The sequence below is a fragment of the Lagenorhynchus albirostris genome, chromosome 5 (genome assembly GCF_949774975.1).
Source record: "Lagenorhynchus albirostris chromosome 5, mLagAlb1.1, whole genome shotgun sequence".
Classification (NCBI taxonomy): Eukaryota; Metazoa; Chordata; class Mammalia; order Artiodactyla; family Delphinidae; genus Lagenorhynchus; species Lagenorhynchus albirostris.
Window position 1 is genome coordinate 139,642,106 of NC_083099.1, and position 144,179 is coordinate 139,786,284.

Below are 144,179 nucleotides of genomic sequence, written 5' to 3' on the forward strand. Positions count from 1 at the left end.
AGCTGGTCCTCTCCTACCACTGTTGTACAGTTCAGGACATTCTCCAGGGTTTTCTGTCAAATTCTCATCTCACCAGGAATTGGTGATCCTCCTCCTGCGGGGATGTGGCACTGGGATGGGGTGTGGTACGGGTGGGGAGCAGGCGATGCTCTCCTCTTCCGCCTGAAAAGCAGAGACTGGGGGCCGGGAGATGGAGGCCGGAGGATCTGCTGTCACTTTTCACGAGGTGGTTTCTACTTCCAATCCTTCCAAACCTTTAGTGGGTAGAGGAGCTAGCAGCCAGGCTGCCTTGGATGGTCCAGCTGGAGGGGAAGGCTATGGAGCAGAAGCAGGCTCCAAGCCTGTCTTTTGTTTTGGTCAGTTCAGCATCACCTACCGGCCAAGAAATCTCTCCATGGAAATAATTCCCTCTACCGCTATCGAATAGTTTCGCTTCACATGTTTTCTTTAATCAGAAATTTGTAGAACCACAGCTCCTCCATTCATTCTGATTGGGAATTAGTTCTCAGACTCCAACCAGGGCAGAAGGGGCAGCTAATCATCTTTTGCTTTACCTACTACACATAACTGTGAGTTTGGATTCTTTCGCTGTAAAACCTCATCTTCCCATAAATGTAGGCTACTTTATTACAGGCTGAATGTAACCAGGACCTCAGGTATGCAGTTTTGTAAATTACTTAGATTTACTACAATGTTTAGCTTTGAAATGTAAACACGACTTACTAAAAACTACTTACAAAACGTTTTTCTTTTTACGGTTACTTGCTACTATCATTACCGTAGGCTTCTATTTACGGAAAGGTTTATTTAAAACTACATTTATTTAGGAATAAAGGTGAGTCAGTTTAAAGAAAGTATTAATTACATAACCACACAAGTGGTTTGCAGATACAACAAAACCAGAGACATGGTGGAGGCCGAATCTGGAAAACAGGTTCCGCGGGATGGTGGGGCGGGTGCGAGAAGTCTACGGAAGCCGGGAAGGCCAAGGGCAAGGCTGGCGTTAACCAGAGCGCGGAGCAAGAGACGGCCCCGCCTCCCCGCGTGCGGCGCAGTGCGCAGGCGCGGCGGCGCCCCTCTGCGGGCCGCTGGGCTCACTGCGCACGCGCGGCCTCCGGCTTGGTCCCAGGTGGAGCTGATTTAGCCGAGCTGGCGCCGCCGTGAGCCTCCGAGATGAGCGCGGCCGAGGCCGACCGCTGGGCTTGGCTGCTGGTGCTCAGCTTCGTGTTTGGGTGCAATGTACTCAGGATCCTCCTCCCGTCCTTCTCCTCCTTCGTAAGTGGCTATCTGGCCTTCCAGGGGCCGGTGGGGTTGCCGCCCCAGCGTGCCGTAGACACGGGTCTCAAACTGGCCGCCCGACGGCCGGATTCGGCCTGCAGAGGCGTCTTGGTTGGGCCGTTCTGTGTTTTAAGATGTTTTTGAGTGAGTTGCTAATGTCAAGTCGCAACGCTTTACCCCCATATCCGGTTTTCTGGATTCTTGGGGAGAAAAAAAAAATGCCTGATAACGCTTGGCCACGTTTTCGCGTGGCAGCGGTCTGGAGTTCTCAGTGCCCTTCTGCCAGCCGCACTCATTTCCATTATTCTCTGGTTCCTGGGGGCGTCGAGCAGCCTCAGGCTGCTGGGGTGGGGGCGTGGGGAGGGCCAGTGCCTGCAGCACGGCGTCCGGGGCTCCGGGAAGTCTCGCCTTCTCGCGTGCAGTGCAGCTGTGCAGGGTCCCTGGGGACGGGTCTCAGGATGCAGGGGCCCCCATTCTTGGGGCGGGAGGGGTTGGAGACAGTGTAGACTTAGAATCCCAGTGCTCTGTGATGTTTCCTATACCCAGAGGAGCGACGGGCACTTGGGAGCACTCTCTGCGGGGCGTTTTGTCCATCATGAGTAATTTCCTCGTGTCCAGTCGCCACGGTTGCCGTGACTGTCATGCCATCCTCCTGTACCTCCCAGAGGAGGTGTGTTTGACTCAGAGTCTAGTAGTTGTCCTAAGACATCCAGCTAGTGATTGCTGGGGTGGAGGTTTGATCCTTGGTGTGTGATTCTCCGAGGTCTGCCCCTCTGCCTGTTGGAGCGTGAATAGGGGGTTTGGTGGCATATTTGATGGGAGGTGCGTGTGGAGAAGGTGAGGAGCTGTTCTCCGCGGAAGGGCGCCCTCTGTAGGCCGACAGTGGGAGTGAGGGGCTGTCTGACTTAGGCCGAGACTCAAAGATGGGGTGCACACACTATACCAGTGTCCTGGGAACTCAGTTCTGCTTTTCTCTCCTGGTATAAATTGGTGGTGGTGGTGGGGTATATGAGACTAGACAGGGTTTCTACTTCTTTTTGTTCTACTCTACTGGTATCCATCGGGTGCCTGTTTTGTGTAAAACTCTATTCTAGGACCTTATCACCCAAGTTGTCCTGAGGCAATTCTCTCTTAATCCCATCCCCTGTTGGGAATCTTTCCTGATGCTTCCTTGTCTTTAAGATGGTGTCCGAAGTACTCAGCATTGCATAAAAGACCCTTGAAGAGTAGGCCCCAGCCCACTTTTCTTTTTTCTTATTTTTTAAAAATTGTGGTAAAATATACATAACATAAAATTTACCATTTTAACCATTTTTAGGTATATAGTTCAGTGGTATTGAGTACATTCACATTGTTGTGCAACTGTTCATCACCCTTCGTCTCCAGAACTGCAGCTTCCTAAACTGAGACTCTGTCCCGAGTAAACACGGGGCGTTATCCGCATGCCCCTTCCCCCAGTCCCTGGCAACCACCATTTTACTTTCCGTCTCTATGAATCTGACTATTCTAGGCACCTCATATAAGTGAAATCATATAATATTTGTCCTTTTATGTCTGGCTTATTTCACTCAGCATCATGTCCTTAGGGTTCATCCCTGTTGCAGCCTGTGTTAGGATTTCTGTCCTTCATAAGGCTGAATAATATTCCACGGTATGTATATACCACATTTTGTTTGTTCATTCATCTTTTGATGGACATTTGGATTGTTTCTGCCTTTTGACCATTGTGAATAATGCTGCTAGAACGTTCGTGTACGAGTGTTTATTCAAATCTCTGCTTTCAGTTCTTTTGGGTAAATACCCAGAAGTGGAATTGTTGGATCATATGGTAATTCTGTTTTTAATTCTTTGGGAAACTGCTGTACTGTTTTGCACAGTGGCTGCATCATGTAAATTCTCACCAGCAATGCACAAGTGTTCCAGTTTCTCCACATTCTCCAACACTTGTTATTTTTAGTTATTATTTTTCCTTTTTGGATAATAGCCATCCTAATGGATGCAAAGTGGCTTCTCTTTGTGGTTTTGATTTGCATTTTCCTAATGATTAGTGATTTTGAACATTTCATTTGCTTATTGGCCATCTGTATATCTTTGAAAAACAGTCTATTCAGGTCTGTGGCCCCTTTTCTAATGGGGCTGCAGGAGCTCTCCCTAGGGGAAGGGCACTCTCTGGAGGCCCACGTCGAGTGTGAGTGGCTGCGTTTTTGTGGTTAAGTTAGGAGTTCTCTATATAGTCTGGATATTAGCTCCTTATCAGATACATGATTTGCAAACATCTTCTCCCATTCTGTGGGTTGCCTGCCCATCTTACTTGCAGTATCACTTCGATTCTTCCTATGTACCCCATCTCATTGCACCTTATATTGGAACCGCACACACAAAACTAACCTCAATTGCTGAAAGAGGCTGTGTTGGTTTTGTATTCCTCTGTGAATTGTTCCTAGTTTCTCATAAGCTGAGGGGGAAGGAGGAGAGTGTTTGGGATATGGCAGTGGCTGTAAATAAGAACTGTCATCACCTCTGGCTCCTTCACCAAGCTTTCACCAAACCTGTGCCCTGCAGCTAGCACACTCTCATAAGAAGTTACTGCTGCTGTCTACACATGCAGGAGGTTTGTGCCTTATCAGGGTGGCTGTTTGTCGTTCAGGTGAATGAGCACTGGGTTTGTCCTTGGACCTGTGTCACGTCCTTTGCTGCATCCTACCGGCTGTGTAACCTCTCTAACCTCCAACCAGTTAGCCTTCTTAGACCCGTTTTCCCTTGGTTGTAACACTGTCAGAATTGTTAGCCAGGTTCGGAAGGATAACGGTATCCTAGCAGAGTACAGTTGCTGGTGTTCAAACAGGGAAAAGTAATAAAGAGATATGGTTTGTGTTGAGGGTCAGTGAAAAGCTGTAAGGAACGCGCTGGTCCCGTGTAGGGTAAAATGCTGCTGCTTCTCGACCGTTACAGGCTGCCCCATCACAGGCGCTGATCTGAGGATGCACGTGGGAAAGACTCCAGTGAGGATCAGGTTGACTGGGAACCGGCCATGCCCCCTGCACCTCAGACTGTAGCCTTCCTTCCAGGGTTTCCGAAGCTTCTTCCCTTCAGCCAGAGCAGGGAAGGGGCGCGCCTTCCCATTAGTCAGGAGAGGCCCTTGGGGAAGTCTCTCAAGTTCAAGAAGTCCTCTCCCAGCAGCGTGCTGCAAGGTCCTGGGATGGGACCTCAGCCAAATACTGGGGTGGGAGCTGGCTGCCTGGATAAGGACGCCCAATCCTCGGCGTTGACTTGGTTAGAATTTTCCTGCGAGTTCTTTCATGTTTCCTTTCCAGCCACAGGATGCATTTGTGATCCAGCACAACCAAAGGCGGAGGCAGAGGGAACAAAGACCACCCTGCGGAGCGCCCCCCTCCGTGGCCGGAGGCGCGCTGTGCAGGCGCCCCGGGCCCGAGGACTGGTGTGGCCGAGGGCGGGGGGAGCTGCTAGTTAGCCATGTGCCCTGCGCAGGCGTGCCAGGGCCTATGCGCTGGAGGGCGGCCTGCGGGTTGCGGAGAGATGCGTGCACTGCGCAGGCGCCCTAGGACTGGTGTGGCGGAGGGAGGGGTGAGGGTCCGGGCGAGGCGCGTGCCCTGCGCAGGCGCCCCAGGACCTACGCGCTGGAGGGCTGCCTGCGGGTCCCCGGGAGCCGCGTGCGGTGCTCAGGCGCCAGGGGCCCCTTCCTCACAGACCCCCTGCTTTGCAGACCTTGAGCATGGGTGCAGCGCAGGCTGTCCTCTGGGACTTGGTGTGTGGGACTGGCCGCCACTTTTGTGTTTGACAACTTCAAAATCACTTAACTTGCTGCTCTAAAAAGGGGCCGCTTCCCTTTTCTCTTTAGGGGCCTGGGCCACTGAGGTGAGGGGTGGACACTGCAGGGCCTGCCGCTGCGGGCCTTGCTGAGACCCTCCCCGTTTCCAGGGAGCACGGTCGCCTAGAGAGTTCTTGCTGTGGACCAGCATGAGCCCCAAGTGCTGTTTGAGGAGGTGACAGAGGCGGCGAGGGGGGTTGAGTGCGCACGAGCAGGTGCGGCCTGGCGGATGCGGACTCCCCCGTGCCGGGGACCAGGGCTGCGAGGAGTGGGCCCGACTTGGCCGGTCCTGGCTGAGGGGCATGTGGGGTTGTTCTGGGCCTTGGGCCCTTCCCGGGGTGAGGGGTCTCCCTGCGGTGTTAGGGACACGCCTGAGCCGCCATTCGCAGGGATGCCTGCTGTGTTCCGGGAGGGAGGAGCCTTTGGGCTGTAAATGTCGTCGGGCACGATTTTCAGGTGGGACTGGTCCAGAGAGTTGCCAGCCATTGAGTGGGGGAGTGAGGATTTGAACAACCCCAGTGCCACCGCAAGTCCTGGCATTTTGTTGGCAGAGGGAGTGTCCAACTTGGACAGGATCAGAGGGTGACTGAGGAGGACACTGTGATCTCACACAGGCAGAGGGCCAGCGTCTGGAGACAAGAGAAGCAAAGGATTGGTTCTGCCCTTGTTTTCTCTTCAGATTCTCCCACCGTACTTTTTTTTATGATAAGCAAATTTTGTTTATTTGTTTGTTTGTTTATTGATTGATGGCTTGCGGGATCTCAGTTCCCTGACCAGGATTTGATCCTGGGCAGCAGGCAGTGAAAGTGCCAAGCCCTAACCACTGGACTGCTGGGGAATTCCCTCACCGATCTTTAAAAACTTATTTTCTTTTCTGCTTTAAAATTACTTGTGGACCCATCTCCAGGTCTTTGAAAAACCATACCCTACACAGTTTATCAGCTTCTGTCAAGTGGGAGATTTAATACACCTTTGAGGACATAAAAACTTCAGGGGACTTCCCTGGTGGCACAGCGGTTAAGAGACTGCTGAAGCCTGCGCGCCTAGAGCCCGTGCTCCACAACAGAAGAAGCCACCGCAATGAGAAGCCCGTACCCTGCAAGGAAGAGTGGCCCCCGCTCGCCGCAACTAGAGAAAGTGCGCATGCAGCAACGAAGACCCAACGCAGCCCAAAAAAACAAATTAAAAACCTGATAGAAATTTAAAAAAAAAGACTTAAGATAGATATTTTTAAAATTTATTTATTTTATTTATTTATTTTTGGCTGCTTTGGGTCTTCGTTGCCGTGCGCGGGCTTCTCATTGTGGTGGCTCCTCTTGTTGCGGAGCACGGGCTCTAAGTACGTGGGCTCAGTAGTTGTGGTGCACTGGCTCAGTAGTTGTGGCTTGCGGGCTCTTGAGTGCAGGCTCAGTAGTTGTGGTGCACTGGCTTAGTTGCTGCGTGGCATGTGGGATCTTCCTGGACCAGGGCTCAAACCCGTGTCTCCTGCATTGGCAGGTGGATTCTTAACCACTGCGCCACCAGGGAAGCCCCAGATGTTTATGTTTTAAAAATTAATATTGGGACTTACCTGGTGGTCCAGTGGCTAGGGCTCCGTGCTCCCAGTGTAGGGGTCCCAGGTTCGATCCCTGGTTGGGGAACTGGATCCCACATGCCGCAACTAAGACCTGGCACAGCCAAATAAATAAATATTAAAAAAAATTAATATTAAGAACATTTTAAAAATTCAAATCTCCTTAAATCTTACATTTCAATTCATAATTCTAGTATATTTTAACAGTTATTTGTAAGGAGGTCTTGGATTAATGTAGGTACCTATTTGCAAACTTAAACACTTCCAAATTTGCTTTTTTTGTACTTGTAGATGTAATATATTCATTTTTTCTTCAAGCGCTGCATTTCCTAATTTTAACCACAAATCTCTTCAGTTCCCCTCAAGTTTATTCTCCTGTGCTCACTCACTTTCCACTCCTGAGTAACCATTTTTGGTCTTTCCAGTTTTTAATTGTTTTATGTACAGCGTACCTCGGAAATATTGTGGGTTTGGTTCCAGGCTACTGCAATAAAGTGAATATTGAAGTAAAGTGAGTCACATGAAATTTCTGGCTTCCCAGTGCATAAAAAAGTTACGTTTACACTAGAGTCTATTAAGTGTGCAGTAGCATAGCACTGTGTAAAAAAAGTGTACATGCCTTAATTAAAAAATTGTTTATTGCTAAAAAATGCTAACCATCATCTGAGCCTTTAGTGAGTTGTAGTAGTAACATCACAGATCACTAATCAGGGAATACCCTGCTGATCCAGTGGTTAGGACTCTGCCGTTTCACCGCTGAGGGCTGGGATTTGATCCCTGGTCCAGGAACTAAGATCCCGCAAGCCCCGTGGTGTGGCCTAAAAAAAAAAAAAATCACTAATCAAAGAACACCATAACAAATATAACAATAATAAAGAAGTTTGAAATATTATGAGAACTACCAGAATGTAACACAGAGACGTGAAATGAGCAAATACTGTTGGAAAAATGGTGCCAATAAACTTGGTTGATGCAGGGTTGCTACAAGCCTTCGATTAAAAAAATCTGTGAAGCACAGCCTGTATTCTCTATAATGCTATGTACGTAATGTGTTTGCCCCTCTATTTCTTTTTTTTTTTTTAATTTATTTTTGGCTGCGTTGGGTCTTTGTTGCTGTGCGAGGGCTTCTCCTGTGGTGGCTTCTCTTTTTGCAGAGCATGGGCTCTAGGCGCGTGGGCTTTGGTAGTTGTGGTTCACGGGCTCTAGAGCGCAGGCTCAGTAGTTATGGCACATGGGCTTAGTTGCTCTGCGGCATGTGGCATCTTCCTGGACCAGGGCTCGAACCTGTGTTGCCTGCATTGGCAGGCAGATTCTTAACCACTGCACCACCAGAGAAGTCCCCCTCTATTTCTTTTTAAATCCTAGTTTTGTTTTTTTTTTTGCGGTATGCGGGCCTTTCACTGTTGTGGCCTCTTCTGTTGCGGAGCACAGGCTCCGGACGCACAGGCTCAGCGGCCATGGCTCACGGGCCCAGCCGCTCCGTGGCATGTGGGATCTTCCCAGACCGGGGCACGAACCCGTGTCCCCTGCATCGGCAGGCGGACTCTCAACCACTGCGCCACCAGGGAAGCCCTAAATCCTAGTTTTAAAAGTCAGGTTTATTGATGTGTAATTTGCATTCAGTGAAATTCACTTCTTGTACATGGGCAGTTTGATGAGTTTTGGCACACTTAATCAGGGTAACCACTGAAACAGTCAAGGTAAAGAATATCTCCGTCACCTCTGAAACTCCTTTCCCCACCCTGCATCTGTTTTTTTTAAATCAAATTTTAAAAAAATACACCTTTATTTGAATTTTTGGCTGTGCCTCACTGTTTCACATGGCATTCGGGAATCTTAGTTCCCGGACCAGGGATCCAACCCACACCCCCTGCAATGGAAGCACAGAGTCTTCACCACTGGATCGCCAGGGAAGTCCCTGCCCCTGTTTCTTGATTTACAAAGTTTAAGCAGCATCTATGAATTCCTTGCTCTTTAAGATGATTCTGTGATTTTTAAAGATAATTTGGTACATTCCTGTTTTCTGCTCTAGGGTGGATCTGGCTAGAGTGTATGTCCTTGGCCAGCTCGAACTGAAGAGTCACCCTACTGTGCACCAGGCAGAGGGGATCAGGGGCTAGAGGAACAGACTGATTTATTGTGCACCAGCTATGTACCAGTACAGGGAAATATATTAATATAGTTTATTAATGTATCTTTATTAATATATTTTTAAGAATGTGAAACAAACACAAATGTGCAAAAAAAAGTTATACATTCATTAGAAAGAACTGTTTTTTTTTCCTGAACCATTTGAAAGTAAGTTGTCAACCCGAGTGCCCTCTTTCCCCAGTACATTAGTATATAAACAGTGGCCTTGGCCGCAGTACAGCTGTCAGGTACAATCCTCCCGTCTCGTTCAGGGTTTCCTCGTCCCAGTGACGTCCTTTGTAGCAGAAGGACCCCAGTCAGCACCATGTATAGCACATACTTGTCATGTCTCTTCAGTCTAGAAGGAGTCTTGGTCTTGCCTTGAATTGCGAGGATGAAATTTCCGAATGTCACAGGGCAGTGACTTTGCACAATGGCCTCCTGTGGACATCTTTGTCCAGTGTTTGGCGAGAATGTCACATAAAGGATGCTGTGTTCTCTTTGCATCTCCCCAGGTACCGTGGGCGTTGATTTGGGGAGGTACACTCATCACTCCGGGTCAGTCCCTGAGGAATTCTCAGTCCCCTACGAGGTCGCCCGTGGACCTCCCCGTGCTGGTGCGAGTGTGGTCCCCTTGCTCTCCCCTCGCTCTCCTGGGACCTTCACCTGTCCCGGTGGGTTGTTGGGGGCTACCTGGCAGCCACTGCATGTATACCCGGGCCGCTGGCGGTGTCCTGGCCGTTGTGTGTGTCTGTGGGGGGCGTCTGGGGACGGTGTGGGCAGGTGCCATCACACTTGGGTCCCCTCCACTGTCCAGGCGGCCAGGAGGGCTCCTGGGCCGGTTGTGTCCCATGTGGGGCCTGGCGGTCAGAGGCTCCTCTTCACAAACATTTACGTCTGTTATTTCATCTGTCTGTGTATCTATGGAAAACCACGAGGTCACACCTGTGCCTCCAGGTCTCATCCAGTCCCACGGGATTCATTCTGGTTCTCTCCCGATGCATGTTTCTCACTCCCTTTTCTCACAGTGAGAAAACTGGCTCACAGTATCCTCAGTAGGTCTCCGTGACTTGCGCAATCCTTTGTAACTTGCCCTCGGCCTCCACCACCACCTCCTCTTGTCACGTGTGCTCCTCCTGCTGTGGGACCCCGACTCTCACGCCAGGCAGCCCCTCTGCGGGAATGCCCTCTTCACCTGCCACCGCTTCATCCCTGACCGCCGGCACCCCCCTTGCTCGGCCCACCTAATTTAGCACAGAATTCTACAGGAATGAGGGGCGTGCACGGTCCTTGTCACCTGAATGAAGCTCTGGGGATGGAATCGGTTTTCACCCTGTAATCACAATTTTGCAGTAGAAGTGAGGGATACGTACATTTGTGCTGTAGCAGTCCGTGGGCATATCTGCAGAAGGAAAAACGTAATTGAATAAAGACTCACGGGGCGGGGTGTGGTGGGGGGGAGTTTTCGTTTCTGTGGTCGGGGGCAGCAGGACCGGGACCGGGCAGCAGAGCCTGGCCGTGGGGGTAAAGGGCAGCGTGCCCAGCTGCAGGAGGCAGCAAGCGGATGGGGGAGGGGGTGGGGGAGAAGGCTGATCCCGGCTGCCACCTCCACCAGATGTCCAGGGTGCTGCAGAAGGACGTGAAGCAGGAGTCACAGATGCGAGCAGAGATCCAGGGCATGAAGCAGGAGCTCTCCACCGTCAGCATGATGGACGAGTTTGCCAGATACGCCAGGCTGGAGAGGAAGATCAACAAGATGACTGATAAGCTCAAAACTCACGGTACTGTTCTCGTGTGTAGCGTGGGAAGCTTCGTACGAGCTGATTAACAGAGAAATCTTTATAGAAAGAGGCACGGCACATGTGCTTTGATCTTTGAGGTTCCGATGCTGACAGAGACTTTTGAGTTGTCTAGAAGAGACCCAGTAATAATAATTGTTACTTTCTCCTTATTTGCTGGTGAACCTTTGCTTTCTAAACACAGAAGCCTGGGGACTTCCCTTGTGGTCTAGTTGTTAGGACTCGGCACTTTCACTGCTGTGGGCCCGGGTTCGATCCCTGGTCCGGGAACTAAGATCCCGCAAGCCGAGAGTCATGGCCAAAAAAAAAAAAAGAACAAAAAAAAAAACACGCAACCACACAGAAACCTCTAACATCTTTGATTTTCTTCATTCTCTGTAGGTTGACATTTTCAAATTCAACACTTTTCTGAGAGAAGCCTAGAAAAATCTCATGGTGGATTCCCAGGAGCTTTTGTGAATGCTCTAAAAAATGCCCAGCAGTGTCCTTATCCAAGTGTAGACTTCAGGCTGGGGATCAGGTCTTACTCAGCTTTATGTTCGCCACCGTTCCTAACAGTCTCCTCTGATGGATAGGAGGTCAGCTTGTGTGCTGAGAGAGTGCGTGGCTAGTAGAACATGCACAGGGGCCTGCGCAGGCCTGAGACAGACCTGACTCCCACTTACGGATTAGTGTGCTGTGTGGTCTGGGAAATCCAGGAAGAAAAAGGTAGTCCCATTGGTAAGTGCCTCGTAAAAGAATCTCTGATTTAGATGAATAGCTTTAAGAGTTTTTAAAATTAAAGCTTCAAATCTCATAATCTGTGGGTGATTCTATTTTAAATAACAGCACAGAGGGTGACTTCTAAGAAATTCTATTTTATATTTTCTAAGTGTGTGTGTGTGTGTGTGTGTGTGTGTGTGTGTGTGTGTGTGTGTGTGTGTGTGTGTGTGTGTGTGTATGTATTTTGTTTGTTTGCTTTCTGGCTGTGCTGCGCAGCTTGTGGGATCCTAGCTCCCCGACCAGGGATCAAACCCAGGCCCTCGGCAGTGAAAGTGCAGAATCCCAACCACTGGACCATCAGAGAACTCGCTTTTCTAAGTATATTGAGCAGATGTTACATACATAGTTAGAAAATAGTTTATGAGAAGAAATAACATTTCTGTGTGCTTGAATATCTTCTTCATTTTTTTTTAGGACTGATACCATTTCATCCTGTTTTTCCTTTCAGTGAAAGCACGGACAGCTCAGTTGGCCAAGATAAAATGGGTTATAAGTGTTGCTTTCTACATATTGCAAGTAAGTGTCCTATTCTGTCACCTGGGGTCATTGAAGTTGGTAATGGACTGTCCTCCAGAACCATGTGGCCCAGAATCCGGGCCTGGGAATTCTGGCTTTTCCACTTTCAGCTGCTGTGCTGTGTGGTCCTGCTAGCGTGTAACTCTGAACACTCTGTGAATTTCTATGTTAGACTAAAATGAAGCCTTTGTTTCTCTTAGTCTCTTTTAGCCTTTGTCTTTTAGAGTTGTTAAATATTGGGCTTTTCTAGCACATGCGCTTCTCTGGAGTTCATTTTGCCTTTGTTTCAGTGCAGTGTTGGGAGCCTGGGGGTGTATGGAATGAGAGAGCTTATTTAGACATTGTATTTTCTAAGGGGGTCAGTGACTGTGGCCGTTGCTTGTCACCTGGTGTGCAGACGTGTAGGTGACGTGTAGATGCCTGCTCTCAGGGAACACGTCATTCTCACGTCAGTCCAAGACCTTTGATTCCCAACGTTCTTACCTGGGGGATGTTTACTTGTTCCGTTTGCGGCTGCTTCCTTCAGCCGAGGGTGTGGAAGTGCCGCTCGCACACTTAGTGGCTGCTGTAAATGGCCTCCGAGTTTCAGTCCTATGTGTGATCTTTCCTGGGGGAAAAGATTTGCGCCCAGCCCCCCAGAGACCAGGTGGTTTGGGTTTGTTTGAGGACATTGATCCTGAGGCGTTGTCACTTTGGTGCGAGAGCGGTTTCACAGGGAGAGGAGTTGAGCAAGCCGCGCTCTGAGGTCCGATCGCTTGAGTGGCACGTTCAAGGCCACGAAGGGGATGGAAGACAGCTGCCCGAGCGCTGCTGGGAAAGGAGGAGAGGGCAGGCAGCGCTTCTCGTCCCGCCACTTAACCTCGCAGAGGGCTCACCTCTGCACTTGGGTGTGTGGGTGAGAGCGGTAGCTAGCTTTTCAAGGATCTGAGAGGCGTGAGATCACTTTTGTCACGGATGAGGTGTAGTTAGCGTAAGCTGGCTGCTTAGAGGAGGTGCTCAGTGAGGAAAGAACACTTACGCTGGGGGAGACCTTGGTTACTCTGTCAGCTGATTTGGTAGTGTGTATATGCTGGCTGTGAGGACTGCATGGGTAGGGTTTGAGGTCACCGATCTGGAGAGTTTCCTTGGTTTGTTTCCATGTTTCCTCGTCTTCCGTGGTGATCGGTTGTGTGCCTGGCGGGATGTTTCCACTCACCAGCCGTGTCTTTGCAGGCTGCCCTGATGGTCACACTCATCTGGACGTACTACTCTGTCCCTGTGGCCGTGGTGCCGAGTAGGTGGATAACTCCACTAGACCGCCTGGTAGCGTTTCCCACTGGAGTGGCAGGTATGCGGGCGCTGGCAGACGCGGTGGGAGAGCGTGGCCAGGTTGACCTAGGGGCGTGTGGCGGGAGGTTCGGTCAGCTGAGCTCAGCCTGACGCCCACAGTGAGAGCTCTGCGTCTCCGCCTCACACAGGGCTTGCAGCAAAGGAGCTGACGTCTAGAGAACTTACGTGTCCAGTGTCACCGAAATGTGAAGTAGCAGGGCTACAGTTCAACCCAAGCCTGCCTCCGTGATCCAAGCCCAATACCTGGGGTCTGATACCCCTTTTATTGAAACATCACCTCTGGTTCCCAAATTCTGTGACTCCTTTTCAATTCACGCTATGCTTAGCCCCTCTGCAGCATTTCCTGCTATCGGCCATTCTTTGACTTCTGAAAGAATTTCTTTTGGGTGTTAAAATTAGTACATGTCATCGTAGAATGATTAGAAATATAAAAAAACTTTTAAAAAGACTCAGTAGCTGTGGAGAACCGCTCTTAACATTGCGGTATATTTTTTCCAGTCTTCTTTTCTATTTAGTTTTGTATGGTTAAGGTTATCTGGCACGTACAATTTTTTACCCCTCTTACTATGTAAGCCTTTTTCCACATCAATACATTTCTTCAGAGTAGAGACGGACATGCTGCTGGCTGTGCTGAGAGGGCAGCTTAATAAATTTCTTTATTAAGGAATTTTGAATAGCTATTCTTCATTTGGATGTGTCATAATTTACTAATTTCCCTGTTAAAGGATATTTATTTAAGTCCCCAGTCTTTGCTGTAGAGATGACGCTGCAGTACACATCCTGGTCAGCCAGTCTTTGGTTGTGATTTGTGATCACGCTGGAGGTGAATTGCTAAGTCAAAGGGATGACCGTGTCAAAGATTTCCAATTTAGCCAGGCCCCTTCCTTCCCCTCCCCCTCCCTCTTCCCGGACCCAGCCAGGATTGTTGTAGCTGGTGGCTCTCAGTGTTGCTGAGCCGAGGAGCCAGAGGCCACCCTTCCGGGCATCTTGTGGCCTCTCTTCCTGTCTCTCAGCATCAGTGGGGCAAGAAAGGTGTGGGTAAACATTCCATCGTGCTTGTAATGCTTTGGTGGGAAGGGAAAAACAGATCATCTGACAGGGTGGCCTTACAGTCTATTAATATCATAAATAATGATGCACATCCCTCTGGCAGGAAAGATAAATTCAAATCATTGTTTGTTGTCTTGAGTAGTTCCTGCTTAGTAAAGAAGGCAGCTCTGTGAATCAGTAGAAAGTCTGCGGGCTTCCCTGGTGGCGCAGTGGTTAAGAATCTGCCTGCCAATGCAGGGGACAACGGTTCGAGCCCTGGTCTGGGAGGATCCCACATGCCACGGAGCAGCTAAGCCCGTGCGCCACAACTACTGAGCCTGCGCTCTAGAGCCTGAGAGCCACAACTACTGAAGCCCACGTGCCACAACTACTGAAGCCCATGCGCACCTAGAGCCCGTGCTCCGCAACAAGAGAAGCCACCGCAATGAGAAGCCCGCGCGCCGCAACAAAAGAGTAGCCCCCGCTCGCCACAACTAGAGAAAGCCTGCGTGCAGCAACGAAGACCCAGAGCAGCCCCCCCCCAAAAAAGTGATCAATTTGGACCCAGGAAACACAAACTTGGTGTTAGCCCAACACTACTCAAAAAGGACTGAAGTGCTCTATTTCCTAAAGTCAGAGGTAGCAGAGGCAGGAAATGTGGGCGAACTCCTGGCATGCTCTCATGTTGAATTTCTTTATTTTTAGGTGGCGTTGGAATTACCTGTTGGATTTTAGTCTGTAACAAAGTTGTGGCCATTGTGCTTCACCCTTTCAGCTGAAAAAGAAGATGAATTTGGCTACAGCACTTTCAAAAACGAATTTTCACTTAGGAGATTACAAATCTGATTTATACTGTTTTATTGTTTTGTTTATTTTTGTTTGCTTGTTTTTTTAAAAAAGGAAACACAAGCCACAGGTTAGTTGTTGTTGTTGAACGTGTTTGTTCTTGGACTTCACGTTGAGATTCTTAGAAGAATCACAGTTTTGTACATTTGTTGTGAGCCATGGAGGTCAGTCTCGTGTGTACCAGCCAGCACAGCACCAGATTTGTGATAAGAAGTGTGTGACATTATGGGCTACATGTTGTTACTTGTGATTTGCACTCTCGGCATATTTTAAAGGTCACATTGCCAACTGGAAAGTCAAACTTTTCTAATAACTTAAGTACTTTAAAGACTTTGTGCTATTTTTAATCCAGATTAGAAAGTAACTTAATTTTAATACTACTACTAGAATTTGAAAATTTGTTTTTTAATCTCATGCAGTACTACCAGGAGAATAACACTAATTGACATTGCTTGTGCTTTTTCCTTCCTAAAATGTCATTTGTTGGGCAAGGCTTTGGATGGTGTTATCCACTTATTTGAAGCTGTTAACTTTTCATTACTGTGTTTTATAAATGTATTCATGAGCCCATAATGCATTGTTTTGTGTTTGAACTGTGTGTTTTATATTTAATGTATTTCGAATGAAGGGTATTTTTAAAGCATTTAATATTTATGCTCTGTAGAATGGAACAAACTTAAAAAACAAACTGGGAAGCCTGATTAAGTTAATTTCAACGGCTACATGTTTGCCCCGTCAAGTATAATTCTGCTCAGTATTTTTAAAAACACTTTTTTCTAATTACAATCTTGCAAGTGCTTGTGTGACTTCTTTCCTTACGGCCACTCACTTGCTACGACCGATCGGTGGCAGAGGGCCTGAAACGATCACTAAGTGGGCCACAGCCCTGTGAAGTGAACTTCTAGCACGAGTGTTTAAAAGATCACTTTTGTATCCTTGTGTTCCCTGACGGTGTGATAGTAAGTTCGTTATTACTTCTGGTAATCGAGCTGTGTAGAGACGGAGCACTGTGCTGCTTTAGTTGATGGTCACAGAGTGGGTTTTGGGTTCCCCTCATCACTCAGACTCACCCGGCCCCAGGCTGTTGCAGCTCTGGGAGAGGATGCAGAACTGGGAATACAGCTGTATTTACAGCAAACGCCAGTGTCCAGCGTCCAGTCACCTCACAGGTACGTTTTAGCCACAGAGGATGAGCAGATGACCTGCCGAGGACATGATAGCAGCAGAAGGAAGCTTCGGGGTCCTGGGCCCCTTCGAGGCCACAGGCCCTACGTGATTCGTGAGCTGTGGCGTGAATGGCAGGTCACACAGTCAACAGTCGGGTGGCCAGGTACGCGCACTGTGGACCGTCCTGGGATCACTAATTGGTGAAAGTCTCCCTGACAAGACCCGTATTTATCTCCTAAGGATATGTTCTTGCAATTAATACTGCAAGATTTTTGACAGATTTTACTGAGGCTAGAGGAAAAGATTTATAATTCACAGCTGTTAACTCTTTCCACATACATTAATAGTTTGTGAAGATGAAATAAGGGAAATTTAAATGTCCGTCACATTTCACATTCTTGTGGTTTTTGAAAAATGGTGTGTGTTTTTAAAGTTATTATTTATTTATTTATTTTTGGCTGTGCAGTGGCTTGTGGGGGATCTTAGGTCCCTGACCAGGGATCAAACCTGTGCCCTCTGCAGTGGGAAATCCCTGGTGTTTGTTTTTAAATAGGTAGTAAACGTGGCACTGAATTCAAAAGATACAGAAAGGGATGTGATGAAAGTACATCTTCTGACCTTCTACTGTCGTGTCACCCATTTTTCCACTTTTACTAGTTTCTTTATGATTCTTCCCATGATATTCCATACATTTACGAATATCGATGTACGTGCTTTTAAAATAGCTTTTAAAAAGTAATACCTAGGGCTTCCCTGGCGGCGCAGTGGTTGAGAGTCCGCCTGCTGCGGAGCGGCTGGGCCCGTGAGCCATGGCCGCAGAGCCTGTGCGTCTGGAGCCTGTTCTCTGCAACGGGAGAGGCCACAGCAGTAAGAGGCCCGTGTACCAAAAAAAAAAAAAAGTAATACCTAAAAAAAACCCCCACAAAAACTGTTTGCTTTTTTTTTTTTTAAATCCTACCTGGAAAGTACAGAAAAGGAGTGAGGAAGCAAAGTCTCCTGTGATTCCACAGAAGTGGGACGACTGGTGTTAACATTTGTGCTTTTCGCTCTTTTCTAAAATTTTATGGATAGCTGTAGGTTTTGTGTTTCTATTTAAAATTACTGGGTATAGTTTATAGTTTCATGTGAGAATAGACATCTCTTTGATTTAAAATACATCTAAAGTGGGCTTCCCTGGTAGTGCAGTGGTTAAGAATCTGCCTGCCAATGCAGGGGACATGGATCCGAGCCCTGGTCTGGAAGATCCCACATGCCGCGGAGCAACTAAGCCCGTGCGCCACGCCTACTGAGCCTGCACTCTAGAGCCCGCAAGCCACAACTACTGAGCCCACGCGCCTAGAGTCCGTGCTCCGCAACAAGAGAAGCCATTGCAATGAGAAGCCCGCGCACCACAACAAAGAGTAGCCCCCGCTCACCGCAACTAGAGAAAGCCCGCGCGCAGCAACGAAGACCCAATGCAGCCAAAAATAAAATAAAATAAATAAATATATATTAAAAAAATACATCTAAAGCTCTCATCACGCCAATTTTGTTTGCTTTATATTTATGGTGAGTCAAGCAGGGAAATCTTTATGTACAAACCCACAGTCATTTTTGTATGGGGTTAATACAGTTCTTCTGTTGCCAGTGCAAGTGGGTGGAATGCTAGCTCAACTAGTTTCCTCTTCCCTGACCTGGCCAGACTTTGTGGCCTCCCATGGTTTTTCTTACACATACATAGCTCTGTGTGTGGGGGGGCGCTCTGTGTGTGTGTGTGTGTGTGTGTGTGTGCGCGCGCGCATGCGTGTGGTGCGCACACTGGCCCCTCCTGTCCAATCTATTTATATTTTATTGGACCTTTAAGCCTTCTCTGACCGCTTTAGATAATAGTGATTTCTTTTTTCTTCCCTTCCTCGTCAGAACATCTTAAGTGATATCAATATGACTGCTCTGTCAACTAATTTTGTATTGACTTGTAGTGTCTATTGTTGTGTGTTTTTATTTCTAATGTTTTAGATACTTTTGTGATAAAGTGTTTTCTGTCGATGCCGCAAGTGCCTTTAGGGCCAGAGACTGTTCCTTAGACTTTTTTATACCCCTCCCAGTGTGTTAAGTCAGTACCCAGGGATATTTAACTTGAAAAAAAACACACATAATGGTTTTCCACTAGGGCCACGTATACCTTTTACAGGGAGTACATTTTCATAGTTGGGGGGTTACCAGTTAACAGGGAAATTTTCTAGGGTGCTGTTTTCTTACAAGTCCTTCATGACGGAGCCTTTTGGTGGTGTCACAAGATTTAAAGCTCTGTGTGTAGTTGGTTTGCACACCATGTGGATCGCAGGGCAGACGGTTCATTTTCTCTCTGGGTTCACTATTGTTTGTGTGGGTCACCTTTTCTGCCTGCATGTTTGGAATGTAAATTGTATGCATCCCTCTTTCAACACTCAGGATACTGAGTCTTGCCGCTGAGTTCAATCTTTTTTTTTTTTTTAATTTTTAAACGTGTCCCTATTTAAAAATTTTTTTTATACATTTATTTTATTTATTTATTTTTGGCTGCATTGGGTTTTCATTACTGTTTTGGGTCTTTGTTGCTGCGGCGAGCGGGGGCTACTCTTGGTTGCAGTGCGTGGGATTCTTATTGCGGTGGCTTCTCGTTGTGGAGCACGGGCTTCAGTAGTTGCAGCACCGGGCTCAGTAGTTGTGGCTCATGGGCTCTGGAGCACAGCCTCAGTAGCTGTGGCCCATGGGCTTAGTTGCTCTGCGGCACGTGGGATCTTCCGGACCAGGGATCGAACCTGTGTCCCCTGCATTGGCAGGCGGATTCTTAACCACTGTGCCACCAGGGAAGTCCCACATCTCTTGTTTTGAAGCTATTATAAATGGGATTGTTTTAAAATTTCATTTCAGATTGTTACAAGTGTACAGAAATTGATTTTTGTATATTGATCTTGTTTTATGTAACCTTCAGAACTCATTTAGCAATTCAACAGTTTTTTAGTGGATTCCATAGGATTTTCCATGTAAAAATCATGTAATCTGTGAATATAGGTAGTTTTACTTCTTCCTTTCCAATTAATGCCTTTTATTTCTTTTTTGCCTAATTGCTCTGGCTGGCATGTTTGGTATGATGCTGAGTAGAAATGATGAGTGTGGAATTACTGCCTTTTTCCTTATCTGGTTTGGTATCAAGGTTCTGCAAGCCTCATAAGAATGGGTTGGAGAGTGTTCCTCCTATATTCTGGACTAGATTGCTTAAGATCTGAATTATTTATTCTTTTAATATATGATGAACTTGCTCGTAAAAACTTGCTTGGATTTTCTCTTATTTTTATTGGAAGATTTTTAACTACTGATTTCAGTGTCTGAATAGTGATTCTGGGGTTATTCAGTTTTATATTTCTTCTTGAGTCATATTAGGCATGTCAGGGTAGGGATTTATCCATTTCTTTTCAACTTTCAAGTATATTGGGATAGAATTTTTGTAAATACTCTGTAGGTGGTGGAAAATACAAGTTTTAAAGTTTTGGGGTATGGCTTCTGTATATGTCCATTAGGTCAGGCTTACCAGTTGTCTTATTCAAATCTTTATCTTTACTGCTGTTCTTTTATTTCCTGAGCCATCCATTACTGAGAAAGGTATATAAAAGTCTGCCGTTATGATGCAGACTTGTAGTTATGTCAATTTTGCTTTATGTTTTTAAGTTATTGTTAAATGTATACATGTTTAGAACTCATACAGCTTCCTGGTGGATTGAACTCTTTGTTGTGTTATAGTAACCTGTGTTATCTCTAGCAATAATTTTTGCCTTCAGGTCTTTTTTTTTTTTTTTTACACCAACTTTCATTTGGATGGTATTTGCCTGGCAGACCTTTTCTCACCCTTTGACTTTCTGTATCTCAGTGGCTTAGATATGTGTATAAAGAGCATATGGCTGTATTTTAAAAATCCAATCTATATTGTCTTTTAATTAGAACATATAGCCCATTTACACTTATTGAAATTACTGATATATTTGGATTTATGTCATATTATTTTGTACTTTTATTTTTGTTTGTATTCGTTCCACTTTCCTGTTTTCTTTTTCCTCCTTATTTGTTGTTTTAGGAGAACCTACAGTTCTTTCCTCCTCCTGCGTTTCTCCTCTGTCCCCTTTACAACACACACAGAATACTTAACTCCTGACACTTCTGATCACCAAATGTGTGTGGGTTTTACCCCATAACAAGCAGTTCTTTGGGACACCAGCTGGGTGTCCAACAGTTTAACTCAGTTCTGATACTCTTTTACCTGGAGATGGCATCAGATCCCACAGGTTGAGCGCTCAGTCCCACAAGACTGCCCTCCTCCCCCTTCCCCTGCCCCCCCACTTCAGATGCCAGCCCCAAGTCCAGGTTGTCACCTGTGCTTCTGAACGACCAGCTAGAACTCAGAGGTTCCCACGACCCCCTCCTCAGCTTCGATTAATTTGCTAGAGCAGCTCACAGAACTCAGGAAAACCATTTACTTGCTGTTTACCAGTTCATGATAAAGGATGGGATAAAGGACACAGAGGCACATCCAGAGGAAGAGAAGCACAGGGCAAGGTGTGTGGGGAGGGGCGGGAGATTCCGTGCCCTCTGGGCACACCGGTCTCCCCAGATCTTCATGGGGTCACCAACCCGGAAGCTCCCCAACCCTGTACTTTTGGGATTTTATGGAGGCTGCATCACGTAGGCATGTTCGATCATTAACTCCATTTTCAGCCTCTCCCCCTCTCTAGACAGTGGGGTGTGGAGCTACCGTCTAAGCTTCTAACCAAGACCAGCCCCCATCCAGGAGCCATTCAGGAGCCCGCCAAGAGTCGCGTTCTTAGGACAAAAGACACTCCTATCACCCAGGAAATGACAAGGGTTTTAGGAGCTCCGTGTCAGGAACTGGGGTCAAGGATGAAATACTAGAACCAAAGATGCACCTGGTGGTCTCATCACTCAGTTACCAGGTTTCAGGAGCCCTGTGCCGAGAACTGGGGGCAGAGACCAATACATACACTCTGTTATCTCACAATTACCTTTTGTTTTTCACATCCCTCTTGCCCATACGTGTTGAAGTTATTTGACTTTTGCTATAGTGCTTATACTAGAAAATTTATCAGTGCTTAAAGTTAATATTCTTCTCTCCTCATCAGCAGTGTAAGACTCACAACAGTTTAGCTCCAGTCTTTCCCTCCCGACGTATTTGCTACTCTTGTCATAAACCTATGTGATAGATACATGATACTTTAGCTATATCTTACGTTTTTGTAACCCCAGGAGTTGTATAAAACGGTAATGTTCTCTTAGAATTACCAGTCTCTTGCATACGAGACCTTTTATCTCAAATCACTTTCCTCCTGCTTGAAGTTTATCTGTTAGAACAGGGTTAACAAACCACTATTTGCAAAATCAGGGAGCAGCTGGACTTGGCCTATAGGCTCAAGTGTGTTGATTTTATTGGAACTCAGCCATATCCTGAGGTGTCCAGGCTTACTGAAATTATTCCTTTGATATGCATCTTTCCTGTCTAGGGCCTGTGTCCTGTTTTTCTCCATCCTGAATCCCCTCAGCAGTCAGGGGCAGCTGCAGTGGCTGATGGTTTTCTGGCCACAGCATCCTTCGTTTAGTGAAACGGCAGGCGGCATTCTCTGTCCACAGTAATAACGCTGATATGTGAAGTTTTCGTAGATCTGACCCAGATATCTGTTGTTCCTGTTGGTTCTCATAGCACCTTGTTTTCTTGTGTCTTTCTCTGACCTCTCTAGGGGAATTTCTTGAGGCCTGGATTAAAGGTAGTTTCTTCCAGAGAGGGTTTGCATCTCCACTGCCCTGGGGGTACTACCAGCCTAAATCGCTTTAAACTTTAAATTACAGAGACCGGGTAACCCAATTTCAGGCTCTCCAATAGGATGAGGGCTGATTAATGTCAACAGAGTTTAAGTTTGGTAGCTCACTCAGGTTGGATGTCCCAGTTTGTGAGAGGGACCTCTTCCTAGGCCCCTACTTAGGCTGGTTTTGTCCCCTGGGTTTTGTCCTGGAGGCTTTTTGGGTGCTCAGCAAATGCCCTGTGAACTAAAAATGTCTCCTGCCGTATCAGTAAACAAAGAATGTTGCAGCCATCATAATACAGCCTCCCTGAAGGTGAGCCCTGAGGGAACTCAGGATGGAAACAGGATGCCCGCCATCAAGCTGTCAGCCACGGCAGCTACACACCCACCCACCCCCCACCCACCCCCCAAGGGTGCACCCTGAGGGGACTCAGGATGGGAAAACACAGGCTCCTGGCCCCAGACAGAACAGGTGCACATCAAAGGAATGATTTCAGTGAGCCCAGACTTGCATCTTCCCATATACAGAAAAGCACTAAATTCCTTAACTTGAGATGTCTGGTTTTCTTTAATAGTAATCTTTTGATGTTCCTATTACCTGGTCTTTGCTGCAAAAACTCCTGTATATCCTGGCCCCCGCTTTGCCTCTTCAGAGCAGTCCCTCAGAGCCATCTGAGATGCTGTTGTCCTGGGCTTAGGTCTTCAATTTTGTCCGCCGAATAAAACACAACTCTCAATTTTTAGTTTGTTCATTTTTTTTTTTTTCAGTTGACAGCCCATTAGGTGAGCTGACTTCAGAGCTCTGTTTACCTGCCTCCCTGATGCCCACCACTTTCCTGAGTGTTTACCAGCTGAGCAACTGATTAAAAAACATGTTTGTATAGTTAATATGGCATTTTTAGCTTTTTTACAGCAGCAGTGCCGGAGTACCTTCTCTACCAGACTACAGGAGATGGATCTCTTGTTCTTATTTTGAAACCTTTTTTCCTCCTGATTACAAGGTCATGTTCATTATAGAAAATCATAGTAAAAAAAAAATTACCAAGAATAAATTTAAAAATTGGCCACAATCTCATTCCTCAGATATAAAAAGTGAACATTTTAATTTATTACCCCGCAACTTCCTGTGCATATAATTTTTTAAACAAGATGACCAGAAGGTAACAGGCTTAGATTATATTTCAATAGTTATTCTGTACAAAAGCACTTTTAATTTTTTATTTTAAGTTTTAATTTTTTTTGGCCATGCCCCTCATGGCTTGTGGGATCTTAGTTCCCTGACCAGGGATTGAACCCGGGCCTTCTGTCAGTGATAAGTGTGGAGTCATAACCACTATACTGCCAGGGAATTCCCCAGAAGCACTTTTAGACTGCGCTGATTTAATGTTATCATTTGTGCTTTTGTTGTGAGTAGGCATAAGAAAAGATCCCTTGAAAAATCCTCCATCTGCTATAAAGCAGGAGTAGGCATTGCAATATTATAATATTACTCTGTACACCATTTCTAAATCCTTTGAGTACATTTCTCTAGAATTTTGAGCTTGGTAGTTGTGTCATTTCATGTGTATTTGTGTATCTCCCCATGTTACGCCTCTGAGAATTCTAACTCTCCTCCCTCCCTCTCTCCCCTTCTTTCCTTCTCTCTTTTTTTTTTCCACTGTGATTTTCATAAAGATCAAAGCTTATGCCAATTGTAGTATTTATCTCATCTTTGGTTTTAAACACAGTTTTTTTCCCACCGTGACTTTCATTCCCTTTTGAAAGTTTACTATTCTCAATTTTCAAAAGTGTGTTGATATTAATGAAATAAAATTCACATTTTATGGCAAGACTTTAAACATAAAAATTTTCTCTGCCCATTTGGGCCTTCTCTCTCCACTTTAGTATGCGTTGTGCATCTGCATTAACCAGACCTCCTTGGGAGATAACACTCCTTCTTAATCTTAGGAAGGGTCACAACTGTTTAGGAGATAACCTTCCTTCTTAGTCTTATAAGGGGTCATGATGATGCACACTACTCGCTTCATACTGTAGATCTGGGTTGTGTAAACTGTCAATAATACATCACTTGATACATAGCCCTCTGCCTCAAAAACTTATATAACCACACTTTGACTTCTAATGGGTGGAACAGTTCTCAGAACTTCCTGAAGGACTGCCAGGTTATAATCCTTAGGTTGGCTTGAATAAAATTTTCCATTTCTTTCTTAGATCAACTATTGATTAATTTTTTTCATTGCCAGTATTACACACCAACCCATAAACATGTTTGGAAATAGTATGGTCTACATTGCAAATAGGTTGCCCTTATAAATAAATGAAAGTAAGTTAATTGATTAACATTGGGAGTACAGCCTCCTCTGTATAGTCCTAATATAAAATAATCTAAGTATAATGAATATAATCATTAGGACTGAGCAGCTAACTTGCATGGACCCTGATTATACCAATGTGCTCTTTTTAAAGAGCAAGATTAACAGAAAAAGGGTCAGGGTACAGGGTATGCAACAGATAAAAAATACTGAATCTTGGGTGTATATGAGGAAAGTGTCACCCACAAGGGCAGGATATTAGATGCCCAGTTTAGCTGAATAAGAGAATGCTCAAAAGTAATTTTCATAAAACCAAGTTTGGTAATTGCTGTGCTTTTTTTTTTTTTTTTTAAATAGAGGCTTCTTATATTGTTTCCTTTCAGAGCTGCTTCCGTGTTTTTAAGTTACAATGTAATTTGATTCCTGATAAGGTTCTTACATGCGTGACGTGTATGTCTTAGGTTGACTAACTTACACTTAACTAGCTATGGAATCCCATAGTATATTGAAGCCATGTAGTAAATCAGTCTTCCAAAAGATAATGGACATGTGTCAGTTGTAGAAGAAAAAAGATGTAATTTTGTGTTTGTTGTCATTGGCTAATATACAATGAACTTCTAAAAATTAGATTAGCAATAAAACAAAGCCTTAATTATTCAAAGTCAATTTAAGTACTGAAAACACACACACACACACACACACACACACACACACACACACACACATACATTAAAACTACGAGATTAAAGGCACATAAGACCAGAATATCAAACCAGAGTAGATTAGGATATTGGAATATATTTAAATAATTATTTTTCTCTTTCCTTCTGTAGGTGAAGATGACTTAATAGAACTTACCACAGTTACTTTAGAGTCTCCAAAAGCATTGCTGGCAGAGGCCTGACTAGCGGGTAGATGGTGCATCTTCTTACTCTGCAAAGTCTCCTCAGGCCCCTTCATGACAGCAGTGCTTGTTTGGTTCTGTTTTAAGACACAGCCTGATCCAAAGAGTTCTTCCATTAGACTGCTTTTCTTCTCTCTGAAAGCTGTGTCATTTGCTTTTGTTCTGGAAGATGTACCAAAAGAGGGTTCATAGATGACAGTAGGGTGCTCCAGCCTCACTTCTCCCCTGTGGCTGTGGTGCTTGCCTGTGCTATGAGTGCACCTCGTGCTGCCTGCATTGGCCAGCCCGCTGGAGGCAGGAAGCCCATGATGCAAGTTTTCGATTGCTTCTGTGAATGAATAATGCTTTCTTTGTCTGAAGGGTATTTTGATATTTGGAGCAGGATTTTTATCTGGCATTTCACCCATTTCACTTATTTCTGGACTTCTTTTAGACTTTTCATTTACTGTATCGTCTTCCTGACCACTTTCCCCTTCGGGATGGATTACTTGAATTCTTTCTGGTGGTAGTTCCTGTTCTTCTTTTACTAAAGTGGTTTTCTTTTCTTGATCTTCTGTTCTCTCTCTCTGTTGTCCAATATTCTCTAGAGATGGCTGTGCTTCTTCTATATGTTCCTCTTCCTTTGATAAATCTATAGTAGAAAAATAGTTAATTTACTGACGTTTAAAATGAATGGATTTCTATTTCAAGATGGCATGTTGAACACAGTTATTTACACCTACTGACAAGCACGTTACAATGACAAAAAGGAAAGCAAATACAGGGAAAGGTGGTATTAACAAGCTTGAAATGTTATACTTTCCTAGAACATACCAGATAAATGAGAATTATGAAACCAAAAGAAAATGATATTCATAAACTTTGCCAATATGTTATTAATAGGTGTTCAACACCACCAGCTAGAAGTAGTGCCCGTTAAAACAAGAGAATATTTTTTACTCATCCAATTGGCAGATAATTTCCAGAGTTGGCCAGAATATGGGGACATTGGAACTTTGGTTCCCCATTGGTGGCTTTGTAAGCTGGTGTGCAGTTTGGATGGCAGGTTGGTAGTATCTATCAAAACTTTAAGGGAACATGCTCTTAGACCCAACAACTTCACTCGTAGAACCAAACCCTACAAAGATACACAAAGATGCGTCTAAGGATGTTCACTGCAGCGTGTTTGTGTTTTTTTTTCCCCCAATAAATTTATTTATTTAATTTTTGACTGCATTGGGTCTTTGTTGCTGCGCATGGGCTTTCTCTAGTTGTGGCGAGCGTGGGCACTCTTTGTTGGGGTGCGCGGGCTTCTCACTGCGGTGGCTTTTCTTGTTGTGGAGCATGGGTTCTAGGCATGCGGGCTTCAGTAGTTGCAGCACACAGGCTCAGTAGTTGTGGCTCGCAGGCTCTAGAGCGCAGGCTCAGTAGTGGTGGCACACCGGCTTAGTTGCTCCACAGCATGTGGGATCTTCCTGGACCAGGGCTCAAACCCGTGTCCCCCGCATTGGCAGGCAGATTCTTAACCACTGCACCACCAGGGAAGTCCTGTAGCCTGGTTTAGTAAGAGTGAAACATCCTGAACATCTGTTCAAGGATTCCTGGTTAAAAGAATTAGAGCGCGTGGGATTGTGGAAAATGAGTTACTGAATGAGGAGGTGAGCATGCACTGCCAGGAGGAGATGATCGCAGAATATTGTTGTATGGAAAGATGTCCCTTCCTCTGCAGATCCTTCCCCAGGCACCGAGGAAGCCCTGTGTGCAGCTCTCCCCTCCTCAGAGGACCAGACCCTCGCGGGTTCTGAGCAAACAGCATCGCTAACAGCGAACCGCTCAGTGAGGCCATCGTTTGTGAGGGAGGATGGGGACAATATCGGGTGTGCAAAGAGTTGGAACATTTCCTCATGTGACTACATTCTGGAATAAAATTATTCACTTATACTCTAGGAGAATGAAAATAATACTAGCAGGAGAAAGAAGTATGTTTCAAGAATGGTGTACTCCAATATAAAATAAAAAGTTAAAAAAAAGTAGATTTAAAAAAAAAGAATTAATGCTGAGCCTGGAAGCCAGTCAAACGTACAATTAACTCTAAATAGCTGTTAATATTATGCCCTATGATACCTGATGAGAATGTTAACATTTGAGAACATGGGGGAAAGTACTTATTTTCCACGATCTCCCCAGCCCCGCCTGGCCTCCCCGCTGCCGCCCAGGAGCGGGTCTGGTCCCTCCTCCGCACCAGCTCCTTCCCGGCTCCACGGTCCTCATCGTGGCCGAAGCGCCCTGCCCACCGCCCCCTCCGACACACCACCTCCTACTTCCTCGCCCCCTGTGCGACCCCTCCTCTGGGCCCAGCGTCCGTGGGACCATCTCTTCTCGGGGTTCCACGTGGATCACTTCTTTCTAGTCTCCTGAGCTGCCGTCAGCTCACCCTCAGCCCCTTCCCTGTCCCCTTCTCGGTGGGGACCTTCTTTCCAGCACCCACCGCCCTCTCGCAGCCCCACAGGTCTTCTCCAAGGGCACAGGCTCCCGAGGGCGGGGCATCTTGTCCCCAGGGCCCGGAGCAGTGTCTGACACAGTATATGCGCAGAAAATATTTGTCAAGTGAATGAGGAAACTTTCTAGGACAGTAAGAATTACCAAAATGGGGCTTCCCTGGTGGCGCAGTGGTTAAGAATCCACCTGCCAATGCAGGGGACACGGGTTCGAGCCCTGGTCCGGGAAGATCCCACATGCCGCGGAGCAACTAAGCCCGTGCGCCACAACTACTGAGCCTGCGCTCTAGAGCCCATGAGCCACAACTACTGAAGCCGGTGCACCGAGAGCCGGTGCTCTGCCACGGCAATGAGAAGCCCGCGCACCACAACAATGAGTAGCCCCCACCCGCCGCAACTAGAGAAAGCCCGCGTGCAGCAATGAAGACCCAATGCAGCCAAAAATAAATAAGTTTATTTAAAAAAAAATTACGAAAATGGACAAAAAAATAGGTGGAAAACGTAAACTGACCAGTGACCACAGAAGGAACCGCATGGGAGCCAGTGGCTTTCCAGGGGTTCTGCCCACCCTCGGTGTTATTTAAACCTCGTTCTAAAGCCAGTCTGGCCTCACTGCTAAGAGGTGGCCCCTCCCGGCACGGCCCTGGGCCCCTCGGGGGCTGTTCCCGTGGCTGCTCTTTCCAGGGAGGTTGTGCTTGCCCAGCCCGGTGGGGTGTCACCCAGATGTCCCTTTAGCAATAACTTAACATGGAAACAATGGGGCAGTGTCATCAACGTTCTGAGGGAAGATGATCTCCAGCCTAGAATTTTCTTTCCAGTCAATTATTAATCAAGTCTAAGTAGAAACATGACATCTCCAGAGGAAATGCACACAGATTTGCCTTCCACGCAAGTGTTCTCAAGAAGCCAGTAGAGGTTGTACTCGTAGGACATGATGGCGTTTACCAGGAAAGGGAAGGACACAGGGTAGGAAAGAGATCTGGTGGCAAAGGGGTGACAGGAACCAGCAGGAAGGGTGAAGGGAGGCCCCAGGACCGCAGAGGGCACCAAGGCAAGGGCTTAAGCATTAAGGGCTTGCACCACCAAGCCCCTGCCCCGCTAACCCCCCAGCCTCCAGTGTCCTTGGTCTGACCTGACCACGCGGGGCCTGGCCAAGCTGTCGCCCTCACTATGGTGCCTGCAGCCTGGGTGGGCTGAGGACCCTCATTTCACCACACAGAGCCCTCTGCTCTCTCTCGGGGGTCCAGCACACGGGGCCTCTCCCCACACCCCATGTGCAGAGCAGCCCTGCCGCTGCCTGTCTCCGATGGGTCCCCAGCTCCCAGGACCCGGCATGACGTTGGCCCTGGCTGGGCCCCGGTGCCTTCAGGGAAGCTGCGGCCAGCCTGCCTGCTGTGGAATCTTCTTTAGGGGCAGTGCTGCCCTTTACTCAGCTGGGTTTGAGATTGAGACTCAGTTTTTTAAAACTGAACATGTTGTCTAAGAATACACATGGGATCGGGAGTTGTGCGGAAAAGCTGGCATAAAATGGAAGATCGTGGCTGTTTGTGGTGGGCGGCGGGAGGGTTATGGTTATGAAGGGCCTGCAGGGTGTCCCAAGGGACAGTAATATTCCACGTCTTAAGCAGGTAGTGGAGTTCGTTTTATAACAGTTCTTTAAATTGAATATATCTGTTTTATATATACTTTTATACACACACTGAGTAATTCACAAGTTAAAAAAAATAAAGTAAGAGTAAAGGAGAGGGGCTTCCCTGGTGGCGCAGTGGTTAGGAATCTGCCTGCCAACGCAGGGGACACGGGTTCGAGCCCTGGTCCAGGAAGATCCCACATGCCGTGGAGCAACTAAGCCCACAAGCCACAACTACTGAAGCCCCTGCGCCTAGACCCCGTGCTCCGCAACAAGAGACGCCACTGCTATGAGAAGACAGCGCACTGCAACGAAGAGTAACCAGCTTGCCGCAGCTAGAGAAAAGCCCGCATGCAGCAATGAAGACCCAACACAGCCAAAAAAAAAAGTAAAGGAGACTTTTGAAAGTTGTTAAAATTACCTTCATATTTTCTCTTGGAATCCTCTTGGTTTGGTAGTTTACTGATACAGTGAGAACTTGCATGGATTATTTCAATCGATTTTTCTTTATGACCAATGTTTCCTCTTGTCTTTTTACCCTATAATTTAGAAAAGTGGCAAAAACATATTTTTGGCAGTAGAGGTAATTTTAAATTGTGTTTTATTTAATGAATACAAATACTTTTTGTATAGAACAAGTGAGTAAAGCTTATTTTTGTAAAGATATGTTTAATTAGACACTGCAAGAATTCAAATTTGCTGTACCTTAGTTGTCAAAGATGGAACATCTTCCGATATTTGGGTTTCCTGGTGTCGCATACTTGTAAGTGAAACACTTTTCCTTTCTGCTTGTACTGACTTGGTTGAAGAAACTACAGAACAGGTGTATTATATGTAAGAAACATATTTTACATTTGGAAGCAATACTGACTTTAAATGTAAAATAACAACTGAAGTTTGTAATGTAATTATAAAACAAAGTATAGTAGATGTTTTCTAAAGATTTTCAGTAAATGTATAACATTTGCCAGTTTCACTTTTTGCCCTAGCATCTCGCCTGTTTTGTCTTATTTTGGGCCCCAGAGGTTATGGCGATCACAGTGGTAAAGTACCAAAGAAGCAGGCGTTAGGATGGGTCGGCATTGCCATTGGAGGACACGGCTGTCCCTGCTGGCAGAAGGGATTCAGAACCGTAGCTGTGCAGAGAGGGTGCGCCATCGTGTCTCCTGTGTCAGAGCTCTTGGTTGTCGATGGTTGGATTGCCCACGCTAAAGTGCACGAACGCTAAACCTAGTAGTCACTTTCCTTGAAGTGTTATCCCATTTAAATGACCCCACGTTTGATTTTATCATCTTCTCTGCTGGCTGTTGTTCTGGATTATAAACCAAAAGCAAACAAAGGCAGGCAAGGAAATCTGAGGTTGTTGCCTTGAAAAGTAAACACATAGTTACTTGTAGCAAAATGAGAGGCAAGTGTTCCTATTGTGCCTCTTCTGAGCAGAATCTTACGCTGGGAGATCTTGAGGGGGAGGGAATAAGTACATCTTGTCTTGAAGGAAAAGATACTACTCAGCAATAAAAAGGTACAAACTAGTGATAGTAGCACAGCACAGATGCGTCTCAAAAACATGCTGGCCAAGAGAAGCCAGACAGCAAAGAGGACCTGCTGTACAATCCCACTCATGAAATTCTACAACAGGCAAACTGAGCTATTGTGACCGAGGAAATCCGAGGTTGTCTTGGGCTGGGGCTGGGGGACCCCTGACTGCCAGGGGCATGAGGGGGCACCTCCTGAGGAGATGGGTGGGTGTTCTAAATCTTGAGGGAGGTGGTGGTTGCATGGGTATAAGCACTTGTCAAAACCCATGGAATTGCACGCTTAAAACGGGTGCATCGTATTGGGGTAAACTGTACCTAAATAAAGTTAACCTTAAGAATCCACACAGTGGCTAACAGATCTACCTAGAAAGTCCAGTATTTGGCAGACGTTTTGCATCACGTTGAAAGTTACCGTCTCATTCACCCGAGTAGGGACATAAAAGACTGAGTGGAGGATGGGAACACGGGAAAGCCTCTCTATTCTCTTCTAGCTGTTTCAACCGTGTCACAGTTTTGTTATTCTAGAATCACAAAATGTGTCTCAATGCTTAACAAAAACGAGTTTTTAAAACGTCTGTTATCTTGGTGATATAAGTTAGAAAATCTGACTAGATACTTCAAAATAGATTTCGAGCAAAAATAATTAAAACATACTTTACCTTTTGGATAATCTTCTTTGTCACGTAAATTTCTAAGTATCTGGTTAGTATAGATGTTTCTAATTTCCAGCTCTCGACCCTTCTCCTAAAGAGAACCACAATACCAATATTTCTATAATTGTTTGCTTTTATCAACCTTGATTTCTTGTAAAAAAACAATTTAAAGTGAGCTCAGTGTTCTTTGGATAAAATCTATAGGTTCCAGCAGAAACAGAAATGGGCCATATCATTATATATCATTCCCGACATCAAAAAGCACTAGCTTTAAAAAAAAAAAAAAACCTAGCTTTTTAACAGAGTAACAAACCATTGTGAGTGGACAATATATATTTTTTAAATTAATTAATTAATTAATTTTTGGCTGCATTGGGTCTTCGTTGCTGCGCACGGGCTTTCTCTAGTTGCAGCAAGAGGAGGCTACTCTTTGTTGTGGTGCGCGGGCTTCTCACCGCGGTGGCTTCTCTTGTTGCGGAGTGCGGGCTCTAGGCACGTGGGCTTCAGTAGTTGTGGCTCGCGGGCTCTAGAGCGCAGGCTCAGTAGTTGTGGCACACGGGCTTAGCTGCTCTGCGGCATGTGGGATCTTCCCGAACCAGGGCTCGAACCCATGTCCCCTGCATTGGCAGGTGAATTCTTAACCACTGAGCCACCAGGGAAGCCCCATTTTTGAATTGGGTTATTTGTTTTTTGGTTGTTGAGTTTTTCCTCACAGTCTCTTTTATTCTATAAGTTCCCACCCTCATCTCTTTTATTTGTTTCACATTGATATTTATTTGTTGTGGAAACAGGGTAGTTTGTGCTGTAGAGTTTGCCACAGTCTGATGTTGCTGATCGCATCCCTGAGGCGTTGCTTATCATGTTCCCCTGCTACCATATTTCTCTTAAATTGGTTGTTAGAGCTAAATATTTAATCATATCTAGGTATGTTTTTTCTGGCAATAGTACTCCTTAGGTGGAGGTGTGTACGTCTGTCAGGAAGTGCATAGCATCGGATGGTTTCCCTTTGTGGCGATCATTGCTCAGATCCACTATTTCATTAGAAGTTCCAAAATAGTGATATTCTCATCCTTTCATTCCTTCATTATTGATGGAAATGCCTTTACAAGGAAGGTCTTCCCTTCTCACAAGTTATTTGGTTACTCTGAGTATAGGAAAGGTAAAAGTAATTGTTTCTTTTCCTTTATTTACCAGTTTTTGAAATAGTGTGCTGGTTCCCTAGCATCCCCTAAAGGTGACTGAGTAATCACTGAGGTGTTTTGTTTTGTAAATATCCTTATGAACTTTCTGATTTCTGTATATTTGCTAAGTTTCAATCCACACAGTTATCTTTACTGATCCTAAATTGCCCCATCTTTGGCCAGTAAGAACCATCTTTGGCTCCTGAATCTCTTTGACATTACCCTAATGGTTCTTTGTAGTTTCCTTGCTTCTCTATATGTCCCAGGCTCACGTAGTATAGTTCATGCTCCAGACCTAGAATTTTTTTAAGGTGTCTTAGTTCTTTTTAGTGGGTTATGGATTTTGAAGATGATAGTATGTCATTAGGGGTATTCATTGTTAGTGAGTGGGTCACATTAGGAAATATGTATTTATTTTTAAAGATAAAAATGTATCATAAAATCATACCTTCACTTCAGTTCACAATCAGGACTACAGGATTTTTATTTGACCTTATCCTACTTCTGTATTTTCTTTCTTCCATCTCCCAAATCCCAGTTCTCAGTGACACCAACATAGTTCATTATGTGCTTTATCCCATAAGATACATACAACAGTCTCAAAATAACCGTACCAACTCTGTCATCAAGAGTGTATTTCACTAGGCATATGCAGTGAAATTGACGTGTTTTAAGTTTCTTGGAATGGTGTCTCTCTGTGACATTATGCCTACACTGGAATACACAGTGGGCTCTTTTTTTTTTTCATTGTACTCTGGATTTTTAGGGAACGTTTTTTGATTTTTTTTTTACATTTCATTCTGCTTCATAATTACACAAAATATTTACATATTTCCAAAGTCAAATCTACCAAAAAGATATTCAAGGAAATCTAGGTTCTATAGCTGTCCCTTCTACTCTATTTTTTCCCCATTTCCACTATTATCCTACTATGCTTTTTTCAAAATAGAAGCAAATTTGTAGATATATTTGTATTGTCTCCTTTCCTTACATGATGGCATACTACACACTTCCCTCTGCCTTCCTTTTTTCACTTATCAATATATCCTGGCGATTACTCCATATTACAACATAAAGAACCCTCATGCCATTTTACAGATGCACAGAAATCCATTGCGTATATTTACTTTTCTTTTTAAAATAAATTTGGATGTTACTGAATATAGAATTTTGTATCTTTCTTTTCATTAAGCATTTCATTAATTATTAAGCTTTTCTCCTGTCAAAATTGTTTTTTAATGACTGTATAGTATATATGTGCACATGGCTGCATATGAAAGCACAAACTTTATTTTAAAATTCCCTGATTGTGTCTCCATATGTGTGTGTGTTTGCTTTGACCAGTGGATCTTGAAGCCTCTTCTGTTAGACTTCTAAGGTAGTTCCTATAGCCACACCCATTTTCTGGCATATTCTTCTCTCTGAAGTTTCCTGAGGCTACAGAGAAGAATGAAACAGAACTCTTTTCCCTGCTTTACAAAGGGAGAGTTTACATCCAACTTTCTTCCCTGTCTCTGAGTGCTCTCAAGGCTCCTGGGAAACCTGTATTTCCTATTTGACATAAAAGTTAAAGATTCTTGTCTTAAAGAATCATGCTTAAGATTTACTAACTGAGGCTTGAACGACCTATATTTCTTAAGTATTTTATCTAGCTTTTCCAACTTGTTGCACATTTTAGAAATCTTGAAGGCAGAAAGAACAAAAGTCTGAAAAGTAAATTTTTTTAATTTTTATTTTTTTTCTTTTGGCTGCACTGCACAGCTGGTGGGATCTTAGTTCCCCAACCAGGGATGGAACCTGGGCCCCGGCAGTGAAAGTACTGAGTCTTAACCACTGGACCGCCAGGGAACTCCCCAAAGAAAATATTTTTAATTCTCACTTTTAGGGCAGATTTTTAAAAAATTGAAGTATAGTTGCTGTACAATATTATATGTTACAGGTGTACGGTATAGTGATTCACAATTTTTAAGGGTTAAACTCCATTTATAGTTATTATAAAATATTGGCTATATTCCCTGTGTTGTACAATACATCCTTGTAGCTTATTTTATACCTAATAATTTGAACCTCTTACTCCTCTACCCCTATATTGCCTCTCCCCCTTCCCTCTCCCCCCTGGTAACCACTAGTTTGTTCTATCTGTGAGTCTGCTTCTTTTTTGTTATATTCACTAGTTTGTTGTATTTTTTAGATTCCACAAATAAGTGATGTCATAGAGTATTTGTCTTTCTCTGTCTGACTTTTCACTTAGCATAATACTCTCCAAGTGAGGGCACATTTTAAAAGACAGTTTTGTAAGCATATTTGCAAGTGAGGCCTTAAAATGATTTATGTATATATAAAGTAGATAAGCAACAAGGATTTATTGTACAACACAGAGAACAATATTCAATATCTTGTAATAAACGATAACAGAAAATAACCTGAAAAAAATATAACTGCATCACTTTGCTGTACACCCGAAACTGACACAATATTGTAAATCAACTATATTTCAATAAAAAAAATGAAAAAATGAATTTATGGGCTACAAAAATTACTCTAAATATTTTAATGTTATAAGTGAATTTTTTAAATAGAAAAACTTATTTTGGGTTCCACTAAAATGTTGACAAAGTACAATATTACTTCATGTGATGAGATAAAAATGATAATAAGTCTTGTGAATGAATAAACAAGAGCTTTAATTTTTCTAATTACATATTCACCAGGCTGTTAACTGATTCTCATAATTTCAGATCCTCTGTTCATATGGTTGTAGGGAAAAAAGTTAATTTGAGAAAGCTATACTTGAAGTTAAGTAATTCAAAGATATATTAGGCATAAATAGCTCTGATAGTTTGGGAAGCAGCATTTCACAAATTTTGTTACATTTTGCTTTAAAAGAAGTACCTTAAGTTTTTGTTGAAGGTGTTTTATTTCCATTTGCAGAGTCTTTGTAGCTGCTTGAGCTGCTAAGGTCTTCTGGTTCTCAAAGGCCAACTGCCGAGTAAAGGCTTTATTGTTTAGCCTCAGTTGTTTCTCCAAGCTCTGAAAATAGTATATGTTTCAACTCTCTGGAACCAGTGTAGTATTATAAAATAATTCGACTCTAATGGAACTAATTACATTTATGAAAAGTGCAAAATTTTAATACAATTTTAGTGGATGGCTTGTCTAGAGGACACATATTAGAACTAAATATTACCACACACACAAAAAGCCAAAAAATTCCAGATCCCAACTCTAGGGAATAAATATCATGTTTCCAGCCTAATGTTTTTTTACACTCTGGAATTTGGTAAAAAAACTTTTTGGAACAGATCCTGAAAAATCAATAAGTAAAATCAACGTTATACTTTACAACTAAACCTAAGCAGTTCTGTTGAAATGAAGTATACCACTAACTTAGCATGGTGCACTCCGTGAAAACCTTTCAAATCTCTCTTGCCAAAGGGTTGACCAGCGTCAGTGCAGACCATCACTCTCGGACTGTGATTCTCAGATAACTGAGACGGGAAGTTACAATGGGGTCTCACAGAGCCACACCACGTGGATGAATTATAAGCCAATGAAACGACTGACTTAGCACAGTAACCATCTATAAATACGAAGGACTCACTGTTGCGTATTTGCCTTCTCTGTGGAATGAGAACTGTTTTACTGGAGAACTGTTTGAGCGGGTCTTTGACAGGAACTTGGCCAAAAGGCCTTTTCTTTCCTTCTTTTCCATAAAGTGTGGTTTCCCTCGTTACAACATTAATACTTTCTCATTAAAGTGGAAAATATGGTAAGCTAATAGGGCGAAATAATCGCTAAAAATCCCATTTCCTAACATATTAACATTAAAAAAAATACCGACATGTTTTGGCCCACAAACTTTTTCTCCCACCAAATGCCCTACAACCAAATGAAATTTCCCATACAACCAAGTGCCTCCGATAAGAAAATAGCTAATTAGTTCTCAAATTCTTTTTGGTTTTGGTTGTAGTTTAAAAACATGAGCTACTTGAACATGTTTGTGTAAAAAATATGTAGATGAGATACAAATACATTTACTTTCACATGACAGACAGATGCTAAGATGGATCCAATCCTACCCGAAAGGCCAAACTTTAGAAGTTTGGTACACTATTTACATGAATGAAGAATGAGGTGGCTCATCACTTCCTGTAGCTTCCATATCCATTTTATGTGAAAAAGTTCTCTTTGAAAATAGAGGAGGGTTTCACCAAAAAAGAAATAACAGAAAAAACAGTGGCTGAAATGAACTTGATATCTTATTATTATTTCAAGATCATTGAAAATACTTGTCTCTCACCTTTAGGGGATTAAACAGTAAATCACTTCCATTTGTGTTTATGTCCATAGAGACCAAAACTACCTAATGTAAAATAGGCAGAATTCTCAATATGATCAGAGTGTTCTCCCAAATCATCCCTTGTAATGTAATCCCCAGGCTTTTGACCACCATGCACCCTTGAGGAATATCTATCTCTTCATTTCTAAATTTAAATTCCTTTCCCCTATCTGTCCCCAGGAATATTACCTGGGGAAATTTTCTATTTCTAGGACATTAGAAATGTCTCGACAGACTGATGAGGGACAGAACAAGGAGGGGGCTGGCGAGGAGATGCACTCAGGGTTTAGGGAAGTAGCTTTTTAAGAAGGCAGTTTGGAGTAGAGGCTTGCTTTCTAGGAGAGGTTTCCCACAACACAGCACAGCACAACCCCCTTCAGCATGTGAACAAACTCCCTTGACCTCAGCAGCTGGACTGCCTGAGAGAATGGTCATTTCCAGATAAATGAGCCCAGCCGTAGCTAAGCAGAACCGCACAGGGCCTTCCCAGGACAGAACCCCTCACCCCACCCCCTGCAGTGTCCTCCACCTGCCTCTGGTCTGTAGAAAAGCTTTATCCTCTTAGGCCTTTCCTGAGTTCCAAAGAGTAAATTTAATCAGAGAAATGAGAAAATGAAGAAAGAAAGGAAAATAGTCAAGAAAGACAAAGTAATAACAGTTTAGCCATTAAACAAAGTAAAGGAACTTTAGTCCCTCCTCAGGGCCTATAGTTAATATTCTGAGCCATGTCCTGTGAGCTGTTCTGTAGATACTGAAACCCTGTCAGGTAGAAGAAGTTAACTGCATGCTGCCCACCAGCATGGAGACTGCAGTCGGGTTGGAACCAGAAGGCTGATGATACTGACTCCCGATTACCTCACCACCAACCAATCAGAAGAATGTCCACGAGGTGATCACACAGCCCACATCCCCCCTCCCTCACCCTGTCTTTAAAAACCTTTCCCTGAAAGCCATCAGGGAGTTTGGGCCTTTTGAGCACTAGCTGCCTGGACTCCTTGCTTGGTGCTCTGCAGTAAACACCTTCCTTCACTACAGCCCAGTGTCAGTAGATTGGCTTTACTGTGCACGGGCGAGCGGACCCGAGTTAGGTTGGGTAACATAGCCACAGGACCTCTCGCTCAGTGCACAACAGAAGGAGCTGTTTCTCTCTCTCCTGTGCCCCTCCCCTTCCCCTTCCCCTTCCCCCCCCCCCCATCAGACACCACCATCCGTGTGCTCTTGCTCAGCACAGCAGCTGGTAGTGCTTCATCCCACAGGCATATATGATGAATGCGCACCCTCTCTCTATGAACTTTGGAAACTTAACGTTTCTAGACCTCTGAAATACAGACCTGTATTTGTCTGTCATTCCCCTCCATTTTTGTTGTAAGAACAGACAATCTTTGAGTAAGCTCATCCCTCTCTGCAAGATGTTTGTCTTCAGAAAGTTTCTGCAGTGCCTGCAAGGCATCTTTAGTCTTCAACAGCTCGCTGTCTGTTTCTCTAAGTTTCCCAGACACGGCTCTTTCCTTTCCCTGGGATTTCCTGAGTAGCTGCCTTAAAGTTTTTACTTCGTTCTGATGTTTAACCACAATTTGAGGTAGATTATTTTGTGAATTCTCATATTTTCCTATAGCTTTCAAGTGCTTAAGCTGGAGTTGTCTCAGAAATTGGTTTTCTGCGACGGTGGCCTCCAGCTTGCGGTGTAGATCGGCTAATTCATTTTTCAGTTCTTTAATTTTGTGAAGCCTTGCTGAGAGTATGCGGTGAGTTATGGCATCTCGTCTCTGGGCAGCCACATTGATCTGAGAATTTAAAAATGGTGCATTCCAGTTGTGCTTTTTCTCCACCGCGATCTCCTTCTGGCCTGTGTAAGCAGATAATCCAGTTTGTTACTAGTAATGTGTATATAGATATGTAGATATGTAAATATACAGGCGTGTGTAATGCCCCCCGCCCCCTGCCCTCACACATATACATACACACATGCCAACTAGAAGGGGAAGGAACTAACACTGAATGAACACCCATGCTTTAGGCTGGGTACTTTATGTTTAGGTATCTCATTTAAGACAATCCTTTAACGTCAGTAGTAGTCTATTTTAGAGCTGGAGATTATAAGTCATTTTTCAAAGGTTACATAACCACAAAGTGACATAAAATGAACTGAAAACCAGGTCTTCTCTGACTCTAAAACCTGTACTTATTTCTATCATAAAAGGTATACTGAAAATCATAATACTCGATAACATTTACTAAGGGTTTACCATATGTGAAGCATTGAATTAAATGCTTTATGTAGATTATCTGACGTAATTCTTCCAACAAAACGTTACAAGGCAATCACAGTGTAACATTAGAGCCTAATGTTATATATATGATGATCTCATATATTTAAAAAGAACCTTAGAAAGCCATTAAACTGCTTAGAGTATTCATATAAGGATTCCATCTCTCAATAAACCCAACACAACCAGTTTTTCCTCTGTTACTTTTGAGTGAGCACTAAATTAACCAGTTAGATGGTTTGTATTTGGGATTCTATTTTGAACAAAAAGCATCTAAACGATATTACACGAAGCTTATGTAACCGAATTCGAGTATGTCAAATGTATGTGTAACCTCATTGTATTATTATCCCATTTTAAAGATGAAAAAACTGTGCTGAGTGATGTCATTTATCAATGGGCACACAACTGGTAAGTGGTGAGACAGACTCACGTCTATGTACCTTTGTCACTGCCCCATATGTATTGTATGTGCATCTGTATGATATTCATATGTGCATCTGTGTATGTAACTATATGTGTGTGTGCATGTGCACATATTAGTATATCTATACTCTGAGAAAGAAAGAGATTGAAACTGGATTCTAGAATCTGAAAAAAATATTGTCCTCATCGTGGAGAGAGAAAGGCTCTTAGTGGCCAGTGTCATTGGAGTCCTAACCCTAAGCTATTGGCCGAGTGTGGACACATCATCTGAGACATGGCTTATTAGCATGTTTGGTCTAGGTGGTGGGAAAGGCATTTCTGCCTGTGATGGAAACAATGAGTCAACAGAAACAGAAGATGCTTTCTGAGGATAAAGCATGTGAATCTTGAGCATGACAGACCACACAGATTTCACAATGATCACAGGATCAGTATCAAATCAATAACCAATGGACTGTCTTTACAACTATGCCTCCAGAGGTTTTTATTTTCCCACTGGGAACAATGTAGTAGGGGCTATGGTTGAATACTTGAGTATCTTGGAATAGACTTTTGAGCACACTGAAAACTGGGAAGCAGAGGTCAGACTTTTAAGACACCTACTAGAAGGCCAGAGAAGAGGTGTCTGTGGTTGTATCAGGCCGGATACTCTAATACCTTGGGCACTGGCTGGGGGAGTTCTAGACCCAGGCAGTGTGGATCAGGCTGGATGAAAACAGGGGTGGCTGAGGGCTCTCAGGCTCCACACCATGTCCGGCATGATTGAACTTGACCCCCAACTTGTAATGCCTTCCAGCTCTTGGGTGGTGTGACCGTGGAGGAGAAAGAGATTCTCCTGAGCCTGGAGGGATGAGGGGTGGTGGGTTCCGTGGGCACTGGAGGCTTGTGTCCCCACCTCATGCTGGACTAGAGTGATGGGAGGGCAGAGTCAGCATGAGTGGGGACTAAACCCCACGGGCATGGGGCACTGGCCAAGGCCCCAGGTCGAGATGTGCACCGAGGGCCTGGGTGCTTCGAAAACAGGAGGTGTCAGCCTTTTAAGGATCACATGGGCCTGGACAAGAAACAGACGTGATGAAAATGGAAGGGCCAGAGACCCTTCCCCAAACGTCCTCGTCTGTGTAAGGCCCCCCAGACGCCCTTCATTCCCCGAACATGACTGAGATTCAGTGTCTTATCTACCCTAGTGGGTGCGTGTGAGAGAATGAACCAGACTGTTTTGCTTCAGGAAGGTAAATATCCCACTTGCATTGGAGTGATGTAGATAAATTCATACTATATATGTCATGCATACTTGTATAATAATAAAGGTTAGGAAACTTGAAATAGGGTTTAATCCTTAAAGATTTATATCTCATTATCCTAACCTATACATAAGAATGGTAAAGCTTACAATTTCTGTCCCATTTCACACAATAAGGCAGATGTAGCTGAATGATTTAGCTATTCTTAAGATAACTGTTAAACCACTAAGCTAAAACACTTAATTCACCAAAAACATGTACATTTAAGTCCATGTTAGCCAAAAAGGGACTCTTCTCATTGCTTAAGAGTAGGCATGCTTCCCACTACAAAGAGTGAACTGTGCTCTTTTGAATAGACCTAAGGACAGCCGCGCACTCGCCTCTTCACCGGCTCCAGCCCGTCCATTTCCCCAGGTGCATATCCTTATCCTCAGCCCCGCCTTTTTTTTTTTGTTTTGCGGTACGTGGGCCTCTCAGTGCTGCGGCCTCTCTTGTTGCGGAGCACAGGCTCCGGACGCGCAGGCTCAGCGGCCATGGCTCATGGGCCCAGCCGCTCCGCGGCATGTGGGATCTTCCCGGACCGGGGCACGCACCCGTGTCCCCTGCATCGGCAGGCGGACTCTCAACCACTGCGCCACCAGGGAAACCCCTGCCCCTCCTTTTAAAAGCACGATTGTCCTCCTGTCTCACTGCTGTACCCATGCTGTCTCTTCCCCCGTTTTCCCTGGCCCCGTCGTAGCCCCGTCTCCTGGTCACTTTCCTCTTTGGTCTCTCGGTCCCATTCTGTTCGCGAAGTCGTCCACACCCTCAATCTGGTTCTGGTCCTTAGCCTGAGCCACGTCCCTGCTGGCGCTGGCTCTGTCCTCTGCCGGGTTCTCTCTCTCTTCCAGGTCACCTTAAAAGACGTAGCTCACTTCCTTCAAGGACCAGGGTAAGAAGAGGTTCAAAGGCAGGCCTTTCCCTTTCCTGTTCTCCAGAGCCCTGGCATTAGTGTTGGAGAGGGCATCCCCTCAACCCCACCGCAGGGCTTCCACCTTCCCCCGACTAAAGACAACAGGGCAAAAGCTGTCCAGAGCAATTGAATGCAGTAGAATAACTGTTTTTTGTATACCAGTTTTGGAATGACTATCACATAGTTTAGCACTGTGTTGACAAAACATATCAAGGAGGGATATATAATTGAAGGAATTCTGAAAGTACATTTTTCTACAAAAGGAAGAAAAATCAAATTATAGGAATATGTTGTTCGCTATTTACATTGATGTAAGGAAATCTCCAATATCTGACCAGAGCAAATATCCTATCATACTGAAGTCCTCTTTTTATCCCTATAATTTTTCTCTATGAAATGTTTTTCTGCTATAAAATTTGCTTTTCTAAGATGGGAATTGAAAATAATCTCTGATGTTACTATTCTTGAGTGAATTCTGGGTCTGTAGTGGTGGTTCCTGATCCAGTGTTACCAGCCCCTGAGGGTCAGAGGTCTACTTTTATATATAAGAAAGCAGAACAGAAATTGAACCTTCACTGGAGAATGGACTGCACTGGCTAAAACGTAACGCCTTTTTGCTTAGAATTACATTAACCCAGCATTAATTCATCAATTACTTGCTGATTAAATTTTTTTGGCAAACACTTGCAAAACATGAGCTGGGAGAGAACAAAAGAATAAAAGAATAAACCAAGAGACACTTTTATCATTCTGTGACAAAGCTTGATGTTACAATGAGTGTTTTAAGGTCATCATACACCGGTACGAGGATCCTCAGGGACATATAATTTGGGTTAATGATGCAGCCAAGATTTGCTTAAAATAATTTCAGAGTATTTATACACGAAAGCGTACCCAAGGGAGAGCAAGCCCTCACTCGGATCATGGAATTTAGGTTCTAGTCCCCTGTGAAGTGACAGTTCATTTAGGCTGCTCCCAATTTATGAACAGGTATCTTGCATAAAGGACACAATAAATATTTGTGGAATAAATAAATGAGGAATCAGTTTTTAAAAGTCAAATTATAAGGTGCTTAGAACTCAAAATACAGTTCGTTTCTTGTAGAAATGGTTTTATAAATGCTAACTGCATTCTCACGCAGTCCCACAAAAGCCCAGACTCCATGTAAGATGTAGTATATCGTTTGAGGATTTCTTGTCATAAACCCCTGGGGCCAAACTGTTTCTGAATTTTGGGGGGTTTATTCTTCGTGATGCATATATAGTATTTTCCAAAGTACGCCCAGTAGGGCTGGGGACATCACACTTTGTTTTTGTAATGAATATTTTTGTAGTGAAATTTATATGATTATATTTTGCACAAAGTGAAATCAATAAAGATGAATCTCATGTCAGTTCAAATCAGGTTTTTGTTGCCAAATCAGTGCTGGTGCCAAAGATATAAAAAACGTTTGGTTTTCAGAGTTCCGTAAATTTCAAATGTGGCTGAGGGAGTATGACTGTAGAGCCTGGCCATGATGTATGTGCTGTTGTGATTATATCTACAAATGCCCGAACAGACTTCCCATGACAGAGTCTTCTGCCCTGGGCCTTGCCAGGATGTGCGGGACTCCCACCTCTCCAGAGAAAGGGCTGTTAACCTTCTGAGAATCTGGATGAAAACAATGGGTCCTTCTCCCTAGAAAGTTCACAAATGCAAATAAATGCACACAAAAATGCAAAGGATTCCCTGGGGTTTGCAGATGTGGGTCTTAGACGAAGAATCCCTGCTCTACAGCTGGGAAGAAGGGCAATCGAAGATTCTAGATCTTCACTGGGGGTCCCAGGCACAGCTGGTCATGGCAGGCTGGGGATGGGAGGCAGGTACTGGGTAAATGTGACACTACATGTGCTCCAGTTAGAGTAGGCTCTTAATTATTTTCCAGCTACTGACTGGGCAGTTCTGATGGTCACAGTGGAAAAAGAGTTCCAGCTATTTCTACATAGGGAATATTTATAAGCCTAGGATTGCCTGTCTGGGAATAATAACCACCTGGGCAGGGGGCGGGGAGTGAAGAGGTCTAGGATGTTGCAAAGCTAATCCCAATTTGGATAGTTAGGAGCTGATGGAGTACTTTTAAAATCCACAAGAAAATGACATTATTAACAGCCTCTTGAACCATCCTTGTTTCTAAAGAGCATCTTTGCCAATATGCCTCACCGGATGCGAAGACCATCTTCCTGGGGTGCTGAGACAGATATTTACATTTCATTGGTGATTGAAACCTTGATTCTTCAGCTGAGATGAAAGGCAAGAGGCCAGTGAATTCCAAGTACTGTGGTATTCTGTAACAAGTCCACCTGTTAACTAAAAACCGCAAGAGGGCTAGGCTTTATATTTTAAGCCTAACTTTCTGTTATTTTGTAATTATCCTTAATTTCTCTATTTCCCATTCCTTCTATAAAAATTCACTTATAATGTGTATGATTTACAATCTGGAAAAACAATAAAACTGAATATGGACCACTTCAGATAGTAGTGCATTAAATAATAATGTCATTATAACCAGAAATTTGGTCTTGGTTGGGAAGTTTTGCTTCTTACCTTTAGGTTGGGAGATTTTAGAAACATTATACTTTTTCTTCTTCTCCTTTTTTCCTTTCACTACAGGCTTCTCTAAATAATTCTTTTTAGCCGCGGTTTCTGAGCATTCAGAGAGAAAGTCTTCTGAATAATCGTAGTGAGAACTTGAACTTCTGCAGGAACACTGAGATCTGCTGTAATCAACACTCTTGTCGGAATCGTTGCTGTTCCTGGGAAAACCTGGGCGGCTGCTCTGGCATTTTGCAGACCTCCTGCCGTTTTCTAAGGCCACACTGGGGAAATGTCCATCTAGATTCGTTTCTGTTAGATCAGCCAATGACATAGTAAACAACCTAATACAAGAAAAGTATTTTTAGATTTATAGCTATTGACATTGAAATGAACCTGTGCTTTAATATATTTAACTATAAATGAATAATTAGGAATACAAAACAACACATTATTTTGAAGTATTTTCTGGAAAAATTTTCAGTTTGGTTTTTATATTTTTTTCTACCTAAAATGTAAGACTCCTGAGACTGGACTTTGGAGAGATTATATTCACAGGAAATATAAAGTTCACATCAGGTGACAACAATGACAACAATTTAAAAGTTAGTGAATTACAGTCTCATTCTCTAAGGCTGGCTGTTTTTTTTTTTTTAATTGAAGTATAGTTGACTTACAATGTTGTGTTAGTTTCAGTTGTACAGAAAAGTGATTCAGTCATATACATATATATATATATATATATATACACACATACATGCTAGAACAAAAAAAGAATGCCCTAAGTTCCCAAACCAGTTCTATTCCCGAATCTTTCTGTAAGAACCGCTTTGAGCTTCCTTAGACTCAGTCTGAACTGTGTTTGGCTTTGGGAAAGGGTGATCAGGCACTGTCTGGAAGATACCAAGGCCTCTTCACTGGTTATCAAGAGGCAGAAGTAGCACCTCACTGTTGTCTACCGGATGCTGAGGGACACCTAACTGCAGACATTCATTCAGCTGGGAAAACAACTGGGTGATTCCTCCATGTATAGTCAGTCACTTTTCCTTCCGCAGAGAGTGATAAAGAAGGGAGTTACCACGTACCTTTCTGAGGCTGTTTTTGGAACGCACACAGCGTGGGGGGCAGCTTCTAAGGGCCTCCGCTGACTCCCACTTCCTGGTATAATCCCGTCCCCTCCAGTGTGACTCAGGTATCGCTTCCAAGGTAAGGTAACTAAAGGATTCTGACTTCCTTCTTAATCACCCTCGCTTTTTCTCTCATTTGCTCACATTGATGGAAGCCAATTGCCGTATTGTAAGCTGACCCACGGGGAAGCACACATGGCAGGAAACTGAGGCCTCAGGCCCACAGCCAGGGAGGACCTGAGGCCCTCCGTCGATCGGGCTGCAGGAGCGGAATCCTACCACCAGCCATTCGGGTGAGCTTGGAACTTCCCCCCGAGTCTGGAGGTAACTGCAGCCCCAGCCGAAATGCTGAAGCAGCCTTGCGGGACATCCTGAGCCAAAGGACCCAGCTGTGCCCGGATTCCTGACCCACCGGATAAAAAACGTTCGTTGTTGTTTTTCCAGCCAGTAGGTGTTCATTTGAGAACGGGAGACAGACTTATAAAACAGCAAACTTAAGTGTGAATCGATCCCAGGAGGTTATGAAACCAAGTGATCTTGCAGAAAAATGGAAGAACGGGATTTTATGCTAAACAACTTAGTTTATTTAGGTTAATAGATGCTTTCTAGAATGTGTATTTACTTAATTTTGAAAAAAATCTATATAATACCATATTTTCTCTATCTCTAATCCATTAATTTTAATAAAATCATGATCTTATCAAAGTAGTTTTTTGGAGTGGTGGCCGAACACACTGTTGTTTTCAGCTGTTAAGTTTTGGGGTGATTTGTTACACACGTGTAGGTCACTCATACACTCAGATGTATCTTCCCAGGGTGGTTCAGTTTCCAAAAGAGTTACTTGGGCTTAACACAAATTATACCTACCAGAGAGAGAGAACATTTTTATTTATTTTTTAATTTATTTGGCTGTGTCAGATCTTAGTTGCGGCTCACAGGCTTAGTTGCCCCGAGGCATGTGGGATCTTAGTTCCCAGGCCAGGGATCGAACTTGCGTCCCATGCATTGAAAGGTGGATTCTTAACCACTGGACCACCAGGGAAGTCCCCCAAGAGAGAACATTTTTAGAATTCTGAAAATCCCAGGACCCAGAACTGTTCTAAAATTTCTACCTATATAATCGGATTATGGGTTTGTTTGGGTTCACCTGTGAGAATTCCATTCTAATTCATGAAACTGAATCTGAGAGTCATCAGCAAGGTAAAACGAAGTTTGATTTTTTTTGTTTTTTTGCGGTACGCGGGCTTCTCACTGATGTGGCCTCTCCCGTTGCGGAGCACAGGCTCAGCGGCCATGGCTCACGGGCCCAGCCGCTCCGCGGCATGTGGGATCTTCCCAGACCGGGGCATGAACCTGCGTCCCCTGCATCGGCAGGCGTACTCTCAACCACTGTGCCACCAGGGAAGCCCCCCAATTTTGATTTTTGGCTATTCCTAGTCAGCATGTACCTTGAAAGCACATATTAAGCAGCTCTCTGGAATATTCAGTCTGTTAAATGGTAGTTTTCTCATTGATCTGTTAAAAATTGATAGAGGACTAGTATCAGGCCTATAACTACCTTTAAGTTGATTAAATTGTTTTAGAGTATATTTGTATTAATGTAAGTAGGCTACACCACATTGTTATCAATAAAAAAAGGTAAGCAGGCTCCACATATATGGATTTCTGATTATGTGGTGTATTATTTAAAAATCTAGGCTTTAAGCAAACCATCTAATGTTCCTTTTTTTTTTTTGGAACTAAAGAGCTGGGAGAAAGATGACTATTTATTTATTTACTTTTTTTTTTTTACATCTTTATTGGAGTATAATTGCTTTACAATGGTGTGTTAGTTTCTGCTTTATAACAAAGTGAATCAGTTATACATGTACATATGTTCCCATATCTCCTCCCTCTTGCGTCTCCCTCCCTCCCACCCTCCATATCCCACCCCTCTAGGTGGTTACAAAGCACCGAGCTGATCTCCCTGTGCTATGCGGCTGCTTCCCACTAGCTATCTATTTTACGTTTGGTAGTGTATATATGTCCATGCCACTCTCTCACTTATTCCCAGCTTACCCTTCTCCCTCCCTGTGTCCTCAAGTCCATTCTCTAGTGGTCTGTGTCTTTATTCCCATCTTGCCCCTAGGTTCTTCATGACATATTTTTCCCCTTAGATTCCATATATATGTGTTAGCATACGGTATTTGTCTTTCTCTTTCTGACTTACTTCACTCTGTATGACAGACTCTAGGTCCATCCACCTCACTACAAATAACTCAATTTCGTTTCTTTTTATGGCTGAGTAATATTCCATTGTATACATGTGCCACATCTTCTTTATCCATTCATTCGATGATGGACACTTAGGTTGCTTCCATGTCCTGGCTATTGTAAATAGAGCTCCAATGAACATTGTGGTACATGACTCTTTTTGAATTATGGTTTGCTCAGGGTACATGCCCAGTAGTGGGATTGCTCGGTCATATGGTAGGTCTATTTGTAGTTTTTTAAGGAACCTCCATACTGTTCTCCATAGTGGCTGTACCAATTCACATTCCCACCAGCAGTGCAAGAGTGTTCCCTTTTCTCCACACCCTCTCCAGCATTTATTGTTTCTAGATTTTTTGATGATGGCCATTTTGACTGGTGTGAGATGATATCTCATTGTAGTTTTGATTTGCATTTCTCTAATGATTAATGATGTTGAGCATTCTTTCATGTGTTTGTTGGCACTCTGTATATCTTTGGAGAAATGTCTATTTAGGTCTCCTGCCCATGTTTAATTTGGGTTGTTTGTTTTTTTGTTATTGAGCTGCATGAGCTGCTTGTAAATTTTGGAAATTAATCCTTTGTCAGTTGCTTCATTTGCAAATATTTTCTCCCATTCTGAGGGTTGTCTTTTGGTCTTGTTTATGGTTTACTTTGCTGTGTAAAAGCTTTTAAGTTTCATTAGGTCCCATTTGTTTATTTTTGTTTTTATTTCCATTTCTCTAGAAGGTGGGTCAAAAAGGATCTTCCTGTGATTTATGTCATAGAGTGTTTTGCTTATGTTTTCCTCTAAGAGTTTGATAGTTTCTGGCCTTACATTTAGGTCTTTAATCCATTTTGAGCTTATTTTTGTGTATGGTGTTAGGGAGTGTTCTAATCTCATACTTTTACATGTACCTGTCCAGTTTTCCCAGCACCACTTATTGAAGAGGCTGTCCTTTCTCCACTGTACATTCCTGCCTCCTTTATCAAAGATAAGGTGACCATATGTGCGTGGGTTTATCTCTGGGCTTTCTATCCTGTTCCATTGATCTATCTTTCTGTTTTTGTGCCAGTACCATACTGTCTTGATTACTGTAGCTTTGTAGTATAGTCTGAAGTCAGGGAGCCTGATTCCCCCAGCTCCGTTTTTCGTTCTCAAGATTGCTTTGGCTATTCGGGTTCTTTTGTGTTTCCATACACATTGTGAAATTTTTTGTTCTTGTTCTGTGAAAAATGCCAGTGGTAGTTTGATAGGGATTGCATTGAATCTGTAGATTGCTTTGGGTAGTAGAGTCATTTTCTCAATGTTGATTCTTCCAATCCAAGAACATGGTATATCTCTCCATCTATATGTATCATCTTTAATTTCTTTCATCAGTGTCTTATAATTTTCTGCATACAAGTCTTTTTTCTCCTTAGGTAGGTTTATTCCTAGATATTTTATTCTTTTTGTTGCAATGGTAAATGGGAGTATTTTCTTAATTTCACTTTCAGATTTTTCATCACTAGTGTATAGGAAGGCCAGAGATTTCTGTGCATTAATTTTGTATCCTGCTAGTTTACCAAATTCATTGATTAGCTCTAGTAGTTTTCTGGTAGCATCTTTAGGTTTCTCTATGTATAGTATCATGTCATCTGCAAACAGTGACAGCTTTACTTCTTCTTTTCTGATTTGGATTCCTTTTATTTCCTTAATGTTCCTTTTAATTAATTAATTAATTAATTTAAAATGTTCAGTCAAATGTCATTTATTTAGTGTCTGCCAGGCACTGGGGTTAGGAAAAAGGCAAACTCTGCCTTCAAGGATTTGAAAATAAAGTTAGTAATTATGTAATTAATGCTCACTATATAGTTAGCATACCAGTTTTTGATATCAAATTTATGATAGTGTATAGTTCAGATTTTTGGCACCATATTTTAAACAATTAGTGTTTACAGTATAACAGTGCCCATTTTATTGCACTTGAAGCATAATTTCACTATATTGCTATCATTATAGAGTTTATAGTAGTTTCTTTGCTGTTGTGTATGACTCAGGAATACAACCCACAATTAAAAACCTAATGGAAAAATGTGACCCTGTTGATGATATGTTTTTTCTGGAATGCACCGTGGTGAAAAGGGGTGGCTGCTTATAAATACAGTAAGTTTGTATATCACATTCATTTAATTATAGAATGAGAAGTGAGAATGTTCAAGATTGAGATATACATCTGAATAATTCTGAATACTACAGTGTTGTGTAGTTGCCTTCAATTCTACTTTTACAACAAGGCGGACCAAAAACTAAACACATGCAAAAATGTTTTAAAATGAATTAATGCGTATCTGCCGTTCTTTACCAAATGTTCCTAAAATGTATGAGAAATCAACTTTGTGTCCTGAGCGGAGGGTTCTTCACACAGTAATATTTATGAAGTTTCCAGGGTAGTGTTTTCTGACATTCTTTGGTCTATTTCTAAGAAAATAATATATTTCAGGGACGTCCCTGGTGGCTCAGTGGGTTAAGAATCCGCCTGCCAATGCAGGGGACTCGGGTTCAAGCCCTCATCTGGGAAGATCCCACATGCCTTGGAGCAACTAAGCCCAGTGTGCCACAACTACTGAGCCTGCGCTCTAGAGCCTGCGAGCCATAACTACTTAGCCTGCGAGCCACAGCTACCGAAGCCCACGTGCCTAGAACCCGTGCTCCACAAGAGAAGCCACTGCAATGGGAAGCCCGCACACCGCAACGAAGAGTAGCCCCCGCTCGCCGCAACTAGAGAAAGCCCGCGTGCAGCAACGAAAACTCAATGCAGCCAAAATTAAATAAATAAACAGATAAATACATTTATATTAAAAAAGAAACTAATACATTTCAAAAAACCTAGAATGATATTATAAAAGGCAAATGTTAAGAGCTCATCAATAAACATTTATATAATTGGAAATTAAAAGTTTTGAACCAGTATTAATTTATATATATTCATTTGCATATGGATTGCTTTATACTTCACACACTATAAGGCTTTCTCTCTATCAAAGTGAATCAGTTATTGGCAGTTGATTGGGAAATTCTTGGTTGTAGTTATCAAACAGTCCTGCTGAAATAAGATTTGACGGGGCCACAGCAGAGCAGTGCGTCTCAAAATTTGGGGCATAAAACAAAAGATCGTGTGGCCCACCTGCTTGTTCTTTCTTTCTAATAAAAATTTGAACGTGAATAATGAAAGTTTTTGGATTATGTGTTACTTGCCTGAAAGCAGCAGGTACTACTGGTGGGCACTGGATCTTATCTTAGAAGCACTGATATTGATAGACTTTAGTATTATGTACTGAAATGTAATCTTCTGACTCAACAATCTATCTCACAAATTGTCAGATTCTTGGCTTTTATTACAACCAGAAAATCCTAATTCTTAAAGGTAAATATTCTGTAGTGAAGTTATAATTAATTTATAGGGACCATTTAGTTTTCAAAAAGTGGTTATGGCTATGTTTACCAACCCAAATTATTGTGTGGGTAGGTAACTGTATTCTTAACTGTATTCTCAGTCCTGCTTCGTGGGAAACGGTAGTTTGACTTACAAGTTTTCCCTCTTTTCTCACCCATTCTCAACACTTCCTAGTCTCTTTCCCACTATATTTCCTCTTAGAACATATCACTAGTCTAATTTCATACATATTTTACTTATTCATCTGATTTGTTGCCCGACTTCTCAATTAAATTGTATGCTTCATAATCGCAGTATTTTTGACTGTTTTGTCTACTGCTGTATCCCCTGTGCCTAGAGGAGTTCCTGGGAAATAATGTGTTCAATAAAGATTGACTAAATAAATGAATGTTCAGGGTGCCTCTATACTTCTTAAGTCCTTTCTCCATATCCATTGCTCCTGAAAAACTTCTCACTAGTGCTGACCCAACTCAAAATGCCCTAAATGAATGCTTTCCCAATATGATAAAGAAATATTAATACATATCTCAAACTAAAAACTAATCTCATGCTTAACAGTGAACCATTAATTTACATTGCTGTAAGGATTTAGATAAAGATGTCAACGATCACTTCTGCTAATTAATATTGCTCTGGAGGTACTAGCCAATGAAATTAGACATGAGAAAGAAATAACATGTATAAATATTGGAAAAGAAACGGCAAATCATTTATTTTGTGCAGGTAACATGATTTTAAACTTATAAAACCCCATACAACAGTATAAAATAAAGGGAATTCAATAAAACTATTGGCTATTAAATGGATATAAAAATCAATCTTTTCTATATGTTATCTGAAATGACTTGGAAAATAGATGAAAAGATCCCACTTACTATATATCAGCTAAAAATTTAAAACATCTGATACAGGTTTAATACAAATAATATGAAAAAAACTTTTAAACTACTGAAAGAAATAAAAGAAGATTTATGTAATTGGAAAGACATATAGTGTTCTTATATAAGAAGCACCAAGGTGATAAAGATGTAAATTCTCCCTAATTTAATGTACATAATCACAGTATTCCTAGTAAAAATGTCAAGAGTAATTTTTTTGGAAATGTGACAAGATCATACTAAATTCATATAATTATGAATATGCATGAGAAGTGAGATGCATGAGAACAAAAGGATTTTTAAAAAATGATGAGAAGCGACTACCTCTATCAGATATTGTGATATAAAGCTATAGTCATTAAAAGAGCCTGATAATAGTGCTTGAATAGACAGAGCAATATAATGTAATAAAGAGTTCAGAAACAGAAACAAATACATATGGAAACCTAGTATAAGATAAAGGTGGAGAAAAGCAGACTTCCAAGAAATGATGGTGTGGGGCAACAGGCTAGACATCTGTCTGGAAATCAGAACAAAAGTGAATTCTTATTACATTTCTTACTCTTAAATATTAGATGAATTAAAAATGTAAATGTTGAAAGAAAACATGGAGTGTGGTAAGAAATAAAGCTCACAAACCACAAAGGAAACAATTAGTAAAAATGGCTGCATAAAACTTTTTAAAAGTTTTTTTATTCAGGTATACTTGATTTACAATATTATATGTTTCATGTGTACAACATAGTGATTCTCACAATTTTTAAAGTTTATACTCCATTTATAGTTATTATAAATTTTTGGCTATATTCCCTGTGCTGTACAATATAGCCTTGTAGGTTATTTATTTTATACATGATAATTTGTACTTATCACCTACCCTTCTCTTGTCCCTTCTCCACTCCCTCTCCTCACTCATAACCACTAGTTTGTTCTCTATATCTGTGAGTCTATTTCTTTGTTACATTTACTAGTTTATTTTATTTTTTAGATTCCACATATAAGTGATACCATACAATATTTGTCTTTCTCTGTCTATTTTTACTTAGCATAAAAACCTCCAAGTCCATCCATGTTGTTGCAAATGGCAATATTTCATTCTTTTTTATGACTAAGTAGTATTCCATGTATATGTATATGTATGTGTGTGTGTGTGTGTGTGTGTGTGTGTGTATATACACACACATATATACCACATCTTCTTTATCCATTCATTTGGTAATGGACACTTAAGTTGCATCCAAATCTTGGCTATTGTACATAATGCTGCTATGAACATTGTGGTGCATATATGTTTTTGAATCGATGTTTTCATTCTCTTCAGATATATACCCAGGAGTAGAATTCCTGGGTCATGTGGTAGTTCTATTTTTTGTTTTTTGAGGAAATTCCATACTGCTTTCCACAGTGGCTGCACCAACCTGCATTTTTATCAGCCATGCACAAGGGCTCCCTTTCCTCCACATCCTCCCCAACATTTGTTATTTATGGTCTTTTTGATCATAGTCATTCTAACAGGCTTCAGGTGATATCTCATTTTGCTTTCGATTTGCATTTCTCAGATGATTAATGATGTTGAGCATCTTCCATGTGCCTTTTGGCCATTTGTATATCTCCTTTGAAGAAATGTCTATTCAGATCTTTTGCCCATTTTTTAATGGGGTTGTTTGTTTTTCTGACATTGAGTTGTATGAGCTGTTTATATATTTTTGGATATTAACCCTTTATAGGTTATATCATTTGCATACATTTTCTCTCAGTCCGTAGGTTGTCTTCTTGTTTTGTCAGTGGCTTCCCTGGCTGTGCATAAGCTTTTAAGTTTAATTAGGTCCTGCTTGTTTATTCTTGTTTTTGTTTCCTTTGCCTTAGGAGACAGATCAAAAAAAATATTGCTACAATTTATGTCAGAGTGTCCCACCTGGACTTCTTGGTGGTCCAGTAGTTAAGACTCCGCACTTCCTACAGGGGGGCATAGATTCGATCCCTGGTCCGGGAACTAAGATCTCACATGCTGCATGGTGCGGTCAAAAAAAAGAAAAGCATCCCACCTATGTTTTCTTCTAGGAGTTTTATGGTTTCCAGTCTTGCATTTAGGTCTTTAATCCATTTTGAGTTTATTTTTATTATTTATTAAAAGATTTATTTGTTATTTATTTATTTATTTGGCTGTGTTGGGTCTTAGTTTTGGCACACGGGATCTTTGTCGAGGCGTGCAGGATCTTTTGTTGCAGGATACAGGCTTCTCTCTAGGTGTGGCATGTGGGTTTTCTCTTCTATAGTTGTGGTACGCAGGCTCGAGAGCACGTGGGCTCCGTAGTTTGTGGCACGCAGTTTCTCTAGTTGAGTTGTGTGGGCTCAGTAGTTGTGGTGCCTGGGCTTAGTTGCCCCGTGGCATGTGGGATCTTAGTTCCCTAGCCAGGGATCAAACCCATGTCTCCTGCATTGGAAGGCAGGTTCTTTACCACTGGACCACCAGGGAAGTTCCTTGAGTTTATTTATTTATTTTTTAAATTTTATTTATTTTTTTATACAGCAGGTTATTATTACTTATCTGTTTTATACATATTAGTGTATCCTTGAGTTTATTCTTGTATATGGTGTTAGAATATGCTCTAATTTCATTCTTCTACATGGAGCAGTCCAGTTTTCCCAGCACTACTTATTGAAGAGGCTGTCTTTTCTCCATGGTATGTTCTTGCCTCCTCTGTGTTAGATTAGTTGACCATAAGTGCATGGTTTTTTTTTTTTTTTAAGTGCATGGTTTTGTTTCTGGGCTCTCTATTCTGTTCCATTGATCTATGTGGCTGTTTTTGTGCCAGTACCATACTGTTGATTAATGTAGCTTTGTAGTATAGTCTGAAGTCAGGGCGTGTGATACCACCAGCTCTGTTCTTTCTCAAGATTGTTTTGGGTATTTGGGGTCTTTTGTGCCTCCATACAAATTTTAAAATTATTTGTTCTAGTTCTGTGAATAGTGTCCTTGGTATTTTGCTAGGGATTGCATTGAATCTGTAGATTGCCTTTGGTAGGATGGTTATTTTGACAATACTAATTCTTCCAATCCATGAACACAGTATATCTTTCCATCTGTTTGTGTCATCTTCAGTATATTTAATTGGTGTCTTATAGTTTTCCAAGTACAGGTCTTCTACATCCTTAGGTAGGTTTATTCCTAGGTATTTTATTCTTTTTAATGTGATGGTAAATGGGACTGTTTCCTTAATTTCTCTTTCTGATAGCTTGTTGTTAGTGTATAGAAATGCAACAGATTTCTCTATATTAATTTTGTATCCTTCAACTTTATTGATTGATGAGTTCCAGGAGTTTTTTGGTGGCGTCTTAAGGATTTTCTATGTATAGTATCATGTCATCTGCAAACAGTGACAGTTTTACTGCTTCCTTTCCAATTTGGATTCCTTTTATTTCTTTTTCTTGTCCGATTGCTGTGGTTAGGACTTCCAACACTATGTTGAATAAAAGTGGTGAGAGTGGGCATCCTTGTCTGGTTCCTGATCTTAGGGGAAACGCTTTCAGCTTTTCATCATTGAGTATGATCTTAGCTGTGAACTGTGTGTGTATATATATATATATATATATATATATATATGACATTTATTATGTTGTATATAGCATTTATTATGTTGGGTCTCTATACTCACTCTCTGGAGGGTTTTTTTTTTTGTGATCATAAATTGATGTTAGCTTTTGTCAAAAGCTTTTTCTGCATCTACTGAGATGGTCATATGGTATTTATTCTTCAATTTGTTAATGTGGTGTATCACATTGATTGATTGATTTGCAGATATTGAATCATCCTTGCATCACTGGGATAAATCCTGCCTGATAATGGTGTATGACCCTTTCAATGTATTGTTGGATTTGGTTTGCTAATATTTTGTTGAGCATTTTTGCATCTATGTTCATCAGTGATATTGGCCTATAATTTTTTTTTTTTGGTGATATCTTTGGTTTTGGTATCAGGGTGATGCTGGCCTTGTAAAATGAGTTCAGAAACATTCCTTCCTCTGCAATTTTTTTGGAATAGTTTGAGAAGGATAGGTGTTAACTCTTCTCTAATGTTTGGTAGAATTCACCTGTGAAGCCATCTGGTCCTGGACTTTAGTTTGTTGAAACTTTTAAAAAAATTATTATTATTTCTGATTCAATTTCATTACTAATGAAATTGTAATTGGTCTGTTCATATTCTCTATTTCTTCCTGGTTCAGTCTTGGGAAACTGTACATTTCTAGGAATTTGTCCATTTCTTCTAGGTTGTACATTTTATTGGAATATAGTTGGTCATAGTAATCTTTTATGATCCTTTGTTTTTCTGTGGTGTCAGTTGTAACTTCTTTTTCATTTCTGATTTTATTGATTCGGGCCCTCTTTTTTTTTTTTTTGATGAGTCTGGCTAAAGTTTTATCAATTTTGTGTATCTTTTCAGAGAACCAGCTCTTAGTTTCATTGATCTTTTCTATTGTTTTTTAGTCTCTATTTATTTCTGCTCTGATCTTAATGATTTCTTTCCTTCTACTAACTTTGGGTCTTGTTTGTTCTTCTTTCTCTAGTTCCTTTAGATGTAAGGTTAGGTTGTTTATATGAGATTTTCTTGTTTCCTGAGGTAAGCTTGTACTGCTATAAGCTTCCCTCTTAGAAATGCTTTTGCTGCATCCCATGGATTTTGGATCCTTGTGTTCTTGCTTTCATTTGTCTCCAGGTATTTTTTTAATATCTGATTTGATTTCTTCAGTGATCCATTTGTTGTTTAGTAGCATATTATTTAGCCTCCATGTGTTTGTTTTTTTTCCTGTCTTTTTTTTTCTCCTTGCAGTTGATTTCTAGTCTCATAGCATTGCAGTCAGAAAAGATGCTTGATATATTTCAATATTCTTAAATTTACCGAGACTTGTTTTTTAGCCCAGTATGTAATCTGTCCTGAAGAATGTCCCATGTGCACGTAAAAAGAATGTGTATTCTGCTGCTTTTGGATGGAAAAAGCACCCCCCCACAAAAAATCTATCTATCTATCTATATATGTGTTCTAATATGTCATTTAAAGCCAGAATTTTCTTATTGATTTTCTGTCTGGATGATCTGTCCATCAATGTAAGTGGAGTGTTAACGTCCCCTATTATTATTGTGCTGCTGTCAATTTCTCCCTTTTTTTCTGTTATGTATTTAAGTGCTCCTATTTTGGATGCATATATAAAAATTTAAAACTTCTCTATAACAAAAAAAAATCATAATGTTAAAAGGCACTTCAGAAACTGAGAAAACTATTTTCGACACATATGACAAAGAGATAATTCCTTAACTTACAAAGAACTCTTATGATACTCCATAAGTAAAATGGGCAAAGGGTATGAACACATTACAGAACAAGCACATTACAGCAACATAGACAACCAAAAATATATATAAAATGTTTTTCAAACTTGCTCTTAATTAATGAAATGCCAATCAAAAGAATTAGATTCCAGTTTCACCTATCAGAATGGCAAAAATTAAAAAATTGGATGGAATGTTGTTATTGTACCCATGATTAATAGTAATGCTGATACTGCATGGTTGTTAAAAAAATACAAGACTGGGGCTTCCCTGGTGGCGCAGTGGTTGAGAGTCCGCCTGCCGATGCAGGGGACACGGGTTCGTGCCCTGGTCCGGGAAGATCCCACATGCCACGGAGCGGCTGGGCCCGTGAGCCATGGCAGCTGAGCCTGCGCGTCCGGAGCCTGTGCTCCGCAACGGGAGAGGCCACAACAGTGAGAGGCCCGCGTACCGCAAAAAAAAAAAATAAAAAATATAAGACTGAAATATATCTCTGTATGTGTGGATATGCAAAGATCTCCAAGTCATATTTCTAATCATTGTCTACATGTTGCTCATCACCTGCCATAAAGAAAGGAGTTAAAATCCTAGTTTTAAGATTTAGGCCACAGGGCTTCCCTGGTGGCGCAGTGGTTGGGAGTCCGCCAGCCGATGCAGGGGACACGGGTTCGTGCCCCGGTCCGGGAAGATCCCACATGCCGTTGAGTGGCTGGGCCCGTGAGCCATGGCCGCTGAGCCTGCGCATCCGGAGCCTGTGCTCCGCAACGGGAGAGGCCAAAACAGTGAGAGGCCCGCGTAACGCAAAAAAAAAAAAAAAAAAAAAAAGATTTAGGCCACATTTGGTACTGTGTTAGGCTGCATACTGTCCCCTGCCCTGAAGGATGTCCACATCTTAATCCCTAGAAACTGTGAATCCCCAGGACCTGTGAACACAATGTGATAACTGCATAGAGCAAAAGGAACTTTGCAGATGACCACTTGAAGGATATTGATTGAGGTGGGGAGATTATCCTGAATTATCCTGGTTTATCCATGTGGGCCTGATACAATTACAAAAACCTTTATAAGAGGTACACAGGGGGAGTCAGTCAGAAGATAGCAGTGGGATGAGGGAGGAAGAGGCAGAGACAGATGTTTTCCTGCTGGCTTTGAGGGTGTTGGAAGGGGGTCACAGGCCAAATACTGGCTGTTCTAGAAGCTGTTAAGAGGCAAGGGAATGGATTCTCCCCTGGAATCCCTGGAAGGGACCAACCCTGCTGATATCTTAATTTTTAGCCTTATGAGACTCACTTCAGACTTCTGACCTCCAGAACTATAAGAGAATAAATCTGTGTTGTTTTAAGCCAGAGTTTGTGGTATTTGTTAGAGCAGCAACAGGAGACTAATAGAAGTTATCATGAAAAACATCATAAATCAAAATGAGACTAAAAGCAGGATATTAAAATATAAATGAAACATACTATTATCAACTTCAAGAAGTCAATGAAGAGGATGACTTCACGTGCTTTGGGGAAATAACTTAACGCTCTCAAAACCATCTTGCTATACCTTGTCTGGACTACACCTAGGAGAAGGATCACCAACTCTGGGGAGCTGGTGGGATGGTTTCAGAAAAACTAGCTGGAGAAACGAGCGAACTCCCTTATCAAGCACTCAGGACGGGGATTTTAAAGAGCAAGAAGGCTGGCCCTTGCGCAGGGGTGTCGGTGGAGGCATGCCCGGAGGCTGAGAGGGATGGGTGGGGAGGAGAAGTGTGGGGGTGTGTGACAAAAGGTGACAGGTAGTGGCAAGATCAGGAAATTAATTACACAGAGCAAACAAGATAATTGAGGAAATAAAATATATTTAGAATCATAGAAGACAAGTTTATTTCTGCCTGAAAGGGTTTTACTTACATAGAAAGGGGGACGTCTAGAAATAACTCTGAGGTGTGCGATTAGAATAGGGAATATTGGGTTAATATATATATACACACATATTTTATATATATTATATATATATATATATATATATATACACACACACACGAGGATAGCTAGTTACCAATCTATGTGCGTATATGTGCATATGTGCGTGCCTGTGTGTGTGTGTGTGTGTGTGCGCGTGTGTGTGTGTGGGTAATTTTCCTAACTCTGCTGAAGGCCTAGAAGCAATGACACCCCGGTAACAATAAGCACACTCAGCATCATTCTCCACTAAATACCATTCTCTACTAAAGGGAATTAGGGTTCCTCAGAGAAATGGACGATTCCAGGCTTGGGGCAGGCAAAGTACAAGATAAGGCTGGTATGTGAAAAAGGACACAGAAGCCAACTTGAAGTTTTCACTGATCAAATCTAGGACAATTTGAGCATCAAAATAAATAAGGATGACAACCTATTAAATAAGATAGGAATCCATGAGTCCATACTAATACAAATGAATAAATAAACAGAGAAAGGAAGAGAAAGCTCTTCCTTATGGTAGAATGACAGCTAATAAATGTACAAGGAATGGCTGAAAGGGTCAATGACTGTTTGATGGCTATCAGAGAGGTAGTTGAAGCAGGCAGGACTTGTCAGTGGATGCTAAAGGCCAGTGAACATACGTCCGATAAAGAACAGGATCTGGGATAACACTAATCAAATACAAAAGGAAAGAGGGTGGCTTTGTGGAGAAACCTGGCAGACACCTTGACCATCACCAGGTCAGCAAGGCCCGCACCACCAGTGGGACAGGGGGACCTCATGTGCCTCCCGGAAACTGAGAAGAGCACAGGGTCATCCCTGTGGTCTCCCTGCCAGGATCAGGCCCGAGTCAGGTCGGGGGAGACACCGACCAGACCCAGGTTGAGGGTCTTCCTACAGAACAAAAGGCCTGAACTCTTTGACTTAAAGTTCAGCAGAATGTTAAATGACCAGAAAAGCTCTTCCCTTAGCTTATTAAAATAGTTATAAAAACAGGCAAGATGATCACATACCTCAAGGCTTTCAAGAACACGATTTCTAACACTGTGTCCACTTTTAAGATGATGTGTCCCAATTTTTGGCTTCAGAAATGTGGTTGCTCTAATATTGAAGAACGGAAGTTTAAGAATGAACACTGGGGGACTTCCCTGGTGGCCCAGTGGTTAAGAATCTGCCTGCCAATGCAGGGAACATGGGTTCGATCCCTGGTCTGGGAAGATCCCACATGCCATGGAGCAGCTAAGCCCGTGCACCATAACTACTGAGCCTGTGCTCTAGAGCCTGCAAGTCACAAGTACTGAAGCCCATGAGCCACAAGTACTGAAGCCCACATGCCTAAAGCACGTGCTCTGCAACGAGAGAAGCCACCGCGGTGAGAAGCCCGCGCACCGCAACGAAGAGTAGCCCCTGCTCTCCACAACTAGAGAAAGCCCGCGCGCAGCAACGAAGACCCAACGCAGCCGAAAAAAGAAAGGAACGAACACTGGAATTAAGAAGAGAGGAAGTATGCTACAGAAGGAAAAAGGCTTGTGTGGCGAGATGTCTGAGTTCTAGTTCCAGCTCTGCCACTACTAGCTAGCTGCCTGGCCTCAATGGTTTAATGTACGAAATTTGCTGTTTTCAATGACGTTTAAGGTTTAGTCCGGCATGAAAGTCCATCAATTAAATATACCTATATACATCAGAAATCTCAGGCTTTATTGGATAACATGGAATTGTGCCATTCAAGCTTTGGATGGTTATAGACAAGTTATGTAGGTTTTGGTTATTTAACAATTTTATATATTTAATTGATTTTTGACAAAGAGCTCAAATTCATCCCCAGACTCAGCTTCCCAAGGCAGCGCCTTCAGGGTTAGAAGCTGTGCCTCTCTGCTCCCACCAGGTGGCGGCAAATGCAGCTCCTGCATGGGCTACAGGAAGAGCCCACACTCTAGGGCTACATGCACAGACGCGTGAACTTTTAGCGCCCCCTCCCGGCCACTGCCACATTTCTTTTTAATTTACAGTGTTGACCTGATTCCTTTTGACTAGAATTTTCACTCTGTCTATTTTAATAAAATTCTACGAAAATATCCCACATTTGATGTTACACATTCGAATGTCCGTTTCATTCATTCTTTCAACACACATTTGAGTGTGTACCATGTGCCAGGAGCTGTGTGAGGTGTGGAGGGTATAATGAACACAGATATGTGTCTGTTTTCGTGGAGCTAACACGTCGGTAATAAAATAATCACAACAGTGACTGTTCTAAGTGTTTTAAAGGAAAGAGCTACAACTCTGTGAGGATATATGGCAAAGAAGCCTGATCTAGACAGTGACCTGGGAGTTTCCCTAGAGCGGTGCATTCTAAGTTGAGATATGCAGGGTCAGTGGGAATTGACTGGGCAAAGAGGAATGGAGGGTGGGAAGGAAGAACAGCACAGAGAAGGCAGTGCCAGGGCTGGCGCGTAGAGGAGGCCCCTGTGGCTGGGCCCCGTGACAAGGGCCAGCGGTTCCAGATGGGGCTCCAGAGGTCGGGGGGTGAACAGCTGCAGGGTCACTGGAAGGCATGTTTATGGTCTGGATCTTTCATCCAAGAGGAACAGCCAGCTAGCAGTAAGCAAAAGAGAGAGAGGCTGGGGAAGGGATGATCTGCGCTGCCTCCCGAAGAGGTGACTCTGGCTGCAGCGGGGGAGAACAGAAGAGGGAAGAGTCAGAGAGCAGCGGATGCAGGAGGCGGGACGAAGGAAGGCAGGAGCTTGGACCAAGGCGCCCGTGATGATGTGAAAGATGCACAGGGGACAATGTCACCAGGGCTTGGTGACCCACTGGATGCTGGGGTGAGGGAAAAGGTCAAGGGGTCCCAGTGGGTGGGGTGGTGGGAGACTGCCAGGTCTCGCGCGTGTTGAGTTGCAGGGGTCTGAGAGGTATGAAGAGGCACTGCTGCCCAGCAGCTGGACCTATGGGAGCCGGAGGATCAGAAGGCTGGGCGTGGCTGAGGGTGCAGAAGCCCAGGGAAGACAGTGCTTTGCGAGTGGGAGGGGAGCAGCAGTGTCAAACTTACGTGCTGCTGAGAGACTGAACAAGACGTGGCCGGGAACGTCTGATGAGCGGTGTTAGTGCAGGGCAGACTGGAGTGGGTCGAGGAATGAGAGGCAGGGAATGCACACACTGAATATGGCAATTCTTTACCAAAGTTTGCCTGTCAAGGGGGATGAGAAATTGAGCAATAACTGGAAAATGAAAGAGAACTGAGGTCAAGGGAGTTTGTTTCTGTTTCTTTTGTGATGGGAGGTCTTGAGCATGTTTTTTTTTGCGGTACGCGGGCCTCTCACTGTTGTGGCCTCTCCCGTTGCGGGGCACAGGCTCCGGACGCGCAGGCTCAGCGGCCACGGCTCACGGGCCCAGCCGCTCCGCGGCATGTGGGATCCTCCTGGACTGAGGCACGAACCTGCGTCCCCTGCATCGGCAGGCGGACTCCCAACCACTGCGCCACCAGGGAAGCCCTTGAGCATGTTTAAAAGCCGAGGGAAAGCGCCAGTCAAGATGGAAGAGGTGATGACACAGGTGAGAGAATGGACAGCCGAGAGTGACAGCAAGTGGGAGTGGGTGAGATCCAAACCACAGGGGGGTTGCAGTTGTGGCAGCTGAAGATGGAGGAGATTCCCCTCAGGTGGCTTTAAGAGCCTCTATGAAGTGACAGGACAAGGGGAGGCTGGAGGGCGGAACATCCTATAGACCCTCTGCAAGTTGCAGCTGCCCTACCATTATACTTTGGTCCGTCAGGGTTTCACTAGATGGAAAAAGAGACAACGGAGGCTGGGGGTTTGCAACTGGCAAGGGGACAGGTGTCTGGGGCCATTAGCTCCCTGAGGGCAGGGACCTCTCATATCAATCACTGCCTCACTCTGTGCCTGACTGGAGTATCAGCGCCCAGGTACTTACTATCAAAGTGATCAGCGTAGGAATGCTCACTTGTCTTCATTTCAATTTGCCTCTTTTGGTGCTTCTCTAAAAAACCAAAAAAGAAAGAATACAGAACAGACAGAGCGTAAATTCCTACGTGACTTTTTTTCTCACTTGGAAGAATTCTTTCATTCTTCCGTAAAGTCAGTTTTAAAGTTCTTGCCATAGATCTATCCAGAGACACTGTCATATATCTCAGAAAGCTAAAGGGCATCTTTCAATTTTTAGCTTAATCGTAAGGTGCTTACGTAGCTTCGTCTACTTTGTTTAAAAGTCGCAAAAATGCATACTAAAAATGTTGTATTTTTATCTATGGAAACTATAAAATTCATATACTTCAAAAAAAAACGTACATGAAATAACACAGAAAAAGAAAACAGCATAAGGCTGTCTATACTCAAGGCAGGGAGACCAATTAGGAGGCTACTGAAATAATCCAGGCCTGGACCAGGGTGCTGACAGTGGGCGTTGGATACGTTCTGAAGGATGTGTTGACAGACTGAATGTGGGGAGGGAGAGAAACAGGAGTCAAGGAGGACACTAATGCCCAGACAACTTGGGAGAATGGCTTCCAGTAACTGGGGTGGGTAAAAGCAAGGGAGGAGCAGGTTTGCGGGAATGTTCTCGACTTGCTGTGCTGGAGATGCCTTAGACATCTAAGCAGAGATATGGGCAGGCAGACATGCGTCTGAAGTTCAGAGGAGGGTCAGGACTGCAGATACACATGTGGGGTTCACTCGCATTTAGATGGGTTTTGAGCCTATGAGACTGGATGAATTCACCTAGGAAGTGAGGGTAGATTAAAAAAAAAAAGTTCGAGGTCATGGGTGGCAGTGAAAAACTGGCCTAAAAACTTAACCGCTGGTACACGTGTGGCAAGGAAATGTTAAAGCACCACCGGGAAATTGTGGACAGAGGGCTCCAAGGCTGAGTTGAGCGGGTGAGGGACAAAAACACAGAAGACACTGCAAAGGATTCAGATTTCCCAGGGATGGGGATTAGGGAAATGTCAGCGCTAAGGTTAGAAGGAAAAAACAAAGCAAAAGCAAGCAGGCAGATGCAAAATTTAAGGTAACAGATTCAGATATAAAAGAAAAATGTCGGCGAAAGCCTGCCAGTTGGTGAAGGGGTTAAATCGGCCCCAGCGTGGCGGGGCAGGAAGAAGGCGTGGCCGGAAGGCGGGGTAAGGTGACTGGCCGGGCCCCTCCCCCGGGCCATACCCGGGCCAGCTCGGCACCGCCCCCTGCCCGAAAGCCTCCAGCGGCCAGTCCGCGTGCGGGCGGGTCCGCGGGTCCCCGGGCCAGCGTGGGCTTGTGAGTGTGTTGCGTGGGCGCAGTCACAGTGTCTGAACTGGGAAGAAGGACGCCGAGGGCCGCTCTTCACCAGGCTGCGCTTTGCAGGAGGAAGCGGCCTCACGGCCTGCCTACGTTACCAACTGCAGAGCCAAGCAGCGAGGCCCGAGCTGGGCAGGGGCCAGGACTGAGGAACCGGGCGACACCGGAAGACTCGGAAAGTTTATCAGCAGCCTCGGCTGGGGCAGGGCGGAGACTTTCGGCTGTGGGGCGCGGCGGCAGCGGGTCTGTTACCTGCTCCGCGCGGCTGCCGCTGCAGCGCCAACCTCGCGGCCTCCTGGCTCTGACGCGTCGCCCTGGAAACCGGCGCGCGGGGCTTTCTGGGACTGGCCGGGCAGGAGGGGAGGAACGAGAGGCGAGGCCGCGAGGTCTGCGCGCACGCGCACACGGGTCCGCGCCTCTGTCCCGGGCCAGGTGTCCAGGGTCGGGTTGTGAGGCCTGCCTCACCTGACTCTTCCGTGAGGGTGAACTTAGCTGGCTGCATAGACTTTCGCAAACAAGCCTCCAGCCACCCCTCCTCGGCGCCCAGGATCCCGCCTACGCCCTGGCCGCGCTCGGGCCGAGCGAGCTGACCCCGCGGTTCCTTCCCGCGCCCGGTAGCTCTCGCCCGCGCACCGGGTGTTTTGAATCTGAGTCCGATGCACATGTCCGGTTCCCAGCCTGGGAGGGCCGTGGACTAAGCGCAGAGCGCTTCTGTTAACCTTTATAAAGATGGATTTCTTGGTGGAAGAAAATCTGATCACAAAGCAATGCATGTTTGGTGTAGAGACGTTACCATGTACAGGAAAGTACCAAGAAAAAGTAAAAATCACCTATAAAAATTATAGGTGATTTTGTAAAAAAAAAAAATTATTTATGGCCGTGTTGCGTCTTCGTTTCTGTGCGAGGGCTTTCTCTAGTTGCGGCGAGCGGGGGCCACTCTTCATCGCGGTGCGCGGGCCTCTCAATACCGCGGCCTCTCGTTGCGGAGCACAGGCTCCGGACGCGCCATGGCTCACGGGCCCAGTTGCTCCGCGGCACGCGGGATCTTCCCAGATCAGGGCTTGAACCCGTGTCCCCTGCATCGGCAGTCAGACTCCCAACCACTGCGCCACCAGGGAAGCCCTATAGGTTATTCTTAGTGATTGCATAGGAGTTTTCAGTGATGCGTAGGCATAATTAACGAACAATAACATTATTTCTTTTTTTCCTCTTCCCTCCTCCTCACCCTCCCATTGTATCAATGCCCTGTTGAATGTCCTTGTAGATGAATCCTAGGGGTCACCCCGACTGTTTTTTTAGGATAAATTCCTACATGTGAAGTTGAAGGATCAAAGGATAGACCCACTTTGAGGCTTTCTGAAGGTATACGAAAGTTTGCCTTCCAGGCAAATGTCTCCAATCCTTAATCCACATTTGCGGATAATCTTATTTCTTTTAAAAATGGATGTCCAGTAGGGGCTTCCCTGGTGGCGCAGTGGTTGAGAGTCCGCCTGCCGATGCAGGGGACACGGGTTTAAGCCCTGGTCCGGGAAGATCCCACATGCCACGTAGCACCTAAGCCCGTGTGCCACAACTACTGAGCCCATGTGCCACAGCTACACACACCTAGAGCCCATGCTCCACAACAAGAGAAGCCACCGCAATGAGAAGCCCACGCGGTGCAACAGAGTAGCCCCCGCTCGCCACAACTAGAGAAAGCCTGTGTGCAGCAATGAAGACCCAATGCAGCCAAAAATAAATAAATAAAATTTAAAAATTAAAAAAAAGTATGCCCATGTTATTGTCAAAAAGTGACACCTTACTTTGAGTTTTTCACAACTTCGATTACTAGGAAGGATAGGCATTTTTGTCGTACTTTCAGTGACCATTTGTACTTATTTTGTGATTTGCCTTTTGCCCACTTTTTCAGTTGGCGTTCATCTTTGTAAAAATTGATTTGTTAGAACTTTTGACATTCTGTAAAACTCGGACTATGGTATATGCTGCATATATTTCCTTCAGTTTGTCAATTACCTTTGAATTTTGTTTATACTGTATCTTGTATTTGTGTAGCTCAAATTTATCACATTTCCCTTTATGGTTTTTTCATTTTGTTTTTATGTAATAGGGGGCAGTGGGCATCTCCAAGCAGACCCTGTTTTTTCTTTTTTTTTAAAAATTTTATTGAAGTATAGTTGATTTACAATGTTGTGTTAATTTCTTCTGTACAGCAAAATGACTCAGTTATATATATATATATATATATATATACACACACACACACACATATATATATTCCTCTTCATATTCTTTTCCATTATGGCTTATCAAAGTATATTGAACATAGTTCCCTGTGCTATACAGTAAGACCTTGTTGTTTTTCCATTCTGTATATAATAGTTTGCATCTGCTAATCCCAAACTCCCATTCCTTCCTTCCCCTACACCCCTCCCACTTGGCAACCACAAGTCTGTTCTCTATATCTGTGAGTCTGTTTTTGTTTCCTAGGTATGTTGATTTGTATCTTATTTTAGATTCCACATATAAGTGATAGCATATGGTATTGGTCTCCTCTGTCTGACTTACTTCACTTAGTATGGTAATCTCTAGGTCCATCCATGTTGCTGCAAATGACATTATTTCATTCTTTTTCATGGCTGAGTAATACTCCATTGTGTATATGTACCACATCTTCTTTATCCATTCATCTGTCGATAGACATTTAGGTTGCTTCCATGTCTTGTAAACAGTGCTGCTATGAACGTAGGGGTGTATGTATCTTTTCCAATTATAGTTTTGTCTGGGCATATGCCCAGAAGTGGGATTCAAGCCAACCCCATTTAATTCTGGCTTTTTAGGGGTTGGTGCCAGACAAGGCTTTCCTGTCCCATCACCACCTGCTCCTCCCTATCCTGTTAGAGTGCCCACTCTTTTTTTTTTTTTTTTTTTGCGGTATGCAGGCCTCTCACTGTTGTGGCCTCTCTGTTGCAGAGCACAGGCTCTGGACGCGCAGGCTTAGCGGCCATGGCTCACAGGCCCAGCCGCTCCACGGCATGTGGGATCCTCCCTGACCGGGGCACAAACCCGTGTCCCCTGCATCGGCAGGTGGACTCTCAACCACTGCGCCACCAGGGAAGCCCTAGAGTGCCCACTCTTAATTTTGCTGCGTTATGAGTTTCTACAACCTTGGGTGGTGAGTTATTCATATAAGCTGGGTAGTGGTTTTTGTTGTGGGTGAGCTGGGCACCATCTCCAAGTAGACATACATTAGACAAGTGTTGCCCTAGACTTGTCATTCATGGAAAGATGGCTGGTTCATTGCTGCTGGTGCTCCCAAGACAGTAACAAAAGTGGCTGTTTATTATTATGATTATTTTTAAGAAATTTATTATTTATTTTTGGCTGCGTTGGGTCTTCGTTGCATGCAGGCTTTCTCTAGTTGCAGCAAGCAGGGGCTACTCTTCGTTGCAGTGTGCGGGCTTCTCATAGCGGTGGCTTCTCTTGTTGCGGAGCACAGGCTCTAGGCGCGCGTGCTTCAGTAGTTGTAGCGTGAGGGCTCAGTAGTTGTGGCACATGGGCTTAGTTGCTCCGCGGCATGTGGGATCTTCCCGGACCAGGGCTCGAACCTGTGTCCCCTGCATCGGCAGGCGGATTCTTAACCACTGCGCCACCAGGGAAGTCCAAAAGTGGCTGTTTATTATTAAGAGAACATCCCAACCCTGGTTCTCAGGACTGGAGGAACCTGAAAGATGGAGGCTCCTCAGAACGTCCTTTCCCATCTGAATGGTCTCTCCCTCTCTTTTTTTCTAGCTCTTTCCAGTCTATCACCTTTGTTTCTGCCTTGGAAAGAAGTACTTCTTTCCTGTCTGTCTGTTATGAAAGGGGGAGAGGCCCTTACTGTACGAAGCTGAAGAACTGCCTTTTAGTAATTATGGTGGTCACCTCCATCATGCTACATATTAACATAGGCCTTTATAGCTCTGTATGAGTTTTCTAAGGCTGCTGTAACAAATTACCACAGAACTGATAGCTTAAGACAGCAGAAATTTATTCTTTCATGGGTCTGGAGACCGAAGTCCAAAATCAAGGTGTCAGCATGGCTGTGTTCCCTCTGAAGTCTCCTGGGGAGGATCCTTCCTGCCTCTTCCATCTCCTGGTGGCTTCTGGTGTTCCTTGGCTTGTGGCCACATCACTCCAATCTCTGCCTCTGTCTTCACATAGTGTTTTTCTCTGTGTCTCTCTGTGTGTTTTCTCCCCTTCTTATGAGGATATCAGTTATTGGATTTAGGGCCCACCTGAAATCCAGGATGATTTCATTTCAAGATCCTTAATCGATTTCATCTGCAAAGACCCTATTTCCAAATAAGATCACATTCTGAGGTTTGGGGGGAAAATGAATTTTGGCGGGACAATATTCTACCCACTACTGCTACTATGGTGGTCACCACTGTTATAATAATAAAAATATAAATAAATAATATAAATAAGGAAAATAAAAAATATAAATAAATAATAAAAATTAAAAAAAATCAGCCTTTATTTCTCATTTTATTTTACCTGTAAAATTATATAAATAAACCAAACATAGCATCTGGTATCATTTATTATAAGATCCCTCGAGGATCTCTGCGAAGTTTGGAGCCAGTACCTCATACTTTTATCACTAAAATTATGTCAAATCGTCCTTTCACAATGTATACACATATCAAATCATCACAATGTACACTTTAAATATCTTACAATTTATTTGTGAACTGTACCTCAATAAAGTTTAAAAAAAAAGTAAATTCTGTTAAAAATTAGGTCAGATCTAAAAGTACTGTTATTTGACTTTAACATCAAGGATTAGAGATCTGAAATAATTAGCCTCTTGCATCTTCATTCGATTAGACAACTTATTTCTTTTTTTTTTTTTTTTTTTTTTTTTGCGGTACACGGGCCTCTCACTGTTGTGGCCTCTCCTGTTGCAGAGCACAGGCTCCGCACGTGCAGGCTTAGCGGCCATGGCTCACGGGCCCAGCCGCTCCGCGGCATGTGGGATCTTCCCGGACCGGGACACGAACCCGTGTCCTCTGCATTGGCAGGCGGACTCTCAACCACTGCACCACCATGGAAGCCGTAGACAACTTATTTCTGAATTGAATTTTCAAAGTCGGAGATTCATTGAGCTTTCTTTTAAGACTCATTTGGAATGTTTTGTATTCCTTTTAATTATCTTGAAGCTCACTGATGTCGCTGTAACAAAAGATGTGTCAGCTGGAGTTTTCAAATTTCTGATTTGTACATTTTCATGGTCATTATTAAAAGGATAAGCTTCTAAAAGTAATTCATAGTGAAATAAAGGAGCACTGGGAATTTGAGGGTAGGAAATCAGGAGTTTTTCTTGTGTGGTGTGGACATAAATGGGGTTGGGTTCAAATCCTGGATACACCGTTACCTTTCCTATCATCTCTCATTCTTCTTTTTTTTTTTTTTTGCCATACCTCGAGGCTTGTGGGATCTTAGTTCCCTGACCAGGGATCGAACCCGGGCCCTCGGCAGTGAAAGTGCCGAACCTTAACCACTGGACTGCCAGGGAATTCCCTCATCTCCCATTCTAAGTCCTCACCGGTGAGGATGGATAGTAATAGGACCCAGTTTTAGGGCTGTTGTGTGGTTTAAGGGAGTGGTTTATGCAAAGCCCTTAGAGCAGGTCTGGCTTGCTCAAAATTGTTAGCTATTAGTTCAAGTAGGAAATTTGTTTCTCCCTAGGGCAGGCAGCTGGAGGGGGTGTCAAGATTGAGGTAGGTTTTGCCCTGTTGTTACCAATATTGGGTCCTCTGGCCTTGTGTGCGGTAAAGCCAATCTACTGACAATCTACTGGGTTGTGGTATGCAGGTGTGAAGGAATGTGCAGGACTTATTGTAGGCAGCAAACAAGGAGTGTGGGCAACTGATGGTCAAAAACCCAGAACTTCCTGATGGGTTTCAGGAAAGTGTTTTCAAGGGTAAAGTGAGGGAGGGGGGTGCTGTAGGGTGGGTGGTCAGCTTGTGCACAAGTATCTGATTGGTTGATGGTGAGGGAACCAGTCATCAGGATGTGTCATAGGAGTTAACATCATCAATCCTCAGGCTCCAGTTGCTCTGGGGGCTACGTGCTCACCATCATCATGCAGTTAGCTTCTTCCATTTGGGGGAGGCTTTAGTATCTGTAAAACAGCTCAGGAATGTGCATCAAATACTTTTATCTATGTCCTTCAGGGAGGAACTAAAGGTTCTGTGACTGCCACATGGCTGATTTACTGTTTAAATTGTTACCAGTTCTCCTGGCCCAACTGATACTTTTGTCACTACGTGTTCACATCCTTTCAATCATTAATTCTTGAGCCAGGCTTTTGTGACTCAGGGGAGGCCTGAGATAACTATAGGTTTTCTACAGACCAGAGGCAGGCAGAGCATATGGGGGGAGGGGTCTGTCCAGGGAGGCCCCATAGGGTCTTCCTCAGTTATACTATATGATCAGCAGATGTATATTCTCTAGGGCACATGAGCCACAGTTTATGTCACTAACTTACAAAGGCATTAAGAAATACACAGAGCTTATTACTTTCTTAAATAATATTTGCAGCAAAATAGTATGCTCATGTGGTGGATTTAAGACTAAGGTGTTTGAAAAAATATTTCGTATGACAAAAATAGTATATACTCACTGTAGAAATTTTGGAAAATACAGCAAAGAAGAAAAGCAAAAATGATGGTGGGCTTTAAAATAAAATTTTGGTGGGCTTTAAAATAAAATTTACTGGGACGAAGTGAGAGAGTGGCATGGACATATACACACTACCAAATGTAAAATAGATAGCTAGTGGGAAGCAGCTGCATGGCATGGGGAGATCAGCTCCGTGCTTTGTGACCACTCAGAGGGGTTGGATAGGGAGGGTGGGAGGGAGAGGCAAGAGGGAGGGGATAGGGGGATATATGTATATATATAGCTGATTCACTTTGTTATAAAGCAGAAATTAACACACCATTGCAAAGCAATTATACTCCAATAAAGATGTTAAAAAATAAATAAAATTTATAATGCTTGTTACTTAAATTTGGGGAACCATGAGTCATCTTCACCTAATTTGGGGAGTAAACTTTGCATGCCCTAAGTTAAATTGTTGCGGGGTCATCTCAACCATTCATCCTGATCTAAATGAAGCTGAGCTATATTCTAGGGTCAGGGTGACCTTTCGTGGAGGGCACCTACCTGAGGGGAAGGGGAGCAGGCCTCCAGACCTTCTGGGCTCTGGTGAGGGGGCTGGAGGTCAAAACCCAAAAGATCCCTCCCCGGTCCCTGGATCTTACAGCCACGACCTTCATGAGCAGTCAGGGACTTAAACTGAGAGAGAGTCAGCCATCTTAAGAAGACTAAATATACCCTCCTGCCTTTGCCCCTAAAGACCTTGATCTTGACTTTGAAACCCACCAGGAGAGTGGGGTGGCTACCATTTGGGCTTCTTAGTAGATTTTTAATGTCTCTAACGTTTAACACAATTCAAATTATCTATACAAATAAGACACAGAGAGAGAGCCTGTTACAAACAGATCATTCATTTCTTCCCCCCAAAGTCTCTAAAACAGTGGAAGCAATTTGCTTGAAAGCCAGCCCTCCCTGCTGGGTTGGGGATGTCAGCGAAACCTGACAGGGTCCTCAGCTTGTCAGCCTCTGTTCTTCAGGAGAAACAGGTGGTAAAGGGGGAAAACTGGGAACAGGCCACTCCTAAAGGAATCTACTGTATGACAGTTCATTGAATTTTTTTTTTCAATGCAAAACAATGATTCTTTTTACTTTTTAATTCTATCCATAGGAATTGTGTTTGAAGGTTTCACTAAGTTTCCAGGTATTCCTCAGAGTAGACTTGAATGTGGTAAAAGGTGAGTGTTCATAAATGATAGTGACAATTATTAAGTATTGTTTAATTAGCATGCCGCCTTCTCTGATTAAAATACACGCTTTGTACATTAGGTGCCATTGCCGAGCGGTGTAAGAATAAAAATCATGCACCCTTTAAAAACACTCTTTAGTAACAGACCCTTATTGCTGATCCAGATGGCCTATCATTTGTATTAATGACAAACTTAATTTCTTGAGTAAATTTTCACCCACTGTGCTCCCTTGATTTTTCTTGCTCAGTGAAATTTATCTGAAGCAAAATATAATAAAGCATGACATATGCATCACAGAATTAAAGTGGAGATTAATTAAAGCTGACTCCAGTTGAAGGGCATTGAGTTTTTTTGAATCTGCCAGAAAATTTTAAAGTAAGGAAGCCGCTCTTTATTTAGGTAAAGGCTTCTGTGGCTGTTCTGACCCGTGCTGTGTGCCTGCCAAAAACCCTGTAAACAAGTCCCCCTCCGGCACCGAGCTGGTGTTGTTCGGGCTTTTCCAGCTCCGGGGAGCGCCTCCCTCCTCTTCTCTCCTCCTCCGCTACCCGGGGCTCCACCTCCCGCTGCCCGAGGCATCTCCCCGCAGGTCTCTGATTGGTGCGGAGCGCAGCCTTGCCTTTTAGGGACTGTTGTCGGGCTTTCAAAGTGATTAGGGAAAGGGTCCAGCGGCTGCTTATATCAACCAATCAACTGTTTTCCTGACAGATCCCCAAATATTCCCTGGCCAATGGCGGGGAGAGCCCGAGGTGCCTGGGCCGCTCGTGGGAGAGGCAGGGCTTCAGTGGAGCTGAGAGGCGTGAGCTCGGACAGCCTTGGGCCCCTCGCCAGTCCCCACCTGGCACTTGTCTGTGTCACTGTCAGGATTTGTCTGACTCCGCGTTCCCTCGCAGGGGTGTGTTGGGGGGAGTCCTCTTTGCAACCCTCAAAATGGTTATCAAAGTGTTTGTTGCCACATCATCTGGGTCCATAGCGGTAGGTGTCTGATGGAATTTGGGGGCTTTCTTCCTGTCCTATTTTCTGAATAACTCAGACTTGGAAGTAGAAGGAGGGGGTATGGCCCAGTGCTGGCTTTACATGTCTTTTTGGGGCGTGTGTAAGTAAGCCTGTGAGCCCTTTGCTTTCTGCCTTGGTTTGAATGGTGTTGAAGAAGTGTGTGTGATCTGGGACAGCTGTGTGTGGAAGGGGATTCAAGGCAGTGGGTGTGTTCGATACTAGAACTTTTTTTTTTTTTTTTATGGCCACGTTGGGTCTTCGTTTCTGCACGTGGGTCTAGTTGCGGCGAGCGGGGGCTACTCTTCGTTGCGGTGCGTGGGCTTCTCGTTGCGGTGGCTTCTCTTGTTGAGGAGCACGGGCTCTAGGTGCGCGGGCTTCAGTAGTTGCAGCACATGGGCTCAGTAGTTGTGGCTCACAGGCTCCAGAGCGCGGGCTCAGGAGTTGTGGCGCATGGGCTTAGCTGCTCCACGGCATGTGGGATCTTCCCGGACCAGGGCTCGAACTCGTGTCCCCTGCACCGGCAGGCAGACCCCTAACCACTGTGCCACCAGAGAAGTTCCCAATACTAGAACTTTTAACATGTGATTTGTGTCATGTTGTGTCTCATATATGATAGAATGGGAGGCTTTTTTTTTTGGTGGAATGTTTCTGCCATTCCTTCTGCAAGACAGACTAATTTAAAATTGCAAATAAATGACACTTTGTGTAACAATATTTGGAGCGTATGATGGGCCAGATTATTAAAATGACTCCTGGGTGTAATAACTTGTGTATGCAATGTAATCCTAATGAAAGTGTCAAGTTAGCATGTGTAATGCTATTATTTGAGGATAATAATGTCACAGTGACAAGAACAAACATCTCTAAGGCTAAAGGTTTAAATTCTCTAGGAATCCAGACAGACCAAAAACAGGTACTAAAAGCCGACCTCCAAAGCATTACTTTGTCTGATTTCCTTGGGACCAGGCTGGGAACCACACGTCGATCTCTCTAAGTCCAGCTTTCATTCTGTGCCTTAAGAAATAGGAGTAAGGGAGGGACTCATTTATCCTTGGAAATGATTCAGGCTTTGATTTTAGGCTTGAACCTGCAGTGTCTATCTGAGACCGACATTTCGACCAGCATTTTATCATCTAGGAGGCTGTGGAGAGAAACAGAGTTTTATTAATCCTGAGAGTTGAAGACCAGCAAAGGGGCTGTTTCCTTTTATATCTGATTCCTGGAACTTCTTGGGTTGCAGCTTGGGTTTCAGTGGTCTCTCAGCCAGGATGATACCCTAGACAAATGGTTGGCCCAGGGAACTGTCCTAATGGCAGCTCCTGAATGCCACCCGCGTTGCCCCCGCCTCGCCCCTTGCAGCCCTGAAAGTTCACGCGGTTTCCAGAGAGGACGAGAGGAAAACACGAGAAAAGAGCCTGGTCACTCCTTCTTGAGCACAACTGGTGGGCAACTGTTTAGTGATCTCTCGAACATCTTTTAACAGAAAACGATGAGGAACAATTCCAAATGCAAAACTGCAAAATCTTTTGTGGCTGTTGATGACCTCAGAAACTTTTAGTTGATCTACAAAAAGCACATTTTTGGATTGTTTAGATTAAAAAAAATTTTTTTTTTTGTAGAAAATGGCTTTTGTGGGCTTCAAATATGCTGTTGACACACTCATTGCTGGAAAATTTTACCACTAACCTGCCAATCTTCTACATGTTCCATAGATCAGGTCTGAGTGGCCCCATGCATCCTTCCGGAGACGGCGAACAAACTGATGGATTTCTTAGGATTATCTAATGTCCTACATTCTTGAAGTTTGGGAACATGATTTAGTTAGCCTGGGGGGATCTGGAGGGGTACTGTTTATTCCAGGATCTTAGAAAATCCAAGTTCATTCTGCTGCCGGAAGCAAATGTTTTGGTGCCACTTGGGACTGTGTGACCTTGGGAAAGTTATTGCCCCTTGCTAAGCCTCAGTTTCCTTATCTGTAAAATGAGGGTAAGAATAGTACTCATCTCATAGTGTTGTCATGAGGACTTAGGAAATAAGCAAAGGGTGCCCAGCAGGGTGTCAAGTGCTTAATAAATATTATCATTATTAGTTTTTTAAAATTTATTTATTTATTTATGGCTGCATTGGGTCTTCGTTGCTGCGCACGGGCTTTTCTCTAGTTGTGGCGAGCGGGGACGTCTCTTCGTTGCGGTGCACGGGCTTCCCATTGCGGTGGCTTCTCTTTTTGCAGGGCACCGGCTCTAGGTGCACGGGCTTCAGTAGTTGTGGCCCACGGGCTCTAGAGCACAGGCTCAGTAGTTGTGGTGCACGGGCCTAGTTGCTCTGCCGCATGTGGGATCTTCCTGGACCAGGGCTCGAACCTGTGTCCCCTGCATTGAGAGGCAGACTCTTAACCACTGCGCCACCAGGGAAGTCCTATTATTATTAGTTAATGTTATAGTTATCAGCTATGGTTAGTTAGTATTATAATTATTATAACTATTGGTTATTAGTTAATGTTAGTTAATATTAATCAATATTTTTGTAGTTATATTTATTAGTTAATATTAGAAGATCTGCATCTGTGACGATGTTTCAGAAGAACTGTCTCAAGCCACATAAATGGAAGTATTTCTGTCTTATCCTAAAGAATGAGAACTGATTTTTCCCACGGTGTCAGTGCTAATGATTTTTCCCGGCTGGGGAATCTCACCCAGAAGCTTCTTTGCAGGACGACGCCAGAGCAGCTGCCAGTACTTACGCTATGTGGCAGTTGGTCTTTGCTACTTACTTCTTCAGTCTGTATACTTTAAAAACAGGTTCTTGCCTGTGACCTCGTCAAAGAGGGCATTATGACTTCTGTTGGATGAATGAAATAAATGAAAAAGGAAAAAGCCAATTGTAATCTCTTGATGAGGTTTAGGCATGCAGCTGTGTATCACATCTCTATTTTAACAGCTGATGCCAAAGCGTGGTTCCATGTTTTACCACTTTACACACAGATTTGGGTGAAGAGACCCTGGGAGTAGGGGAGGAAGTTGTTGTACCTTCGTGGATGACCCTCCTCTCCTCCTGAAGGCCATCGCCACAGGGGTTGGGGGACAAAGGGAGAGAGGACGGTCCTCCCTGTTTTCAAGATGCACAGCCCCTGGACCACCATCTTTAAGGACAGACCCTAATGGTGGCCCCCGGATTTCGCAATCCTTTTTCCAGTCTTGATTGACTGTAAATATAGAGGGAAAAACATGGCTCTTGAATTAGATGGATGTGGATGTGAACCTTGGAAAATTCTTTAATTCACTGGCACCTCAGCTTTGTTATCTTAAAATGGTGATCAGGGGCTTCCCTGGCGGCGCAGTGGTTGGGGGTCCACCTGCCGATGCAGGGGATGCGGGTTCGTGCCCCGGTCCGGGAGGATCCCACGTGCCGCGGAGCGGCTGGGCCCGTGAGCCGTGGCCGCTGAGCCTGCGCGTCCGGAGTCTGTGCTCCGCAGCGGGAGAGGCCACAACAGCGAGAGGCCCGCATACCGCAAAAAAAAAAAGAAAAAAAAAGAAAAAAATGGTGATCAGAATTCTTGCCTGGCATGGCAGTCAGGACGCGTCAGGCCAGGGTGCCCGACTGCACAGCTTCTCGACTTGTGGTGCAAAATGCTTTTCCACGCTTTCTTAATTCTCACCAGCACCCAGGATGAAGGCGGCGTTCTATCCATTTTGCAGATGAGGCAATGGACGGGCAGAACTTGTGCTCTGATAGCAACCTTCCCGGCCAGGATGGAAATGCAGGTCACCTCTCACTCAAATGCATCGTGCTTATTACTACAATACGGTGAGCTTGTTCGGAAAGGTTCCTCACTGTACAAGACAATAAACGGAACATGCCAAGCGAGAGACCCAAAGATCACTCTTATGCAGCACAGTCACCAACAGTGGCTGGTGACTTCAGGACAGAGAAGGATTTTTTTTTTATTGTTTTATTGAGGTATAGTTGATTTACAGTGTTGTGTTAATTTCTGCTGTACAGCAAAGTGATTCAGTTTTCAGATTCTTTTCCATGATGGTTTATCACAGGATACTGAATATAGTTCCCTGTGCTCTACAGGAGGACTTTGTTGATCCATTCTCTATGTAACAGTTTGCGTCTGCTGATCCCAAGCTCCCAGTCCGCCCCTCCCCCACCCCCTCCCCCTGGGCCACCACAGGTCTGTTCTCTAGGAGAACGGCACATTCTTGTGAGTCCACGTAACAGGATAGGAAGTGAAAGCACGGGGTCCTAAGCACTGGTTCGCCAGGGAATTCCCAATGTAACAGGATAAGAAAACAGAACTCTCTCAGCCTCCACTGAGGTCCCAAAGCCTCCAAGTGACACACACCCCAAGGACCCTGGATCCTCCAGAGGGGCTGCCCAGAAGGACGGTGCAGCCTGTGGGACCAGCAATGGCCATGGCGCCCTGGAGAGGGGAGAGTGGGTGAGAGGTGCAGGGGGGAGTGTATCTGTGGTGAGGGCTACTGGGGTGCTGTGCACACCCCTACCCTTGAAACCATAAAGGGGGGGTGACCTTTGGGGACTGATGCTGTGTCCCTAGGGTCAGCTCAGGAGGCCACACGGAGAAAGGCTGTACTTTGTGGTGGGAGCGGCATCTAGTAGGGACCCTTGAACAATGACCACGGGGGGGGGTCCGGGGGTTGCGCCCTGCTCACGTGGGCATCAGAGTGCGGGCAAAGGCCACGTGCCAGCCAGGTGAGCTCGTGCACTCCCTGCTCCCCCTCTCCCTCCTCTGGGTTCATCCTAAGACACTTCTCCAGACCCAGGCAGAAGCCAAGAGCTCCAAACAGCCAGGAGAGCCATGCTCTTGACTGAGTTTAAGCTGCTGGTGTTTGGAGAGTACGGAGGGGCAGATTTTATTTTCCTTTTCTTTATTTGGGGGCAGTGCTGAGAAATAAAATGTAGCACAATACCATGCAGCCAACACTCAGTCAATTTCCTGTAGACGTAATTGCTTTTCTTGAGAGAAATCATCATAAACAGATTCTTTTTTTTTTACATCTTTATTGGAGTATAATTGCTCTACAATGTTGTGTTAGTTTCTGCTGTATAATAAAGTGAATCAGCTATACGTATACATATGTCCCCATATCTCTTCCCTCTGGCGTCTCCCTCCCACCCTCCCTGTCCCACCCCTCTAGGTGGTCACAAAGCACTGAGCTGATCTCCCTGTGCTATGAGGCTGCTTCCCACTAGCTATCTATCTTACGTTTGGTAAGCAAACATAATAATGAGAGGAGGAATAATTTCACAAATCCCAATCTTATAAGGCAAAATGTATGGAGTAAAAGTGTCTGGAGTCCTGAAATTTAAGAATACTTATTCACTGTAACTGTTACTTTCAATGAAATGGTCAAAGAGTGGAAAACTTCTTTTGTAGAGACTGGTAGCATAGAAATTCTGGAATATATTCTGTTTATCAAAGCATCCCATTTAGCTCTGAGCTGCCCCATTTTTATATTTCTAATTCTAAAAAGATATTATAGGAAAACATTTAGCAATTGAATTAACTGATGCATATAAATTAAACATTTGTTGGACCGCAAACTTTGGTAGTGTATATATGTCCCTGCCACTCTCTCACTTCGTCCCAGCTTACCCTTCCCCCTCCCCGTGTCCTCAAGTCCATTCTCTAGTAGGTCTGCATCTTTATTCCTGTCTTGCCCCTAGGTTCTTCATGACCATTTTCTTTTTTTTTTTTAGATTCCCTATATATGTCTTAGCATCTGGTATTTGTTTTTCTCTTTCTGACTTACTTTACTCTGTATGACAGACTCTAGGTCCATCCACCTCACTACAAATAACTCAACTTCGTTTCTTTTCATGGCTGAGTAATATTCCATTGTATATATGTGCCACATCTTCTTTATCCATTCATCTGTCAATGGGCACTTAGGTTGCTTCCATGTCCTGCCTATTGTAAATAGAGCTGCAATGAACATTGTGGTATATGACTCTTTTTGAAGAGTTTATGGTTTTCTCAGGGTATATGCCCAGTAGTGGGATTGCTGGGTCATATGGTAGTTCTATTTTTACATAATAAACAAATCTTCCTCTCCTGTTTTCTCCATCTTTCTTTGACTTTCCAGCAGAAGAAACGTAAGTCAAGACTTCGGGAAATGTTCATCTGTGTAGAAACTGTGCAACAAAATGAAATCCTTTTCCAACCCACCTCGGGTCCTGAGGCATGATTTTCTTTTAAAATTCTTTTTTTAAATTGAAGTATAGTTAATTTACAATGTTGTGTTAGTTTCAAGTGTACAGCACAGTGATTCAGTTAAGTCCTGAGGCATGATTAATAGAGATGGAAATAACGCTGGTGAGGGAGTGGACCTCAGCCAGGCTGAGGCTCCCGGGAGGGTATTTGAGGGGGAAGGAAGACAGGGGTTTGGACAGAATAAAGGATATTGCCTTTTGAATATTTAATTAAAAGTAAATCTGCCTGAGTGATTAAGAATCCGCCTGCCAATGCAGGGGACACGGGTTTGAGCCCTGGTCCGGGAAGATCTCACATGCTGTGGAGCAACTAAGCCCGTGTGCCACAACTACTGAGCCTACCCTCAAAAGCCCGCAAGCCACAACTACTGAGCCCACGTGCCACAACTACTGAGCCCATGTGCCTAGAGCCCGTGCTCTGCAACAAGAGAAGCCACTGCAATGAGAAGCCCGTGCACTGCAATGAAGAGTAGCCCCCTTCACTGCAACTAGAGAAAGCCTGTGCACAGCAATGAAGACCCAACACAGCCAAAAATAAATAAATAAAAAGATAAATTTATAAAAAAAATAAAAGAGGGCATCATTCATTCTGGGAGTGAATTCTTTGAAGCGAGAAAACTGTAATTGTTTCTGGGGAAGGAGTTCTAAGCCTTCAAGATGGCCACATTCACAAGGAAATGGCATTTGGTAGATACAGTCCTTGTACGTGAACCAAGGGTAGAGAAAGGGCCCTGGGATGTTCTCTCTTAGGTGTGGCTGGCACTCTGATCTCAGGTGAAGAGCTGGGTGTGAGTGCGAAAGGAGAACAGGGTTATTTTACTGCATTTCTCTTCAATATTCTGGGAGAAATATCCACCAGCTTTTCTAGCTTTTTTTCTCTCTTTCTCTTCTAATAATCTCCATGTGGGCTTTTCAGTTTCCTGTATTATTTCTAAAACTGCTTTTGTTCAATGTGACTTGTTCCTATTTTCATAACTGTGAGTAAAGTGCCGTTTAACGTGGGTATACTTGGTATTTGAGTTTCATAGTAAATTGTCTTTTTTTCCTTCTCTCTATCATCTTTTTCTTTGTAAACGATTCTTACTTATTTTTTGGCATTAAAGCTTAGCAGAGAATTAAAAGTATTTTGAAGGCTTCAAATAAAAGCTATGATGAGAGCATTGCCATTTTTATTACGTCAATTATACATCAATGATTTAAACATTGATGAGATTAAGATTTCAGAATTTAAATGATGACCCTGTTGATCCTATGGAATGAAGAGCTATGATTTTATGGATTTCCTTGTTTAAATATTTAGCGATATTATTTGTGTTGTATGGTACAGTTGAAGGAAGGGCTTAAGTTATGTAAATATAAATAAAATGGTTTTTTACAAACTGTCTAATAGTAATCTCTCTACTCTTGACCAGATTAGGAAGAAACAGCAAGAAGTAGTGGGCTTTTTGGAAGCTAATAAAATCGATTTTAAGGAGTTCGATATTGCTGGAGATGAAGACAATCGGAGGTGGATGAGAGAGAACGTTCCTGGAGAGAAGAAACCTCAAAATGGGATTCCTCTGCCCCCACAGATATTCAACGAAGAGCAGTACTGTGGGGTGAGGTTTGGTTTTTTGGAAAAGTCTTCTGCATGTGTGTTTATCAGAAGTCATTTAAAGCAGATCGATTTCGAGGCAGCATTTGAATTTTTTGACATTTTTCAGGTCATGATCTATTTCTACCATTCAGTACCTGGATGGTAGATCCATGGTGAAGGATCAATAATAGTTAAGACTTACAAAATGATGGAAACAAGAAAATAATGATTCAGAAGTTCTTGGGTTTCTTTTAGCTTCCTTATTTTGTTTTGAAGAATTGAGGTCACTTGTTTAAGCAAAATACACATTTAGTTGGAAAGAAATTCTGGTCAACCTTGCAGGGTACACATACATGCTCCCACAGGGACACTGGGTATGTTTTCAATTTTGTAAAGAATGATTTGCAAAAGTAGAGTTTGGTGTAAGTGTATCTAAACAGTTTAAAAACTGGTCTGGACACCCTTCCTCCTTGTGAGGACACAGCAAGAAGATGGCCATTTATCAACCAAGAAGGGGGCTCACCAGACACTGAATCTGCTGCTGCCTTGATCTTGGACTTCCAGAACTCTGAGAAATAAATAGCTGTTGTTCATAAACCACCCAAACACAAAAAACAAAATCTGTTCTGGACATTTCATTATAATAACAATTTTATTTTATACATTTAGTAGTCCATTTTACCATAAAATCACTTTTTCCTCAGAGTTTATAGATTCTGCTTAGTAAATCAAATTATTGAAAGGAAACATTTAAAAACTCAAAGGGCTTTGGAGCATGAAACTGGAGTTATCTTAGGGGTCGTCTAAATCTTCTAGGCCGTTTTTCAGACGCAGCAATCAGGGTTCTGGAAGGCAGAGGGAATCAATGGCCCAGAGCGGACTACTTCTTTTTTTTCTAATTAATTAATTAATTTTTGGCTGCATTGGGTCTTCATTGCTGCGCGTGGGCTTTCTCTAGTTGTGGCGAGCGGGGGCTACTCTTAGTTGCTGTGCATGGGCTTCTCATTGAGGTGGCTTCTCTTGTTGCAGAGCACGGGCTCTAGGTGCGCAGGCTTCAGTAGTTGTGGCTCGCGGGCTCTAAAGCGCAGACTCAGTAGTTGTGGTGCATGGGCTTAGTTGTTCCGTGGCATGTGGGATCTTCCTGGACCAGGGCTCAAACACATGTCCCCTGCATTGGCAGGTGGATTCTTAACCACTGTGCCATCAGGGAAGTCCCAGAGCTGACTACTTCTGAAGGCTAGAGCCTGGTGTAGGAATCTTCACTCACCTCTTCTCTTCTTGCTGCACAAAACTGTTGGTCCTTTAGCTTAGCTTCTCTTTACTGTTACGTTTCTCACCTAAAGCAGGTGTCATCAAACTATAGCCAGAGGGCCAAGGCCTGCAGCTGCCTGTTTTGGTAAAATTTTATTGGACACATCTGCACTAATTCACTTACCTAGTGCCTATAGCTAATTTTGCATGATGGCAGAGTTGAGCAGTTGCAACAGAGACCATATGACCCACAAAGCCAGAAATATTTATGATCTGCCCATTTACAGAAAAGCTTTCGGGCCTTTTATTTGAATCATGAATTGTTTCGTTGTTGGGGGTTTGCATTAGTTTCCTAGGGCTGATGTAACAAAACACCACAAACCTGGTGGTTCTTATGGACTGTGTGTTTGTGTCCCCCCCAAATTCATATGTTGAAGTCCTAATGCCCAATGTGATGGTGTTTGGAGATGGGGCCTTTGGGAGGTGATTAGGGTTAGATGAGGTGCTGAGGGTGGGGTCCCCATGATGGGATTAGTGCCCTTACAGGAAGAGGAAGAGAGAGAGAGAACGGTTTCTCTTCACCATGTGAACAAACAGCCAGAGGCAACTCTCTGTAAGCCAGGAAGAGAGCAGAACCCAACTATGCTGCACCCAGGATGCATTTCTGATATTTAAGCCACCCAGTCTATGGTATTTTGTTATGGCAGCCCAAGATATTACAGTGTCTTAAAATAACAAAAATTTATTCTCTCACAGTTCTGGAGGCCAAAGTTTGAAATCAACGTGTCAATAGTGTTGGTTTCTTCTGTAGGCTCTGAGGGAAAATCTGTTCCCTGCCTTTCTCCTGGCTTCTGGTGGCTGACAACAATCTCTGGCAACCTTTGGCTTGTTGACATATTATGCCCATCTCTGCCTCTATCTTTACATGGTCTTCTTGCAGGTCTCTTTGTGTCTTCACATGGCCTTCTTTTTCTAAAATAAATAAATAAATAAATAATTTATTTTTGGCTGTGTTGGGTCTTCATTGCTGTGCATGGGCTTTCTCAAGTTGCAGCGAGTGGGGGCTATTCTTTGTGGCAGGGCTTCTCATTGTGGTGGCTTCTCTTCTTGCAGAGCACAGGCTCTAGGTGTGTGGGTTTCAGTAGTTGTGGCACATGGGTTCAGTAGTTGTGGCTCACAGGTTCTAGAGTGCAGGCTCAGTAGTTGTGGCGCAGGGGCTTAGTTGCTCTGCAGCATGTGAGATCTTCCCAGACCAGGGCTCAAACCCGTGTCCCCTGCACTGGCAGGTGGATTCTTAACCACTGCGCCATCAGGGAAGTCCCCACATGGCCTTCTTATAAGGACAAAAATTCACTGGAATAGGGTCCATCCTAGTACAACATGGCCTCATCATAACTAACTACCTCTGTAAATACCTTTATCTCCAAATGAGGTCACTTTCTGAGGTCCTGGGTGGACACGGCTTTATAGGGGACAGTACAGGCTGTGTGAATTTACATGGCTGTGTTAGGATTCCTCAGAGGCTTAGCTCAAAGTCCTGTGAATGTGGGAGTGTCTTCAAACAGTCTTAATGTGGCAAGCAGTTATTTAGTGGAACATATGGTCCAGTCCAGCTCTTCTGGGATTGAAGTTGGAGCTTCCCAGAGTGTAGAGAGCACTTGCTCTGTGAGGAAAAGTCCCTCCCCTGCACCCCACACTCCTCTCCCCACCCAGTCCAGATCTCCTGGCCTCCAGACATCCCTCCACCCTGAGCTGAATTTTTTTTTTTTTTGAGGTACACGGACCTCTCACTGTGTGGCCTCTCACGTTGCAGAGCACAGGCTCCGGACGCGCAGGCTCAGCAGCCATGGCTCACGGGCCTAGCTGCTCCGTGGCATGTGGGATCTTCCCGGACCGGGGCATGACCCCCCCTGCATCGGCAGGTGGACTCTCAACCACTGTGCCACCAGGGAAGCCCTGAATTTTTTTTTTTTTGAATTTGACCTTATGTTTGTTTGTTTATTTATTTATATTTTTGGCTGCATTGGGTCCCTGTTGCTGCACGTGGGCTTTCTCTAGTTGCAGTGAGCCAGGGCTACTCTTGGTTGTGGTGGGTGGGCTTCTCATTGCGGTAGCTTCTCTTGTTGTGGAGCGCGGGTTCTAGGCGCAGGGGCTTCAGTAGTTGTGGCATGCAGGGTTCAGTAGTTGTGGCTCATGGGCTCTAGAGCACAGGCTTGGTAGTTGTGGTTCACGGGCTTAGTTGCTCTGTGGCATGTGGGATCTTCCCGGACCAGGGCTCTAACCTGTGTCCCCTGCATTGGCAGGCAGATTCTTAACCAGTGCACCACCAGGGAAATCCCTGAGCTGAATTTTTAAGAACTGCAACTCTTCTTGGATAAAGAAAGGGAGAATAAGATTTTTCGGGGGGGGGTAGTGGTGATGAGCAATTTTTATTTTTCATAACATTTTTTAACAATTGAAAAATTGATAGATGTGCACACGGAAAAATTAAAATGCTTCCAAAGTTGCCTGCAGTGAAGATTCTTCTCCCTCCCATTTCATCCCCCTCTAGTTCCTTCCTCTCAGGTGGGCCAGCTTCATGGATCTGCCATCTGGGAAGTCACACCAGACCCCGCTTGAGAGAGCTCTCAGCTTGGTTTCACGCTCTACTGGTGCTGTCTTGAAATTCACAATGATTTTTGAACAAGGGAAGCATTGTTGTTATTTTGCACCGGGGCCTGCAAATTATGTAGCCAGTCCTGCTCTGGACCAACCAATGCTGGCAATTTCTTGTTTGGCCTTCCAGGAATTTTCTATGTGCCTTAACAATTGCATATCACTTAAAAGAGGGGGTATACTCTATACACTTTGTTCTTTTCACTTAATAACCTCATCTCAGAGATCATTGCATAGCTGCACATACTCTTTTTTTAAAAACAGTTTCATTTTATATTGGAGTATAGTTGATTAACAATGTTGTGTTAGTTTCAGGTGTACAGCAAAGTGATTCAGTTATACATATACATGTATCTATTCTTTTTCAAATTCTTTTCCTGTTTAGGTTACTGTAGAATATTGAGCAGAACTCCCTGTGCTATACAGTAGGTCCCTGTTGGTTATCCGTTTTTGTTTTTTTTAAATTAATTAATTTTTTGGCTGCGTTGGGTCTTCATTGCTGCAGGCTTTCTCTAGTTGCGGCGAGTGGGGGCTACTCTTGGTTGCGGTGTGTGGGCTTCTCATTGCGATGGCTTCTCTTGTTGTGGAGCGCGGGCTCTAGGCGTGTGGGCTTCAGTAGTTGTGGCACGCGGGCTTCAGTAGTTGTGGCTCATGGGCTCTAGAGCGCAGGCTCAGTAGTTGTGGCGCACGGGCTTAGTTGCTCCGTGGCATGTGGGATCTTCCCGGACCAGGGCTCGAACCGTTGTCCCCTGCATTGGCAGGTGGATTCTTAACCACTGAGCCACCAGGGAAGTCCCTGGTTATCCGTTTTAAATATAGCAGCGTGTACATGTCAACCCCAAACTCCCAATCTATCCCTCTCCCCTATCCTTCCCACCTGGTAACCATAAGTTCATTCTCTAGGGCTGTGAGTTTGTTTCTATTTTGTCAGTAAGTTCATTTGTATCAGTTTTTAAGATTCCAAATATAAGTGATAGCATATGATATTTGTCTTTCTCTGTCTGACTTACTTCACTTAGTATGATAATCTCCAGGTCTATCCATGTTGCTGCAAATGGCACTATTTCTTTTGTTTTTTTAATCCCTTCCTCCCTGTCCCCTTTGGTAACCATAAGTTTGTTTTTTATGTCTTTGAGTCTATTTCTGTTTATAAATAAGTTCATTTATATCATTTTAAATTTTTTAATTTTATTATTTATTGATTGATCGATTCAGTATTTGTCATTTTTCAAATGGCATTATTTCATTCTTTTTAATGGCTGAGTAATATTCCATTGTATATGTGTACCACATCTTCTTTATCTATTCATCTGTCAGTGGACATTTAGGTTGCTTCCATGTCTTGGCTACTGTAAACTGTGCTGCAATGAACATTGGGGTGCATGTATCTTTTTAAGCCATGTGTTTCTCCAGATATATGCCCAGGAATGGGAATACTGGATCATATACTGTTTATTTTAATGGCTGCACAACATTCCATTGGATGTGACATAATTTATTGGCACAGTCCTCTAATGGGGAACATTCAGGTTGTTTCCAGTCTTTCTCAGCTACAAACGATGCTGCAGGAAACCTCTTTATGGGTACAGTGCTTTGTATTCAGTCTGAGTATATGTATAGGATAAATTCCTAGAAGGTGTGCTGACTTACAGCATATACGCTTTTCACCCTTCAATAGATATTAAACCTGGACTGTAGTTGCACCAATTTACATTTTCAAATGTAATTTGAGTGTGGCTGTTTCCCTGTGACTTTGACAACACACTATATGCACACTTTTGGATCTTTGCCAATCTAAGTGAAAAATGTGTTCTCATTGCTTTGACTTGGATTTCTGTCTTAATGGGTGAGGCTGAACATCTTTTTCTCTGTTTATAAGCTCTCTGTGTTTTTTTCTATGACTTACTATTTTTCTATTTGGTTCCAGGTAACGTTTACTGGTTTGTAAGAGTCTTTACTTTTGAAGGAAAGTAGCCCTGTCACTACCATGTTGCAAATATTTTCCCATGTTTCTTATTTGTCTCTTGACTTTTTTTTTTTTTTTTGCGTTACGCGGGCCTCTCACTGCTGCGGCCTCTCCCGCTGCAGAGCACAGGCTCCGGACGCGCAGGCCCAGCGGCCATGGCCCACGGGCCCAGCCGCTCCGTGGCATGCGGGATCCTCCCAGACCGGGGCACGAACCCACGCCCCCTGCATCGGCAGGCGGACTCCCAACCACAGCGCCACCAGGGAAGCCCTGTCTCTTGACTTTTTAAAGTGATTTTTTTGGAATGCAGGACTTAAATTTTTTTTGTGCAGACAGATCTATTAACCTTTTTTAAAAAATGGTTCCTGTCTTGTTTAGAAAATTGTTCTGCACTCTAAAATCATCAAAGGAATCATCTCATGTTTTCTTGTAGTACTTTTCCAGTGAAAGTAGGATTTAAAACCTCTTACTTTTGCTTATTTTAGCTGTCCTTTTCAATCAAGGCAAGTTACGGTAGAAACAATATTGAAGCATTTTCTTTCAATCTATGTTAACTTCCAGGGTAAAAGTTCTGCAGTTATTTTCTGCTATAAAAATAAAACCTCAAAGGCATTTTTTATTCTGTTTTGCTGTGATCTAGCAATGCTTTTCATTTTAATTGTGGAAGAAGAAGAAAAGAATTCCCAAGTAAGAAAAAAGGCTTCTATTTTTAAGATGTATTTTCCTATTACAAGTATGGCTCTAATGAGTAAGCATACAAATTATTTTATGTTTAACTGTTTTTAATTCTTTTCAGTTCTGCCTGCAGAGAGGTATTAGACATTTTTCTTACTAGCAACTTTGCTAAATTTGCTTTTCTGCAGTCTGTGGATATTCTTAACAGAAGTTCATTAATGAGGCAAAGGACTTTGTTTTCAGAAAGTAGGTAAAAATGACTATTTGTATTGTAGGTTCTGATTTTGAAAGGAGACTCAAAGGTTATGAAGGATATGTCAGGTTTAAAATGGCATAAATCTACTCAATATTCTGTAATAACCTATATGGGAAAAGAATCTGAAAAAGAATGGATAGATGTGTATGTATAACTGAATCACTTTGCTGCACACCTGAAACTAACACAACATTGTAAATCAACTATATTCCAATATAAAATAAAAATTAAATAAAAAAAGAAAGTGATAAACCTGCTTTAAAAAAATAAAATGGCATAAATCTGGATGGTCAATGTGTCTTTCCACACGATTGAAATGTCGACGGTCAGAGTAATGCTACCATTTAAGTTGAATCACTGGACTCTGGATTCTTGAATGGTCACCTATATGCCGTACCTGATGACGGCAGCAGGGAGAGGGGACCTCAAGGGCAAGCAGTGGCTTTCTCTGCACCAGGGCAGTGAGAGGGCTGGATGTCACAGGTAGTTCTGAGTACCATCGTGTCCCTGCCAGCCTGAACCCCTGTTGCTCTGGGCAGAATAGATGAAGATGTTATCGTGAGGGCATGGCAGACAACTGTTGCCTACAGAAAGGGCACACCACCGGGAAGCAGCACAGTGGAGGCCGGGTCACCCGCCTGGCACAAAAACACTAACAGGAAGTAGCCAACTTGTCTGTTGATGCCAAGTCGGAGTCTGTGCATTTTTGCCTAGGTGAGGGCTGGGGTGCCTGCCTGGGCCTGGACGCAGCAGCCAAAGGGGACCTTGACCATTCAGCTGAGAGGCAAGTATCTGTGGGGACTCAGGACTGCAAGGGAGGACAGGATGCCCGTCCAATTAGGGCAGGGGGAGGGCGTTCTCAACACACTGATATTACTGAACAGGGTATTTTATTTTATTTTTTAATTAAAATTTCTTTTTCAGTATGATCACAATTTTATTATATCTTTTTTTTTTTTTTTTTGCGGTACGCGGGCCTCTCACTGTTGTGGCCTCTCCCGTTGCAGAGCACAGGCTCCGGACGCGCAGGCTCAGCGGCCATGGCTCACGTGCCCAGCCGCTCCGCGGCATGTGGGATCTTCCCAGACCGGGCATGAACCCGTGTCCCCTGCATCGGCAGGCGGACTCTCAACCACTGCACCACCAGGGAAGCCTTCCTTGCCTTTAAAAAAAAAATTTATTGAAGTATAACTTATTTACAATGTTGTGTTAATTTCTGCTATACAGCAAAGTGACTCAGTTATACATATATATTCTTTTCCATTATAGTTTATCACAGGATATTGAATCTAGTACCCTGTGCTCTACAGTAGGCCCTTGTCGTTTATCCATCCTCTGTATAATCGTTTGCATCTGCTAATCCCAACCTCCCAGTCCTTCCCTCCCCCACCCCCTCCTCCTTGGCAACCACAAGTCTTGAACAAGCTATTTTATGTTATTAAAATTTTATTATGAAATGTGCCATAGATGATAAAAAATATGTAGTTTCAAGAGGGATAATAAAAATGAACAACCATGTGCACACCATCGGTTTGAGTAGAGTGATATCTCCAGAAATTTAAAAGCACACTGCGTGCTTCTCCCTGATCGTGTCCAGCTCCTTTTGCACAAGAGGGAGCCAGGGTAGTGAATTTTGTGTTTACCGTTCCTTTCCTTTTCTCCCATCTCCCATGTATACACATCCAAGGAATACATTGTTTTGTTTTGCCTATTTTTGAGCTTTATGTAAATGGACTCATACTATCTGTATTTTTTGAGTTGCTTCTTTCACCAACATATTTCAAAGATACAACCATGTTGATTGTTGTTGTTCCTAGTTTATTCATTTTCATTGCTTCAGAGTAGACACTGGTGTATGTCTTTGTCAGAGCTGCTATAACAAAATGTCACAGACTTAGTGGCTTATGAACAAGAGAAATTTATTTCTCATAGTTCTGGAGGCTGGGGAATCCAAGATCAAGGTGTCAGCGTGGTTGAGTTCTGATAAGGGCCACCTGTTTCACAGCTGGTGCCTTCTTGCTTTGTCCTCACATGATGGAAGGGGTGAGGGAGCTCTGGGGGATCTCCTCATAAAGGGCACTAATTCCATTCACGAGGGCTCCACCTTCATGACCTAGGTCATCACTCTCAGTATGTTTAGCTCTAACAGACAATACAAAGAGTTTTTTAAAGCTGAGCTGAGGGATGGTCACACTTTGAAACTAATGATGGCAGTGATTCCAGGAGAGGGGAGACAGATTCGTGGATGTTTGAAGCACTGGTGAGATCGCCCCCACATTTCCAGTCACTCTAAGAAGGTTTTTGTTGTTGTTTTGATCTGACCTTCCCTCTAGGTCTTGGGAGTCAGGACTGGGGTCAAGTGGAGTAGAACCTTTGCGAGTTGCACATTTTTACCACTTTTTTTTTGGTAAAATATATTTTTCAATTTTATGAAAAAAGATGGTGACAGTGGCTGACAATTTAAAAATATTTTCCTCTTTAACAAAATAATCCATCAACTCTATTTCAACCCCTCTCCCATTTAAAAAATGTTCTAAACCATCTGCTCTGGCTCCCTGTGGCAGCTCAGGGTAGGCCCCACAGGAGGCATCCTTTAACTGTGGCTGTTAGTAAAGAGATTGCATAGCTCTTCATGTTTGTGTGTCCTCTTCTGTATATACTTACAACATTTTTCTATTGCGTTTTTGCCTTTTCCTTATATGGAAAAAGGACAAGCATTTTATATATATATATATATATATATATATATACACACACACACACACATAATTAAGAAGAGCATAAAAAATGTGAAGTCCCTCCAAAAGAATCTAACAAGAGATGTCTGGAGAAAATTTAAATGTTACGGAAGACTTAAATAAATGATGCTATAGAACGTATCCTTGGGTTGACCATCTCTATAAAAAGGTAGTATCTTAAAGATCCTAATTCTTCCCAAATTGATCTATAGATCCAATACTTTTTCAATCAAAATCCCAGAAAGAATTTTTGTAGAACCAAGCAAGATAATTTACCTAAAATGAACAAGGAAAGGTCTAAGAATAGCAAGAAGAAGCAGAAAATAAGCAAGTCTCATTATAAAGCTCTGATCATGAAGACAGTGTGATATTGAAGGATAAATAGACAGGTAGACCTAATGTCCGGAAATAGAGTCCCACACAATACACAACTGGTTAAGACAGTGCTGGCATGGCAGATAGATGGGGAAAGAATGGACTTTTTAATAAATGTGGATGAAACAATTAGATGAAATAACTGGTGATTTAAAAAAATTAAAATAATTATTAAAAAATTTACCCTTATTTCTTTTTTAAAAATTGAGATGTAATTGACATATAACATTATATTAGTTTTAGGTGTGCAACACAATGATTTGATATATGTATATACTGCAAAATGATTACCACAATAAATTTCATTAACATCTATCACTTCATATAGTTACCATTTTTTCCTTGGGATGAGAACTTATATGATCTAGTCTCTTAGCAACTTTCAATTTTTTTTTCAATTTTTTTTGTCTTATTGATTCTTACTGATCTCTATCTATATACATCTCTATCTATATATAATTTTTTTCCTATTTGCTAAATCTCTGCTCATCTTTATTTTTTCCTTCCATACTCTTTGGTTTCTTTTTTCCCCCAACTTTAATGCTTGACTCACTACTTTTAAAGCTTTTTTCTTTTCTAATGTAGGTATTTAAGGCTATAAATTGCCCTCTGTGTACTTCTTTAGCTCATTCCATGTATTTTGATATGCAATATTTTCATTGTTGTTTCTAAAACATTTGTAGTCCATAGTATGATTTCTTTTTTGACCCATGCATTGAAATTTGGATATATTTGGAGTAACTTCTATTATTTTGTTATGTACTTTTTATTTTTCCAACTTTTGCAGTTTCTTTCTTTTTTTATCTTTTCTTGACTTTATTTTGACTAAAGTCTTTTTTCCTAATTATATTTCTCTGTTTACTTAATATAAGCTATCTGTTCTCTTAGTGGTTACTTTAGTTATTTTAACAACCATACTTAATTTAAATTAGGTAAGATTGTATCTTTACTTTAACCCTAATCACCCTTTCCCTATTTACATGTGTTTGGTTATTTTAGTATTTTAATTTGTTGGCCATTATACTACCTCACAACATTTCTACTTGTTGTTTTTATAGTCAAGGTTTGTTTAGATTTAGATTTGCTCACATATTTATTAATATCTTTGCTCATTATTTCTTCTTGCATCTTAGATAATCCACCTGGAATCATTTTGCTTCTGCCTAAATGCGTCCTATAAGAGTTTCTTTAAGTGAGGGTCTATTGGTGGTAAATCCTCTAAATTTTTTTTGTTTAAAAAAGACATTTTTCCAGACAAGTGTCTTTATTTCACTCATGTATGAAAAATAGTTTCACTAAGTCTAGAATTCTGAGTCGAGGTTTTTTTTTTTTGTAAGCATGTTGAAATTATTTTACTTTCTTCTGACTTCTGCATTGCTATTGAGAAGGCAGTTGTCAATCTAATGCCATACTTTGCAGGGGAAACGTTTTCCTTTTCCCCTCCCTCCATGGGCTGCATTATAATCTTTCTCTAGGATGTGTCTAGATTTAGAGTTTTTTTTTTTTTTTTTTTTTTTTGCCACATGGCAGTGAAAGCGCCAAGTCCTAACCACTGGACCACCAGAGAATTCCCTAGAGTTCTTCTTATTTATCCAGTTTAGGATTATTTTTGGGCTTCCTGAGTCTAAGGATTGGTATCTTCAGCAAGTCTAGAAGATTATTAGCCATATATGTTTGAGTATGGCTTTCCCCCATTGTCTCTGTTAGCTTCTCCTATAAGATGTGTGTTAGACCTTCTCATTCTGTCTTCCTATAATAATATTTCTTCCATATTTTTCATCCTTTTTCCCCCCTCTCCAGATAATGTCTTTGGTTGAATCTCCCAGTTAGCTAAATTGTTTTCTTCTGATGTGGTCTAATTAGCTATTTAATCCACATTTTCATTGTTAGGAGGACTTTCTGGTTCTTTCCAAATTTGCTTAATTGTTCTTTCTAGTTTATTTCTTGTGTTTTCAAGCTTTTCTTTCATTTCTTTATGTATATTAAATATAGATATTTGATATTTTCTGCCTGATAATTCCAGTGTCTGATTCTGCTTTCCATTATTTCTGCTGGCTTTCACACATGGTATATTTTTATTTCCTTATTTATTTTGTGACTTTTGACTCTGAATTGCTCATTTAAAAAAATGCTATTTTCAGGTACTCTTTGAGGCTGGAATTTGTTTCTGCTAGTTTCCTGGGAGATCTATAAAAGTTAGAACCCTTTTAACTTGATTTCCTTTGAAGATTTTCTGGACAACACATGTCGTGGGAATTTGGATCAAAAACTCTCATGAATTTTGGCTTGTAGTTGTAAATTCTCAGAGAATGTTTTCTCTTTCACTGAGCACCAAAGTTGAATCAGGGAAGTTTTCTTCCATTCTATTTTTCATGGCAAAGTTTTTTCTTATTTATATTTACATTGAGGGTAGAGCCCTCAGTGGGGTTCTGGTGTGTGTGTCTGTGTATATATGTATATATGTGCATGTATGTGTGTATCTATGTACATGTGTGTATGCATGTGCATATGTATGTGTATATATATGTGTCTGTACGTGTATCTATACATCTATGTATATACGTGTATGTATGTGTTTATATGTGCACATGTATATGTATGTGTCTATATGTGCAAATGTATATCTCTGTGTGTGTATGTATGTGTGTGTATCTTTATGTGTGTGTGTTTTATAGAACTCCCCACCTTAAGGAGGCCCAGGCTTTATCCACTTGCCTCTTTTCTCTCTGTGGCATCAGAGTGGAAGATAAAGATTTCCTGGTTTTGTAAGAAACTCTCAACATGGATGGTGGCCTTGTTGTGTGCTTATTCTTAGGATTCTTGATCTCACTTGGCTATACTTTTTTTTTTTTTTCCGGTACCAGCTTAGCAATGAATTTATACTTTTTTTCTTAACCTGGCTTAAAAATTTCTTTTTCGAGATGGTGTTTTAGGGCATCTAATCTGCCACACTAACGTAACTGGAAGTTGAAAAACCATTTCATACTCATTATTTTCTATATCTATTTGTTAACATCAAGTAAAAAATATGAACAAACTGTTCTTCAGTCCTCTGAAATTCTGAAGAAGCTATATGGACTTAAGTTGAAGCAAAACACAATCTGTTCAATTATAAGGAAACTTATCTTGACTTGAAAGCTTCTAGAGTTGACAACTAGAGATCGTCAGGTATTTATCTATGGAATTTTAAGAAACTGGCATAAATTTACTTTATTACCTTTTACCTACTTAGTAGTGCTATACTACTAATGAATTCTATCATGTAATCTTTAACAACCACCTAGTAATTATGTGCTCTGGGAATTAGTGAGAATTTCTGATACCAAAGAATCACTTACCATGCTATATTTCCCTCAGCTAAGATTTGAGGCAGTTTACAAAAACACCTTCAGTACGAAAGAAGAAAATTAATCACTGAGAGAATCAGGGCTACAGGTAGGAAAATAAATCTTAGGCTAAGATAAACACATAAGAAGTACATAACATTTTCTTCCCAATATAGGTGGCCTGTCTTTGGTTTTATGCTCTTAACACATGTAAGAGGAGGGTAGGCAATAACATGACCACGTTGGTTTGAGTGTCCTGTTCAGTTCAGGCCAGACTAACCCTGTACCTTCTGAGCCTTTTGGCAACACTGTTGAAATTACATCACAGCCCCAATGATGAAGATTGGCAGTAAGAAAGTGGCCAGGGAGTATCTTTTATGTTTAATGATAAAAAGTGAAACTCTTCCGAGTTATTGACAACTACACTACTGGAGAGTTGGTTTAGGGCTGGACCCACCTGGTGAAGCACTGGCCTGGAGGTGGTCTGGCATAGGGGTGGAGTTTCACTGAGCTTCCGGTTTCTGTCAACTACCAGGTTTCAGATCGCTGTGCAGTTTTTCCCATTTTGGCAAAACAAGCACCTTTCTAAACCCTCTGTAATCTTGTGGCTCCTGATATCAGAAGGGCCTGAGACAGGTCTGGGCCCTTAGAAGCTACTATAATAACAGCAGAGAAATCCTGTGTTGGTTTCATTGTTTTAGTCCTGTGTTGTTTGGACCCTGATTAGGGTCCAAATCCATAGGGTCAAATTATAAGGAAACATCTAAAGATGTGAAACTTTTAGAGAAGGCTTCCACTATGTATGTTTCTTTTTCACATCTTTATTGGAGTATAATTGCTTTACAATGGTGTGTTAATTTCTGCTTTATAACAAAGTGAATCAGCTATATATATACATATATCCCCATATCTCCTCCTTGTTGCATCTCCCTCTCACCTTCCCTATCCCACCCCTCTAGGTGGTCACAAAGCACCAAGCTGATCTCCCTGCACTATGGGGCTGCTTCCCACTAGCTAGCTATTTTACATTTGGTAGTGTATATATGTCCATGCCACTCTCTCACTTCATCCCAGCTTACCCTTCCCCGTCCCCGTGTCCTCAAGTCCATTCTCAACGTCTGCTTTATTCCTGTCCTGCCCCTAGGTTCTTCCTCAGTATGTATGTTTGCGTGTTGTCAGCAATTCCTGAGCAGGAACAATTTGTGTGTGTGTGTGTGTGTGTGTGTGTGTGTGTGTGTGTGTGTGTTCTCACTGTACTGTAATAGGCACAATGAAGGTGTGTAAAAACAAGTGTAAACTTCATGCTTCAATTTCCTAAATTTGGGCTTGATCATTTTGGTAAAGCAAATGGGGATAACATTTTGTGTTAGCTCCTCACTTAATGACTAATAAATAAAAAATATTAACTTAGGTCAATATACTGGCTCACAAGTGTGCACTGGGTTTAATCATTCTTTTTCTTTGCTTCAAGGATTTTGACTCTTTCTTCTCTGCAAAAGAAGAGAATATTATTTATTCCTTCCTTGGCTTGGCTCCCCCTCCAGGCTCAAAGGTAAGCTTGAACACCCCCTTGGGGTCCAATATAGGTCATAAGAAGTGAGGATAAAATCAGCACCAACACTGTTTAATAAGTGATGATCTTTAAATTAACATGATTTTAATACACTTCTTATTCTGAAGAAGTCTTATGCATAGAGATAATGCATGGTTTCTACTAAAGCATGTTTCAAAACTATGCTTTTATTATTTTTGCTCTGTTTACACCTTGTTATAGTAAGCTTTACAATACCTAAGAAATATCATTGCATTCAATAATCTTAAGTGTGTTAATTAAATATGTAAAAGTATAAATTCTCAGGTTGTGTCTATGAAATTATTTTGTTATGAATTTCTCATGACAGCTTATGTTAGTTAATTTTATAATGATATGTACTCCTATATTAATTATTTCTATTGAAAATGAATTGAATTTTGCTTTTTTTTTCTGATGAGGAGGGAAAAATTAAGATCTAGACTCAAGAACAAGATAAATTTCATCAGGTTTCTTTTCCCCTCTGGTGTTGTTTCATCTTTGATTATGTATAATTATATCAATTAAATAAAGAATTATGCTAATAAAGCAAATACCATGAATTTGAATGTCTGGTGGAGATCACCTGGTTTTTTTTTTTTTTTTTTTTTTTGCGGTACGCGGGCCTCTCACTGTTGTGGCCTCTCCCGTTGCTGAGCACAGGCTCCGGACGCGCAGGCTCAGCGGCCATGGCTCACGGGCCCAGCCGCTCCGCAGCATGTGGGATCTTCCCGGACTGGGGCACGAACCCGTGTCCCCTGCATCAGCAGGCGGACTCTCTACCACTGCGCCATCAGGGAAGCCCCAGAGATCACCTGGTTTTATTCCTTACCTTCACTGCATTCCTCACCTCTACCAAGCATCTCATACATGACTCTCCATAGATACAAGACAAGCACACATTTGTCTAATTCATTTATTTCTTAACTGTTTATGCCCAGCTTCATTTCAAAAGAGATTTGTGATGACTGAGTCCCAATTAATTCTCACCATAGGAGACACACTAAAAATCCTACCTTATAGAGATGGGTGTGTCTCAGAGGCATGTGGATGTGCTGTCTTCCATGTGTCCACATTCTTCAGGTAATGACACCTGACGTCTCTTAGTGCTTAGGTTAACACATGCAGGTGTAACACGAATTCCTTCTCCAAATGGTAACATGTAGATTTTACAGTTGGTTAATGTTCTATAAGGGGATAATGGTTCTACACAGAGAAATAAAGATATTTCCCTTTTAATGAAATACCTTTCTGGCTTTGGTCAACTTAAATGCAACATATCTCATACACGTTATTAACCATTTAAAAAAGTGCTAAAAGCTATTATATGCAATTTGATATTTTTTATTTGGTATAGGAGTTTGTTAACTGGGTCACGTTAGTTTAGCTATTATGTTTAAGAGATGGTACCTTAGTGTTAAGGTATATTTCTCGGTGGGGACACTCAGGTCACTTGGGTCTTGAAGAAGGACAGGAAGGGTGGAGGGAAGAGTGTTCCAGGCAAAGGTAAGAGCAAATGCAAAGGCCCTGAAGCAGGAAAGGGCTTGGAGACTCCTAAGACCTGCCATGACTGCCCTGAGTCCTGAGTTGCCGAAGTGAAGAGGGAAGGGGCACCATGGGAGGTGGGAGCAGCAGGTGGGCAGCCCATGGGCCACAGCAGTGCTCTAGAGTCTATCTTAGGGGCCGTTAAGACATTGTAAGGGTTTTAAGCAGAGGAGTAATTTTATTTCCTTGTCTAGAACTCTTTTTGGCTACAATGGGATGAATGGATTGAAGTGGTACAAATTACTGTAGTAAAACGAATGAGATGTCATGGTGGCGTGGACTAGGGTGGTGGGGATAGAACAGTACAGAAGTGGATGATTTTAGTATCTGTTTTGGAGGAAGAATTGGTAAGAATTGCTGATGGACTGAATCAGCAATGAGAGGGTTTAACGTCCTTGATTTTAGGACCATCAGATTCTATTTTACAATTTGGTGTCTGGTTCTGTTGTGCTCTGAAGAGGGACTGTACCATGATGAGTTTTTATCTTAAGTGCATCTTTGTACCCCAATGCGTATCTTCATTTCTCTTGAAAAGACTGTTTTTTGAATATTAAAATTTAATTTTTATCCAATTAATATGTGTATAATTTTGAAAAGGTCAAGGGTTATTACAAGGGTTATTACAGAAAATGGTAGGTCCTGCCTTCACCCCTCATGGATGACTTTTCTGTGTGCTAAGGTGCAGAGCTCCAGGCCAGACATCACTTCTGCTCAGGACTGGAAAGCTGCGGGTCCATATTCTTAGTAGTTTCCAGGGCTGTTGTTGAGAAACCTGGTGCCAGTCTGTCTACTGACCCTGTATTTGTGTCTGTTTTTTGTTTTTCTCATTCCTGGGAGACTTTAGGTTCCTCTCTTTTGCTTTGAAGGTGTATGATGAGCTGCTTGGAATGGTCTTTTCTTCCTTGTTTGTGCTGGGCACTTGCTGGGCCTTTTTTCAATCTGGAAAGTCATGTCCTTCAGTTCTGGAAGATGTTGGAGGTACTCTTTCTGTGGTCATTCTTTTCCCATTAGTTTCCATTTTCTTTTCTTTGCTCTTTTTGAAATTCGTCTTATTTGACTGCTGGGCCTCCTGGACTAATCATACAATATTTTGTTCTTTGCTTCTGGTTCTTTCACTTAGCATAATGCTGTCAAGGTTCATCTATGTAGTAGTATGCATCAGTACTTCTTTTCTTTTTATGGCAGAATGATATTCCATTGTATGAATAGACCATATTTTATTTATTGATTCATCAGTTGACGGACATTTGGGTTGTTTCCACTTTGGGACTATTATGAATAATGCTGTTATGACCATTTGTATCTTTTGTTTAATTTTATCTTAAATATTAGTATTGTATTATAGGCTGCTCTGCAGAAGAATCACTTGGACAGTTTTTAAAAAATTAAGATGCTTGAGTTCTGCTTCAGACCTACTGACCCTGAATTATAAGGGGAGAGGGTCAGGGACCTTTTTTTTTTTTTTTTTTTTTGCGGTACGCGGGCCTCTCGCTGTTGTGGCCTCTCCCGTTGTGGAGCACAGGCTCCAGACGCGCAGGCTCAGCAGCCATGGCTCATGGGGCCAGCCGCTCCGCGGCACGTGGGATCTTCCCGGACCGGGGCACGAATCCATGTCCCCCGCATCGGCAGGCGGACTCTCAACCACTGCGCCACCAGGGAAGCCCGACCTTCATTTTTAAAAAGCTCTTTGGTTGATTCTGATGCACACTCCTGTTTAACAACCACTAAGTTAAGGACTCATTTAGCAAATATTCATAGATATGCCTCGCCAAAGTGAAGGTGATATCATATTTGCTTTAGTTAAAGAACTCACACATTACAGAGAAACAATGAGCTCACTTTGTTTCTCTCCCCATCCTTGTTTCCCTCGCTCCTTAGGGGCCACTAACATCATGGGTATTTTAAGACTATATATAAAACTATGTATTCATCTCCACAAGCAGTACATGTGTTGTTTTGTATTTTTAATGCTTAATTGGTATCATATTTTTTTGGAATTTTCTGCAAGTTGCTTTTTTCATTACGTTTTGAGACACAGCCACCCTAATATATGTAATTCTATCTCACCCTCTGCTCTGCGTCATCTTGTCCCATTAAAAATATTACCTAATCTCAGATTTTAGATCTCACCCTGGTTTGTGTTTAGGTTTTGTCCTATTGCGTGAAATTCTTTTTGGCTAAGTAGAAGAAAGGGGTGGCCATGGAATTATAGAGCTCAGCCTAGAAGGACTTAACATCCAGTTCAGAGCCTTCTCTTCACAAAGGAGGAACTCGAAGCCCAAGAAGTTTAGGTGATTTGCACAAAGATACTCCACTAATTAGCAGCACAGTCCATGCTAGAACCTTTGATGCTGTCAGCATTGCTGGGGTTTATAGGTGTTGGTGTGTACTTGGGGCAAAGTCCTTCAAGTATCCTTTGGGAAGACAGACACTTGACGATTTATGGAAGCGATATTATTTGTCAAGTATCGTTTTGTAGCAAACAATATGGTGGAGAAGTGTCAGCAAGGAAATCAATCTTGTTCAAGCTAAAAATAGATACTCTTGACTATTATGGAGAAAATGTATGCTTATAAAATGATATTAAGCATTACAAGCAGCATTATTGCTTGTAGAACAGTTTTCTTAGGCAGGCTGTACCAGGCCAAGTACCAGGCCAGTTCTCCCAAGAGAGCTTTGTAAGTAAGCATTGCCTCCATAAAATCAACCTCAGTTCTTCACAGGCATCTGGTCATATCTGCTTCAATGAGCATCATTATTTTATTTTTCTTATTGAAGTATAGCTGATTTACAGTGTGGTAGCAATCTCTGCTGTACAGCAAAGTGACTCAGTTATACACATATAGACATTCTTTTTTTATATTCTTTTCCATTACGGTTTATCCCCAGATATTGGATATAGTTCCCTGTGCTATCCATTCTAAATGTAATAGTTTGCATCTGCTAATCCGAAACTCTCAGGGAAAGAAAAGACAAAAGAGCAAAGAACGTAAAATTGTGAAAGGATAGACTCTTCATTAAATGTTATTGGGACAATTGGACAGTAAGATGTAAAAAAATTGAAATCAGACAACCATCTCACACCATACACCAAAGTTAACTTAAAATGGATTAGAGACTTGAATGTAAGACCTGAAACCGTGAAACTTCTAGAAGAAAACGTAGGTAGTACACTGTTTGACATTGGTCTAGCAGTATTTTTTTGGATCTTTCTCCTCAGGCAAGGGGAACAAAAGCAAAAATAAACAAACTGAATGACATCAAACTAAAAAGCTTTTGCACAGCAAAGGAAGAGATCAACAAAACAAAAAGTCTACTTCTTCTCCCACCTACTGAATGGGAGAAGATATTTGCAAACAATGTATCTGACAAGGGATTAATATCCAAAATATACAAAGAACTCATATAATTTGACATCAGAAAAACAATAAGCCCAATTAAAAATGGGCAGAGAACCTGAATAGACATTTTTCCACAGAAGACATACAGATGGCCAACAGTTGCGTGAAAAGATGCTCAGCATCACTAATCATCAGGGAAATGGGAACCAAAACCACAAAGAGATATCACTTCACACCTGTCAGTAGGGCTGTCAACAAAAAGACAACAAGTGAAAAGTGTTGGGGAGGATTTGGAGCAAAGGGAACCCTTATACACTGTTGGTGGGAATGTAAGTTGGTGAAGCCACTATGGAAGACAGTATGGAGATTCCTCAAAAAGGAATTCAAATTCTAAAAGATATATGCACCTTGATGTTTACTGTGGCATTATTTACAATAGCTGAGATATGGAAGCAACCTAGGTGCCCATCAATAGATGAATGGATAAAGAAGATGTGATACACACACACACACACACACACACACACACACACACGCACTCACACACTGGAATACTATTCAGCCATAAACAGACGAAATCTTGCCATTTGTGACAACGTGGACGGACCTTGAAGGTATTATGAGAAGTGAAATAAATTAGATGGAAAAAGACAAATACTGTATGATTTCACTCAATATGTGCAACATAAAAATCTAATGAACAAACAAACAAACAAAATAAATGAACAAACAGAACCAAACACATAGATACAGAGAACAGAGTAGTGGTCACCAGAGGGGATGGGTGAGGGAGAGGGGGATACGGGTAAAGGTGATCAACTGTACAGTGATGGATGGAAACTAAATTTTTGGTGGTGAGCACGTTGTAGGATATACAGAAGTAGAAATGTAATGTATACACGAAACTTATACAATGTTACAAATCAATGTTACCTCAAAAAGTACTTAGTGATGGGTTAAAAAATTATAGGTTGTGGGCTTCCCTGGTGGCGCAGTGGTTGAGAGTCCGCCTGCCGATGCAGGGGACACGGGTTCGTGCCCCGGTCCGGGAAGATCCCACATGCTGCGGAGCGGCTGGGCCCATGAGCCATGGCCGCTGAGCCTGAGCTCCGCAAGGGGAAAGGCCACAACAGTGAGAGGCCCGCTTACAGGAAAAAAAAAAAAAAATTATAGGCTGTTTCTGTGGCATGCAAAATGAAGTAACAAAGTCACTCCAACAAAGTTTTAGGCAAAATATAAATGTAATCACTAAGTCTATTTTCAAAGACAACAGCAATCATTCTATCTTGTTTATAAAAATGGATGAATAGAGGAAAAATCTTGATACAACAAAATTATCCAGAGAACTATACTGTGAATATACCAAGCATATGTACCATGCAATATGCTATGAATGACAAGCATATTCTTAACATATATGGTAGGAATATATCAAGAATATCAAGTAATGAGATTCAGTCGGTCTGGAGTAGATCCTGAACAACTATATATTAGTAAAACTACATGAGTATATTGTTGTAGTTTATCTTACGACAGGGCCGAATGTAAGCTCATCACACGCGATGAATTGTGCGGAAGCACAGCAGCAGAGGGCTGCCGCTCGCTCAGGCAAAACAGCGCCGTCTGTCCTGCTGTGGTAGCTTCTATTAAAGCATTATCTAGGTTTACATTTTAAGACTTGTTTTCTTAACATTTCAGAAGTGCCAAAGCAGCGACCTATGTTTTTATTAATTATACAAGCGATAATTGGCTTTCGTGAGCACCTGCCGTGCTTCGTCCTTGAGCGCGAAAGCAGCACAAAGTTCCCACCATTATTCTGATTATACTGAAGTAGCCCAAGGACACTTCCTTGCGTTCCCACCACTCTGATTATACTGAGGACGTCTCACGGATCAGTGCCCAAAGCACTCAATGCTTCTTCGCGGGGCCCCGGCTTGCCGGGGTGGGGGGGGCGCTCAAAGCAATCAGGACTGTTTGCAGTTCTGGCTTATTCGCCAGCCTCCAGTTTGTTGGGGCGGGGGGGCTCATGGGTCACGTCTCCTTTCCACGTCCTCAGTTATTCCACTACAGTATATGATGGGAATCTCTAATTGAAAATTACTACCCTGGATCATGCTAGATTGAAATTAAAGAAGTAAAAGATGATCGAGTTAACATTTAAAGCAAATAACTAAAGTTAGGATTGATAACCTATACCATCATTGTCACATATCATGCAAGGAACCACTAGGACCAACGTCTTCTATATGTTATTTTAGTCAGGGGAGTATTATTAAGACACCAATGGAAAATATCCAGTTATATATATGTATATATGTAAATAGATTTTCCCGTAACTGGTAGAGGTACGTACAGTCATCACAATGACAAAGCATCACGTTTACAGAATGCTGTCAGGGTGTGACTATTCAGTATCAGAATCTGAACATCCCAGTGGGGACCGTCGTCACAGCAGCCACCCCAGGATGTTCTGACATTTCCCACAGTGACACTGACATTGCTCAAGAGGGTTCCAGTCGTCTGATGGGGTCATGGTCGCATCCTCTAGCAGAAGATGGATTCTCTCTTAGGATGCATCCAAGTCTGGTAAAGAAGGTGCAGATACTATGTCTGGATAATGTAATTTGGGGCCCAAAATGACGTGTGATTAAAAGTTTTGATCCTCATTTTCTGGTGTGACTAGTGAGCTTCCGTTGAAAGCAATTTTGAGTCACGGCAAAAATATTTCAATAAGTGCAGGGTTTCCCAGGAACCTGAAGGAGGAAGACCAGACTGAACAGAGGATCCAGGTGCCTTCAAAGGAAGGAGCGTGAAAGGAAGAAGGAGAGGGAGACAGAAACATTTGATGAGGACTGTACAAGACATGAATTTGGAGCAGAAACAGACATTCTGTAATTTCCTAATTTAAAACTGCAAGATGAGCGGTGGAGTGGATGCCATTGAGACCCACGTGTGGTTCAAGATCAACAGGAGGAAATACCTCCAACACAAAATAAAATGCAAAGAAATAGAAATTGTTTGGGAAAGCCAGAGCCTGGAAGTCAGCCACAGGAGACCTAGGACATGAACAAGAGTAGTTCCAGAAAGAGCGAAGATTATCATACTAGGTGAAGTTAAGTAAGACAGAGAAAGATAAATGTCGTATGCTATTGCTTATATGTGGAATCTAAAAAAAATGATACAACTGAACTTATTTACAAAATAGAAAGAAACTCACAGACTTAGAGAATGAACTTATGGTTACTGGGGAGAATTGTCGGGGGGAGGGATAGATTGGGAGTTTGGGATTGACATGTACACACTACTGTATTTAAAATGGATAACCGTCCATCAACAGAGGAATGGAATGGATAAAGAAGATGTGGTACATATATACAATGGAATATTACTCAGCCATAAAAAGGAATGAAATTGTGCCATTTGCAGAGACGTGGATGGACTTAGAGACTGTCATACAGAGCGAAGTAAGTCAGGAAGAGAAAAACAAATATCGTGTATTAACACATATATGTGGAATTTAGAAAAATGGTACAGATGAACCTATTTGCAAAGCAGAAAGAGACACAGATGTAGAGAACTAACATATGGACACCAAGTGGGGGAGGTGGGATGGATTGGGAGATTGGGATTGACGTATGTACACTCCTATGTATGAAGTAGAGGGCTGGTGAGGGCCTACCGAATAGCACAGGGGCAAAAAAGGAAGGTACAATCTGTTTGCCGGAAATATATTAAAATGTAATATATGTGTTAAAATGCGTTCCAGTATACATTAGGTGCAGACAAATACTGTTGGATTCCACTTATACGAGGTACCTAGAATAGTCAAATTCATAGTCAGGAAGTACATCGGTAGATGCCAGGGGCCAGGGGGTGGGGAGGGTGGGGAGAGGGAATGGGAATTAGTGTTTAATGGGGACAGAGTTTCAGTTTAGGAAGGTGAAAAATTTGGGAGATGGTTGATGGTGAGAGTTGCACAACAATGTGAATGTACTTAGTGCCACTGAAATGTACAGTTAAATATGGTTAAAATAGTATGTTTTAGATTATGTAAGTTTTAGCACAGTAAAAAAAAAATTAAAAAAAAATAAAATGGATAACCAAAAAGGACCTACTGCAAAAATAAATAAATAAAAAGCGTGAGGAGAAAAAAAAAGCGTGAAGAGCAGGAGAAGAGAACTCATGACTAAGAGAGAGCAGAGGACCCTCCACTTGAAGGTGATGCTGCAGCCTCCTCTCCAGCCCCTCGTCTCCTGACTGGGCAGGAAAACCAGAGGGTGCTGTCTGAGGACCAGAAACTAGGCAAGAGTCCCTGCAAGATGGAAAGCAGAAAGGGCTGCTTTGAAGGAGGAACCGAGCCCTGGTGTTGGCCAACGTGGGCTCAGCTCTCAGGGCCCTGTAGGCCCAGATGGGGCATTCGCACTGCAGGAGGGGCCCTGGGCAGTGATTTGGAGCAGCCTGGCAGCTGAACCCCTCTCACCCCACCTCCATCCTGCCCTCAGTCCCGGCGGTGGCCCACAGAGGGGTCTTCCCTGGGAGAAGCGGTGAGTGTGAGCTGGGTTGGGGGCGGGGCAGGCCCCCGAGAAACCTGGAGCAGGCAGACCCTGGCAGTCGGCCTCAGCCCTAGATGCACAGCAGAAGCACCAGGGGAGCTGTTAGTACCAGGAGATGCCAGGGCCGTAGCCAAGATGGGCTGAATGGAAATCTCTGGGTGGGGAGGCCCCAGGGGACTTTAATGTGCTCCTGAAGCTGAGAACCACTTCTGTAAAGGAAAACCTTGTCAAAATAGTGACGTCAGAAATTTTAAACAACCTCAGAAATAGCCAGGAGTTGTGGAAGGCCATATGGGAACAATGACATATGTGAGAATATCCATTCTGGTTTGGGGATATGGAGAAAAGCAGGGAAATACCAATGTTCTGAAGGTCTGGGCTCAGTGGGGGGCAGGGGAGGTAAATCATTTTGTTGGGGATCGTTCATATTATGTAACTGTGATTTATTAAGAGAGAACTGTGAGTTTTATGAACAGAAAGGTAAGCAATAGTGAAATAGAAAAGCATTTCAGAACATCTAGATTAGCAGAACGGGGGCAGAGCTGAGGAAAACAGAATGGAGACAAACTTAAGTCAGCAAAATGAAGGGAAGGAAAAACATGAGAGAAGACAGACGAGCTCTAGTGAATTAATATGGTAGAAAGAATCAAACCAACTCTATCAGTTGTTCTAAAAAATTTGGAGAGGCTGAAATTTCCTAGCCTGGATTCTTGAATAGTTGCTGTACAGTTGATGAGAAAGAGGTGTTAGATCTCCAGTTATGTGAATTGTCTGTTCTTCCCTTTAATCTGGCTAATTTATGCTTCATACGTTTTAAAAGCACAATCATATTTATGATTATGACTTTCTAATGAATTGACCCTTTTATTATTATCAAATATCTTTTTAAAATCCCTGGTAATACTCTTTGTCTTTTTATCTGTATATAATGATTAAAAAAAAAAGCTGTTTTAAAAAGATGTTCCAGACTTCTTATGCTTACTGTTTGCATGGTATATCTTTTTCCATCCATTTACTTTCAACTTACCCATGTAGACAACATAGAATTGGATCTTGTGCATTTTTTATTCACTCTGACAATCTCTGTTGTCAACTGGACCATTTAGTTTATTAATATTTAAGTAATCGTTGAATTAATTGTGTTTAGATTTATCATTTATTACTTGTTTTTTATTTGTCCCCTCTCCTTTTATTCCTCTATTCTATGTGCTTTTGCTTTGTTTTGGGTTATTTGGATGTACTTTAGAATTCCCTTTTAATTTATTTTTTGGCTTTTTAGCGATACTTCTTCCATTTTTTTTTTTTTTTTTTTTTTTTTTTGCGTTACGCGGGCCTCTCACTGTTGTGGCCTCTCCCATTGTGGAGCACAGGCTCTGGACGCGCAGGCCCAGTGGCCATGGCTTACGGGCCCAGTCGCTCTGTGGCATGTGGGACCCTCCCAGACCGGGGCACGAACCCGTGTCCCCTGCATCGGCAGGCGGACTCTCAACCACTGCGCCACCAGGGAAGCCCTTCTTCTTCCATTTTTTTTGTAATGCAAAACTATTTTTGGTTGCTCTAGTGATTGTAGTGTACATGCTTAATATTTCATGGTCTATAGTTAATCTTATAACACTTTATAATATGAACAAACATTGCAATCATATATATCCATTTACCATCCCCCATCCTTTGTGCTGTATGTATCATGTATATTACATTTTTGTATATCATCACCTCAACTATACAGTATTATAATTTTTGCATGGAACAATCCTATGTATTTTTTTTAAAAAGAGTAAATCTAACCTTTTACACTTACTTAGACAATTTTTTGACACTTTAAATATGTTGTTTCTTTCTGTCTTCTGGTCTTCATTGTTTCTAATGAGACATGAAGATTACTTGAATCCTTGTTCCCTGTATGTAATATGTCATTTTTCTGTGGTAGCTTTCAAGATTTTCTCTTCATCTTTGGTTTTCAGCTATTTGATTATGGTGTACCTGGGCATAGTTTTCTTTCTGTTTTTCCTTATTGGGATTTGCTGAGATTCTGGAATCTGTAAATATATATGTCTTTTACCACATTTAGGAAGTTTTCAGCCATTATATTTTCAGATATTATTTCTGCCCCATTTTTTTTTCATCTCCCCTTCTGACACTCTAATTACATATGATAAGTCTTTTGTCATTATCCCATATTTCCCTGAAGCTTTTTTTATTTTTTAAAAATCTTGTTTCTCTCTGGTCTTCAAATTGGATAATTTCTGTTGACCTACCTTTAAGTTCACCTATTTTTTCTTCTGTCATCTTCATTCTGCATCCAGTCTAGTGAGTTTTAAATTTCAGATATTGTATTTTTTCTGTTATAGAATGTCCCACTTGTTTGATTTTTATAGTTTTTATTTCTCTGCTGAGATTTCTAATTGTTTCAGCATCGTATGCATATTTTCCTTTACATCTTTGAGCACAGTTATAATAGCTGCTTTAAAGTTTTGTCTGCTAATTCCAACATCTGGGTTCTTTCTGGATTGGTCTCTATTTATTGTTTTTTCTTTTGAGGATGGGTCACATTTTCCTGTTCTTTATACTTCAAGTGTTTTGGATACTTGGAGATAGTGAAGGTTGTGTTGTGCAGACTGTATTTTGTTACATTCCTCTGAAAAATGTTGATTTTTTGTTTGTTTGTTTCAGTAGGCATTTACTTTGTCGTACTCAAACTGCAAACTCTATGTTTCTAGTGGCAGCTTAAATCTGAGTTGAGCTCTTTTTTCTTTAGCTGAAACCAGTCCCATACACACATTGTTCTGGGCTCAGCTGGAGATTTTGACAGAGTTTATAAACAGAATTTGGGGCTCCCTCCATCTGCCTCTCACCTGTCCAGGATTCTGTCCTCATTTTCTAGGGGCTGTGGGTGCCCTGAATTCTGTTTTTTTGGATTTTTCAGGCAAAAAACCTGTGGGTTTACTGTTGTGGTTTTATGTCTCTCACAAGATTTGCTTTTTCTCAGGCTTAAGCCCTGAGAACAGCAACTCACCCAGTGCCATTCTCACTTTTTTTTTTTAACCATTTTTCAAAAACCTTACTGTTCAGTAGTGTTAAGTATATTTACATTGTTGTGCAAAAGATCTCCAGAACTTTTTCATTTTGTAAAACTGAAACTCCATACTCGTACAACTCCTCATTTCTCCCTATCCCAGTCCCTGGTAACCACTATTTTACTTTCTGTTTCTATGAATTTTTCGATTTTCGATTCCTCATATAAGTGAAATCAAACAGTATTGTATTTTTGTGACTGGCTTCTTTCACTTAGCATAATGTACTCAGGGTTCATCTATGTTGTAGCATGTGTCAGGATTTCCTTTCCTTCTTTTTTAAGGCTGAATAGTATTCCATTGTATGTATGCTCATCCATTCATCCACTGATGATATTTGAATTGTTTCCACCTCTTGGCTGTTGTGAATAATGCAGCTGTGAACCTGAGTGTGCAAATCATTCTCATCTTTTAAGTCAACTTCCTCTTGAATCTTCTTACTTTGGTTCATTTTCCTCTTGTTTTTCCTTTACGTCTGTTTTAAAGAAAATTTATTTAAAAAAATTCACCCAGAGTTTATAGTCATTATTTGTTAGAGAGTTTATAGGATATTACTTGCCTACACTGGAATTGGAGTTGTCAGTGGTATTAGATTTTAACATAGATTGAGACATATGTTATTTATAACAATAAAACAATAATTCAAAGAAAACTGGAAATGAAGGGCATAAACAAACAAAAAGAAAGCTGGAGTGACATTAATAATATTAGATATAGAGGAATTCAAGACCAAAAGCATTAACTAGGTAAAAGAGGTATTATGAGAAATTGTAAAAATCTATAAAGAAAATCTAGTAGTCATGGATCTTTATGGATCATACTACATGGCAGTCAAATTCATAAATCAGAAACTCCTAGACATACAATGAAAACTTGTTAAAAACATACCTTTCAATAAATATATTGTACTTATTACATATCAGGCACAATTTACAGCAAAAAAAACAAATGTAATCAGCCAACTTAATTTTTAAAAGTTTAAAAATTAAAAATTTTTCTTCTAGCTTTATTGAGATATAACTGCAGCACTGTATATATACAGCACTGCAGTTTAAGGTATACAGCATAATGATTTGACTTACATATATCATGAAATGAAGTTTAGTGACCATCCATCATCCTATACAGACACAAAATGAAAGAATTAGAAAAAAAAATTTTTTCCTTGTGTGAGAACTCTTAGGATTTGCTCTCTTGACAGCTTTCGTATATAACACAGAGTAGTGGTAATTATATTTATCATGTTGTACAGTACATCCCTGGTACTCATTTATCTTGTAACTGGAAATTTGTACCTTTTGTCTACCTCATCCAATTCCCCTCTCCCCACACGCTGCCTCTGGTAACCACAGACTTTTTTCTATGAGTTTGTTTGTTTTTGAAGTATAACTGACCAACAACACTATGTTAGTTCCCGGTATACAACATAATGATTTAATATTTCTGTACATTTCAAAATGGCCACCATAAGTCTAGTTACCATCTGTCACCATACAAAGATATTACAGAATTATTGACTGTATTCCCCATATTGTACATTTCATAACAGTGACATTTATTTTGTAACTGAAAGTTTGTATCTCTTAATCTCCCTCACCTATTTCTTTCCTCCCTCCATCTCCTTCCACTCTGGCAACCACTCTGTATTTATGACTCTGTTTCTGTTTGGTTATGTTCGTTCATTTGCTTTGTTTAGATTCCACATTTAAGCGAAATCATACAGTATTTATCTTTCTCTTTCTGACTTATTTCACTTAGCATAATACCCTCTAGGTCCATCCATGTTGTTGCAAATTCCATTCTTTTATAAGGTTGTGTAATATTCCATATATATATATGCCACATCTTCTTTATCCACTCGTCTATTGATGGGCACTGAGGTGGCTACCATACCTTGGCTATTGTAAATAATGTTGCGATGAACATTGGGGCATATATTTTTTCAGATTAGTGTTTTCATTTTCTTCAGATAAATACCCAGGAGTGCAGTAGATGGATTGTGTGGCAGTTCTACCTTTAATTTTTTGAGGAATCTCCATAATGTCTCCTTTAGTAGTTGCACCAATCTACATTTTTATCAACAGTGCATGAGGATTCTCTTTTCTCCATATCCTCACCAGTGCTTGTTATTTGTTGTCTTTTTGATAATAGCCATTCTGACACGTAAGAGGTGATATCTCATTGTGGTTTTGATTTTCATTTCCATGATGATTAGTGATGTTGAACATCTTTTTATGTGCCTGTTGCCCATCTGTATGTCTTCTTTGGAAAAGGACCTGTCTATTCAGGTCCTCTGCCCATTTAACATTTTTTTATGTTGAGTTATATGAGTTTTATTTTTTTTTTAACTTTTTAAAGAAATAAATTTATTTTATTTAATATATTTTATTTTTGGCTGTGTTGGGTCTTCGTTGCTGCATGTGAGCTTTTCCCTGGTTGTGTCAAGCGGGGGCTACTCTTCATTGTGGTGTGTGGGCTTCTCATTGTGGTGTTCTCTTGTTGTGGAGCACAGGCTCTAGGTGTGTGGGCTTCAGTAGTTGTGGCATATGGGCTCAGTAGTTGTGACACACAGGCTTCATTGCTCTGCGGAATGTGGGATCTTCCCAGACCAGGGCTCGAACCCATGTCCCCTGCATTGGCAGGCAGATTCTTAACCATGGAGCCACCAGGGAAGCCCATGGGTTTTTTTAATTTTTATTTTTTGGCCATGCCATGTGGGTTGTGGGATCTTATCAATAGTTCCCTGACGAGGGATCGAACCCATGCCCCCTGCAGTGGAAGAGTGGAGTCCTAACCACTGAATTCCCTATATGAGTTCTTTGTATATTTGGATATTAATCCCTTATCAGATGTAGTATTTGCAATATCTTCTTTAATTCGGTAGGCAGCCTTTTTGTTTCGTTGATAGTTTCCTTTGCTGTGCAAAAGTCTTTTAGTTTGATGTAGTTCAGTTTATTTATTTTACTTTTGTTTCCCTTGTCTGAGGAGACAGATCCAAAAAAATATTGCTAAGACTGATGTCAAAGAGCTCACTGCTTATGTTTTCTTCTAGAAGTTTTATGGTTTCAGGTCTTACATTTAAGTCTTTAATCTATTTTGAGTTTATTTATTTATTTATTTATTTTTTGCGGTACGCTGGCGTCTCACTGTTGTGGCCTCTCCTGTTGTGGAGCACAGACTCCTGACGCGCAGGCTCAGCAGCCGTGGCTCATGGGCCTAGCTGCTCCGCGACATGTGGGATCTTCCTGGACCGGGGCACAAACCTGTGTCCCCTGCATCGGCAGGTGGACTCTCAACCATTGTGCCACCAGGGAAGCCCTGAGTTAATTTTTGTATATGGTATGAGAAAGTAGTCCAGTTTGATTCTTTTCCGTGTAGCTTTCCAGTTTTCCCAACACCATTCACTGAAGACACTTTTTTTTTCCTTATTGTGTATTCTTGCCTCCTTTGTCATAGGTTAAGTGACCCTAAATGTGTGGGTTTATTTTCAGTGTCCCTATTCTGTTCTATCAATCTGTATGTCTGTTTTTGTGCCAGTACCATACAGTTTTGATTTTGTAGCTTTGTAGTATAGTTTGAAACTAGGGAGCATAATACTTCCAGTTTTGTCTTTCCTTCTTAAGGTTATTTTGGTTACTTGGGATCTTCTGTGACAGCAAACAATTTAATAGAATATATTAGATAGATATTAATAGAATGTATTCTTCTCTTACACTTATTAAACAATTTCCAAATCTATTACGTTCTTAAACAATTTCCAAATCTATTACGTTCTTGGTCACAAAGGAAACTTTCATAAATTTCAAAAAGGTATGATTTTACAGGATACATTTTTATCCCAAGTATAGAATTACAATCTGGAAGAGAAATACCATAAAAACTTAAGAAATAAATATATGCCATTTCAAATAACTCCATATCCAAGGGAAAACAAAACTGATATTACAAGTCATCAAATAATAAGCAAAAGATATTATTTTGTACACAAACCCCAATATACAGCCAAATCTCTATACAGAGGAAAATTCTTAACTTTAAATATTCTTATAATTAAAGGAGAAAGGTAAAAACTTAGTAAAATAAATATTCAACTTATAAAATTAGGAAAATAGAAAAAAAGAGTAGGCAGTGAATCAATAAAAAGAAAAAACAAGATTAATTTAATACAAAAGAGAAAGTGTGTGTCTGTGTGCCTCTGTGTGTGCATATATGAATACAATTTATATATAATTTGAATATATACAACTTGAATACATTTATATGTAATTTGACTATATATAACTTGAACAGACATATGAAATAGATGAAATCCCTGACCAGTTGATATATTACTTAGAAAACTTTCAGTTATACCTAGATCAATTTCTGTTACGAATTCAGATGGGAAGTCTAAATAATATATTAGCAAACTGTATCCAGCAATGAATTAAAGGTACTACACCAAATTGGAGCAGAATTTTTTCTATCAAAGTAGTTCATTACATGAACTTATTGATGGAGAAAAACTGTAAGATTGTGTCCATAAATACCAAGAAGATATTTGATATAATTCATCAGACACTCCTAGTTAAAATAAACATGGATTAAAATATAAGTAGAAGGAAACTGAGTAAATATTATAAAAACCAATTATCAAAAGAAAACTGTATCCTAATGAACCATGAAATACTGAAGCATTAAAATCAGAAGAAAGATAGGCATGCCTGTCATCACCATATTATTAAACATTGTTTTAGAAGCTGTAGTTATTACAAAAAAGTAAGAAAATGAAATATCTTATATATATTTAGCATATATGAAATATAAAAATTATCTTTATTTGTGTATGATGTAATTGTATGCCTAGAAATCTCAACAAACTCCAATAAAATCCATTAGAATTATTATTATAGTTTATTAAGTTTCTGGATTAAAAAAATGCAAAAATTAGTAGCTTTTATTTATATCAACTATAATGGATAGGAAGTTAAAATGTAAAAAACATATCTCACTCACAATGGTGATAAAAATCTCTAAAATGTTTAGGAATAGATTTATCTGAAAGACACCAACAAATATTAAAGCAATGGAGAGACCTATGATGCCCTGAGTAGGATGACCTAACAATAAGAAGTGATAATTCCTAAACTAATAAATACATTTAGTGCTATTTCAATGAAAAGCCTATTTAATATTTTTGACACTAGGAAAAATGATCTTAAAATGAATTGGAATAATACATGTCTGAGAAGAGCCAAGAAAATCTTGAAAAAGGAGATTTTGTGTAGCAAAGTCTTGCCTTTCTGAATATTGAAATTTATGTTAAAAACTACAGTGATAAAAGCTGTATATCGGCATGGGAACTGATAAATACATCCATGGATATGTTTATATATTTATATATAGACTAGTGTGTTAACAGATCCAAATGCATACATAGAACTTTATAAACGACAAAAATAACATCTCAATTCAAGGGAAAAATAATGGTATGGGCATAATTTGTCATCTATCTGAAAGAAAACAGAGCCCTACTTTATAGCATATACAAAATTAGATTCCAGGTGGATTAAGTCTCTAGATGTTAATAATTAATACAAAATAATAGAAATACATTTCAGAGAATAAAACTTAGATAAATTTGTGTATATAAAGGGCGACAAAACAAAACAAAAAAACCCAACAAAATTTGTAAAAAGTTATAGACTGGAGAAAAAACCTTGTAACCTGACAAAGGGCTAATATTTCTATTGTATAAAGAACCTATAAAAATTGATAATAAAACACAAACAACTCGTAAAAATGGGCAAAACATATGAAGGCATTTATCTGAATAGCAAATGTAAGTGGCTAAAACTCATGAAAAATATGCCTTTCCTTTCCAGTAATGAGGAAAATGTAAATTAAAACAAAAATGAGGGCTTCCCTGGTGGCTAAGTGGTTGAGAGTCCACCTGCCGATGCAGGGGACATGGGTTCGTGCCCTGGTCCGGGAAGATCCCACATGCCGCGGAGCGGCTGGGCCTGTGAGCCATGGCCGCTGAGCCTGCGCGTCCGGAGCCTGTGCTCCGCAACGGGAGAGGCCACAACAGTGAGAGGCCCGTGTACCGCAAACAAAACAAAACAAACAAACAAAAATGAAATTCCATTTTCTCCCAGCAGGTTGGCAAAGTGCAATCAGCTTCATTGCTCATGGAGATAAAGGAAAAGGGGCCAGGCACATATTACGATGGGAATGTAAATTGCTACAATTCCTTTTTTTAGAAAGAAATTAATCCTCCCCACCATTTTATCATTTTAATATAGCATTGTTTGTACAGGCACAAACGTGTGAACTTTCTGAAAAACCATAAACTGGGAAATATTTGAATAAGTTGTTATATATTTAATATTAAGCAGATGTTAATAACAGTGAGTTACAACCATATGAATTAATCTGGACAAATGTACATGATGTACTAAGCTAAAAAATCAAGCTGTGCATAGTATGTTCCCATATCTGTTTAAAAAAAACCACAAAAATGAAAAAAAAATAGCCTCTATGTATATATTAAGGTAGAGTTAGGTACATATAAAATTTTTAATATTGAGTATCATAGAAGCTTGGAACTGGAAATTGTGTATATGGCTTAATTTTTTTCCTGTTAGCTTGAAGTGCCTTTGTAATAAAAATCATCGAATCCTACCCCCACCCCATTTTTACTGATCTAATTGAAATATAACATTGTATGAGTTTAAGGGGTACAACATAATGATTTAATATATGTAAGTGGTGTGAAATGATCTCCACAATAAGTTAACATCCATCACCTCACATAGTTACAATTTTTTTCCTTCTGATGAGAAAAATAACCTAATATTTTAAGAGACTGGGAACCACTGGTTAAGTCAAGAGAACATAAAGTAGAAGGTGTATTCTAGCCCTGCCCCTAACTTGCAATGTGACATATTTTGCCTTTATTTTCTTGCCTCTAAGGTGTGAGTGGTGGTGACTGACCTATGGAATTAGGTTACAGTGTCGTAGTGAAGATAAAATGAAGACAAATATAATTTGGATAGTTAAATGGTATCGAAATGCAAGCTATTTATCCTCAAGAAAATTCTCAGACATTCTCAATTTCTATGATGCAGGTGACAAAATCGCCCAAGGAAGCATCTTCCCTTCCCAATGGTGATGTGGCAGAAGCACAGAGCAACACAGAGGTAAGAGCTGGTATCTTGAACCATCTCCTGGAGACCCGTTTACTCAGAATGTCTACTAGGTTCTAGTCTTTTCATATCTGTTTGTCTATCTGTCTACCTCATCTATCTATCTATCTATCATCTATCTTTCTTTTTTAATCTCTAAAATTATAAAGCTTCTTTCCACAAAAGCAATAGAAAATAAATATTCCCTAAATATGGAATCCTTTGGAGTTCTCTTCACAAGACTTAAATGGGTGAATTAACTCCTATTAGGGTCTTTATTACTCTACCATGCACATGAGTCGGTTCTATGGACTTACACCGACAGATCCAATCAGCAATGTCGAGGGTTGGTGATCCCATACTCTAGGGGTTAAGTGACTAATACACAGACGTCCACGTTTGCTTTGTTTATGTATTGTGTATCTAAATAAGGAAACCACAGCACGTGTGGTCTGGTGTCGCCTTAGAAGCTTATCCAAGGTTAGTGATACCATGGGTTTCCTTTATGACCAGGGAACAGAGAAGGCTGAAGAAAGTGGACAACACGAGGCACAAAAAGAAGGCAGTGAAGATGCAGGCGACCTCACCGGATCCCCAGAGAAGAATGTGAGTGTTTGCTGTTTTCACTGTAGTTTCACTGGATTCAGTTCTGTTCAACAAGCATTTATTTAGCCCTGCCAGGTGCCAGGAATCTGTCTGGGCACACGAGAATGGGCATGAAAGTAAGGAACTGAGGGTTTAGCCAGGAGGCAGCAGGTAATTTTCACTTAATATGTTAACTGCTGTGCTCAAGGAGAGTAGAGGGCTGAAAGGAAGCCAGAGGAAGGACCCTGAACCCAGGCCTGGAGTGACAGGCTACGCAAGGCTTTAATGATTTGTCCTTGTGTTGTTACGGTTAGGTTGGGTTCATGTTCTTTCTAAAGCAAGGGACCTTATGCCTTGGTCATGCGTAGTGATGGACTCCTATCACACTTGTCGACTTAAAAAAAATGCACAACGTGAACGTTGTGAGTTAAGTTTTGTTTGGGGCAGAATGAGGACTATAGCCCGGGAGATAGCACCTCAGAGAGCTCTGAGAAACTGCTCCTAAGAGGTAGCGGGAAACGTCAGTACATATGTGATTTTGATAAAGGGAGTCCGTGCAACCAAGAGCATATTTTTTGCAGAAGGTTCTGCTCGTCTCGTGAAGGTTACTGCTTGTCACGAGGAGCAGACATCACCATGAAGGATTTTAGTGCTTTTCTAGATACGAGGAGATGCAAGAATTGGGCTCATAAAATCTTCTCCTGGAAGCATCTAACTATCTGAAGACCTGTTCTGCGAGTTTTTCCCAGAGCACAGAGTGCCTCGTTCCTGATCTCCACCCCGAACTCCTTTCAAGGGGCGTTGAAGGTCAGCAACTGCAACAGCTCATGATTTAATCCTTGTAGAGGCAGATGGCAAGTGCCGGTTTGTAGTTGGCAATTCCACCAAGAAGATTTGTGGGAAGCCAATGGGAGCTGAGGATAATAGGGTCCCTGGGGGAGGGAAACTGACACCAATTCAAAGCCAATCAGGGGACTCTCAGGGCCCCACTGATGCAAGGCCTGTGAGCTAATTCTAATGCGTTCCAATGCAGGGGCCGCAGGGTAAAGGGCCGAGGGGAGACTGTGGTTCTGGAAGCACCAAGCTAAGATAATGGTGGATCAGATGGGCTACTTATTCAAGGAATTCTGAAAATGTGGTTGGGAAGCCAGGCAAAGGGGAAACCCTGGAGCCACTGAGGGAGCCTGAATGGGCTGAGCCTCCTCTTGGGAGAATTTCAGTGGGCTTCTGCCTTGGGCCAATTGTAGCAAAGACTATTTACCAAACCCCGATGGTTTGCATTTGTACCTATTTATTGATTCCAGGAGAGATGTGGACAGCTTTTAAGATCACTGGATTCTTGTTCCCAGCAGATGGAATGTGACTAGGAAAGGGGCCAAGACTGACAACCATGTTGTGGAAAATGGGGGTGGCATCAGCTTGTCTTTATCATAAGGAATTTAAATTTGGGAGGAACCGAGGCAGTAAATTCCCTTGTGTTTGAATACTGCTATTTCAAAATGTTGATGATTTAAGACCCTTTGACGTTTCTGTTTTGAAGAAAGATGAAATCGTCTGTCTTGATCTAGAAGTTAGGTGGGCTTTCATGGCAGCCTGTATAATTCAGAAACAATCAATTTAAGGTGAAATAGAGTGACAATTTAATTATCCTGTAATTTATAAACATCTTTAAAAACATTTTATAATTTGAACTTGTCATGGATTGCCTAATGCACTGGTACAGCATTATTGATTTGCATGTTGACATTCAGTTTGCTCCTTTTAAGACAGAGAGACAAAGGTAAAAACATTACACCCCAATCCCTTTCTCCCACGAGACCAAGAGGAAGACAGCATTTTTAAAATCAGACCCTGACTTCTACAGCAGGGGCAGGGTTGGCTTCAGTGTCTCAGCCTCTGGGCTGGTTAGTTCAGTGAAGTGATGAGCCATCCAGCTTGGGGATTCTCTTTGCTAATATTTTTAAAAATTGTGAGCCCTTTACAAAGTAAATTATAGTCTTGTGAATCCTAACAGGAATTAAAAACATCGCTGTGTTATGTTTGCTTGGGCTGCGATGAAGAAATGACTACATAGAAGACATTTTTATTTTAGATGAATATAGTATTAACATTAATGATCAACTCTTTAATAATATTTATTCTACATAAAGAGAGATTTTGACTTTTTCCCGTTTGACAAGTGGTACGTGCTCTTTGACTTGCTGTAATTCAGTTAAGTAAGGAAAAAACTATGATTGGTCAGTGAACATTAAAAATGACATAACGTGATTAGCTTTGGGACTGAATATATAGGAAACTCGATTGACATTTAAGAAAGAGACAAAAACTATCTGATATTTGGGATGCTTGGATTTTGTGCTTCGAGAACCTTCTGTCTTTTTCTGGTTTTGGGGTTGTTTTTCAAGGTTAAGATGGGAAGGCCGTCTTGGCTATTTGACATCACATCTTTCCCGGCTGTGCACCCAGGCTTACATGGGCTTATTTGTGATGATCAGAAAGGCCAATTAGATCATGTGTTTTACCTCTTTAACATGATTTTTTATTTTATTTTATTTTTAAAATTTTATTGAAGTATAGTTGATTCACAATGTTGTATTTAATTTCTGCCGTATAGCACAGTGATTCAGTTATACATATTATATATATATCCTTTTTCATATTCTTTTCCATTATGGTTTATCACAGGATATTGGACATAGTTTCCTATGCTGTATAGTAGGACCTTCTTGTTCATCCATTCTCTATATAATAGCTGGCATGTGCTAACCCCACATTCCCAATCCTTCCCTCCTCCACCACCCCTTCCCTTTGGCAACCACAAGTCTGTTCTCTATACTTGTGAGTCTGTTTTTGATTGTAGATAAGTTCGTTTGTGTTGTATTTTAAATTCCACATATAAGTGATATCATATGGTATTTGTCTTTCTCGTTCTGACTTACTTCACTTAGTAGGATTATCCCTAGGTCCATCCATGTTGCTGCAAATGGCATTATTTCATTCTTCTTTATGGCCGAGTAGTATTCCATTGTATGTATGTACCACATCGTCTTTATCCATTCATCTGTTGATGGACATTTAGGTTGTTTCCATGTGTTGGCTATTGTACTAGGTTGGCCAAAAGGTTCCTTTGGGTTTTTCCCTAAGATGTTATGGGAAAAAGCCGGACGAACTTTCTGGCCAACCCAATAAATTGTTAAAGTGACTTTTTAAAGTACCAGTCACATCCAGTAGATTCTTCTCAGATAAATCCAAGGCTTTTAGATAAAATCTCTGGCTCTGTTGAAACCATCTTGGGGAAATCTCATGGAATTGTACCTTTTGCTCCTCCAGCCCATTGTATCTAAACAGCAGCTCCCTGTGCTTCCTTCTCTAATCAACATTCCGTGAGGGATATAAATAACATAATCTTTGCGGGTTCAGATCTGGTTCATAACACTTCTGGCCGTGGACCGTCAGCGTCACTAATTTCTCTAGACACCATAATATCTGCTTTATGCCCCCACCTCCTGGCTGGCAGGAGATTCAATCTGGGTGAAGCGTTTGGAGACTCACTCCTTCTTGGGGACTTAGAGTCATCATGGGGTCTTCAGTGGTGACTGGAGGGGAGAGGGCCCTGGTTCTTTGTGGTGGTGGCTTTCTGACATGCGTTTCCTGCTGCCTATTGGCAGCTGTTGACGCTGGTCCCTCAGCTTGGTTCAGGTCCTCTGCCCTGGCTGGAAGTGGCCATGCCTCTCACAGTGACCAGTTGTATGCCTCCTCGTACATCGTGCCCAGGTGCTTCCCAGATGCCTCAGTGGTCCCTGGTTCAGCGTCTACATTAAGCAGGGCCTGGGTAGCACCTCCTGGAACACCCACCTCCTTCTGCCCCCTTCTGTCTTCAATCTGCTTCATCTCCTCAGCTCCAAGCCCTAAGCTCCAAGCTCATTTTTCCAGGGATTATCTAGCTTCCTCACCTCTTTCAGCCCAGGATTTTGATAAGCAAGGCTTATAACTTCTTCCCTAGAGGCGGAGAACCAGAACAAGTATGTGGCTGTCTTCTTGGAGTTTGGGGAATGACAGTAACTCTATTCCCTCCCTCTAATTTTGGGTAGTAGGGAGAACAAAATGAGAATTCTTATTCTGGTATATACAGCCATACTATTCATGACAAGGAACACAAATGTATTTTAACCTCTTGTTCTGAAATGATTACAGACTCACAGGGACGTAGTACAGAGTCCTGTGTGCCCTTTGCCGGGCTTCCGCTAATGATGACATCTCAGATGGCTGCAGTAGGAGATGGAAACCAGGAGTATGACATTGGTGCATCTCTGTTAAGTAGACTTGCAGACCTTATTCAGGGTTGGCCATTTTTTTCAAACCTCTCATTTGTGTGTTAAAAGTCATTCCTCTGTGTGTTAAGAACCATTTTCAAGTGTACAGTGGTAACAGCTCCCTCCAGCAGCTGGCAGTGTTAAAACGAGTGACAGACCAGCTAAGTGAGTGTCTGAGTTGTGTTCATCTGATCTCAACTATTGCACATGTTTACTCAGTACACACTTGCAAATGTTCAAAGGATGCCATTTTAATGGGGAAAATATTTACCGAAGAATATCACGTTGATTTGATAAAAAGAGATCAGGACAGAAACTGTTATCTCCTTTAGCGAGATGGACTTCCCCTGACCACCAGCCCAAGCCTCTGGGGTTCTTACACACAAGATGCCGAGGTGTATATTTCCTACTTGCTGACAGGTTGGGGCAGCATTTGGGAGGCAAGATGGTGCACACTGAAAAGATCATTCGTTCCTGCCTAAGAAGATGTCACCTGTAGCTTCAGTCCCCCTGTAGAGAGGAGACTTCATGGTCCCCTTCCCTGCTGACCCAGGGAGGGATGAGGGGATAAAGAGGAGAGGGGAGGCTTGTGAACAGTACCAGAGGAGTAAAGGAGGAAAGCAGGCCCCCTCAGCTTCTGGGCACACTGAGAAGAGGACTACAGACTGGGGGTGTCATGAGAACATTATGAAACCCTGGAAATGGAGAAGACGCAGCTTGTGTATCTTGGTGTTTGGTTTCCATCGAGGTCAAAGTATTTTACATGGTATTCTCTGCTAACTCAATGGTCCTCTCCAAAATCTTCTAAGACCTTGGCTTGACTGACTACATGATTATGGTCTATAAATCTTCCCCACTTTGCTTCCTCCAAAATCTATCTTGAGGATAGCTGCTCAACCAAGGGGTGGGCATTGGTTTAGGTCCTCCACAAGCTTGTGAGTCTAAGGCTGTGTCCCTGTACTGTCTGCAGATGGAGAGAACCCTGCTCTTGCCCCTGATCTTCAGCTGCTCTGAGGCTGGCTGCCCTCCTCAGGTCCCTCTGGACTGGCCCCCACCCTCCTTCCACACCAGCCACTTGTCCTAACCAGCCACTGCCTGACACTCACCGTGGCTGACAGCTGTCCCTAGTCCTGGCCACGTGCCGCATCAGCAGCCTGCCTCCCTGGCCAGGTTCCCAACAGAAATAACTGTTGGTGAGGTTCTAAGACTTTGAAGGCTTCCTCTGATTAGCTTTCTTAGAAGAGCAACAAGGTAAAATGATTTTAAGTTGTAGCTTCGTCAAGTGAATGATTCATACCCTATCCTAAGATCCTGCAGAATCTCGACTTAATTGACCATGTGATTATAATTATCTTAAAAATAACCTTTTGCCAATACAATTATTTGCCAACCATAAAAATCAATTCAAGCGTTGTATATAGATGACTTTTAAGGATCTACCTAATTCTGACACTTTATAATTCTGTGAGCTAAGGATGGATGTTTAAGTTTATTTTATTAATATATCCCACCTCCTCCTAAGAAAGATCTGAGGCATGAGTGCCATACATAAATACCTTCATTCAACATTTTATTGACAGACTGAATGCTGCCATATGCGAGGCAGTCCAGGGACTGAAAATGAGCTTCTATTCTGGTGGAGCTGGTGATGGTCATAGCCAAGGTTCTTCAAAGCTTACCTGACCTTTTGAGGCTAAGTATTTCTATAAATTCTCTGAGCAGTTACTTTCTCTATTTAATGTCTCTTTCAAGAAATTAAGGTCAATTCAGATACTGATAAAGCCCTAGGTCCCTCGGTAATTGCTGCTAGCTAACCTGTAAAAGTTGAGATTAGCACTTATTCCTGTAAGAACCCCTACTGCTCTCCAGCCTAGCTCTAAGGATAATCCCATTTTTAATAGTGTGTTTTTTGTTAATTCATTTGTTTCAGCTGTACACAATTAATAAAAATAATTGGATTTAGAGAAGTGTAAAACTCTACATAGCTAACAATTCTGTGTTGCATATAGTGAATTTTAATTTGATCTCATGTGGATAAGAAGAAAATGAATGTTCTTTGAGATCTAAAGAGTTAATAAGAGACTTTATAGGTTCATTTATCTAGTCACTTAACACATTTATTGAGCTTATAACTTGGTTCCAGACAGTGGCTGGGTCCCGGAGATCCAAAAATGAATAAAGACACAAGTTGTGCCCCAAGGAGTACACAGACTAGTTAGGGAGACAGAAAAATAAATGATGATTATGGTAGCAAATAAGGGAGTCCCCTAACTCAGGCTTATGGGTCAGGAAAGTCTTCCTTGAAAAGATTGTTTTAAGCAGTGTCCTGGAAGGTGTCGCTGATGTGAGAAAGTTGTATGTGACTGTTAGCTGAAATAAAGAATCGTGAGGCTAGAGGGGTGAGCAGGGGTCAGATCATGGTGGCCTTATCAACCGTTCTAAGGATTATGGATTTATCTTGAAAAGATGGAAAGTTTTCAACACGAGGGCAGCATGGTAAGGTGGGGTGTCTTCTAGAGTGGTATCTCTGGCTACTGTGTGGAGAACAGGTTGGAGATAAGGAAGACTAGAGGTGATGTAACCCTGGTGAGAGAAGATGGCGGTCCTGGCAAAGGAAGGACAAGGCATGGGCAGAATGAGACAATATTAAAGAGGTGCAATCAACACATCACCAAAAAACCAACACCTGGATTTTGCAACAAGTGAAGGACTCTCTTTTCCTGGACTTTATTTTAGCTTTAAAACTTGCTATGTTGCCAGAATTGATTTGGAGATTCCCAGTGCTGGGGAACGTCTTGGGCTGACTCAGTCTTGGCTGGCTGGATCAGGTTTTCATATTTTGTATTTTCTTTGCCAGTCTCAGAAATCTGAGAGTATTGTTCTGGAACTGGCCAAAAACGTGAGGCTGGGCCAGAGAAGGTGGCAGTGTGGTAGCTCCTCCACCACTTGCCTTCCACGAGAATCTTGAGAGGCAGCATGGTAGAGTAGGAAAGAGACTAAATTAGGAACCAGGAATCTTGAAGTGAGTCCTGATCATGTTACTTACTTGTGCTCTGATTCTGGGCAAATTACTTAACTCTATGGTCTTGGTGTCCTCATCTGTCCATAGAAGGGACTGGGTAAGAGGATATAAGCAAATATGAGATTGCTTTCAACTCCCTCAGTCCAAAATTCCATGAGCTCAGGGATGGGAAGGTTCTTATTTCTTTGCAATTTTAGGAGATATCTCCTGGTTCTCCCACTTTGATCAGGGGGAAATAGAAATTCCAGTGGGTTGGCAGAGTGGAGACCTGTTTGAGCCCAGGATGGCCTCACCCTTTCTTACTTTAAAGTTTCTTTCTTTAACCAGAAATCCGTGTTTAAATATTACATCGTTCAGAAATGTTATCATTTTGTTCTGATGGTGAAAAAGGTTTTGATCTGTTTTTATTAATTGGTTCAAAACTTAATTAAAGGCATGATTATAAGGACATAAAAGCCAAAAAGCCATAATTTTGTTCAAATTTTCTAATTGCTTACGTATATGGTTTGAATTTTCCCTGATAGCTCTATAGGTCTGCAATATGCTTTGGATATAGATACAGTATCAAACATATAATTAAGCAGTATTACTAATTAGTTATATTTCTCAGGAGTAAGAGTGATGAAAATATGTCTTTAATTTCATAATATTGAAATCTAATGCATGAACTACGCAGGCATTGCTCAGTTATCATATCTTTGCTATTGATATGTTTTCTCAATAAATAGATGTCTTTCGTTTTGATAAACATGCATTTTATTATAGTTTGCTTAATTTCCATTTATTTTTTAAATTAAAAAATTTTTATGTGTTTTAATTTTTTTATTTTTATACAATTTTTAAAGGTTACTTTTCATTTACAGTATTACAAAATATTGGCTATACAGTTTGCTTAATTTTTAGATTCAACTTAAAAACTTATGCGAATTTATGTTTTTCTTTCATTTCTGTTTGTGGACTTAAGGAAGAAGAGGGAGAGACAGCAACAGAAGAGGTACAGTAGCATATTTCACAATCGTGTTGTGCTTAACAAAAGCATCTTTCAGGTGAGAGAGTTGCAGCTTTAGCCACATTCTCCTTGTTCTTCATGACACAGAGAAGCGGATGCAACCCACACTCCCAGAAAGTCCTCCTTTAGCCTGCCAAGAAGAGAAATAAAATAAGATGGAGATACATTTATCAAAGGGAGATTGATGGGGAAACAGGGTGTGGCTTTCTGAGCCTCCTGTGATGAAGGTGTCGTCAGTGAAGTCTGGCCGGGCTGGGCCAAGTCCTTCAGTGGAGTTTTCTTCTCCATTTTTTTCTTCTCACCCCCTTGAGTAGCACACACTTTATGCAGCTTGCATGGTGCTTACTGGTGTTGTTTGATTGCCTCCTATTCACTTTGTTGGTGAGGGAGGGATTCTCTCCCTCTGGTTACAGGAATGGCACAACACCTGCCACTGGACAGGTGAGATGGACAGTGGCTTATTAGTCACACGTTCTCCAGGCCCAAGGGATGAGGCTATCCATGCATGCAGGGCCCCACTGGGGGGGGGTCACGTGGGACCAGAGTGAACAATTGGGGGCAGTGGGAGGTAGGCTTTGTAGTATCAAGAGGGTGGGGTGTCCCCTGGTCCACATGGAGGATGTGATTGGCCTGTTTGCATAGTTTTGGGGGATAAGGAGGCGCTGTGTCTGGTCCCTTGATAAGGAGGGCTGCTCGGGTGGGAGACCCAATCTGTGGGAGCAGAAGAGGAGGTGAACCAGTGGTCAGACCATTTTAAGTCTTCCCGATTTTACCAGATGTTAAGGCAGCAGATAGTACTGAGTCTTAATTTTAGGTCTTGCACTACAGGTGTGTACCTTAGACACCATGAGGTTTAAACATGCAGCTCATCGCTTAGCATCTGGAAGATATTTGACATTAGGTAACCACATGGTTCCAGAGTTTCTACTGGGGATCTACCCAGGGGGAGCATTATTATTTGTATGTGTGTATGGGGGGCTTTTTTTTTTTTTGGAGTAGAGTTGATTTACAATGTTGTGTTAGTTTCAGGTGTACAACAAAGTGATATATATATATATATGTATTCTCTATATATCCATATATATTCAATACATAGAATATATATGTCCATATATACATTCTATATATTCTATACATGGAGTATATATATCCATATATTCTATATATTCTATATATAGAATATATATATCCATATATATTCTACACATAGAATATATATATTCTACATATTCTATATATAGATATATATCCATATATATCCTATGTATTCTGTACATAGAATATATATATGCATATATATTCTATGTATTCCAGACATAGAATATATATATCTATATTCTATGTATTCTATACATAGAATATATATCCATATATATTCTATATATTCTATACATAGAATAGATATATCCATATCTATATTCTATATATTCTATATATAGAAAAAATATATATCCATATCTATATATATAATATATATCCATATTTATATTCAATATATTCTATATATAGAATATATATATATATTTTTTCAGATTCTTTTCCCTTATAGGTTATTATGAACTATTGAGTATAGTTTCCTTGCTATACAGTAGGTCCTTGCTGGTTATCTGGTTTTTACCTAGTAGTGTGTATATGTCGATCCTGAGCTCCTAATTCATCCCTTCCCACAAGGGGAGCAGTAGCGACTTGAGAAGAATTCTTTTTTTTTTTTTAACCCTGTTTGGGAACATTTGCCCTTTAATTTGCATTTAAAATCCGCTTCTTTAAATATTTTAGTTACAAATTCTGAATATGAAGACATAGGAGATGCTGCAGGCAATCAGTACTGGCTCCCACCCCTTCCCCCTACCCCAACCCCGAAGCCTTGCTTCTTTGCTCAAAATGCATATGGACATCCTGCACTAAATAAATGGCTCCCCGTGTCAAGTGTCAGCAGCCTCAGGACTGGATGCAGTTGGATACGAAGCGATGAAGCCCAGTAGCTTTCATGACAGGATGTGTGCATTTAACCATGCTCCGAAGAACGCCAATGATTGTGCCCAGACCCAAGGCAGTACCTCAGAGTTGACATCGGCCGTTTCCCCACTGTGTACTGGCATCTTGGGCTGGTTTCCACCACAATCCATCCTCTCCCAGACCTGTGTGCTGTGGCGGAAGAGCTAAAGCTCTGCCCCCTAAGGGCCATGATACAGGAAGGAACAGAACTGCTTCTTCAGCTCACAGGCTTAAACCAATGGAATTTAAAAGCTCAAGACAATGTGAGCCAGTCCACAGGAAGCCTCCTTCACTCCAATCTCTGCCAGGCGCCATCCAGCCCTTGGTTGGGACACACTGTCTCCCTGCCAAGATGTGCTAGGATCTGCTCTAGTTGAGAACAATGTGGTAGAAAGGTCCCAGCAGTCTGGAAAGGTTGGCACCACAACGACTGGGCGTGCTTGTGCCAAAATGGGTCTTCCTGGTACAGAGCTATGACGGAGAGTGTGAGGGCAGGCCTGGGCTCTGCTCCAGTCTCATTGATAACCTCTGACCTCAGAATCTGTCCTCCCCCTCAACACTGCCTACCCATCCCCTGCCCCTCCAGATTCCCCCAGCCTGTGCTTCCTGGAAAAGGTAGAAGAGGCAGCTTGAAGTCAATGACAGCTGAGAATGAAGATGCCATTTAAGAAGCAAAGCAGCACCTCCTGGCCTCTGGTCAATGCCTCCACACGGGAGGAACCGAGTAAGGACGTGCACAGCCAGGACAGAGGCTGCTCCGAGCTTGGGGGGCACAGCGCCCTCCTAGGCGTCTCTGGAGAACAGACTTTCAAGAGATAGAAACTTAATCACGTGGTCCCCGGCAGTTTCCCTGTGGTATATTGGATGGGGGAGAAGCAAAATTATCTCTGCGGAGGGCTAATGGAGGAAAGGCAGGGATATTAATGAACATCCATTAAGGCTCGCTCTCTCCCTCAAGCCTAAGGAAATCAGATATTCGAATGTAAGAGAAGGGTGCAGAGAGGGAGAGAGCCTGGCAGGAACACCAAGGAGAGAGCTGTGACTGCTGGATACATAGTGCCCTGGTTTCCTTGCTTCAGAACAACAGCATATGCCTGTCTGTCACCAGGCTAACCCGGGGCCCGTGAGGGGACAGGGAGAAGGCTGGTTTTCAGTTCCTGCATGGTTGATGTGTAGGGCACATGGCTTCCTCCTACAGGTCCAATAGGAGGTCTCTGGGATCCTCTACCGCTGCCTTGATTTTGCGGAGGAAAGTCACGGCCTCTCTGCCATCCATCAGCCGGTGATCATACGTCAGGGTCACGTACATTATGGGCTTCATCTCCAACTTGCCTCCCACGGCCACTGGCCTATCAAAGATGGCGTGCATGCCCAGGATGGCAGACTGAGGGGGGTTGATGATGGGCGTTCCAAAGAGCGAGCCAAAACGCCTCCGTTGCTGACGGTGAAGGTACCACCATCCATATCTTCAATGGCAAGTTCATTCTTCCGGGCCTTCTCTCCTAGTTCACTGATGGTTCGCTCAATATCGGCATAATTCCTAGTTTCCACATTCCTGATGACCGGAAGCACCAGACCCCGAGGGGTGGCCACCGCAACGCTGATGTCAATATAATCCCTATACACCACCTCTTCGGTTGTATCGTCAATCGCTGCATTTACAACAGGCTGCTGCTTCCAGGCAAAGGCCGAGGCCTTCACGAATGCCGACATGAAGCCTAGTGTGAGGTTATGTTTCTTCAGAAAAGCATCTTTGTGCCGAGCCCCCATCTCCTGGGTGTTACTCATGTCAATCTCACTGAAAGTGGTAAGCGCTGCTCAGGTATTCTGAGCCTCCTTTAGATGCTGAGCAATGCGCTGCCGCATCCTATTCATTTTCTCCCGATGTTCTGGACGCAGACCCGTGCCAGCTCCTGGCTCAGCTACTGCAGGGGCAGCCGTGGGTTTTACGGCAGACACTGGTTTGCTAGTGAGAGGTTGTGAGGGCGAGGGCACTGGTACCAAACGAGCTTCAACCGTGCCATTTGCTGGTGATGGAACCTGCACAGATGTCTTGTCAGTTTCAATCTCACAAACCACTTCACCTTCTGCGAGGTGAAGCTTTCTCCCACCTGACATCCCCTTCTGCGACAGATTCTGCAAGTACATCGTCCTCGCACACAGCTGTAGCTCCGGAAAAGCGAGCCCTGAAGACACTACTGCTGTAAATGACAATCTTCCTGCTGTCAGAGTAACCTGGTCCCTGACATAAGGAGATCCCAGGCAGGGAACGTCTCCCTAGAGGGCAGTTCCCCTTCTGGAAGGCGGAGAGCGAGCCGCTGAACGTCCGGGACAGGCAGAGGGACCGGGACAGCATCGCGGCGGCAGCAGCGGCGGCGATGGCAGAGCCTTGAGAAGAATTTTTAACCTGCCTCCCCAACTTGAGGTTATAGTAGAACAGTGGTTCTCATCTGGTGGTGTGTGTTAGAATCACCCGTGGTGTGTTTGAACCTTCAGAAGCCTGCCTCTGTCAGCCCATGGATAAGACCCTCCAGGGCTGAGCACGCCTTCAGCCTGCCTGTAGAGCTGAGGTGGAGAATCTTCATTGTGGGGAGCCAGGATCGAAGGGGATGACAGAGCGCATGGAGACAAACAGAGAGATAATAAGAGCCTCCGCCTGTTTGGGACAGAGCCTTCCTCTTTGCTGTCCTTCCTATGCCCGTGAGAGGAAACAGCAACAACGAGAAAGAAAAAGATTATAAAAAGAATTAAAATTAGGAATGTAAAAGAAACATATACAGTTTAAGATAAAGAATTTAAGAAAGACATATCTTAATGAATAAAGGTAGAATAAGAGGAACTGAAATATAAGGGAATCAAGTTTCACAAAGATAAAAGGTTAAGAATTGCACAAAATAAGAAGTATTAAAAAATTGAGTACTGAGGATATAAGATTTAAAAGTACATTTAAAACATTGAAAGAAAAATTAGAAAACAGTATTAGTGTTATTAAGGATAAAATTTAAAGGGATAAAATTTATCCTCTGTAACATGCAATTTAAACTATGTGGGGGCTGGCTGACATGTTTGTTTATAGGGTCTATGCTTAAATAATAACGAACATTCCCAGGAAGACCTCATATCCCATGTTTGGAACTGGAGGCTAGTTGACCAGCTGAATAATTCAATTAAAGTCGTAAATCATAAAAATGTAGAGGCCTTAAACATTTATTTTAACTTGAAATATGTAAATGTATATTTACTGCCAATTTTTTGGATATAGGACAAAGGTCTTTTCTTTAAATAATAGTCCCATGATTAGAACTACCCACTGTCTTTCTAACGAACATACTCATTGGCCTGTCTAGGAATTCCAGTTTTGATTTCTTTAAAAATAGAGCAGAAATTTAAAGGCACTCGCAAAGTACTCTAAATGCATAAATCTCTTTGGATTTCAGATTCCCCCCTGCCACCCGAGCTTTATGACACATCATTTGATGACAAGTTTTTAAGGTGACTTACATATATGGGTCTTTTCAAAGTACTCCATTAATTTTACATAGGGAAAAAAGTTCTTTTTGTTGTTGTTGTTGCGGTACGCAGGCCTCTCACTGTTGTGGCCTCTCCCGTTGCGGAGCACGGGCTCCGGACGCGCAGGCTCAGCGGCCATGGCTCACGGGCCCAGCCGCCCCGCGGCATGTGGGATCTTCCCAGACCGGGGCACGAACCCGTGTCCCCTGCATCGGCAGGCGGGCTCTCAACCACTGCGCCACCAGGGAAGCCCCAGGGAAAAAAGTTCTTTTCATGCTCATATTTCATTGACTTCCATGATACTTATTTAAATTGTGTAATTACAATAAGACTAACTTGGATACACCAGCATGGGAACAAACATAACCCACCCTGGTAAGTGAAGACTTTGGTGGGTGGTGATGCCAAACCTGCTAGTTGCCAGGGCTCACAGTGCCTTAATCAACCAGTGTGATTTAAGAGAAAGAATACAGACTACAGCAGAGGTTCTCAAAGTGGGGTTCCCAGAGCAGTAGCAGCCTCACCTTGGAACCTCTACAAATACACATTTTCAGGGTTGGCCCCCAACTACTGAATCAGAAATCCTGAGGTGGAGCCCGGCAGCAGATTGCTTTGAGAAGCCCTTCAGGTGATTCTGATACTCCAAGGCTGAGAACCACTGGATTAGAACATTGGCTCTAGGTGATCCATGTGTTGCCAAGTAGAGGTCAAGACAAGAACTCCTACTGTTCTGATGCTCATGATAAAAAGTCCGTCTAATCTCCAACACAATCATATTTATTTTACATTAGGAACTTGCAGTTGGTTGAAAGAAAAAGAGCTTTTAAGTTTCTTTTGGTGATGGAAATGAGTAATAGAAAATGAGCAAGGAGAAAGAGCAGGCTGCCAAGACCGAGGACAGTCTTTAACTCAATCTAAGTTTTCACAGATGAATCCTCTCCTTTCCCATTCTTTCCCTGCTTGTTGAAACACTCAAATTCTACTGGTTTTATCGTGAAAGCTTCAAAGAATGGTGTCTTTTTTGTTTGAGAAATTTTGTTTTGCTTCCTCACAGGCACTGGGGGAGGACCCCATGGTGAGGAACTTTATGACAATTTTCATTAATTGAGCATGGCAAGGTCAGCATGCTGTTTCCCCTTTTGCTGACAATGGGGAAGAGGTACATGTGTCACAGTGAAGCAGGACTGAGATTCTCACCCTGCCGCTTGCCTGTGGAATCTGCACTTTCTTAGCTGGGTGTTGGGGACTTTTCACTTTAACCCCTGACAAGGATGGCATCATGTGAATGTGAGGATGAATCTTTTCCGAGGATGTTAGTGGATTCTGGGGGCAGGTCCAAAGTGACATTCTCGGATTCCTCTACTTCTATTCCATCCTCTCATGTTAGTTAAATCTCAGTGACCTTTATTGTAATCAAGACTTTTAAGAATATTGTTTTTGAACATTTTTGGGTTAATCATTTAAAAATGCTAATCAGAGGGCTAAATTAAAAATGAAAACTCGACAGAGAGAATATTTACCAAAGGTCACAGGTATTGTCTAGGTATTTCAGTGGAAGATCATCAACATTAAATAAGGTCCCAAAGGTCAAAAGAAACTCCTTCCCAAAACTTCTGTTGATTTTTGAAATTACAAAAAATTCATAATCTTTATAGAAAATTTAGAAAATACAGATAAAAACAGAAAATAAAAATATCTTATAACCACGTTACCCAGAGACAACCACTAGCTACATACGCATACACATATTTATCAAACTTGGATGAATACGCTCTGTAATCTATTTTTGTTCATGTAATTAATCTATATGTTTTTTGGGGGATGGTAAATATAGATCTGCTTCATTATTTTTAATATTATTTTATCAAACTAATCCCTATTCTTAGACCTAAAAGTTATTTTTAGCCTATTCCATACAGTGACTTTTCATTATCTATATATCTTTCCAATAATAATTTCTTTAGTTTCTCTCTTACTAGATAAGCTTCCATTATTTAAAATCCCATTTTTATATATAAAAATAAGACAAATGTATTATTAATTTGAAAGTAGTTTCAGATTATATATGTAGGTTACTGATAACTTTGGCTTCAAGAAATTAGCTTGCTATAACAAATATAACCAGCGTATACATTTAAAACCTTCATCTTTTCTGACAAAATTCTATTTGCTGAGATCCTTTTTGTATTTTATTCTTCCAACTGCCTTCTGAATTTTTAAAGGCAACAAGATGAGAGCAGTCTGTTAATATGAGTAAAGACTATATGCTTAAGGGGAGTCATGAAACCTGTTAGAATGAATGCTTTGCCCTGCAGAACCATCCCAGCCTGTGGGGTCTGTGTTTAGGAAGATGATGTCTTTGCGTGTGTGTGTGTGTGCGCGCGCGTGTGTGTCGGGTGGGGTGTGTAGGAGGCCCTCAACTCTAGTCTGATGTTTTGCACTCTTTTCCTTACTGTATCTGTTGACCTTACACTTTTCAATAATAATGTAATTTTTGTTAGAATAAGACGGAAGAAATAACTGCGGAGGGAGCAGAAGGGGAAGCGGAGGAAGAGGAAGCTGAGAAAGGAGAAGAGGAGGGGCCAGGAGAAGAAGAAGAAGGAGAAGAGGAAGAAGGAGAAGAGGAAGAAGATTCTTAGGCCTTTTCATGCTTTATTCTTCCACTTGTCCAGGTAGCCACATCGCTCTGGGGTTGAAGGTTTGCTTATTACAGTCTGCCATGTAGAGCACATTTCACTTGGTGATAGAAGTGGATTTCAATTCGATCTATTTGTCTGTCTTCCCGAGGCCCTGGGCTGCCCCTTCCTGGAGCCGCAGGGCTGGTGAACTCTACCGGACCCGTTTCTTGGGCGCTAGGGCGAGAAAGGCCTGTGGTTGGTATGATTTCTAGGAAAAAGCATAACTTTGAGGTGAGGAAGAGTTTGTTTTGTACTTGCTCCCTCCTCTTCCTCTTTATTTAAGTGGAAGCACAGGACGTGTTGTGTTATCAGCGTTCTATCACATGGACTCCTTTACTGACCAACATACTTACGTATCCATAGGAGAGTTTACAATCGATGTTCATGACAATGGCAATAAATTACAACCTAAAAATACCACAGAGCTGGCTGCTCATGAAAAAAGATATTGCTACTAGAGATTCAACGATAAGTGCTTGATATTACACTTATTCAATTATATTCATTGATTTATATCAAAATATTCGTTTATTCAATATTAGCCCAAACACTCATGTGGAAACACTTTGGAATATGGTGAAGTCACTTGAGGTAACTTTGACAGGTACACTTGCTGCCTTGTAATTTTTTTTTAACATCTTTATTGGAATATAATTGCTTTACAATGGTGTGTTAGTTTCTGCTTTATAAGAAAGTGAATCAGCTATGCATATACATATATCCTCATATCTCCTCCCTCTTGCATCTCCCTCCCACCCTACCTGTGCCACCCCTCCAGGTGGTCATAAAGAACCAAGCTGATCTCCCTGTGCTATGTAGCTGCTTCTCACTAGCTATCTATTTTACATTTGGTAGCGTATATATGTCCATGCCTCTCTCTCACTTTGTCCCAGCTACCCTTCCCCCTCCCTGTGTCCTCAAGTCCATTCTCTACATCTGCGTGTTTATTCCTGTCCTGCCCCTAGGTTCTTCATAACCTTTTTTTTTTTTAGATTCCATATATATGTGTTAGCATACGGTATTTGTTTTTCTCTTTCTGACTTGCTTCACTCTGTATGACAGACTCTAGATCCATCCACCTCACTACAAATAACTCAATTTCGTTTCTTTTATTGCTGAGTAATATTCCATTGTATATATGTGCCACATCTTCTTTATCCATTTATCAGTCGATGGACACTTAGGTTGCTTCCATGTCCTGGCTATTGTAAATAGAGCTGCAATGAACATTGTGGTGCATGACTGTTTTTGAATTATGGTTTTCTCAGGGTATATGCCCAGTAGTGGGATTGCTGGGTCGTATGGTAGTTCTATTTTTAGTTTTTTAAGGAACCTCCATACTGTTCTCCATAGTGCTGCCTTGTAATTTTAAACTTATACTGACCATTAAAAAAGAATTATGTACTTCTTAATAGTCTGGTGAGTGCCACATAAATATATTAATAAGATAATGATAGTGGATATTGAGATCACAGGGGAAATGCTCAAATATTGTGGGCCATACAGATAAGACGGTAGGTATGAAAACATCAAAAGATCATTAAGAGCTATAAAAATATCTGGTTTAACAGACAGTTAGCAAATACCCATGTAAATGTTATGTTTTTATTGACCTTTTTAATTTTATTTTTAAATTTAATTTTATTTATTTATTTATTTTAGTTTTTATTGACCTTTTTTATTTGACCTTGCAACCAAGGCAGCTGTTTATTCTCTAGGGCAGTGAGGCTTACAGTTTGCTCTGGTGCCATAAGTGTTCTTGTTAATTTAAATTAAAAAAATTTTAGTCTCCTTTCTGTCCATATTATGCCTCCGCTGAAACATGTAAGATAGATTTGGGGGCTGTTGATATCAGGGGAGCAGGAAGAAGAGGAGGATGACGGAGTGAGCGCTGGACACACAGCAGGTCTTCAGTTAAGGTCTGCGGTCACACTTGGAGCCTGCCTAGTGAAGGGCGGACAAAAGGCTTCCGCTGGATCAAGAAAAAGAAATCCCCAGTGCTTGTAAATATCGGCTAACAAACAGCTCTGCTCTATGTACCAAAGACCGATTTGAATATTAGAATCTCCCCTCTTAATTTACTTACACTTATACATAAAATACTACTATTAAAAATGAATATATTTTTAGGAAATCTTGGAGCTGGTGGGAGTAGCCATCGCATTTTATTATCGGACCATGAAAGTTTCATCACTCCTTTATTCAAATTACAAAGCAAATCCAGCCCATCATTTGATGTTTTCCTAGGTGGTTTCTTTCACGTTGTGGACACATAGACATCTATTTTAGGGCCAATGATTGTCCTTTTGGAAGTGATCCCATTTCCTTTCTTTATTTTTTATTTTCTTCTAAATAAAAGAAAATAAAAAATTACTATTGAGCAGTCTGCTGTCAGTCTGATTAGTGTCCCTAACCCCATTTCTAAGGAATGAATAGGGGCTCAGTTTTGGCCAGAAAGAAAACTGGCGAGTTTTACTTTTAGAAATTTTATCTGAAGAATGATGGGAAAGGAAAATATGGCAATATTTATCATTATACCAACTCCCCCAACAGTAAAAGACTCATAAATACTGTTTAAATTCATTTCCATTCACTCCGTTTGTAAAGTTCTTTTAAAATTATTCAATTTTAATGTAATTATAAAAAAATGTTGAATGTGAAATGACACAGCTGAGAGGGAATCCTTCACGTAGCCAGATGGCTTGATAGGCTGATTATGGGGAAAAAAAGAGGCATATATCGCTGTGGCCAGCCCATTTTGACTGTTTCTCTGATGGCTTCTAGTTTGGAATTACTATACTTGTCATGAGGTCAAAATGCCTGACACTGAAGGAGGGAATCAGACAGCTTCCTAAAACCCACTCCCGGCCCCCGGAGAGATCCAATGTCCTTCTTGAAAATGCAACATGGCTGCGCAATAAGGCATTTCACTGGGCAGACCATTCAGTGTCTAAAGACAAACCCATCTCATAGCTCATGGATCTGCCAGGCATTTTATTTGAAAAGATGGTTCTAGGACTGTGGCAATGAATGGAACTATGAAACATTTTTCATTTCCTTGTTTGAAATTGATGCTAAATTGATGCCCCAGGAGAAACAGTGTATAGTCTGAGACTGAGTTCTGTCTCCTTACAGGCTGCTGCTTAATACTGTCCTCCAGTCTAGCTGTGGACCATTTCAATTTCCTCCCCCAGGACTAAGTTATAAATTCACCTCTCCATTTTCCATGAAAATGCGGTGGGGAAACTATAATTGAAGGTGTCAACTTCCTTCTTTTTTTTTTAATGTTGAAATCCAATTTATTTCCAAAGGCTCTTATGTCTTTATTTTTTTTACATTCTTACATTTTCTTGCCTGAAGCAATGGTATTTTATGACTATTTAATTTCAAAATTATAAGAGAAACGGCCCACAGACATCCCTACCAGTATTAGGAGACAATGTCTACATCCCTTTTACGATAATATCTGCTTAGTATTTACTTAACACTTCCCTGTTAATCATTCTCAATTCCTTTTGCATTTAAAATTTTTTAAATTTTTTATCAATTTTTATTGGTGTATAGTTGCTTTACAACGTTGTGTTAGTTTCTGCTGTACAGCAAAGTGAATCAGCTATGCGTATACATATATCCACTCTTTTTTGGATTTCCTTCCCATTTAGGTCACCACAGATCATTGAGTAGGGTTCCCTGTGCTATACCGTAGGTTCTCATTAGTTAACTATTTTATACATAGCGGTGTATATATGTCAATTCCAGTCTCCCAATTAGTCCCAGCCCCTCCTTCTCTCCTTGGTAACCATAAGTTTGTTCTCTACGTCTGTGGAAGATATCAACTTCCTTCTATGTTTGATAGTTTAGCACAGAGAAAGGATATAAACATCATTTGGTTTTCCATGAGAAAAAATTAATTTCCTTTCTTTGCACTTGACGAGTAGTGGTTTCTGGAATAAAAAGCAATACTTCCCTTGATTGAATGTTGAAGAGTTCAGTTTTTGATAAACATTCTCTGTCTCTCGTTAACAGTCTTCTCCCTAATATTTTCCCTTTCTTTTAGGAAACCCAAGCCACGAAGCACCATTTCAACTCTCTTCCCACAAACCAAATTCAACAAAATGCTTTGGCCCGAAGCTAGCACACGTCTGTCAGTACATCCAGGGTTCACCGAGGAATTGTATGATCCGACACGGTTAGATCTCCATGCATATACCTGCTTAATCATATCAACATGAAATCAAATGTGAAGATAGCACATGCACACCTTCATGGGGCTGACATTTGTGGCCTTTGCTTAATTTTTTGCTCTGAATGAATAGACCTTCTAATACCCTGAAAAAATTTCAAAATATAGAACTTCTCTTTGTGATATGACAAAAGTATTTCTTTGTATGTGCCTTATGCTACTTTTCTCAGAATTAGCTTTGAAAATGAAGAGATTTATAGAGAGCAATCATACTAATAAAGATGAATAGCAAATATCTTGTCCCAAGGAGGAGATTTCTTCATTTCTAGTCTCTCTGTGTATAACCTGAACTCAATCTGTCTCTTGCAGAGCCTGAATGCTCAGCAGAACTTTTCTGTCTCCATTGGGATTGATCCTTTTTGTTGCACTGATTATTCGGTCCATGTTTTCAAATGTCATGTCTTGTTATGTCGTATTTATATTACACACCGCTGCATACACTGTCTCTGAAGCCTTGTTTAAATGTCACTGCCGTCCACATGTGTAGGGGTCAGGATGCAGACAAATAAATTCTCCACCCAGTGCCCTTTGCTCGTTTCTATGCTGGAGGGAGTGGCTGCTTCTGCTTCTCTCGCGTTGGTGTTGATTGATTTGCAGCCATGGCTGCTACGTGCAAAGCCCGTGACTGTAATTTTGCCTCTTGATGCTGAGTGTCTGTTCAGCAAGAGCGGGTCCGGCCCCATGACTTGTTCACCAGGTAGGTTTGAAGCGATTCTCTGCTCACCTGTCCCATCTCAGTGTCTGATAGCTATGTTTTTCTTTATGGTAAGAAGTTGCTGACATCTCTCCCCTACCCGTGAATGTGCTGCTCCGTGTCTTTTTCTTGCAGCCAATGTTGCTTCTGTACTCTCAGAAGGGCCCTTCCCCTGCTGTTTTCCTAATTAAGGACAATGATGGCCATCGGATTGGAGTGGCCATGAGCTTTTCCTCCTTCTGAATCTGCCTATTGATTTTGCAGCTAAGCCTGTTGGTGTCTTTGGGGAATGTAGTCTCTGGTGGCAGAAGTCGTGTGGCTCACAGGATCTCTGGCAAACAGCTCTTTTCTTGTTACCTTAGTAACAAAAAGAGGTATTTTGAGGAGAATGAAGATGATTTTATTCCAAATTGTTGAAGTACACTACTTTGAAGACATTTCTCCCTAGTTAAAAATAAGGTGAGAGGGGCTTCCCTGGTGGCGCAGTGGTTGAGAGTCCGCCTGCCGATGCAGGGGACACGGGTTCGTGCCCCGGTTCGGGAAGATCCCACATGCCGCGGAGCGGCTGGGCCCGTGAGCCATGGCCGCTGAGCCTGCGCGTCCGGAGCCTGTGCTCCGCAACGGGAGAGGCCGCAACGGTGAGAGGCCCGCGGACCGCAAAAAAAAAAAACAAAAAAAAAAACAATGTAAGTGTCAAACCTGTGCAAGGGTGGTGAGGGTAAGGTGACCCTAGTGAGTTGTAATAGTAGAGAATGACCACTAGGTGGTGATAAAAGACAAGCTCCTTGATACAGCATTGCTGTCCCGGAGCGCCGCTGGCTACGTGTGCTGTTTAGGATACTGTTGACATCAGAAGGTGGGCATACATCATTACACTTACAAATAATTTTATGACAAACGTCTCTGTATGTAAAGCATTTTATAATGGAGTATTTTCTTATAATACATGCCAAGGAATAAAGTTATTGGATTAAAGCAAAAACAAAACACAGCAAAACAAAAAAACCACACACACAAAAGAAGGTGGCCATAAAGTATTTGTCCACCAGACAGAAGAAAAACAAACAAAACACCTCCAAACCCGTTGGTCAATTAATCAGTATATTGTTTATAATGTTTTTATCCAAGACAATTAATTTTGGGCAAAATGTTGTACATTCTTTTTTTTTGCGGTACGCGGGCCTCTCACTGTTGCCTCTCCCGTTGCGGAGCACAGGCTCCGGACGCGCAGGCTCAGCGGCCATGGCTCACGGGCCCAGCAGCTCCGCGGCATGTGGGATCTTCCCGGACCAGGGCACAAACCCGTGTCCCCTGCATCGGCAGGCGGACTCTCGACCACTGCACCACCAGAGAAGCCGGTTGTGCATTCTTAAAAGCCGTTAAAACCAGTCATTGATGTTTGAATTTCACACCCTTGCGTTACATAGGAGTCTAAAGTCGGTCAACAACTGATTGCCTACCGACAATTTTGATCAAGATACAGGATTGTCCTTTAGCCTGTAAATGGCTCCAGCTCCTCACTGAAGTGTAAACAGAACCCCGATTAGCCAAATGGCTGATTGTCTTCTGTTTTAAGCCTTTTAATCCTAATACAACATATTTCCAGATGTTTGGAAGTAGACTCATGGTCCTTGCAAAAGCCTTCTTTTCACTGGTGCCTGAGATACTCGGCTTTTTGACTACTTGTTTTGGAAGGACTTTCTCGTAAGTAGAAAAAAATGAGTTGTGAAATCTCTAAAACACATCAGTCGGTCAGACAGGTCTTCCAGAACCAGACATCTGGAGCTTGTTTACAGATGTAGTAATGCTCTCAGGGGTGGAAGCTTCAAGTCAGGGAAGGGCTGCGCCAGGTGGGTGTGAGTAGCGCGGAGGGCGCGCGGGTCAGGAAAGAACGCGGGGGGAACACGGTCAACTCCAGCAGACGCATCTTGTCAGCTCAGGAGGGTGACGCCTTTCCTCACCGACTCACGGGAAGCAAACTCACCGCTTAGGATTAAAATTAGGCTGCTGGATATTGTGTTTCACAGTACTTTTGCTTGGTGACATTTATGGGGTGCCCGCTGTGAGTCGGGCTCTGTATCAAGGGCTCTACGTAATCCCTGCAGTAACCTGGTGAGGTGGACACGGTACCCATTTCACGGATGAGGAAGCTGAGGCACGGGGATGTCCAGTCCTCGTGTGAGGTTACACAGCCTGAAAATGGCCACGCTGGGACGGAGGTCTATGTGTGTTCTGATCCAAGGCCAGGACCAGCCTCCCAACAAACACTTTCCTCTCTGCCCTTGACCACTGCCACACCCCTGGGACAGTGCCTGGCTGGGCGGTGGGCAGTGGGACCTTGCCCACAGAGCGCCTCCTTCCCCGGCCTCCTCTGGTCCACGTGTTCTGTCTTTAGACTCAGGGCCAGGCCCCGGAGTAAGGTGACTCGTACTTGTTGGCTGTGATCCACCGTGTGCTGGTTTCTTAGCTAAGCCATCAAAGAAATAAAATAAAATAAGATAAAATGGGAGCTCCCTGGTGGTCCAGTAGTTAGGACTCGGCACTTTCACGGCCGGGGCCGGGTTCGATCCCTGGTCGGGGAAATAAGATCCCGCAATCCGAGCGTCCGAACAAACAAACAAACAAAACCCCCCAAAAAACAAACAGAAAAAAAAAATCATTAGAGGGTAATTCCATTCCCCTCATTCTCAAGTTCTTGGGCTGCTCACTGTGGCCACAAATGCCAGCCCCAGTTTTAGAGGGATTTGAACCACTGTCAGCTGACAATACTCTAGAAATTGACTGGTGGTGGCTTTAGACCCCAAGTCTTAGGTTGCAGAGAGAAAAACTAAAAATTGTCATCTGTCTTTTCCAGTCTGGTTGTCCTTGGGTACACTCCACTCACTGATGCTGAAGGAGTGCCCAGAAGTCCTCTGGGGCTGACCTGTCAACCACTGTCCAGCCAACCCCTCATGGTAGTTGTAGCTGAGGGGATGGTTCCTTCAGGCTCCTAGAATGACTTAATGAGGTAAAGTATACCTTCGTCCCAGGACATGAATTTTAGTTTGCTTGTTTTGTAGCAGGTCACTTTTCTCTGTGGTCTGTTATAAAAAATGTTTGTCTTCTTGGTCTACCCCTGGAATGAAACAAAAGTTATCTAGGGAGGAAAATAAAGCTCTTACTAGAAAACATCACACTCATAGCATAATTTCTCCTGAGCCTGCAAAAATAAAGCAGAGAAATGCAACCTGGCTTTATTTTTCTCTAAGGGCTACTCCTTAGATAGATATCTCTATAGATAACTTTCTCCAGCTTTTAACTACATTCAGAGAGATTTAAACCTTGAAATACTGGTAGGTCAAATCCACTAAAAATGTACCTGATGGTGTTTCAGAGTGGTTACAGGAGGATTTCCATGGTATGTGGAGATTATCTGCAAAATATCTAGGTACGAAAATGGGAGTTGTGCGTGGTTTCTGAACACACCTGTTGGTGGTTATCCACCTGGATTGAATTCCTGGAATGTTTTTAGTACAATGATGGCATCTTCGACTCACTGTGAAGATTCTTGGTGGGGTCAGGCACCAAAGTATTTTTAGAAGCTCCTCAGATGTGAAGCTGGGTTTAAGAAATCCTGGCCAGGAGGCATTTAGATCCTGGGAAACACCCAATTCTTTCTCCCGCACCTGTATGGGACAGTAAAGTTGATCACTCCTCGTGGACTTTTACAAAGGAACCAGTGGTTTTCAAATATATATATATATATATATATATATATATATATATATATATATTTAAGCCATGGAACACTTTGTTTAAACGGATCTCCACATAAAAATCAGGTGGAAGGAGAGCTGCTCTGAATGTAATTACAGGGACCTTGACCCCCAAGGGGACTCAATTCAGAGTACAGTTTGAAAACCCTTTGCTTGGTTGTAGAGTTTTCTTTTTAGGTCAACTTCATTGAGGTTAATTTACACAATAATATGCACCTGTGCTGTTTTTCCAACACTAGCCAATGTTTCAATTTTCTGACACTAACTGGATATCTTCCAAATCAATTCCGACACTGTCTCTTGGGGTTAGCTCAGTCCCATAAGACTGCCCCAACTTCAGACACCAGTGGAAAATGGGGTCCTCAGGCTTTCTGCATTTCTGTCCAGTGGACTACAGATCCAGAGGCCCCTCCTCTCCACCCCACCCCCAGGTTTGATGATTTGCTAGAATAACTCATAAAACTCAGGGAACCACTATACGTATAATTATAATCCATTATGTAAGATACAAAGGAACAGCCAGATACACAGGTATGAAACCCAGCAGGACCCTGTGGGGGTCCTGGTCACAAAAGCCTTCTGTGTCCCCTGTTTCTTGTTTGTAGGAAATAGGTTTCATTCAGCCTCCTTGACCTTCCCTGAGTTCCAAAGGGTTAGATACAAACAGTTGCTAATCAGGGAAGGGAGGGGATGCAGAGACAAGGGAGGAGCAGTGAAGGAGCAATAGTGCAGCCTTGGGGCAGGGTCCTGGCTCCCCCTCAAGGGGTACAATATAAATAACAATATCTTTGAGTTCTTCTGTAGAACCAGAGCTCCCACCCGGGTGGAGGATGGTAACTTCAGGCCCAGGGTAAGATTCTTGGAGCACTGCCCTGTTACCTCACCAGCCAATCAGAAAACAGCCACACACCCTGCAGCCCTCACCCCAAATTTTGCCTAAAAAAACTTTTCCCCCCAAGCCATCAGGGGGTTCGGGGTCTTTTTGAGCACACGTTCTCCTTGCTTGGCCCTGCAGTAAACTTTTTCTGCTCCAAACTCCGATGTTTCAGTTTATTTGGCCTCACTGTGTGTTGGGCACACAAACTTTATTCGGTAAGTGGTACATAGGGCTAGGTCCAGAAGGGTCCTGAGTACGGGAGCTTCTGTCCCTAAGGAGTAGGGCAGCACCACTTCCAAGTACATCACCGTGTCCAGCAACCGGGAAGCTTCCCGAAACTTATCTGAGTTGTTGTTTTTGTTTTATCTTAACATACACACACTACTATATATAAGACAGAGAACCAACAAGGACCTACTGTACAGCACAGGGAACTCTGCTCAATATTCTGTGACAACCTATATGAGAAAAGAATCTGAAAAAGAATGTATATGTATAATGGAATCACTTTGCTGTACACCTGAAACACAACATTGTAAATCAACTATATTCTAATAAAATTAAAAATAAATAAATAAAATAGAAAAATTAAGGTTTCCTTATGTAGGCACAGTTGAGTAAACCGTTGCCACTGGTGACTGAATTCAATCTCCATCTCCTCTCGCTTCCTGGGACGTAGGGTGGGAAGCGATGAACGTTCTAACATTCTAATCATGTGGTTGGTTTTCTTGTCCATCAAATCCCATCCTGAAGCCATCTAGACCCCCCCCACTCCTCAATGAGTCACCTCATGATTCAAAGGGGTTCTTTTGGATCCACTTTTATCACTAAGGAAATTCCAAGGGTTTTAGGAGCCTTGTGCCAGGAATTGGAGACAAAGACCAGAAATATTTCGTATTATACCACAGTACCCATTTTAAGGGTGCAGTTTGATGAGTTCTGACAAATGTGCATATCCATGTAACTAACACCCCTGTCAAGATACAGAACCTTTCTATCACCTGGTCGAATTCCCTTGTGCTCCTTCGCGGCTAATCCCTCCCTTCCACCCCATCCCCAGGCAACCACGACACTGCTCTCTGACACTATAGATTTCCCTTTCTAGAACTTCATGTCCATGAGTAAAACAACTCTTTACTCTCTTTTCTCTGGTTTCTTTCCCTCCTCAAAATGTTTCGGAGATTCATCCATGTTGGTGCTTGAATCAGTAGTTTAGAAACCGTGCAACCCAGACTGGGACTTGAACCTATGGTCTTTTCTTTTTTTATTTTACTTAATTAATTAATTTTTGGCTGCATTGGGTCTTCATTGCTGCACGCGTGCTTTCTCTAGTTGCGGTGAACGGGGGCCACTCTTTGTTGTGGTGCGCAGGCTTCTCATTGCAGTGGCTTCTCTTTGTTGCAGAGCACGGGCTCTAGGCACAAGGGCTTCAGTAGTTGTGGCACACGGACTCAGTAGTTGTGGCTTGTGGGCTCTAGGGTGCAGTCTCAGTAGTAGTGGTGCAC

At 42.2% G+C, this 144,179-nt stretch overlaps 3 protein-coding genes and 1 pseudogene across 6 annotated transcripts; 2 read left to right on the forward strand and 2 right to left on the reverse strand.

Annotated features, from left to right (window-relative positions):
* The first annotated feature begins 1,088 nt into the window (after positions 1 to 1,088).
* GET1 (guided entry of tail-anchored proteins factor 1) lies at positions 1,089 to 15,877 on the forward strand. Of its 4 annotated transcripts, none has more exons than XR_009540819.1 (5): positions 1,089 to 1,275; positions 10,426 to 10,591; positions 11,786 to 11,887; positions 13,100 to 13,214; positions 13,345 to 14,944. XR_009540819.1 is itself a non-coding variant. In XM_060150949.1 (5 exons), the coding sequence occupies exons 1-5, from the start codon at positions 1,174 to 1,176 to the stop codon at positions 13,443 to 13,445; spliced, it is 552 nt and encodes a 183-aa protein (XP_060006932.1). In that variant the 5' UTR covers positions 1,091 to 1,173; the 3' UTR covers positions 13,446 to 13,867. The 4 variants fall into 4 exon arrangements, 2 of the variants coding, with proteins under 2 accessions (XP_060006932.1, XP_060006933.1); XM_060150949.1 differs by having other exon boundaries at positions 1,091 to 1,275; positions 11,820 to 11,887; positions 13,345 to 13,867; XR_009540818.1 differs by lacking the exon at positions 13,345 to 14,944 and adding an exon at positions 14,951 to 15,877 and having other exon boundaries at positions 1,093 to 1,275.
* A 9,243-nt stretch (positions 15,878 to 25,120) lies between these two features.
* On the reverse strand, positions 25,121 to 65,293 carry LCA5L (lebercilin LCA5 like). Its single transcript, XM_060150948.1, has 8 exons — positions 65,057 to 65,293; positions 44,590 to 44,921; positions 38,449 to 38,963; positions 35,671 to 35,808; positions 31,604 to 31,688; positions 30,112 to 30,218; positions 29,828 to 29,945; positions 25,121 to 25,930 (listed from the first exon to the last, which is right to left on the reverse strand). The coding sequence occupies exons 2-8, from the start codon at positions 44,909 to 44,911 to the stop codon at positions 25,197 to 25,199; spliced, it is 2,019 nt and encodes a 672-aa protein (XP_060006931.1). The 5' UTR covers positions 44,912 to 44,921; positions 65,057 to 65,293; the 3' UTR covers positions 25,121 to 25,196.
* Positions 65,294 to 73,487: 8,194 nt separating this feature from the next.
* SH3BGR (SH3 domain binding glutamate rich protein) lies at positions 73,488 to 137,583 on the forward strand. The gene is made up of 8 exons (XM_060150951.1): positions 73,488 to 73,668; positions 81,339 to 81,524; positions 96,216 to 96,296; positions 115,937 to 116,008; positions 116,507 to 116,599; positions 124,878 to 124,907; positions 132,929 to 133,099; positions 137,163 to 137,583. Exons 1-7 carry the CDS (start codon positions 73,624 to 73,626, stop codon positions 133,064 to 133,066), a joined length of 645 nt encoding a protein of 214 aa, XP_060006934.1. The 5' UTR covers positions 73,488 to 73,623; the 3' UTR covers positions 133,067 to 133,099; positions 137,163 to 137,583.
* Positions 128,067 to 129,289, reverse strand: LOC132520728 (dihydrolipoyllysine-residue succinyltransferase component of 2-oxoglutarate dehydrogenase complex, mitochondrial-like; annotated as a pseudogene).
* Positions 137,584 to 144,179: the final 6,596 nt, after the last annotated feature.

What these genes read in the sequence shown, in the direction of transcription:
- GET1 (XM_060150949.1), top strand. Translation starts at nt 1,174, where the DNA reads ATGAGCGCGGCCGAGGCCGACCGCTGGGCTTGGCTGCTGGTGCTCAGC. An exon ending in TCCCGTCCTTCTCCTCCTTC is followed by an intron (nt 1,276 to 10,425) that starts GTAAGTGGCTAT and finishes CACCTCCACCAG; the next exon opens with ATGTCCAGGGTGCTGCAGAA. An exon ending in GTTTCCCACTGGAGTGGCAG is followed by an intron (nt 13,215 to 13,344) that starts GTATGCGGGCGC and finishes CGCCTCACACAG; the next exon opens with GGCTTGCAGCAAAGGAGCTG.
- LCA5L (XM_060150948.1), bottom strand. Translation starts at nt 44,911, where the DNA reads ATGTCATTGGCTGATCTAACAGAAACGAATCTAGATGGACATTTCCCC. An exon ending in TAAAATCTCCCAACCTAAAG is followed by an intron (nt 38,964 to 44,589) that starts GTAAGAAGCAAA and finishes CTGCTTACACAG; the next exon opens with GCCAGAAGGAGATCGCGGTG. An exon ending in ACCTTCAACAAAAACTTAAG is followed by an intron (nt 31,689 to 35,670) that starts GTACTTCTTTTA and finishes GGTTCTCTTTAG; the next exon opens with GAGAAGGGTCGAGAGCTGGA.
- SH3BGR (XM_060150951.1), top strand. Translation starts at nt 73,624, where the DNA reads ATGGTTATCAAAGTGTTTGTTGCCACATCATCTGGGTCCATAGCG. An exon ending in CATCATCTGGGTCCATAGCG is followed by an intron (nt 73,669 to 81,338) that starts GTAGGTGTCTGA and finishes ACTCTTGACCAG; the next exon opens with ATTAGGAAGAAACAGCAAGA. An exon ending in AAGCACAGAGCAACACAGAG is followed by an intron (nt 116,009 to 116,506) that starts GTAAGAGCTGGT and finishes CTTTATGACCAG; the next exon opens with GGAACAGAGAAGGCTGAAGA.